We start from the raw sequence: 102,545 nt of genomic DNA on the forward strand, positions 1-102,545 counted from the left end.
CAATTGCCATTCCAGCAAGAGTTGCCATTCTAACAAGTCTTTTATGAAATGAGGCCCTGGTGTACATTCATATAATATGATTTAATCAATGTGACCTGGCACCACAATACATTATACCACCAGAAAGTTACCATATCTTTAGTTCTGGAAGAACATACTCTTATGCTTCAATACTACTGAACTTTCATAACCTGTCTCATTAATAGAAAGCTAGTACCCACTCTGCAGAAGTGTTTTATGAGGAAAGAAGTCCTAAAGTTTAGGGTCTATTCAAGTACTTTTAGATTTTGCACCAAGCTGTTATCTGTGCAATGAATAGTGTTACGACCAAAATCACTCTGAGAATGATCGCACAAAAGAAACAATCAACTAATGTTCAGGCGGTTTATTAACAGTGATATTGTGGGTACAGACTCGTAATCGGTTTTCGCTTCAGTACAATAATGATCAATAGAAACAATTACAAATCAGTAATGGAATCACTTACACTTATTACATGCAATATCCCTGGAAATGTCCAAATACGATGCTCGATGCACCGATGAATGATACCTTCGACGTAAATCCAGAGGTGCAGGTTACGATAGTCCAAGGTATAGATCCAGGGTAAAATCCAAGTTATGTGTCCACAGCAAAACGTGCAGAATCCAAACGTTATGACGACCACGTCCAGTTGATGCGTTGAATGATGATTCACTTTATAATGTCCAGCAAGGAATCCAGCCCGTCACAGCTTTGCCGTAATAATGTCCGTTGACACTAAAATATGGAGTCTATCTCCAATGTAGGCAAAATAATTCTCTGCAGGCAAAATGTCTTCCAGGCCTTATCTCCACAAACACAGTTTGTATAGCAGGTCAGCAGGTAACACAGGACTGACTATAACAAGTCGCTTCAGAGCCAGAAGTGACGTAACTCTCAGAGCAGAGGTGTTGGGTACTCTGCCTTCCTCAGAATTTCTCCTGCTTATATACTATCCATTCACCCCTTTCTAGTACATTCTGTAATTTTCTCCAACCTGGGGCCACATACCTGAACATACTAGCAAATCCAAGTTCCAGGAATCCTGGATGACTCACTGCCTAACTATGTGCATAACATCATTGCCAAAATTAACTACCAATCACATTGGGTTACAGGGGCAGTGCCTCACTCAGCCAAATATGTAAGCACTTCCCAGAATATTCTGGAATGGGTTAAATCATTCTAGATTGAGTGAGCTATAATGTATTTCCTGTCACATGCATACATGTACTGTAGCTACATTTTATACCACGTAGAAAATTCTCCACTGATCTGGACAGCCTGTATGTACTATATCTATATCATATAGAATGTTCTCCATTAATCTGGTCACCCTGTGTACATACAATGTACACATTAAAACAACCATGCATACAGCCTTGATACATTAAACATGTACATAACTACTTGTGTGTACATTTGTGACAATAGGTCCCCCCCAAAAAGCAACATCAGAAAGTTAAACTCCATTTGACAACCACAAATTTGCACTTTTGTATTGGCACATTCTGTTCATGCCTAATATCTCATACCTAATCAATACATTCTGCATAAAATGTGTTCTGGAAAACTCCCCCCCCCCAAAAAAAAAATAAAATAAAATAAAATAAAAAATAAATAAATAAATAAAAAAAAATTAAAAATAAATAAATAAATAAAAAATAAATAAATAAAAAAATAAAAATAAATAAATAAATAAAGAATAAATAAAAAATAAAAATAAACACCAAATTTCCAATATGTTTTTTTAATGCTAAATTTTAGAATAATGCATAAGAAGAATTTCTCTTTCAGGAAAGATACAAAACTTACGATTGACTAGGATGACCCATTTTACATAATTTGAGTCCTCATGTAAAATCAGGGCATGCAGGTATTTGTTGGTTCTGTGATGCACCATCACATATTCTTTCATTGTGATGAACTGAAAGTTGACACTTAAATCCTTATTTAATGGAATGTCATTGTCTCTTATGTCTCATATTTTGGTTTGTGAAAAGAATGCTTAAAAATCATTTGTGATAGGTACAATTGTACTTTATCATGATCTGTAAGGTGACTGTGATGGCTTTCTAAGTACTGTAAATGTGGAAATTTTTTGTAGTTCTGAAATTTTCGCGCACTTCGCGCAGCCAGAAACTAGCGCGAAAGCAAAAGCACGCGAATATTTTTGCTTGCCATATATTCCAGTAGTTGATGTCTTGATTCCGTGGAATTAAAAACATGTGAAACACTTCTTACCCCGCTGAACGTGAAAAATTAGTCATGTGAAAATACTTTTACAGTATTTGAATGACACATTTTGCATAGCCTAACTTGAGGTGAAAGATATTATTTTTCTTCTGAGGCAATTGCTAAAAGGAGGAAAATTATGAATTTTTTTCGTGAAAGTTATACATAAATTTAATATATATATATATATATTTTGTGTGTGTGTGTGTGTGTGTGTGTGTGTGTGGAGCAGCTGCTGATTTGAATGTTATTTACAGTAAGCAGCCAGTGAGGAGAATCGTACTATAATGTACCTCTCATGCCGCTGTGTGCATGATTACAAATATATTTCAGGAACATGACTACATTATACACTTTACAAGATGACAGGTCACATGTCATCCCTGTGTGCCAATCAGTGATACTATCATCACCTTTCTGCTCCCTTCCAAAGACAAACACTGTTTGATGATCCATTCCAGGAACTGTTTCTTTTGTTCCATACTCCTAATCTGTTTGCTTAAGAATCTAGTTACAAAGACTAACTACCTCATGACATAAGCAGTGTGTGATTGGGCAGAGTCCCCTTTGGAGTTCACTCGTGATGGTGCTATCATCACAGAGGCTTATCTGTTCCTAGTGTAAGATTGAGTGCTGCTAAGACTATGTCTTTTATCCATTGTTCCACATGTCCAGGGAAATCAAATCATGATTTTTTTTTAATATATTTTATATCTGTACACACAAACACACAAATGCACTTGCATGTATTTATTCTAACAATATACATTATACAAAGCTCATGTTTAGTCATGAACTAAAAAAGAAAGTTTGAAATGTCTTTTGACAGGTATGACACCAACAATTTGGATAACCTTTTTTTTAGACGATGGAAAACTTAGTGTTGAAAGAAATCCACAAAGGTAAAAAAAAAATGCAGAAAAAAAAATCTGGATTAAAACTATGATGTTGGGACAACCCATTCAGTCACATCAAGTTTGTATTATAATTACAGTTGAATGATTTCTCTTGATACTCCCAGTACTTTTTCCCCAATCTACTCTTTTTCATCTGGTGGGAATCTATAAAAACAATTTTATTTGTACTAAAAGTCTATGACTGTTTGAACTTTGGAAGGAAATATGTTGAATTAATGAAGTTCTCCATTGCCACTTTTTGTTCAAATGCAATAACATTTACTCTTTGTGTTAATGTCAACATGAAATGTTTAAACAATTTTGAAAAGTTAACAGGCTACTAGGAATATAATACTGTTAACTTGGAGAGGTCATATTTAGAAAAGAACACTTCAAACTCCACAGTTTTCCTGTATAGTAAATATGGAAGTTTGGCTCCTTGCATGATAGTGTATGGTCGAATAGTATACAAATAGTGAATGGTCACGAGTGCGATGGTACAAGATTTCGCACGAGGTGAAAGATAGTAGCACTCTATTCAACGAGACGAAGCCAAGTTGAATAGTGCGCCTCATCTTTCACCGAGTGCGAAATCTTGTTCCATTGCACGAGTAAAGACCATTCACTATTTGTTTTATACAACACCTCGAACGTCGACAGATTTGGTACTCACATATTCTTGAATTTAGCACAGAAATGGCAACCATTTTCCGTGAAAGATGAACGAGTAGCCTCACAGTCGCAGTCACCATGTACGTACGTATGCGAAACGAAGTTGTTTACAAAAATGAGTGACAAAAGTATGCACTTGCAAGCGCGCTTGTAATCGTTGAGTGCGCATGGCACATCACTTTGTCTATTATGACATCAGAGCCGTGCAATGGAACTTTTTGCTCAAACAAAATTGCACAGCCCACAGCCAGAGCGTGCAATGGAACTTTTCACTAAATGTCCCGTGATGGGCGATCGACCAATCGGATAGCTACATTCTAAATAGGTGTTGTATAATAATTTCTATGTCTGTGATAATTGAGTGATATTCCCCCAATATCTAATTTTGTCGAAATGTAATTTCCCAAGACTCATCAAATCTTTGATATTTGATGAATCATAGTTGCTGTGCATAGCGTCATTGTTTGGGGTTTATGTGTGGCATCAAAGGTTAAGTCGTTTAGTCAAATAATTTGCAGCTTGCATTCCACGTTCAGAGCCTTAACTTTTTCTTTTTTTTTTACAAAAGTATATTCCATTCAGTGTCAGTACTAAGTATTGAGTGATTTAAAACGGGGAAAAATCTAGAAAAAAAGAAACATAACACATTTCATAATTGTCAGACATGCAATATGAAAGTTATAAATTGTACATTTTCACATAATTTAATGGATCAGTGTGGAGATTAGATAATATCATAGCCTCATAGGTCTGCCATTTGATTAATTAAATTTAATTTAATTCCTGTAATAATTGCTACAAGATGATTTCAATGCTGTAGTATCCTGGCAATGAGGGGTTGTTATCATAAAATCATTCAAAATGTGATTTGAATATTTCTTGTTTTTCTACAAACCAATGTGAGAGTTGTAAGAAAAGACATCGCAGCACCTCACTTTAAGTTACACGCATAGTAATTGCAACTGATATTATGACTGTTGAGTATAAACATATGGTATTAGAAGATTGTATGGCTCCCTTATTTTATATTTGATCTTGTCATCTTAACAAAAATTCTGCCATATTTTGGTATGAACTTATACTTATCTTGGTTAAGTGAACTTGAGCATAGAGGGCAATTTATGTTTTAGATCAAAGTGTAGTCAAATGTGCCATTTCCTTTCCGTAACTATATATAGGTAAAAATAAAAAATAAAAAAAGTGAGAAGATAAATTGAGAATGTTTTATGTTTTATGTTAGTAGTCTGACTGCAAAACAGATCTTAATAGCACCATATGTTTTAACATCATTTATTTACAATGTATTTATTTACTTTTATTTATATGTTTTATTTTCACAGGGTGGCTCCGTCAGTGGGTTAAACACTGTTGTTCTTGGAGGCCCTGCTTGAACACATACATACAAATAAACACATGATAATTATATAATACCAACATCAAGTTTGCAGTACCAAATCTGTATATGACTTAACATACTAGATACTAATATATATTAAACTCAAAATTTAACAAAAATTATTTAACGAATTACATCCTCCTATCCTTGAATTGCCCCTACCTCAGAAAAAAACAACAACAAAAAACAGAACTATACTTGGGCACAGTAAAGTGCCCTCCAAAATTGGGCTGAGAATGAATGTTTGGATGGGGCATGCATGATGGGGTTTATTGGTAGGCTGTTCCATTCGAGCGCTCCGGTGTATGAAAAAGTTTCCCAGCATAAGTTCGAACTCTAGTTACATGTGTACTATTAGCCCGTCAGAGACTGCTGATCTAGTCTGGTAGTTGTGCATATTATTAGCTTTCTGAAACAAGAGTGACAGGTACTCTAGAGCATCCCCATTTACAATTGTAGTGCCCTATAAACCAGTTTGCACCTTTGAAGCTTCCACCTATCCTCAATCGTGGTCCAGTTTAGTTGACTTAGTATGTATAGTCAGTAGACGTACGTGTGTCTACCCCTAAGACTATTCTGGCCATTCGTTTGTGTTGCCTCACAATAATATCTTTCGTAGTAGAGGGACATTTTGACCAGGCGATGCTGCATAATGACTTATCAAAAATTTCAGATAACTAGCCATCTCCAGCAAACACAGAGCACATAATAAGCTTTTCAAGTGACAAAATGATGAAGAATTTTACTCGAGTATAAAACTGTGACCCGCCCTTCATTTTATCTAGGCACTATTAGTGACTTGATTTTATCTCAATCTGTATCGGTTCCATTGGGTGCAGTTGTCATATGATGTCAACTTAACAGTGAACATTGCTCTCGGGTCAAAGTGCAAAATTATTTTCATGACTCTGCCATTGTTTGATCATATATATTTACAAAATGATATAAGGGTTCAGAGTGCAATTGCACCCTATATTCTTGTTACCAGCAGTAAATTGAGTACAATCACACAGTGTATAGACAGATCTATGTAAGTCTTGGTACAAATAGTCATAGGAAAAGAAAGCTATGAAACCTAAATTTTTTTTTTTTTTAAACAAAAGAGTCATAGTATGCAAATTAGAGGAATATATCATCACCTCATTTAAAGGGATGGTATAGTTTGGTTGAGATGGCGATTCAGCTTTTGACTTTTTGTGAGATAATTAGAACTGCTTACAAAATAACAAGGAGCATATAATTCTAAGAGGAATTTAAAGTTTATTTGATGAAAATCAGTTTTGAAATGGCTGAGATCTGCTACCTAAACAAAGTAGAGCAAAACAATCTTAATTAAAGGTGGGTCCAGTTGTGATGGTGATTCTAGTGATTACTGTGGTAGATTTCACTCTCCTCAACTTCAAAGCCCCTGTAGTATAGGGAGGCTGTGTGATGGGATGGTTGGGTCAATTGAATCAATCCTCATTCACTACCCACCTGGGTATGTTAACAAATCACTAGTGCTGGCCTTCTAGAATACAAATTAACTATACCTAAGAATGCAATTATTCAGTAGAATGTTCACTGTCTTTTAAAGGTGATTTGAAAAGTGTGATTTTCATCGCAATTCAAATCACAATCGAATCTGACTCCTGCTTTTGGAACATTGCCATTGGGAAGAGACGATTTGCTTAATAAAGTTTGAATAGACAAGATAACCATTGCTACCGATCATGTTAGGCAGGAAATGTACACTCAGCGTTGGGGTTGTGGCCACACTATGGCTGCTTTCACACGTAGGGCCTACTGAGAGTGGCGTAAATTTGAATCATGATTCTAGTGATGCATCACAAGAATCATGATTCATGTGATGTATAAATTTTTGCTCTGTGTATGCAAACTGGAATCTTTGAGAGTGATTTCAATCATAATTTCATTTTTTATTCAAATGACGATGAGGAGGTGTTTAATTATCACGATTCTCCAGATTTAAGGAACACATTAGTCAGGTGTATGGACTGACCTCCATATTGTGTTTTTTTTTTTGGGGGGGGGAGGGGAGCTTATGGTGACCTTTCAACCATTTCCGCAGAAAAAACTGGGCTCCTCTAATGCTTGCTCTGCAGTCAAATTGTGCAGTGCTTACCACTGGATATTGATGGGAACTCGAAAAGAAGCCATACCTCCTCTCCTCGCTCTGAATTTCGAAACTGCCAAATCTGCAAAGCCTTCCTTGGTTGTGTATAGTATGGATGATAATTTTTTTTATTGTAATTATAATTGTAATTTAGTATTGCATGTATGTTTTTCGACCCGTGTGAACACAGCCAGTGAAACTAGTGTAACATTCCATAAAATTTTAGAGAATTCCCCTGTAGGATGTTAGTGTAGTGTGAGCGGATATTTCAGTTTCTCTTGCACCGCATGCATGTTAAAGGGATGGTATAGTATTGGTTGAGGTGGGTATTCAGCTTTCCAACCATGTTTCATCAAGTAAATTTTTAATTTCTCTTATAGTTATTTGTTCTTTCATATTTTATTAGAGGTTTCTCATCTAAAAAAAAAAAAGAAAATCATCAAAACATGTTGGAAACATGAAGTCCTATCTCAACTGAAACTGTACCATCCCTTTAACATTCTTTTTTTTATGACCCAGCCACCACTAAGATCAGAACAATTGATTCCAAATGTCGTCATGAATTTATGATTAATCATGCAGTTAATTAAAGTCAAGAAAGTTAAAACAATATTCTGCAAAAACAATTTTCCACTTTCATTTCAATTTCTTTCATTATTTCTTGAGTTTTATATCTTGATTTTGTTCCAGCTATTGCACAGAGCATTGGTAGGTGTTGAGTTAAATATAGGTACCATACTTGAATAAACTCTAGACTTCAAAGCCTCTTTTCTCAGTAAACACTTCTCAAGAGGATGCACTTTCTTTCCGTTATTTAGATGGATTAGGCAACTTCATCTGTATTGATTTGAAGAAAATTTGTCATTTTACTTTTTTTTTTTTTGAGTCTGCATTGTTTGAATCTACCCTTAACCAAATAGTGGTTGTGGTTTTGTGATGTGGGGTGTGTATGTTCACATTGACTTCTATCTAAGAGTGAAATTAGATGAACAAAATGGTATAAGTTTCATTAAATTACACTTGAAAATAAAAAAAGTTATGAAATTTGAGTTCAACTTGGTCCTGTTTTGCAGGTGACATATCATGCAAAACTATAATCAGTTAATAGTTATTTCCATAATATCTGAGATTATGTTCCAAATATGTCATCAAGGGTCAACCTCTGTATGTTTTATACCTTACTTAAGAATGTCTTCAGAAATTGGTAAATTTGGCAGGTAAATGTGATCCCATAGAGGTGATAAAAAGGGCCAATGGTTTTTGCGTGAGTCCTTTGGGAACACTGCTGATGTTTAGATGTATGAGGGCTGACACCCTGCAATTAGACCAGTCAATTTATCGCTGTAATTGATAGTTCCTTGTCATGTTGTTGATGGTCGTTTCTCCTCTACTTGGTAAATTGCTTCATTCACCCACTCTCAAAATTAACAGATCATAAAAATCAATTTTGTCACGGAAATGGAAAAAACCAACAAAAAACTAGAGATTGTAATTTGTCATCACTGACAAATTAAGGTGATCCGATTTTTTTTCATCAATGATTCGAGTCCTGATCGCAATAGGCATGACCATACAGGTTTCAGCTGTGTTTAGAGACATTGGCCGTGTGACGTTTGGATTCTCATTTAGAAAAGGGAATCATGTCTGCCATCTTTGGTACTATTCTGTATACACTAGATAACGAAGATACAGCAACAAATACATATGACCTTTGACCAACCTTTACACTCCCAAGATGGCATCTGAGGAAAAAGTGATTATTTTGTGAAATAATTCTCGCGACATCGTCTATACGTGTGCAAAATATGGGAAAGATAGGGCAGGCATTCATCAAGATACAAGACGGAACATTTATGACATTTGACCCTAATTTTCATACCCAAGATGGTGTCCGATCAAGTAGTTGTAATTTTATGAAATAATGTACGTGACATGAACTAAATACGTGCAAAATATGGAGGTGATAGGGGCTGTTTTTCTTGAGTTATTGCAAAGAAAGTTACAGAAAGAAAGAAATATCTGAATACATCGAAGATAAGCTTTAATTTCAACCAAGATTTTTTACGTGATTCCGACATCGTATGAAAAAACAAAGGGTATGTAACGATAGCGCAAAGTCTCAGCTACAACATATTAAAATCTGGGAGAAATTCACTGAAGGATAAGTGAGCTAGTTGTCGATAAAGACAATCATGTCAATTTTCACATCTAGAAAAATTCCCTCCCATAGAGATAACACGTCATAACGAAGATACAGGAAGAAGTACATATGATCTTTGACCCCATTTTGCACAGACAAGATGGCCTCTGAGCCAAAAATGATAAATTTGTGAAATGATCCTTGTAACATGGTCTTTACGTGTGCAAAATATGGGAAAGATAGGACATGTATTCACCAAGATACAGGATGAAACATTTATGACCTTTGACCCTAATTTACATACCCAAGATGGTGTCTGATCAAGTAGTTGTTATTTTGTGAAATAATGTACGTGACATGAACTAAACATGTGCAAAATATGGTGGTGATAGGATATGTTTTTCTTGAGTTATTGCAAAGAAAGTTACAGAAAGAAAGAAATATTTCAATACATCGAAGATAAGCTTGAATTTCAACCAAGTTTTTGGAAGTGATGCCGACTCCGTATGAAAAACCAAAGGGCACACTTACGATAGCCCAAAGTCTCAGCTACAACATACTAAAATATGGGAGAAATTCACCGAAGCATAAGTGAGCTAGTGCTCGATAAAGATAGTCATGTCAGTTTTCATTTCCAGAAAAACTGCACTCCCATAGAGATAACACGTAAACTGGTCAAATTTGACAAAATTACTTTCAATCCATTTTTACAAGGTGATACCATCATCCAATTAAAATATTGTTATTACAACTTTGAAAGTACATTTAATAAGCTACAACATACTGAAATCTGGGGGTGAATCGGCAAAGGATAAGTGAGATACGCTCTAGTGAACTTGAAATTTGATGACGTCATTTTCAAATTTTAGTTTTTTTATTTCATTGTGAAATTTGATACCTTTTAATCATTTTGCCAGCATCGGCAACCCATGAAATGACATGTACGACTCATGAGCTTTCAGAATATGTAAAGAGAATGGGGGGTCATCGTCCATCCCGACGAGTAAAATCAGATTTAAAATTGGCGGTTTTTTGGCATAGTTGAACTGTATATCGGCATTGACGCGCGCGCGGAATTTCAACTTTGACGGGCCCGTATGACGTCATATTGAATCGGATTGACTTGAAACTTGGCAGAAATATTCCTTGACATTTCAGGCATCCGATAAGTGTGAAAAAACGGGAAATTTCTATGAAATTTGAGCTGTGCGTGCGCATATGCGCGCGCGCGTACGCGTCCGTCCAATTTTTCAATTTTTCAAAAAATGCTCCAAATGGTCTGAAACGTGTGCAAAAAATTTTTGAGCTCGATTTGAGCATGCAAATATTTCAACGCGCGCGTACGCGCACGTTTTTAGAAAAAATATGAATTTTGAGAATATGAGTAGAATGCGCATGACTTGAAATATATGTGACGCAAATTTCATTGAAAAATTCCATTCCATTAATTAGATATGATTGAGAATGTGTTTTCATATAATGACGTCATAGTGACGTCACGGTCGACTGATCACAATGATACATTAGATTTGTTGTCTTTAGGACATGATGCATACATGGTATAATTTTGAAATTGATAGGCAGAGTACTTTCTGAGCTGACCTCTGCACAACTTTTGGGGAGAAATAAAGAAATAAAGAAGAAGAATAAAGAATCAGTACAGATACAGAAGGTGATCCGAGAGGATACTCGGATCACCTAAAAAAACGGTATTACAGTCTGGTCATCATTCAGGCATGCACAAAAGGGACTACTGTAGTAGCCATGATTTTGTTACTTTCCTCATTGGTTGGATTTACCAACTCACTTCTGGCGTAGCACTAAGGTTTCCAAACAACTTTCAGAGAGATTTGGGCAGATGATAAATGCAAAACTGTTTGATTGGGAGGTTAGACACACCTTCCTGAAATGCTGAAAAAGTGTGATCTCAAATGTGTTGGAGCAATAAACAAGTTTCTGTGGAGTTAATAAACACAAAGTCATTTTGAAATGCATTTGTAGTGCATACCTGTACTCATGGAAACTACGTGATATCTTCTCCTCGGGTCAACCTGCGTAAAGGAGCTGCACAGTCACAAGACCTTGGCCTCAATTTGCGATAGTGATGATATATGCAACAACATTAAAAATGCGATTCAAAAGTTCTTTGCAAACATATTTTGATAGTGTTTTGAAGTGTTGACATTTTTGATGTGTTTTGACATTTGGAAATGTGTTTCAAAAATGGGAAAGATGATAAACGCAGCTATTGATAAACCAAACTACGACTATTCCTATGACTTTCTTCCAGCCAAGGCCACAGGCAGTGCCACCTTTCTCGAAAGATTGCTTTGAATTGCTTTCGAATGGAATGGAAATTATGGAGTTCTCAAATGGCCAAATTCTGCTGTGGTAAAAACAACTGTGTTTCAAAGATGATTTACTCTGAACATCACAAAAAGGGATGGGACATAAATTTGTTAGGGAGCTTTAGCTTACTCCCCCCCCCCCCCAAAAAAAAAAAAACACAACAACAACAACAACAACAACAAACAACAACAACAAAAACAACAACAACAAAAACAAGCAAACAAAAACACACACACACAACAAAATCAACCAAATCACCAATATACAAAGAGAATGGTATTACATGAAAAAGAACCTTGTACAGATAAAGCGTTCATTGTTATTATCCGCAAAAAAAAAAAAAAAAAAAAAAAAATCTGGAGCCACGCTTTGAATACACAAAGGGAGTAACTTGCCCCTGATTTTTTTCATTTCCCTCACCCGTACTCCACATTGTATCATGTGACTACTCATAAGACTTTCTTAGGCCATGTTTATGCTTCCCCTTTTCAGGCCAGAATCAGCGTTTTGATACGTGTTTAGTTCAAAACACGGTTGCGTCCTTGCTCATTTTGATAAATGGCAATTCAAAACGTCGTTTTCAAAACGCACAAAAAAGTGCATTTACGATCGGCGTTTCTGACTAAACATGTTTGACGGGGAAGCATTAAAACGCAACTCACATCACATACGCATTTAACCCGTTCCTTACGGGAACCTGGTGGCCTGCGTATTAAGTCTATGGACATTTCAGAATTCAGTATGGAACGGGTTAAATGACGTCATCTCCATCGCCTTTGTGGTTTACTTGAAATTCACTCAGCCGACCTTTCGATTACTATGCTACCAAACACAATTTGCAGGTGCTGATATCTCGAGCTCCCTGTTGGTACATTACTGTACGTGTACATGGTTACAGCCATATTGATACATGAAGAGCTCACAACATATCATACATTCCCATTTTGTCAACAGTTTGTCAATGAAATAAATACTTGTATTTCCTATCATTGTCTATAGTTCATGTACGTGTATATTAGTAAAGCAATCAAAATTATATTAGACATGCTACGGACCATGAACAATACACACACTCAGGCCAGAACTTCCAAAAAAGCGCACGCCCCAATTTGACCTGCCTCTGCTGAGGTCAGTGAAGTAATCGCAAACGCTCTTTCCAAGGTTGAAGAAAGTGAGCATAAATAGTACTTACTCCTGTGAACGGCGTTTTGAATCAGCGTTTCAAATAGCTGATTCTGCCTTCGCAAATTGAGCATAAACATACCCTTGATAACTGAAGCCAATAAAGGGTCACATTTCTTCAAAATTTCTTCAGAAGTTGTGAGAGAATTCAGTTTCTGTGTGAACAGCACAATTGTAAGAATGGCTTTAAAAACAAACTGACTCCAACAAAGAACATTCACTTGTTTTTAGGATAAGGGATTGGAAATATCTGCATTTGGGGACATTAGCTTAACCCCCCCCCCCCCCTAATGAAGCAAGACAAAATGAACAAAACGACATACAAAGAGACTGATATCACCAACAGTAAATGCATGAAAAGTGACAATAATTATAAACAAAAGAAGAAAGATATATTAGACTTTGTATGTGTGACACTAACTTTTTGAATTTTGTTAATAGTTTTTGTCCATTTTACTGTCTAATTAAAATGCACAACACTAACAATCTGCAAGATATTTTTGACGATATTTTAGTTTCATAGATCAGATTCGAGAGAATTAGAGAATTGGCCATATTGTTTAGCTAGCTTTCTTGTCTTAGTCTTTTTAGCTCACCTGAGCCAAAGGCTCAAGTGAGCTATTGCGATCGCACTTCGTCCAGCGTCTGTCGTGCGTCGTGCGTCGTGCGTCGTCCGTCGTGCGTAAACTTTTTACATTTTCATCTTCTTCTTGAAAACCCCAAGACCGATTTTCATCAAACTTGGCAGGTAGCTTCCCTAGGGGGTTAGGAACTCAATTTGTTAAAATGGGCACCATGCCCCACCCAGGGGGCCCCCAGGGGGCCCCCAGGGGGCCCCCAGGGGGCCCCCAGGGGGCCTAAACCCCCCAAAATTAAGGAATCTGTAAAAATCTTCTTCTCTAGAACCAGAAGTGATAGAGCTAAGTTAATACTATGAGTTAGTACATTGATGACTGTAGTTTCAAGTTTGTTCATGGCAGAATCAGGGGTGCCCCCCTTGGGACCCAGGGAGGGGGGTGGGAAGGGGTCCTAATGGGGCCTAAATTATACATTTTCATCTTCTTCTTGAGAACCCCATGACCAATTTTCACCAAACTTGGCAGGTAGCATCCCTAGGGGGTTAGGATCTCAATTTGTTAAAATGGGCACCATGCCCCACCCAGGGGCCCCAGGGGGCCCCAAACCCCCCAAAATTAAGGAATCTGTAAAAATCTTCTTCTCTAGAACCAGAAGTGATAGAGCTAAGTTGATACTATGAGTTAGTACATTGATGACTGGAGTTTCAAGGTTGTTCATGGCAGAATCAGGGGTGCCCCCCTTGGGACCCATGGGAGGGGGGTGGGGAGGGGTCCTAATGGGGCCTAGATTATACATTTTCATCTTCTTCTTGGGAACCCCATGACCAATTTTCACCAAACTTGGCAGGTAGCATCCCTAGGGGGTTAGGATCTTAATTTGTTAAAATGGGCACCATGCCCCACCCAGGGGCCCCAGGGGGGGGGGGGGACCAACCCCCCAAAATGAAGAAATCTTTAAAAATCTTCTCTAGAATCAGAAGTTATAGAGCTAAGATAATACTATGAGTGAGTACATTAATGACTGTAGTTTCAAGTTTGTTCATAGCTAATCCAGGTGTGCCCCTCTTGGGGGCGGGGGGGGGGGGGGGGGGGTTGGGAAGGTCCAATTGGGGGCCTGAATTGTACATTTTCATCTTCTTCCTGAAAACCTCATGATAGATTTTCGTCAGACTTGGCAGGTAGCATCCCTAGGGGGTCAGGATCTCAATTTATCAAAATGGGCACCATGCCCCACCCAGAGGGCCCCAGGGGGCCCCCAATCCCCCCAAATTAAGGAATCTTAAAAAATTTGGGCCCTTATTGTACATTTTCATCTTCTACTTGAGAATGCCTGGTCAAATTTTAGTAGAGCTGTGAATAATTTAGATTAGTGACTGCGTGAAAGGTGAACTTGCGATACTCAGGTGAGCGCTAGACCCGCGGGTCTCTTGTTTTTAACTTGTTAGTGTTTTGGTGGTTTTTTTTTCTCTTTTTGCTGGAAGAAGAATATATATGAAACAAGATTGATTCACATAGACATGCTTTTTATTATGTTTGCTTCATGGATGTTATTTCATACAAAAAATTTCATTGCGTATGGATACATGTACTCATTGGTACCAATTGGTTGCAGTCACGTACCATGGTAGGTTGTTTTGCAGTGAACAATGAGCTGCATTTTGTGATTAACATTGATAGAAACAGCAGCCAGACCTGACTTCAGTGAACATCAATCATTCCATATATCATCGCAGGGGTGACAAGACCTCGTATCTACAAAATGTCAAATGTTCAGGAGAGCCAAAAAACATGGCGGCCAAAGCGCTATGGCGAATGGGATAGCCTTTCCTTTGACATGCCGTGGTGGCTTCATTTTTGGAGTAAGACAGTTGGGATTTGGACAGGACATCACTTCTCCCATTATTTGACCATTAATCCAAAAAAGTCATTTTCACCAAAATTGCAGATACAAGGTCTTGTCACCCCAGCAATGATCTATTTCTTTTCTTATTCATTTTCTTTTTTTTGGGGGGGGGGGGTGAGAGGGAGAGATTCCTGCCTCACATTGATTGATACTTGGCAAGCATGATGGAGATGTGGAGAGACACTGGGGAAAAGCAGGGAGGTGGGAAGAGATAACCAGGTAGGGGAGTAGATTTTTTTTAAAATTTATTATAGAGAGAGAAAAAGACAGACAATTGTCATGGTGGAAACTTGCCCAACAGTTTTTTTTTTTCTCTCTCTCTCTACTGGATCCTTATCATCTTCATCCAGATCTGACCCTTGACATAGAATGGGGCATCAAACCATTCAAGAATTTTGTAGTCAACTAATCCAGCAAGTGCTTTGTGCCAAGGTCAAATGTTCTTCAGTAGTCTTGGACATTTCAGACTCTGAAGTGATTTCTTTCTTCTTTTTTTTAAACCCCTGCAAAAGATCCTACCCATCTAATTTCAACAGACTTCTGTTGTTTCGAATAGTTGTGCAAATCACAAATTCTGGAACTGTGTGATCTGGCTGCTATCCTGGCCTTTCAACATTTCCTTTTCCTTTCTCATTTTCTGTATAACAACTATCAAAGCCCTGTCTTTCTTTCCTGTCCTGATTTCATCATAGCATGTGATTTCACAAGACCAGAGTTGGATATCAGTGGACCTGTAATCCCTGTCTAAGCTGCATTATAGAGCAAATAAATTATTCAACATTGCTTCCTCCATGGGACATGGCAACATATAGGAAATTTTATCTTGTGTACAATCACTCCTTGTTGATACAAGCAGCACCTTTGCCCAAGACCAAGCTCTGGTACAATATGTAGCAGTTCTTTGTTCAGTAAGTATGTAGGCCCTATGTTGTCTACCTTCAAGAGTTGAACAGCAAAGTTAGAAATGTTTTTGCACTTCTCCACAAAATTCTTACCATTTTTTAATCTTTGCATAATATACACCTGTAGCTGATGCTATAAACAGTGCAATGCCATCCATCATTTTAATTTATCATTTTTCGAAGTTCGTTGCTCTTCTATTCACCGCTTCCCAACTGAACCTAAAATTCTGTCCACTGTGTACTGGCAGGTTGCCAATGGTAATAACAGTGTTTGATGATGTGACAACTGAGGAAATGCACTGGTTGTAGCCTTCATAGGAACTGCAGTTCCACCATGGTCATTTTAATATTAAAGGAATAAAAATAAATTAAAACACAGTGATTAAAAATTTCATCAAAATAGGCCATTAATATAATAAATGAATGTTTTTCCATTTGAAGGTTTCACTTTTGCTTAATGAGGATATTGCCTGCATTAACATGACAGAGTTAGGAAAAAAAAAAAGCTTAGGTAATGATGTCATCAACATCCAGCTCATGATTTCCAATAGTTTGTGCACACACACATACACACACACACACACTCAGATTTCATGTAAAAACAAATGGATATTTCTTGAATATTTGTGTGCAGGGATACTTCTAGGGCTGTGATGCCATCATCTCATTAATTTACATAAAATGTAGTTACTGCTAGGTTTCCTTTTTAATACACCTTATTATTTATTTATCATTTGCAGATGAAACAAAAAACAAGTTTTAGTGCTTCAGAATAGTTCTAAAATGTGAGTTAGGGATAGAAACAACCAATGTAAAAATGCTAATCGTATAATCAAATGTGAATGTGCAAAATGTGAAAAATAGTTAAAACTAGAAAAGCACTCTGAGAACGCAGACCTCTGCCAAGTATGCAGCTCATTTCCACCACTGATCTTGTTCATCCATAGAGATATCAGTGATTTCCACCATACGTACTTATAGCATTGTGTGCTGCAAGTTGCCCGATTTCCCCGTGTAGAAGCTTTTGTTACGTCATAAACCCTCAGCTGCACGGCACGCCTTGCCCTAGCAGAAACTAGAGCACGCACTTTAGTGCGCGCATGCAAACCTCAAATACGCGCAGCCTTAACTCCCAAGTTCATTGACCCTACCTGCCAAAATATCAAAAATCCTTCATAAATTCCCCAAAAATTTTTGGATCACTACCAAAAGTTAATCGTTTGTTACTTGTGTCATTCTCAAACTTTCCTGCAAGTTTCATCCCAATCCGTTGACTACTTTTTGAGTTATTTTGCACACAGACAAACTAACTAACGAACAAACAAACAAACCAACGGTAACGAAAACATAACCTCCTCCCTTGGTGGAGGTAATAAATTGTTTCTCGAGAGAATACGTGTAAACTGTGTACAGTTATGGTTTATTGAGAGAAATATTAATTTAAATAAATACTTTAGGCTTTATTGCAATATCTTTTTTTTTTTTTGTGGTAGGATGTTTTGTGATACAACTGACCTGCAGATAGGTCCTAGGCATCAAATGTGATATCTCGAACATTTTTTAAATCAGTGCTCCCAGTGGTAAACATTACATTGACCTGTTGAGGATGAGTCCTGAGTAAACTCTGGAAGGGGTCTATGGGAAATGTGTGTTGTAGCAAAATCAGTCCGTCCTCGGGGCTCAACTGGTCAAAGATGCCACAAACTATTTGATTAAATTTCTATAATAATGAATGCCAATATAGTATCATTCTGTTTATTTGATTTTACCCTTTTTAGTGAAGCCAACTTTAAGCATTAGTTGGAAATTGAATTTTATGGTATTAACTTATCCTGATTGTGTATTGTTTGTTTGTTTGTTTTTATGGCTACATTACAGGAAACAAAAATAGAATGGGTTGGTTTGTTCCGCAACCTAAAGGCTAGCAGTTGTCAGATATTATGTGTGAGCACTGTTTATTAGCTTGTCCACACTTCGTAAGACACAGGAGTTTGTATCTGTGCGAAGCTCCTGGGGAACAACAAATAATTTACTGTCGACAGTTTACAACTACCGAACCTTGGTGCGAAATTTGCTTGGCTGGATTCAATGATCTGGACAGCTTAATTGCATAATCACACTTGGCTCATAGTCCTGTAATACAGCACAAACACAGCCAAAGAATCTCTGCGCTTCTAGGGTTGACTGTTACCAGTGCAGGGGTGGATCCAGGAATTACTTAAAGGGGAGGCGCCTTAGCAAAATTAAAGGGGGCGCATGCGCCCCCCAATTTTATCTTTTGATTTCATTTGTTTTAACAAAATATAAAGAGATGACGCCCACCCAGTGCGCCCCTCTCTGGATTGCCCGCCACTGCCGGTGAGCATACACTATACGGCGCACAGATTCACAGATGGGCAATTCTATTCTAACTTGCCACCGTTTGTCAGTGCAGTCATGGTTCTTAAGTGTACGGAGATAGGCAGCTAGTGACTAAAGATCAATTGAAGAACCTCTGACTGACTCCCTTCAGATTCAAAAGGACTACTGGTACTTGATATTACTGTATGATGTGTATGTTTTAAAGAATGAAGTCTTGTAATGCATCAGATGGATTTCAGTCTTTTAAAGGGGAATTCCAAACCATTAATAATCTGAAAAGGAAAAAGTTTGGTTTTGCCGGCACAACTGTGAAAATTTGGTCAAAATGGAATAGAGTGTAGGAAAGTTATGAAATTTTGCTAATTTTTGCCGAGCAATCTTGGAACAGTTAGTTAAATATGCAAATAAAGATGATAATGTCATCACCTGTATAATCGTCTACTGATCATGCACACCCACAGACACACACACACACATGCACACACACACACCCACAGACACAGACAGACAGACACACACACACACACACACACACACACAAAGAATTGACAAAAATTACCTACTTGAGATTGAGGTCCTTATGTTTCATCAACAGGACACAACATTTGTGACACACCTCTTGCATGTTAAATTGATTGCAGTAAGTAATGTGTTTGGAGACTCATTTGAGTAGGTAACACTCCATGATTAGAAATACACAACATAAATGAGATAATAAACCATTTTTTTTTTTGTGGTAATCTAAAACCCCTCTTTTTATTCATCCGTTTATTCATTTACCTTCCATCTCCAACAGAAACATGAAAATTTGATATCATTTTACAGAAAATGAGTGCATGCTAACATTATAATGTACAATGAACAAAATCCATAAATGTGCAATTAATAAGGAAGGTTACAAAAATATTTTTAGTACATTAAAATGCTGGATGTTAGGCAGAATGCCAAAGAAGCAATGCTTGAAGCAGGGAGAACACCTCCCTTCTCTTCCCACCTCCCTGCTGGAAGGGTGCTTTTCCCCAAACTCTTGTGGTTGTAACACCAGATTTAGAAGCCAGATAAACCATTTTCCAGGATTTATGTATACTTACATAACCAGCAGTGAGAGGAGGATGTTTAATGAGGAGAATTTCATGCTATTTTGTAGCACTCCTGCTATCAGGAGTCTACCATACTTCTTGTCAACCTCCTGTTTTCCTGGATATTGCCCATGGATATATATTCTGGATTTGTTTGAGCTTACCCAGGGAGGTGGGAAGAGTACCCCACGATGAAGGCGACATGCCAACTGCTCCAAGCAAGATAGCATCTTTTCTCCAAACAAAACTTTATAGCTGCAAGTGGTGTGTGGTGTGAGGTTCAAACTGCCTGCAGTGAAACCTAGGAATTCAAAACTTTAATTTCCTCTTGTGAAAGGGGAAATAATACATGTTTAGATTGGAGAGTTGAGTGTAAGATGAAACTCTTTTCTTTTCTAAGCCACATGAATTCTGCAATGCAATTGTTTGGTCTAAACATAGAACTTTCTTCTGGAAATCATTTGTAGTGAGTTGCAGTTTCTCTTTTTTTTTCCAGTCTTGGGGATTTTATTACACATCACATCACCCATCTGAATAAAAGTATATTTTAGTACTTTCACTACACAGTGATAGCCATCTGAACTAAATATGCTTTGAATAGCTATGTATTCTTTTCAAGTGACAAAAAAGTATCAGTTATATAGGGTGTGATGAAATCATTTTTTTAATGAATAATGTTGTATATCAATACGTATTTCATTATCTGTTTATTTATCTATTAATGGCATTCTGCAAAACATGCTTAATGAAAACGTTTGAACCTGACGTTACTCTTGTTCCAACTACCTATATAGTATGAAGTAAGTTCTAAAATTAAATCTTTTGCATATTGATGACTTTTGCCCAAGCTGTTCAAAGTACACATTCCAGTACCAGAATTAGGTCAAGTGAGAATGACTTTCATGATATGATTGATGGCTTGTAGATATTATTCTAAAGTTTTAGATGACAAAAATGGGGAAATTGCCATTTTGAATTTGTCATACCGGATAAAGAGACCGAGCATCTCATTTTTTTTTTTTGTCTGCTAGGAAGGGGTGTTCATTCAATAATGCATTGAAAATGGAAAAATCAATTGTTTCAGATTTTATTGTTTTTTACTGAAACATGTTTGAGACATGATGGTGTATCATCATGACAAAAAAAAAAAGAAGTTCAAATGAAAGATTGATGCTAAATTTCTTGTTCATATTCATGAGGTGATGACAGCATTTGTAGTTGTAGTAATCACAACCCACATCTTTCCTTTCTGAGAAACATTAATTCTAAAATGCCATAACTCTTTTTATTTTAGTTTATTGAAACCTCCACACCTTTGCATGTGTTATTTTACTTAATATGTAAAAGTTGATTAACATGGACTTGGTTTTCTGGAGAACTGCTGAAGGTTTAGGGTTGTTGCCAATGAAAAGAATATCGCCAAACTAAAAAAAAGTGTCATTAAAAAGGAAAGATGAGGAGGTTGTAGAATTTTACAGCTTCATGTGTTTTCAATAATCAGTACTGTTGATCAAAGTCACATCTAAAGAGGAAATCTACCCCTAGATGAATAAACTTAGTTTAAAAGAAAGAGAAAAGTATTCCCTACAGAAAAACAAAAAAATGACAAAAATTGAATAAGAAATAAGGAAGATATGACAATTTGTATGATACAGAATGGACAAAAAGCTCATATTTCAGCTGTATAAATGTAAAACTTAAAGGAAAATTAAAAAGAACAAAATTTTAACTCTGATATATCTTGGTATGGGAACATGCATGCTTTTATTTGCATTAGCAAAAAAATATATATAGTTTTTTAGAATGAATTTCATATATTACATACATGAAAAATTATGAGGGTATGACATCAATTCACTCATTTGAATATTCAGAAGGACTGGTCAAGAAATGTTCTCAGAAAAAAAATTTGAATTTTCAGAATGTCACATCTTTATTATTTTTTATCTGATTTTCATCAGTTTGTATCATTCTGTAGGGGATATTTTTCTCTTTCTTTTGAAGTTTATTTTTGCGGTGGATTTCCTCTTAAAGTATAAAATTATCCTGTTGTAATGATTTGCCTTCATAGCCTTACAATTCTTGTGAAGGTTTGTACATGTGATAGAAAGCCTATAACTAATCTTCATGTGACAAGAATTCAAAACTTATAATTCCCCATTTTTTTAAAAGGTATTGTCAAGATAGACATTAAAGCAGTCTTCAATAATTAATTCTTTTAAATATATTATTCTATAAAATATGTGAACAAACCTATGAGATGTAAGCACCCTCTGTGCAAAAATGTTTTTTTATTCAAACACAGACGTACAGCACCTTCTGTTATAGATGTTTTGAAAATGCCAGTTTAGTATTTTAAGTTGAATCAAATGAATTCACAAGCACTTCATGCCTAATGGAGCCATTTTCTGCACAACATTTTTACATCTTTGGAGAGTGAAAGTGAAATCAATCTCTAGGAATGACAGCCAATTGGTGTTTATCCAAGAGAAATCATTGTTTTCATTAAAAAATTTTTTTTCCTGAATGTATATATCCAAACTACATTCCAAGATCTCCATGGAAGAGGACAAGGAAGTGACATTTGTCAGGTGCAATAATGTGTCAAATTGTCAATTAAATGTTCTCCGAATAAAGATGGGGGGGGGGGGCTGTTGCATCTTCTGTATACTTTGTAAATTAATTAATTACATGTAGCACTGTCACACACATGTATGCATACACCCACCTGCCATTTGCATAGTACACACTATTCCACATCTACCATACAGGATTTCTATAATGAAAGGAATGGTGCTGCATACCGTCAACTATGTAATATTTAAAAGATGAAAAGAGGAGATTGTAATGCGTTTAGTGTCTTACAGATTTTAATGGTTGCACCAGATTTTTGACATGTCACACATCTTCTGCAGAGTTTTTCTTCTTTTCATTCTGTGTTTACTAGATCCAACACAATTAGTAGTAAAGAACAAAGTCAAACTGACAACAGATCTCACTAGTTTGCTATGGACATGGTGCAGTTCAATGGATCTTATCCCTTGTTGATCATGAGCTTAGGGATGGAGGGGGGGGGGGGCTCCATCTGATGCTTGGCACAGGTTTGGAATAGTTTGCAGGCACAAACCCTTGTTGGTCGTAAAGGAGTCTGCGCCAAAACTACTACTTGCACCACTTTGGCACTGTCCCATAGGCCCTGTGTTGAAGCTTGTTGGGAGAGGCTGCAGTGTAGTGGCGCGTGTATTAGTCTTGGCGCATGCAGACTCCTATACGACCAACAAGGGTTTGTGCCTGCAAACTAGGTTTGGAATGCAATTTGAGATCTATCTTTGACTGTTTGCTCAGCGATCAGCCTCCTGTGGTGCAGTGTTTGATCAAGTGCAGGATGTTTCTTTCTGAAGCATTGCACCATATTCTTAGAAGAGAGACATAAACCCAGAAACCCAGAAACATGAGATTGCTATAACTGCGATTATCATCTTTTCCATGATTAAACACATTTCAAAACCCACCATCCAAACGTGTCTGCAAAGGCCTTTAAGATCAAATTTCTTGAGCTGTTGCATTTATCATTGCTATTTTGAGTCCAGAAGGAGACCTTACTGCATAGCTCCATTGCAAAGTTGATACTTAACCTATTTTGCAATAAAATTCTTCCAATTTTCATTAACCCAATAGTCCCAGAGGAAACATTTCTATGGTTTGGTGTTTTACCTTTCAATTAAAAGGGATGGTACTGTTTTGGTTGAGATGGGGCCCGAGATGGGTTTCAAGTTTCAAACTTTTTTTTTTTTTTTTTTTCAAAGGGAATGACAGTTTTGGTTGAGACCTAACTTCAGGTTTCTAGCATTTTTTTTTTTTTTTTTGTGAGATAATGAGAAACCTCTTTTGAAATATGACAGAGCATACAATTCTAAGAGGAATTCAAATCTTATATGATGAAAATCTATTTAGAAATGGCTGAGATATTCAAAAGCAAAGTGAAACAAAGAAATCCTAATATTTTAAGTTGGGTCCCATCTTTTATTAGGATCGCTGTGTTTTTGATATCTCAGCCATTTTAAAACCAATTTTCATTAAATAAATTTGAATTCCTCTTAGAGTTGGGACTGTCAGGTTAATGACAATTGGAAGAGTTTTATTGCAAACATGGATTCAGTATCACTTTTAACATTTTAAGTGAGTCCTTCAATAAAATAGACGAGAGTAGAACCTTTCCAGTGATACCTCACTTGATGTATAACAAGAAATATTCTTGAAAGTTATGATGATGAATATCACAAGTCCTAATATCTTAAATGAGCAAAAAGTGAGTTAACTCAGTTTAAGTTTGACAATTTTTATCATCCCGGGTTTGTATAAAACTTCCACTTTACCACCTAGGTTGGTCATATACTACAAGATGTCATATGGACCTCAAGTTGATTTGACATTAATGTTTATTTTGATGAGACTTTAGAGAGGAAAGACATTTTGAACTTGATGTGGTTTTCAGCCAGGGAAAAATCATGATAGAAATGGGAGATATTCTTGTCATTTGTTTCTCTGTCAACTAAAGTAGTCTAAAAGTCTTTTATGTTTGCTTGTGTTTGTTTGGTGTTTGTTTGTTTTTTTTTTGTACTAGTGTGCAATTAAGGCCAGTATGATATATTTGTCCCCGCCGAACGAGTTCGAGCAGGGGACTATGAAACGGGCTCCGTACGTGTGTGTGTCCGTGTGTCCGTGTGTCCGTCCGTCCGTGTGTCCGTCCGTGTGTCCGTCCGTGTGTCCGTGTGTGCGTCCGTGTGTGATCAAAATCTTCAATTTGCTACTTCTCTGTCATTTATGAGCCAATTTTGATTCTGTTTGCTTTATATGATAGCACTACATGGGAGCTTTGAAACTTGTACACAGAATTTCAGTCGTGACCTTTGACCTTGACCTTTGACCTATATTGTACATTTTGCTACAAAATGCTACTCCTTCGCCATTTCTAACCCGATTTCGATTCCGTTTGCTTTATGTGATGGCACTAGGTGAGGGCTTCAAAACTTCTACACAGAATTTTGACCTTTGACTTCTTTGACCTTTGACCTTGATTTTTTGACCTATATTGTACATTTTGCTACAAAATGCTACTCCTTCGCCATTTCTAACCCGATTTCGATTCCGTTTGCTTTATGTGAAAGCACTAGGTGAGGGCTTCAAAACTTCTACACAGAATTTTGACCTTTGACTTCTTTGACCTTTGACCTTGATTTTTGACCTATATTGTACATGTTGCTACGAAATGCTACTCCTTCGCCATTTTTAACCCGATTTCGATTCCGTTTGCTTTATATGATGGCACTAGTTGAGGGCTTCAAAACTTCTACACAGAATTTTGACCTTTGACTTCTTTGACCTTTGACCTTGATTTTTGACCTATATTGTGCATTTTGCTACAGAATGCTACTCCTTCGCCATTTCTAACCCGATTTCGATTCCGTTTGCTTTATGTGATAGCACTAGGTGAGGGCTTCAAAACTTCTACACAGAATTTTGACCTTTGTCTTCTTTGACCTTTGACCTTGATTTTTGACCTATTTTGTACATTGGCTACAAAATGCTACTCCTTCGCCATTTCTAACCCAATTTCGATTCCGTTTGCTTTATGTGATAGCACTAGGTGAGGGCTTCAAAACTTCTACACAGAATTTTGACCTTTGACTTCTTTGACCTTTGACCTTGATTTTTTACCTATATTGCACATTTTGTTACAAAATGCTACTTCCGGCGGGGACATATGTTACGCACCGCGTAATTTCTACTTTTCCTTGTTTGAAGTGAAAACCTAATCCATATGTATGTAGACTTTACAAGATGGAGTTTAATCCAGCAGAGCACTGGAAATGAGAATGGAGTTATTCAGCAGAACAGTAGTAATGATAATTAGATTTTGACATAGAATAGGAAAGTTATGTGACTATAAAGTTTCAGATATTTTCACATCAACAGATTTGATGATATGATGCCATCTCCATACCGATTAGTGTGTGAAGAACAATATTACAGAAATCATGTTGTTGTTTTTTGTGTATAATGGTGTACTCAGCTGCATACCTACTTTGCTTTAAAAGTCATCTCACTTTGAAATTCATCTTGCCTATTTTTATTCCACACTCATTTCATGACAAGGATATAAGTTATTCCTTTCTGCCTGTTCAAAAGAGAAAATGATAAGGTTTTTGTATTGAATCATTGGCAGGAGAACTATGGGGAATATCATACAAAGCTTTCTTTAATGATGTTGCCCTTTTCAAAGGCCCACAGTCTATTGGTAGTGATGACAATCACAAATCAAAGAAAGATTGTTGGCTGGCATGTGTGTTTTAAAGGGATGGTATTGTTTTGGTTGAGATGAGGAATCAGTTTCAACTTTTTGCAAGTTAATCATGAAACCACTTGATATAGAATGTTAAAGAGCATCCCATCCTAAGAGGAATTCAAAGTTTGTTTGATGAAAATCGGTTTTGTAATAGCTGAGATATCCATAAAACAATTACCGAAGTGATCCTAATAAAAGGTCATGGGTCCCACCTTTTAGTAGGATTGCTTTGTTTTGAATTTCTCAGTCATTTCAAAACCAATTTTCATCAAATGAACTTTAAATTCCTTGTAGAAATGTATGCTCTTTCATATTTCATGACAGGTTTCTCCATTATCTCTTGAAAAAGTTGGAAACCTGAAGCTCCATCTCAAATGAAACTATACCATCGCTTTACAGTATCTTAAAAGGATCAGATGGCCAATTACCGGTAATTAATGGCCTGTTAAAAATGAATTAGTTCCATGTTAACAAGATTTCAAATGCTTTTGCGTGAAGATATACAGTTTTGGACTACTGCTCAGCGATCAATTGTCCTGTAGAAATCAACAATGTCCAATCATGGACCCTATAGGCCCGAATTCACGAAGGTGGTACAAATGAAACCATGGTTTAAACCATGGACAAAAACCATGGAACGCCAAGTGTCGCATGGAATATTTCGTTACGAAATCAGTCATTTCGTCGATGAAATGTTTATTTTGTAACGAAATGACAACATGTTGTAACTCAATGAACATTTCTTCCACGAAATATTCCGTGTGACACTTGGCGCTCCATGGTTTTTGTCCATGGTTTAAACCATGGTTTCATTTGTACCACCTTCGTGAATTCGGGCCATAGGGTCCATGGTACAATGATGACTCAAATAAATTTCTTGACTAAGCTGTCACCATCAGTTGGCAAGAATTCTCTTTGTGTTGTGCTTGTAAACAGCAACCCATATCAGCTGTGACTGCTTGTTTGTGTTTTTGGAAACTGGGGGGGGGGGGGCTATCTAGGTGGTCAGACTTTACTATCAGATGCTTATCAGCTGTGTACATCTGCTCTTTTACTCCCCAATTCTTACTTTCTAATTTTTCAGGAGCTGTGAGGGGAAGTGAGCACAAGAGTGACCTCTGGGTCGCTGGAAATCCATCTGCTATCAGGAAGTGGATTCTTGGACATTGGCTTGCTGCCAGGAATCCTCCTGGTCTCCATTCAGCTGAGTGTGTTTAGCTTGAGAGCTGCCAGGGATAACCTGGAGAGTGAGGGGAGGTGGAGCACACACAAACACAGGACACCTGCACACGCCCATACACTTCGCTGGCTGGCTCATGCACACACACACACACACACACACACACACACACACGCACGCACCGGGTGCACACATACAAAATACACACATACACATACACATGCAGGCTTTCATGTGCGCATGCAATTCATATTCATTTTTGGTTGTTGGAGTTGGCAAAGAGCTTGGCAATCGGAAGAGGAGTCGATTTGAAGTGGGCGGAGCCTTGTGCAACTTTGTGCAGCTGGGTGCTATCTCCTGGAGCAGAACTGGTCCACTGGATGTTTCCCTAAAAAATCTCAGGCAGAATGGGTGAGACTGGTGTAGTTCCTGGCCTAGGGATGATCCTGCTACTCATTTCAATGACCTCTATCCAGCTGGTGGCTGGAATTGAAGGTAAGATCGTAACAACATTAAATTTAACATTTGCAGATGAAACAAAAACTCAGCTATAGTACTTCAAAATAGTTCTAAAATGTGAATTAGGGATTAAAAAAAAAAACACCCTAAAAATTTTAAAGTATTGTTTACTATTGGAAGCAGTGATTTAAAAAATGTTTGAGTTATACAAATGTATGTGATGCATATGTTTGAGTTAAAATGTATTTGATGCATATGTGATGGTCAGTTGCATCACAAAACATCCTACCATATAAAAATGTTGAAATAAAGCCTAAAGTATAAGGAGATATATTACTCTTTTTCCAAATAAACCATAACTGTAGACAGTTTAGTCTATAAACATTTTTATTGTATTAAACTATTATTCACATTTTGAATATTTAACAATATTTAAAGGGATGGTACAGTATTGGTGGAGATGAGAATTGAACTTTTAACTTTTTGCCAGATACCAAGAAAACACTTTTGAAATAATACAGAGCATACCATTTTAAGAGGAATTCAAAGTTTATTTGATGAAAATTGGGTTTGGAATGACTGAAACATTCAAAAACAAAGTAAAACAAAACGATCGTAGTAAAATGTGGGTCCCATACTTTATTAGAATCACTCTGTTTTTTATATCTCAGCCATTTCAAAACCAATTTTCATCAAATTAACATTGAATTCCTTATGGAATTACATGCTCTTTCATATTTCACAAGAGGTTTCTCATTATCTCACCAAAAAATGATAGAAACCTGAAATTAGGTCTCAACCAAAACTATATGATCCCTTTGACATTGATTATACTGATTCAAAATTTTACATTGGTTGTTTCTATCACTAAGTCACATCTTAGAACTATTTTGAAGCATTAAAGCTGGGTTTTTGTTTCATCTGCAAATGGTAAATAATGCCTTTAAAGATATTATTTCCCATTTGCAGATTAAACACAGAGTCAGTCATAGTGCTTCAAAATGGTTCTGAAATGTGAGTTAGAGATAGAAAGAAAAAACAGTGTGAAAATGTAAAACAGTATAATCAATGTATTGTTAGATATATGCAAAATGTGAATAATATAGTTGTAAAATTGAATATAGTAACAAAATTGTTTTTAGAATGTACCATCTACAGTTATGGTTTATTAAGAAAAATGGTGACATGTCCGTATATTTTAATAAATAGGCCTTATTGTGAAAATTTTATATGGTAGGATGTTTTGTAGTACATCTGACCTACACATATGCATCAAATGTGATTGCTTGAATATTTTTATATCACAGCTCCCAATGGTAAACAATAGAGGCATTTACTTTGAAAACAATACAACACAAAACATATCAAAACAAGAGCCACAATGGGATAGAAATTACTTTGTTGATGTACCATTCAAACTGCCTGAAGAATCAAAAACTTTCTTGCGTTTTAGCAGGAAGTGCACATGCCGGTGAAAATTTATTTCGTGGTTTCTTTTAGTAAGTAGGGTGCATGGAAAACTTGCCTCTATGCAAAATTTACCTGTGTCTTTGAGTGTATAGTTGACAGGCAGGAGATTACTATCATGTCAGGTGACAAAAAATGTGAAATAAGGCTGCGTTTTTCTAAAAATTATCTGAGGCAGAATCACGATCGTAAATGTGTTTAAAGCATTTTAGGTGGTTAGATATAGGCTGCGTTCATGCGAAACTAGAATCGTGTTTCTAAACACGTTTAGTCGCTAAACGTGTTTAGTTGCGTTGCGTTCATGCGATTTTTCCATTTAAACGCGTTTCAAAACGCCGATCTGAAATGCGGAAAAAAGGGCGTTTTGAATCATGATTCTGCCAGAATCACGATTGCAGAAACCGCATGAACGCAACCGTGATTTCAATCATGATTCTATGACGTCATTGTGCGCCGTGCGCATGCGTGTCTCATGGGGTATCCCACACACAGCTTCTAGTTCTGTGCGCGCGCTTGAGTACGTCTTATGAATCGTGTGTTTTGGTACCATACTTGCACTTGTTTGTTTACATCAACGCCAAACACGGATTCTATGCTAGTATCTAATGTTAACTGTTTAATATGATAATACATGTAATTACTCTCCGATTGAGTTGATAAAAGTAATGGCTGCAGCACTGTGTCTACCAAGGGAAACAATTGGAGCTTTAGGATTATTCCTCGATCTGTTCCTCGATCTGTGGGCAGAGCCTGAATGCCACAGCTTATCGGAAAGTATTCACCGAAATAAAAACGTAAAGGCCTGTACAGTTGGAATAATGGGGTCTGGCTCGAGTTGCAGAGACGTGGTAGACAAGGTCAAACTGCGCAGTGCGCTGCACAATGGCAAAGGATGAGCTGAGCCAGAATCAGCGTTGCGAAAGCCCGCATGAACGCTCTTCCGCTGAGACCGTGATTTGAAATTCCGTTTTGAATCATGATTCATGTTTGTGATTCTGGCTACGAAATTCGCATGAACGCAGCCATAAACGCAACCGTGTTTTCAAATGCATTTAGAAATGCCGATTTGAAACGCTGTATGAAGGGCATTTTGAAACATGTTTGAGACCACGATTGTGTTTCTGTGAGTAGATAAATGCAGTGCCATTTTGAAATGCATTTATATCTCAAGGTCAACTCCCAGCTGTTTCCAGTTGTGTTTTTGTACCCATTATTTGCGTGAATAATGAGGTGTGTTTGGTGGTACACAGTTGACCCTTACTTCCCGGGTCGAATGGCACAAAGCAGCTGCGCAGTGACAACACTTGAATCGCGATTGTGTGATGGTTAAATAAACACTGCCTTCTGAGAATCGCGTTTCAAACCATGTTTGCAAACACCATTCCAAACAGTTTCGAAACGTCATTCTCTCTCTCAAGTTAGATAATCGCAGCCTAAAACGGGTGAACCTGGAATAGAGCATTCACATGGGCAAAGTTAAAAAAAAAAAAAAAAAAAAAAACTTCACTCTTGAGGAGGATTCTTCATTTCTGGTTTTCTTCGCTCACACTTATACTGGTTGTTGCCTAGCAACTTCTGATGGAAAACTGGAATAGTCAAAAAATTAATGGCTTTTTCAGAGAGCAGTGACAGTGCCCATAATTGAAACCCACTTCCTTATTGAGAAACCCCCATAGGCTTTGCATAGGAATGCAGTAGGCAATTATTTCAGATAACATTTGATAAAGCTCTGAAAAAAGAATGTCCTTTTTTTTTGGGGGGGGGGGGGAAGGGGAATTATTACTTCACTTTTTTAGGTTGTACTTACTTGTATGCTTTCTTTGTTTATGTGGCATATGATAATTTTGTCATAACTGTAAGAAACTACCGAAAAAGCATGTCAAAGTGATTGTATATGGCTTGGCATTACTTATTTGATGAGATAAGAAACTTTTAGTTTGGGCTCATTTGCTCATCCCAAAGTTTCAAATTTATAACACCTGCTTTTTTTACTCCCCGAATTGCTGCTATCTATTTTCCAGTTGCCAGTCATACTTGAGAGCAGACAAACAATTCAAATAGTCAATAGTCAACTAAGGTGTCATTTTTTTCCCATCAATCCATCTGCTCCAGATCTTTATTACAAATTAAAGGGATGGTATGCTTTTGGTTGAGAAAGAGCTTCAGATTTCCATCTTTTCAGTGTGAAAATGAGAAACCTCTCATGAAATATGAAAGAGCATATAATTCTAAGAGCAATTCATAGTTTATTTGATGAACATTGGTTCCAAAAACAAAGAAGTCCTAATAAAAGGTAGGACTCACCTTTTAAGGACCCCTTTGTTTTACTTTGTTTTTGGATATCTCAGCCATTTCAAATCCAATTTTCATCAAGTAAACAATGAATCCCATCTTAGAATGATATGCTGTTTAACATTTCATGAAGTGGTTTCTAAGTATCTTGCAAAAAGTTAACAGCTGATTCCGCATCTCAACCAATACCATACCATTCCTTCAATTTGATATAAACTATAACTTTAGCCGCAGGATGTTCGATGGTATGTTTTCTGGTAAGGAGAATAGAAATGAATAAATACATAATGTCAGTGATCAAAGTTATATGAAGTTAGGAAACTTTATTTCTGGGTTTGCTTCCACCATGGAAGTCAAATGATAAAGGCAATATTTCCTGCTATGTTTGGAAACGAATTGAAAAATATTTCCCTTGCAGATAGAATTAAAGCTCAAATATGGTATTCAGCAAGGACTCACAATTCATCTTCCACCACTTGGAATTTCCTTGCCATACTCAAAATTTATCTTCTGCTACTTGAAATTTGTTTGCATTATATTGGAAAGCTCTACTAAGACACCTGTATGGCTGTTGTGAATTGCTGCGATATTGACTTTTTTTAAATTTGTTATTTTTTTTTAATAGATCAAATGTAAGATATCATGTAGCACCCATGATCTGGTAAGCGCTCAGACTGAGTACTTCCAGCGAACCTTTTTGGTTAACCTGTTGAGGATGGTTTGATTTTGCTACAACATGCACTCAGACATCTGCCTGAGTATACTCGGGACCCGTCCTCAACGGGTGAATATTTCGCACTTTTGCCATTACCCGTGTGGTGGAGAGACTTGTACATATTCATGAGCTTGTCAGGAAACATGAGAGTGTACCAGGTCCAATGCCATATGAAGCTACACGATTATTGTATGGGTATCTGGATGTTGTGTCTGAATGCTCTCGTATCAGTTTATCAAATATCCATTGATGAATATTTGATACGATAACTTGGTGTGTCTGAAAAACGCTTTCAGTGACTGCGTGAGAAATTGGCGACATCCCAGTCGATGGCAGGCTGCAGTCAGATTGCCCTATTTTGCACCCTACACAGTGCCGTGATTAGAATTGCAGTGAGATTGGTTTCAAACGATCATATGACAAGGATCTGCCAAGTAAGATCCGTTGAAAGAGGTTACAATTTCTCAGAAATGGGAATTTTATATTATTTCTTTACTTCTCTCCTGAAATGATAGAATTAGAATAATTCCACAAGTACTTCCCAAGTCAAAAGATTGGCCTGACAAGTTTATTTCAAAGTATACCATTACACCAAACTAGCTAAATGCTAATTTATCAGCATCACAGCTTCAAATAGGAATATCTACTGGTCATAGCATTTGATAGGAATGATGGAAATAACTAAGACTAACAAGGATTTTGATAAAAATTGGATGACGAAGGTCATCATGCAATAGCCAGGAGTGTCATGTCCTGCAATCATTTCACTCACTCACTCAGATTAAGATTACCTAGGTACCTGAACCAAGAACTGAATATTTGAAAAGACCATTTAAATATAGATATTATGCCAAGTAGTACAATGATCTTCCTTTGGATGTAAAGATTTCTCCCCAGTGTTGGTATATATTATTCAAATCTTAAATAAGTATGCTGTAAGGTTGTTTCCCCATCATTTCAATTTTTTATATTGTAAATTAGAAATAATTGTATTCTTTTAATCATTAATGTAATATAGACTATGATTTGTTTCATTATCCCAAATGTTTTTATGAATATACCAGTAACAGGTTCAAGTCCATATGAAGAAAGAGGCACCAAATTGGACTTATTGCAATCAATAGGTTCTTTAGTTGGAAAGAAAAAAAAAAATAAAGTTGATAACGAGTCGGTTGATACATGTGAGGCCATAATTTAGACTGATACCCTTTTCATAAACTCATCCTCCAATTATCCGCCTAAGAATTATGCGGACTTTTCAATAAAAAATGCGTTCAAAAACTCTGAAAATTATCTGCACTTTTTTTTACGAGCGCTTGTCCTGAAAAAGGTGGATAATCGTCATGATGACTGCACACGTCCCTCCTGTGACCGCACCCCGGCAATTATCCGCATAACTTTGGATTTGCGTTCACAAACTCCAAATCTGGTCCCGATGCTGCTATTATGCGGATAATAGAAGCGTCGAAAAAAAGCGGATAATTCTTGCCCCGCTCCGATTTCACGACCAAATTATGCGGATATTATCCGCATAATTGAGTTTATGAAAGGGGTATGAGACTCCCATGTCCTTGAAATATCTTGTCATAATGTGGTCTACCACTTGTAATCTTAGCACAAAAAAAAACAACAACTTGAAATCATGACAAATTAATATATTTATCGCTAAGTGCACATCTCAAAGTGTGAATTAAGTGTCTCTAGAGGGCCCTTGAAGCGTTTGACCACATGCAGTGAATGAGATTGTTTTTTTTTTTTTTTTTTTTTTTTTTACTAGATCTACACTTTTTGCATATTTGCAGTCAGCCCAGACATGTTTATCCTGGCAGAAGTACCACTGACCCAATATTGACCTGTCAGTTTCGGTTTCTTTTCAAAAAAAAAGAAACACTTCTCAATTAATTCACATCTAATAGCCATTACTTCAAATGACTGCGTACAATTAAACCTAATGGAAGGTGAAGCCAGAAATGGCATTCTTTAGTGTAATTATAGTGATCTTTTGTCTTTCATCCCTGCTATTTCAGGCTACTTTTATTCATCTCTATCCTTCAGCTAAAATGTCAAAATTATCTATCTTGATTATTAAAAGAAAAAGAAATCATTATAATTTTTGCCTTGTGTAGTGTATGCATCAATTTCATGTGATATTAGCTCAAGTTTAAGGGATGTTGTTGTTGTGGTTGAGATGGGGCTTCAGGTTTCCAACCCTTTTTATGATGACTTTTTGAGATAATGAGAAACCTCAGGTATGAGTTTCTTCAATTTGTCTCCCCCTACAAATGAAATTTGCTAAGTCAGAAAAAAAGGAACCAGTGGGACTCTAACCTGTCATCTAGATGGCAGTAGATGACAGGTTGGGGTCCCACTGGTTCCTTTTTTCTGACATGTTTGTTAATTTATAGATCAGCAGTTGCGATCTTAACAAATATCATTTGTAGAGGGAGACAAATTGAAAAAACTCACACCTGAACCTTCACCACTTTGAATAATATTTTGCTTTCATTTAATGAGAAACCTCTCATGAAATATGAAAGAGCATATAATTCTAAGAGGAATTCAAGGTTTATTTGTTGAAAATTGGTTTTAAATGGCTGAGATATCAAAAACAGTGCAAAGGCCCATCTTCAATTAGGATTGTTTTGTTTTACTTTGTCTTTGGACATATCAGCCATTTCAGAATTGATTTTCATCAAATAAACTTGAATTCCTCTAAGAGCTGTATGCTCTTTAACATTTGATAAAGTGATTTGTATGTATCATGCAAAAAGTTCAAAGCTGAATCCTCATCTCAACCAACACTATACCTTTCTTTATTAAGAGTGTTTTAATGCAATGTTGTGACTCACCATTGGGTCTCCACAATTAAGCTCCTGAATCCATGCTGGAGCTATTTTCCCAGCATTATAGAAAGGAAGAGAAAGTTCAGATGTCAACACGCATTATATGCATCCTGAAGTTATGTCTCAGAAAAGTATGACGTGCATGAAAAACGTTAGTAGCATCATCTGTGATTTGTGTGCAGTGGTTCTGTTTTGTTGATGCAATTACTATTGATTACTGCTCATGAGGAGACTGCTTTCTACAAGCTAGGCTTTTCAGCAGTTCCCTCCATTTCTGACAACTTTTTCTTGATATGATTCAGGAACAGTTTGCCTATGCATTTCCTTAAAGATACTGTTTACCTTTGGGAGCAGTGATTTTAAAAAATGTTCGAGTTATCCCATGTAATAGACAAGTGTTCGTCAGTTGTATCACAAAACATACTACCATATAAAAAGTTTGCAATAAAGCCTAAAATATAAGGAAATAACACTGTTTTTCTCACTAAACCATAACTGTAGATGGTTTAGTCTAGTAACAATTTTATTATATCTACTGTTCACATTTTGTATATTTACCAATACTTAACATTGATTGTACTAATTGGTTGTTTCCATCCGTAACTCACATTTTAGAACTATCTTGAAGCACTAAAGCTTGGTTTTTTTATTTCATCTGCAAATGGTAAATAATGCCTTTAAACTATGTTTTGTTGTAAAAAATGAACTGCATTGATTTCACTTATATATTTTATGCATATTGTACTTTATACTTTTGTTTGAAATGAAATAGAATGAAATGAATGAAAGATGAGAGAAAATCTGAGCCAAAGAAAAGAGGAATGCCAGTGAAGTGAGTGACATAGCGAGGATGGAAGATTAAAGGGATCATATAGTTTTGGTTGAGACTTAATTTCATGTTTCTAACATTTTTTGGTGAGACAATGAGAAACCTCTTATGAAATATGAAAGAGCATGTATTTCTATGAGGAATTCAATGTTTATTTGATGAAAATTGGTTTTGAAATGGCCGAGATATTCAAAATAGACTGATTCTAATAAAGTGTGGGACCCACACTTTGTTACGATCGCTTTGTTTTACTTTGTTTTTGGGTGTTTCAGTCATTCCAAACCCGATTTTCATCAACTAAACTTTGAATTCCTCTTAAAATGGTATGCTCAGTACTACATCATAAGTGTTTACTTGGTATCTCGCAAAAAGGTAAAAGCCCAATTCTCATCTCCACCAATACTGTACCATCCCTTTAAATGTCATGGGCTAATTTTTGTGAAATTCGGTCACGATGTCATTTTCCAGCTAGTACTTCAGCTGTCAGATCCTGTGGGAACGTGATGTAGTCAGATAAACAAAAATGAATGTAGGGAAAATGATTTAGGTGCAAGGAGGATCAAAGATCAATCCAGGTGAAGGTGAAAGTCTTGGAAATTGTTCCAAGGATTACATTTTCAATGGAATTTAATGATTTGGTAGTCTGCACATGGCAGTGTCTTCTACTGTAAGTTTGCCAGCTGCTTTCAGGGCTTCACACTAACTATGTTTTCTGGTTTCCCCAGGCTTCAAAAATTTTCAAATTTAAAGATAATACAAAGTTTTGGTACCTCAAAAATTTCCTTGTCTTAGTTTGTGTTTCAGGTTAAAGTACCTTTCATATAAGTAACACTGTGAGACGTACTCGCCCCAAAGTGCTCTCATGTCTTAGTAATCATGCAATTAACTGCGACCAGCAGTCCCATACGCATAGCGTAATCGGGCTTCGCATTGTAGCATTCAGGATCATGACAGATTTAGTATCGCGGGATAAATGTTAACTTAAAATCCCAAAAATTCCTCAATTTGAAGACTTACCAATTATAAAGGTGAAGTATTGAAAACAGGCTTCGGGCAACGTTTGGTTCTGCCTATAGTCCCTTTCTGTTCGAATTGATGACTGAATGTGACTCGGCCGAGAGGACCTCGGGAGAGCTACATACACCATGTACACTGAATACTACAGCCAGTGCATGCGAACACATCACATGCGCGCAAATTTCAAATCCCATATCAACGGATAAGATGTTTGTGTGCGCATGCGCTGGCCGTAGTAGTCAGTGTATGCATCGGTCCATGGTGTATGTAGCACTCCCAAGGTCCTCTCGACCGAGTCACATTCAGTCATCAATACGAAAAGAAAGGGACTATTGGCAGAACCAAACGTTGTTCGAAGCCTGTTTTCAATACTTCAACTTAATTGGTAAGTCTTCAAATCGAAGAAATTTTGGGATTTTAGATTGACATTTACCCGCGATACTAATTCTGTCATGATCCTGAATGTTACAATGCGAAGCCCCATTATGCTATGCGTATGGGGCTGCTGGTCGCAGTTAGCTATGCGTACAATGGGCTGCACACTGCTGGTCGCAGTCAGTGGTTTCGTACAATATTTATCGACGCTGTACGGCGACGGCTCTGGTACGAAACCATTATTGCATGATTACTAAGACGTGAGAGCACTTTGGGGCGAGTAATTCTCACAGACAACGTACTTTAACGTGAAACACAAACCAAGACAAGGAAATTCAGGGAAACTTTTGAGGTACCAAAACTTTTTATTATCTTTAACATTTTAGCCACTCAAAAAAGAAATAAAATGGCCCAAAAGAAAAGAAATGAAAAGAAAATCATAGAAATCCTTTTTGTCTCTTTGTTGTGTGTGTATAGGTCTCCATATTACAACTACATTATTGTCTATATTGTCTCATTTCATTTTGAATCATAGTCATAAACTCAGGCCTAATATACTGGTATCAGTGATTTTAATGAATCGGAGATGCCCAATTGGGCCACTAAAAGTTAACCATATAAGACGTTTGGTGACTCAACATAAATTCTTAGTGGTCCCTGGCCAACAGGGCCCCATTTCATAAAGAGTTGACACAATGGCAACTCTTACTGGAATGACAATTGCCATGGTAACGACTAGAATCCAGCTTCCTGATTGGCTGTTGCTATTGGAAGTTGCCATTCCAGCAAGAGTTGCTATCCTAACATCTTTGATGAAATGGGGACCAGATCAGCACTAGTGATGAACCCTGCCTGCAGACACTGCTGGAAATGTGATGCATTTTTTACCAGCTCCTAGCCCGAGCTAAATTGGCCGACACCAAGCAGTAAAAATTGCATTCAGTAACTATTATAGTTACTGAACGTGACTCAGCTATAATAACAGAGCCACGCTACGACTAAGCTTGGGCTTGGCCCGAGCTGGAGAGTTATTGAAAGGGTATGTATTACTCTGTGGTATAATCTCCTCCTCAAACAAATGTCATGCAGTACCTAGACTCTCCTCAGATCAACCTTTTTTTTCCACCTATCAAAATTTGTACTAATTATATAAAGCAGTGCCACCTGTTTAACTCAATCCACTTCTTTTTGTCCCCGCCGAACGAGTTCGAGCAGGGGACTATGAAACGGGCTCCGTACGTGTGTGTGTCCGTGCGTCCGTCCGTCCGTGCGTCCGTGTGTGATCAAAATGTTCAATTTGCTACTTCTCTGTCATTTATGAGCCAATTTTGATTCTGTTTGCTTTATATGATAGCACTACATGGGAGCTTTAAAACTTCTACACAGAATTTCAGTTGTGACCTTTGACCTTGACCTTTGACCTATATTGTACATTTTGCTTCAAAATGCTACTCCTTTGCCATTTCTAACCCGATTTCGATTCCGTTTGCTGTATGTGATGGCACTAGGTGAGGGCTTCAAAACTTGTACACAGAATTATGACCTTTGACTTCTTTGACCTTTGACCTTGATTTTTGACCTATATTGTACATTGGCTACAAAATGCTACTCCTTCGCCATTTCTAACCCAATTTCGATTCCTTTTGCTTTATGTGATGGCACTAGGTGAGGGCTTCAAAACTTCTACAAAGAATTTTGACCTTTGACTTCTTTGACCTTTGACCTTGATTTTTTACCTATATTGCACATTTTGTTACAAAATGCTACTTCCGGCGGGGACATATATTACGCAATGCGTAATTTCTACTTTTCCTTGTTTTATTTCTGTTTCTCCTTTGCATAACCAGGAGAAATATTTCCCTTGAACGGCACATACGAAGTGGGGACCAATGTGGAGGTGACATGCACCCTGGATGTGGGCAGCCTCCCTCCCGTAACTGCCCAGGACATTGAGTGGTACAAGGGAGAGAACCTCATCCCACCTCAAAGCTACCAGGTGGTCACTAATGTGGTAAGAGAGGACACCCTTAACATTCCCCCTGTAAATGTTAGCATTTATGCCAGCATCTTATCGGCTCAGAATTTTCTGTTCTATTGGTCTGTGAGTTTAATACTTGGTTTAGTCTGTAATCAAAACAACATTTGTGATCTGTAATCAGAACAAGAGATGGAATGCTGCATTTTTAAGGGTTGTTGGTCCAGATTGTCTCTCTTCTCCATTCATTGCAGACTGGAGAGAAACCAACATCATCTCTTTTTACATCATCACAAACAATCTTATCCATGTCATATGTTCAGTCATAAATATAGCCTGTAAAATTAAAAAATATATGTATGTATGTTTGAGCAGCGAAATAGTTCAGGAAGGAGAATGATAATGATAAAAGTAAATGTTTTCCCAAGTTTCCTAAGATTTTGATTTTCAAAATCAGTTTCTTGTTATTGCTGTGTGGACTAGTGTAGTCATGCACTAGAATGACTTTTTTTTTGAAGATCAAAAGAATTTTGTTTGTTTGATTTCCTGATTTCCAAGTGAATCAACACTTGAGTGACCTTGAGAGTTTATATTTTGTGACATCCACTTTTCGAATGAATTATTGGTTAAAAGCATCAACCTAGCAAAGACTGCACCACTGTTGTCATGTTGTGGAGTTTGGAAGAATTTCAGAGGTGATAATACATGTAGGTGTGATGTGTTCATGAGTGGGTGTGTCCATCAAATAACAAATGGAAACAATGTCTTTGCTGGGCAGTGGTACCCTTGAAGATTTACTTCACACATCTGATGATTCTCAAAGAGATTGGGGGAGGTCATGACATTGGGATATCCACACAGACACCAGCATGAAAGCAGTAAATTATGATAGGTACATATTTAAATAGTGAAAGGGGGAGGGAGTGGCAGATCATGTTCTCAGTGAAATAAATATGTTCATTTCTTGCTTTGTGTCTCTACTGCAGAAATCCAGGATTACCTTGCGCAATGTCTCCCTCGCTGATACGGCCACATACTTTTGTGCTATACAGGGAGATATGCAGTCAGATTTTCTTGGTACCTATATTCAGATTGGATGTAAGTATTATTCTAGTATGATGTATTCTTTCTTCTCTTTTTTTTTAACTAGCTGTTTTACTCAGATATTCCATCTCTCTGTTAGGAGATCTACTGCTCTGAAATCATTTTCTCAAACTCTTCTGGTCTCCCGCTGGAGTTTTAATTTCCCCCACACAAGCTGTGTGTCTTTTGCTTATGACGTAAGTCTTTTGCTCAAAATTTTGCTTTGTCCTGCTGAACTATAGTTTTGTCGTATTATATTAAAAATATGGCTAAGTTTTATAGCAGCAGAGTGCTATAGCTTCCAGAGCTCTTCATCAGGCCCTGGACCCTGGCTACAAGGGACTCCGTGCTTTGTGGTCATGATAGCCTGCTTATCATTATGTGTGCGATCAGAGTCTCCAGTTGCTGGAGGTCCAGGCGGGAGAATCTCCTGTTCAATAGGGTGTTGGTGTCTCTGAGTTCTCTTTGCTGCATTATTTTCTGTCATATGAGATACTGGATGAATTGATCTTTTTCGCTCAGATGCAAGTTGTCACAGACTTTGTACCAACACTATTCTGTGTTGAAATACTAGATCTGTTTTCCTAGCTGTTATCATAAGTGAGGCTGTTGTAGGGAAGATGTTCTAATTCATTGTTCTGGAACCTACACTTGATTTCCTGTTTCGTGGAATAGTGGAAATCACTTTCGTTTGCTTAATCAATTATTTAGGAAGTTGTGGGGTTTGACATGTAGTCTCACCTTGAAACCGTTTCTCAGTCTACAGTCCTTTATCTTAATTATCTTGTAGGGTTCAAGACAGACACCACTAAATAGGCCCATTAATTCATGTTTTGTAAAGCAAGAAATGTATACAGCGGGAATTTTTTTTTTTGCAAATTGCCCCAATCCAACAGTCCTTTTCAGGACCACCTCACTATTTTACAGTTTCCTTACAGGTTGTATCTATGTGCCTTTTTCCCCTCAGGACTGCATTTTTAAAAGGAATTTACCCCAGTATACATGTGGATTGAGTGATTGCAGCAATATCAGTAGAACACATCACTGAAAGTTTTAAGAAAATCAAACAATCCATTCAAAAGTTATGAATTTTTGAAGTATTGGTGACAAGACTACTGGATCAAAAGACTGCTAGAGATCATGACACTACATATTTTTTTTTTTTTTTTAAATTCAAGTTCCATATTCCACATTCCATATTCAGGCTTCATATTCCATTTGATTTCGGAGTAAAATATGTATAACACAACATTCAATTTTAGACATAATTTCACAAATGTATAAGGACAGGTAATAAAATGATGTGTAAATATGAGGAACTTACTAAAAAGCAATGCTTGTAGGATGTAGGTTCCAAAGAGACAATATAAGCGTTTAGTACAACATGCTAAATTACGAAAGATGACGAAACACAAGCGAAAATCGGTATGTCGAGATAATAATAAACTCTACAGAATGTACAAAATAGTTTATGATGGTCAAGGTAAAACTCAGGGATTCAATGCTCCATAAAATTGCACTATTGGTCAAAGAAATGTGGTCAAATGAAGTCATATGAAGACACCCGAGCGAGGCATCATTGAGAATAAGAACAGATATATCAAAATGGTCACAGCAAGTATCTATACATAAGATTTTAAAAAATTGGCTTTTAGATTTTGCTTAAAGGAACTTAGAGAACTTGATTGCAGCCGAACAGAATCTAACTCATTCCAGAAAGAAGGACCGGTAGAAGTAATTGTCTTAAGGGCTAGAACTGTACGAACGGGAGAAAAGTGATATGATCCACTTTGTCTTGTAGGGTAATTATGAATTTCACTGTTTTTAACAAACATTGAGGAAAATAAACTAGGAAGATCGCCAATGCTCAACTTATACATAAAAATTCCAACGTGATATAAATACAAATCAGAAACTTTTAGTAATTTACTGGAAACAAACAATTCATCTGTATGATCCAAAAAATGTGCACGATTTATAATCCGCAAGGCCTTTTTCTGAATAAAAAATAACGAATCGATTTTAGTCTTAGAGCAATTACCCCAGGCCAATATTCCGTAATTTAAGTAAGGTAATAATAGAGTTGAATAGAGGGAATGCAATATTGGCTTGGGGAAGAGGTACTTCAATTTGTGAATAACTCCAACGTTTTTACACAACAACTTACATAAATAATGAACATGAACCTTCCAAGAAAGATTACTATCAATATAAATACCTAAAAATTTTGTTGAATGAACTACAATAGAAAGAAAATATGAAGAAAAGTCAACAAATTTTCACTTTTCTGGCATAATGAAAGAGTACTAGACTTACCTCTCTTAGAGGGGAATGAGATTACCAATATTTCAATTTTCAATTTTTTCAATTTCAATTTTTATTTCCATTTCCATTGAATAAACAGGAAAAATCATATACAATACATTTACAGCACATATTTGTAACAATTTCAAAGAAAACGTACAAGTGGTCACGAGTGTCAGTAACAAGTCCAGGAAATGCGTACCCTTGCATGAAATAGATGATATTTTGTGGAGTTTTCTTTTGGCTTATAATTTGCAATTTTTGCAATGTTGATTACAATAGTGTTATTTGTGTATCTCATTTTTACTGTGTGATGCGTAACTATGTTTTGTATGCAGATGCACCGAAGAAAGCTCGGGATCTAACATGTGCCAGTAGCAACATGCTTGACTACCACTGTACCTGGGTACCAGTGGAGACTGGCATTGAAACCGACCACACCTTCTGGTACAGGAAGTACCAATCGGGGTATGTTGTGGGCTAATTGAGAAGTACATCCGTAACATATAATATGTAACATATGTATACACAATATTTGGAGATGAGCCTTTTTTGTTGGTAGGGTATCTGTGTTCCAAGGCCTCCCCTCCCCCCGCCCCCCCCCCACAAAAAAAAAAAAGATGTATATGTATGTATATGTATGTATATGTATATATATATATATATATATATCGTCGCTGGGGTGATAAGACCTTGTATCTGCAATTTTGGTGAAAATGAGTTTTTTTGATTAATGGTCAAATAATGGGTTAACTGATGTCCTGTCCGAATCCCAACTGTCTTACTCCAAAAATGAAGCCACCACGGCATGTCAAAGGAAAGGCTATCCCATTCGCCACAGTGCTTTGGTCGCCATGTTTTTTGGCTCTCCTGAACATTTGACATTTTGTAGATACGAGGTCTTATCGCCCCAGCGACGATATATATACATACAAGAGTTTGTTTAATCTATTTGTTTGTTTGTTTGTTTTTTGTTTGTTGCTTTGGGGGTTTTGTTTTGTTTGTTTGTTTGGTTTTTTTAGAGAGAGAGATGTGAGCTAATTTAGCAGGCTAGCAGTAACCCAGGCAACAAACGGGGTGGTGGTGGGGGGGGGGGGGGGGGGGGGCCTTCTTCGCAGGAGATACTGTAACCATGTTGAAAATGATGCTTTTGATGATGATTGAATTTATTACACAAATTTCTCATCTGGAATTGTTCATTGGTGACTGTTTCCAATCATTTTCAGCTAGGAATACCAGGTGACAATGTATGTTGGTGGACAGGGTTGAAATAAATTGACAAGCGATTTGCATTGAGATGACAGTCATGATACTCTCTTTCTCTTTCTCTCCATTGTGTGTTTTTTTTTTTCTTCTTGTACACGTACATGTACAGTGTATACTGTCACCTAATGTAATGTTACAGTATCTTCACTTTGTTACGTGTATTTTAATGAGAATTTGGAAATAAATAAAATGAAAATGAAATGAAATGATACATGGAAGGTCAGAGTTTATTGTACGTCAGTTAAAATTGTCAGTTTTAGCCATAATCTGTGTTGTGCGAGATGGTTCACTCAAATAAGGCTCACCAAATACGAAATCCAGTTGTGGTGTGGTTCACGGACCTTGCTGTGATTTATTGTACCGTCTGCTGTGGACCGCCATGTTCATATCCAAGCACTGTGCGCATGCGCGCAACACATACATGGTATGACATCCCCCTTTCTTTACAAAGAAAAGTAATGCAATATACGTGTCTTTTGCTAACACCAGTCTAGTCACTATTGATCTGTCTGCAACAATATCTCAGATCCACTTCCTATTTCAAACTAACAAGAAGTATGTTTTTTCCATTTAAATGAACATGTCTCATTCTAACAATCTGCACACTTTGCAGACACATGCATTCTCGATATGCCCGTTTGTAATGTCACTTTGCAAATAACCTCAATTACTTTGTTCAGTAAAGAACCTGTTTGTGTTTTTCTTTATCTCACATCTTCTTGAACACAGAGTATGTGTGTAACCTACATTAACTTTGGTCAACAGACATTAAACTGTTTAACACTGCAAAGTAACTCAATGTTTTTGCATGTTCATATTGAACAAATCTATTCTGTGAACACCTTGTCATCTGGCATGGTGACAATGTATATAACACATAACACTATGAGCTGCAAATTCACCTTTTTTTTTTTCTTCTTCTTTTTTTTTTTTGTTTATCGCAACTCCAACAAACAAAATGTCTTTGAAATAGACATTCAAAAGTCATCGTTAAATTTTGAAGGTATCAACTGCAACTCTTCTAACACTATACACTGTATATACAGGTACATTCTTCCTCAACATTCAACCTGGTTACATGCATATACCAATAATTGAAAGTTGGCTACTTTTCTATTGAACCTTTCATTGTGTGATTAATTTGTCTGACGGTATATGGAAGGAAGACCACTGTTAAATCTTAGTATTGCTCAATCAGTCGTTTTGGTATGTTTAACACTCTGCCAGATCTTGTGTGGTATGTCTGTGTCTACCACTATCACGTTGCATAGTTTTGGGCTTCGTCTGTCTGTCATTTTCATCATGTCTGTGGTTCTGTTGTGGTAGTGAAGTTCTGATACTTCCATCTTTTGGCATCTCATCTTCGAAGCGGACTTGTTTTGGTAGTGGGGTCAGGCTACGTAAATGTCTCCTATTTCTGCGGAAGACACTCCCATTAGGTGTCTGGATCTTGTATGACCTTGGTTCTGGGCACTTCTCTATCACCGTTGCTGGTGTCCATGTCCCAGTCTTGTAGTCAAGTGTAGTCACTTTCTGGCCTTTCATTAAAGGTGGTAGTGCGTGTACACCTTTTCCGTCATACTCTTCCTTCTGTTTCTCTCGGCGCTTCTGAAGCTTGTCTGTGATTTCCTCATCACGTGATGTGCTGCTTGCCATCATAGGCAAGTCACTCCTGACTTTTCTGCTCTGCAGAAGTTCGGCAGGCGAAGGCAAGTTGCTTGCTAGTGGAGTTGTGCATAAGCATAGCATTGCACTGTATGGATCTTGTCCTGTCTGCTTCACCTTAATCAGTGTCAGTTTCACTGTTTGAATGGTTCTTTCAACCAAACCGTTGCTTTGGGGGTAGTGCGGACTGGACGTCACGTGTTGAAATCCCCAGGCTTCTGTGAGTGATCTGAATTCCTGGCTAGCGAACTGTGGCCCATTGTCACTCATGACTGTCATTGGAATGCCATGTTCGCTGAAGATTCCTGTCATAGCCTTGATTACTTTAGCGCTGGAACATGTACCACCCATCTTCTGAATTGAAGGGGAACTTCGACCAGTAGTCGACGACGATCCATTCCAGCTGAAGAGATCAGTACCAACATATTCCCAAGGGCGGTGTGGTAGTTCATGTTGGAGAAGTGGTTCTTTAGGTTGTGCATGGTGAAATTCATTGCACGTAGGACATGAGCTGATCATTCATTCAATGTCTTTTGAAATTCCTTTCCAGTACACGCAGTTGTTTGCCCTGAGCTGGGTCTTTGTTACACCCTGGTGTCCTTCATGTAGCTTGTGAAGTATCTCTGCTGTACTGGTTTTGGTATGACAACCCTTTCGCCTTTCAAGATGATCCCATCTTTCACAGTCAGCGAATCTCTGCTTGACCAGTACTGCCGTACTTCCTTTGGCACCTTCTTTGCCGTCTCTGGCCAACCTTTATGAATCACTTCCTTGAGTGTTCTCAGTTCTGGACAGTTCTCCGTTTCCTCCTGGAGCTGTCTCAACCTGTCTGGTGCGACAGAGATCACATGGATGGTCTCATCAAACTTGATGGTTGGCTGTTCCTCTGGATTGAGTCGCGACAAGCCATCTGCGAGAGTCACTTCTGATCCTGGTCTGTATACCAGATTGAAGTCATATGGTTGGAGGCGAAGAAGCATTCTCTGCAATCTTGGAGGCGTACTGGCCAGATTTTTGCGGTGGATGTTTTCCAGCGGTTTGTGGTCCGATTCCACTGTGAACTTCGAGCCATAGACGTATGTGTGAAATCTTGTACATCCCAAAACGACCGCAAGCATTTCTCGCTCGATGTTGGCATACCTCCTTTCTGTGTCTGTGAGTGCCTTGCTGGCAAAGGCTACAGGCTTCCCTTCCTGTAGGAGTACTGCTTTCATTCCACGAGTGGAAGCGTCAACCTGGATTGTTGAGTGTTTCATGGGATCGAAGTAGGTGAGAGTGCAGAGTGACGACACAACTCTTTTTTCTTTGTTGTTGCTCTGAAGTACTTTGATTTTTGTAGTACTCTGAGGTACCTGTTCTTCAGAAATTACTTGTGATGCTTCAGAACTGACATTGGATGTCTCAGAACTAACTTGGGATGTTTCAGCAGGTGAGCTCTTTTCTGTGTTGGTACTAGTACACTGTGGTTCACTGATCTTTGCAGTGGTACATTGAGGTACATGGGATGCTTCAGAACTGACTTGGGATATTTCCGCAAGTAAGCTTCCAAATCTCTGTCTTTTCATTGGGATAACATCAGACTGATCAGAATCGTCATCAGAGAATTCAGACTCTTCAACGTTATAGTCTGGATCTGATTCATGGTCATCATGAGTACTTTCATTATCAGATGTATGGTCAGACTCTAATGTGTGGTGAGATGCATGGTCAGACTCTAATGGTCAGATGCATGGTCAGGCTCTAATGTATGGTCAGATGCATGGTCAGGCTCTACTGTATGGTCAGATGCATGGTCAGGCTCTAATGTATGGTCAGATGCATGGTGAGACTCTAATGTATGGTCACACTCTAATGTATGGTCAGATGCATGGTCAGGTTCTAATGTACGGTCAGATGAATGGTGAGACTCTAATGTACAGTTAGATGCATGGTGAGACTAATGTATGGTCAGATGCATGGTCGGGCTGTAATGTATGGTCAGATGCATGGTCAGGCTGTACTGTATGGTCAGATGCATGGTCAGGCCCTAATGTATGGTCAGATGAATGGTCAGGCTGTAATGTATGGTCAGATGCATGGTCAGGCTCTAATGTATGGTCAGATGCATGGTCAGGCTCTAATGTATGGTCATGCTCTAATGTATGGTCAGATGCATGGTCAGGCTCTAATGTATGGTCAGATGCATGGTCAGGCTCTAATGTATGGTCAGATGCATGGTGAGACTCTAATGTATGGTCACACTCTAATGTATGGTCAGATGCATGGTCAGGTTCTAATGTACAGTCAGATGAATGGTGAGACTCTAATGTACGGTCAGATGCATGGTGAGACTCTAATGTATGGTCAGATGCATGGTCAGGCTGTAATGTATGGTCAGATGCATGGTGAGACTCTACTGTATGGTCAGATGAATGGTCAGGCCCTAATGTATGGTCAGATGAATGGTCAGGCTGTAATGTATGGTCAGATGCATGGTCAGGCTCTATTGTACGGTCAGATGCATTGTCAGAATATTTACACGTGGAATCTCCTGGTGCAGACTGAGAATTGTCTGGACATTCTGAGTCATTGCAGCTGTCTGGCTCTTTCCGGTTTTTTTTTTTTTGTCCTCAAATGAAGCCCAGGTGCATTGTAATCATATCGAAGCTCCTCTCCAGCTGAAATGTCTCGCAGTGCAAATAACGCAAGATGCACTGATTCGTTATGGACAATCCTTTTAATTTTACAATTACAGGCCCTCCTTGATGGCGGCGCGTCATTGACATATCTTGCCAGTGTTTAATTGTTCTGCTGTGTAGTGTGTTGCATCTATGCTGAAAACAAAAGAAAAGAAGGAAGCATGAAGAAAAATGTAATTAAGATATTTAGAGTGCGTTCTTTAGTGCTTTGGGAAAAGCGAAACAGTGAAAGTTTAAGCAAATATGATAATCTGTTCAAGAGTTAATATGTTGAAAGTTTTAGTAAATATGTAAGTCCTTAAAACTTATAACCTTTGAGTGTTTTGTGTCTTAAAATGAAGGGGGGGGGGTGAATCCATCAGCAACCACTAGACATTTTTTGCTGTCACTCCACCACACATATTTTTTGACCATGACTTTTGCTGACTTTTTATCAATGGGCAAGATGTGGGGGGGGGGGGTTAAGTTAATCCCCCTGCCATAATTATATAGAATAGCCAAAAAAGTGTGATTAGGTTAGGGTTGACTGTTCTGCATAAATTCCTAAAAGCAAAAATAGAATTTGAAATTCATCATATATATGATTTATGTTCACTACTTACATATTTAGATTTTGCAGTAACATCACTAATTTGTCCAAAATAAGTAAATTGTAGACTTTAATGGTGAGTACATGACTGCCTGGACTCTAGTGTGGGCCTTAAACTTGTTTGGTAGGATACATGTACCACCAGATTACCATATCTCTGTGATATATGTCACTACATTTATTTTTTTGTGTATTGATTTCAACTTTTCCTCAAGCTGCTCTTTTTTCCTTTCTAATTCTTCAAATGCTGTCAAATTTTCTTTGTCTTTTCTTTTTTCTTTTTTTTTTGGGGGGGGGGGGGGGGCAATGTACATGTAACATGCTTTGATGAACTTTGAACATGTATGTATCAATGCTCAATATCTTTGTCTGGGACTTCCATCTTAACTAGAAAGGTATATTGTTGTGCAATGCAATTGTATCCCCCGGCACTAGCAGGAGGTTTTGCTTCATCTTTATGTTTGAGTGAGGGACAAAGATCCCCTCCCCTTCCTCAAACGAAGCCTTCGTCAAAGGGCTCTACTACACTGAGGTGCTACGGGTGCTACGGTCTCAAAGAGACGCGATTCAACCATCGTTGGGAGTCTTTGGACTGATGCTGAACGTGCAGGCTCTTCTATTTGCCATTTCAATGCAATGCAGAGTGCTACACAAGTGATGCGATTCAACCGTGAGTCTTCGGACCGACTGTCGACTGTGAGCTGAGCTGGACGCAACATAAGTCGAGCGTAGCATCAAGAGCACCGCATGCTGAGTCTGATGTTTGAGAATTGAGATGACAAACACTAGACATTACCTTTCATACGACAACTGGAGTTGAATGATGTGTCATAACATGAACACTGGCAGTGCATGACCAGTCACAAGAAACTGACTTTTCCAATTACCACTAGGGTTCTATTCGAACTCATCATAATTCTAATGAAACTGCAAAGCGTCCATACATGCTTCAGAATTATGGATTTATCAGCATTAATGCATAATCACGACATCGGTTTGGTAGAATCGATCGTGTGGATTTGCCTTACGACAGTCTGTAACACGGTCGACGCATCGTGCATTCACTGTAACGCGTAGTGTAGACGGTACGCTAGTGTCGGCTGGATACATGTAGTAATGCATGCACAATGCATGGCTCTTGCGAGCGTCTGAAGCTGCACCATCCCAGGGGCCAGTGACCACCGATCACGATGCGAAAAAAATCCACGAGATCATCACAGTTCTGTCTTTGCCATCGAAATGACAATCACCACCGCTGCCACCATGTTGTGCGAGATGGTTCACTCAAATAAAGCTCCCCAAATACGAGATTCAGTTATGGTGTAGTTTCACAGACCTTGCTGTGATTTATTGTACCGTCTGCTGTGGACTGCCATGTTCATATCCAAGCACCGTGCGCATGCGCGCAACACATACATGGTATGACAATCTGTATCTAGGAATGGTAACTGTAATATCATGGATAAAGAACACAAGGTAATGAACTCCTAATTAATCTTTAGCAGGCGCTTTTGCAATCTTGCATTTTGCTTTTCGCCATTTTCCATTGTTTTGACATGCCTTGATTGCAGATATAATACATAACCTTTGACCTTTGATTGGTTGCAGGGTTTTCACATGGGAGGAATGTCCCAACAAGGACCCGGAACCAAACAAGTGCACACTTACCAGAAATGATCACTCAGGGAGTACGCAGTATGTGTACATCAAGTCTGTCAACCTTCTGGGAGAGGTCCAGACTGATACATTGTACTTCAATCCAGACACGGAAAGTACGTGCATGGTGTGCATTCCTTTAATCCAGACATTCATCTCTACCAACTCCAGCTCATTTCTGCCACTTTGCATGTGAAGCAGTTTGATTATTGTTGTGAATCTTCTTTTTTGTTGTTGCAGGCACTATGTAAAGTCTACAGGTTATTCTCCCGTATGAAATGATTATTAATTGAGAGTCCAAACTCTGCACAAACTGCTCATAATCTTTTTGAAATGATGCTCGCTTCTTTTGGACCAGCATTGGTTTTGATTGTATTAAGGAGATCCCTGTGCATGCAAAGTCCATTGCTCTTTGATCCCAGCATCACATGATGCTAATCAGTTCTCTTCGATTTAGTGCTCACTTTCAAGCCTGAACTGCCTGAATATATTTCCATCAAAGAACTTGTGTCATCTCTCTCAATCTGAAATGGAAAAAGAAAATCAACGCCTCCTTTCCAGTTGCTGCTGTTGTAAGATTTTGTACTTTGATAGAGAATTGTCTAGAGTTTTTTTCTCAACTAATCTTTTTGACTGACTAATGACAATGTAGAAAATATGTGACCCTGCATCACAAAACCAACAAAAAGTCGCCAGACATGGATTTTTAGTTAAGTGCAGATTCTGAAAGAGCAGACTGTTAAAGGGACTGTACAGTACTGGTTGAGGTGGGGATTCATGCTTTGAACATTCTTAAGTGAGATAATGAGAAACCTCTTATTATACCCCCGCCACACATAGATTATTACTTTTGTTGTCATTGTTATTATTATTATTAACATTATTATTATTATTATCATCATTATTATCGCAGCGGTTCCCAACGAGCCAACTGATCTGAGACTGAGTGCGGAGGGACCCACCTCTCTTCGTGCCGAGTGGGAGCTTCCCTCCGATTGGAATATATACTACACATACAATATTCAGTACCGCGTGAGATACAAGGCTGCCTCACAGGACGGTGGCTGGAGCAATGCATGTTTTGTAAGTTTGCACCACTTTTCATTTGACTCTGTGTCTATTGTTTTATATTCATGATGTACTTAAATGTAATACTATTTTCAGATGGAACAAAGACCCAGCTTTAGTGCCTCAAAACAGTTCTATAATGTGAGTTAGGGATGGAAACAACCAATATAAAAATGTTAATCACTGTACTCAATGTGAAGTATTGTTGAATATACGAAATGTGAGCAAGTGAGCTATAGCTATAATAAAATTGTTTCTAGAATACATTCTACAGTTATGGTTTATTGAGTAAAATAGTGATATCTCCTTATATTCTAGTCTTTATTCTAAAATTTTTATATGGTAGGATGCTTAGTGATACAACTGACCTACACATATGATTAGAATGTGATAACTCAAGCATTTTTTAGGTTACTGCTCCCAATGGTAAACAGTACCTTTAATCTGATCATCTTCCAAAATCTATCTTTCTCCACATTACTCGACCCCCCCCCCCCCCCCCCCCGAGAATTTATCTTAAGCATTGGGAGTTCACAATGATTTTGCACAATTCTCTACCTTATTTCTTGTGAATGCTGGAAGCAGCGTTGTGTTTTTTTTCATAGGGTCTTTGTATTGTAAGAGTGAGAGAATTGCCAAATTGTTCTTGGATTTCCAGCAGCCAAAGTATGCTTGAATTAAGTGTTGAAAATAGTACCATGATAGGAATGCTCATGAAGATAATGATTTCTAATAGGTCTTAATATGATATTGATTATGGTAAAATTAATCATCTGTTTTAGCCACGTAGTTGTAGAAGATGTACAGATTTTGATAAATTCAAATTTCTGTTAAAAACTCATCTCTTTGTTAATTGTTAATTATATGTGAATAGAGAAATATTTGAAAGATTTTGTTTCCATATGTGCATGCACAGCAACTATCTTATGGTATTATGCATTCTAAGAACTGATTATTATTAGTAGTAATAGTTAGTAGCACTATTATTGCTGTGGTTATATCAGCAGTAAATATAGATTATGACAATATGTACAAAAGTGATAATGATGAATATATGATAAAGATGTTAAAATGTAAAGATTTCCATTCATGTGGCATTTTACTTTGCATTCTCTCACTGAGAAAATAGTTTGCATTTTCTGCTCTAGGATTTCAGCATAAGCCCCTAGAATCTCACCTCTTACACTTTGTTTCTTATTTATATGTTCATTTATATGCAGCCAGTATCCAATCCATCATGCAGTATAAGTGGTCTCAACCCCCACACCATGTATGACGTTCAGGTGTCAGCAAAGTTGCTTTTCAACACTGTTTGGGGAGACTGGTGTGATTCTGAACAAGCTAGAACGGCAGAGAGTGGTAAGTCAAAACCTCCATGGTTTATATTTGGGATTGGATGTAGGTTGGATATCTTGTCAGATGGTAATTCCTTTTTGACTTCCCCCAAGATATTGTCATGATACTTTTTTATGGCTCCACCACGAAGTGTCATTGGAGGCATTATTTTTTGAGTTGTTCGTTCATCTTTCCATTCATCTGTCCTTTTGCCCATCCTTCTGTTCATGTGTAATCATAAAGTTTGTGGACAGCATAATAAAAACTGTTTGAGGTATCCTAATGAAACTTGTTATATGTAGTGTATGTATGAGTAAATGAAGATGTGCCTATCAACTTTTGGATGCACATGCTCAAGGGCAGAGGTCAAAGGTGAAGGTCAAAATCTTAATATTTCTCAATTTCCCCTATATCTATGCAATGCGTGAAGGGTTTTTCTCGAAACATATTCTATAGGGAGAGTTTGGGGCCATGGAGTCAAGGGTCAGGTAAAAATGCTTAAAAAATTGCTTTTTCTCCATGCCTCAGAAATGGCTCATGGTATCTTCATGAAACTTTGTACATGTGCATTTGCTGCCCAACAATAATTCTCTTGAGAATTTGGGGGTCATAGTGTCAGTGGTCAAGGGTGATCGCTCAGATTAAAGTGCTAACATTCAATTATCAACTGCTGAAATTACACTTTTTCTTCATACCTTGGAGGTTACTCTATGCATAAACCTAACCCGTTCAATGCCAAATTCTGAAATCCCCATAATTTAATACACAGGCCGCCAGGTTCCCCTAAGGAATGGGTTAATCGAACTAGGTATGTACGTGCATTACTGCACAATGATTCTTTGAGGACAAATTTTAACCATGGGGTCAGAGGCCAAGTGAAAAACATACTCTAGACATATTGGGAGAACCATATGTGACATGTCGGAGGCATAGCAGTTGCCATAGTGATATTGCTAGTTAAATACATTATCTGTTTGTCACTGTGTTAGATTGTGATTTTAATAAGAATAAATTCCCTGTGGGTTGAGTTGATGATTACCCAGCACTTTCTGTAGCCTTGTTTTTGGCATCATCCCAGAGTGTGACCTTTTTTTTTTCTTTCTTTTTTCAGCAGCAGTGGCATGCAGTATGTCCTACATATTGTAGTCAGGTGTTACTGTGGATGAAGATCACAATTCGTCTATGGAAAATCATCTTTACTTCACCCAATATGTCGTAATCTGAGAATATGTTCTGATCAAGATACATATATCATACTGATGTTGCTTGAAGCGAAAATTGATGGATTTCATTCTCACTGGAAGCATCTTTACACATTGGGAGATGATTGCTTTTCCAGTGTATGGATTCCAAAGATCATTGATGCAAAAATTAGTTATGTTGTCAGTGTGGTAGACAGTTGCTATTCTAGTATACGAAGGAAAATTTTTATACTGTCAAAAGAAAGTGGATTATCAGTTGAGATTCACAAGCACCTATTTCCTACATTTCTTCCCTACCTTTCTAGAGCCAAGCGGTAAAGTCCAAAACCTGGGAGTGGATCAACAATTCAACAGCTCTGAGGACAGCCTCTACCTGCGAAATGTTCTTATTTCATGGGAGGTAAGGTGTTAATCAGCAGGGTGAGGTTTTCAGGGGGTAGGGAGGGTTGAGGTAACGTTTTAATTTTGGGCTTAGTCAAAGCCAATTTATTGTTTTAGAAAGCAACAAGAAATAAATATACAACATTTCCCTTGCAATTGAAATGTTTGTTAGCGATAGTAGGGCCTATAGCTTGCCTTCCTTTCAAACAGTAGGAGACAATTCATAATACAAATCATAGATATGATAATGATCATATGACTATTTGGGAAGGTGAAACGAAGTCAAAGTTGCCTGGCCATTGTGCAGTATATCATTCTGAGATAGCACTGTACCAAAATTTTACTCCTGCACAGCCCTGTTTTATGAAGAGTTATAATTGATTATATAGTTGATTTCTACCATAAGTCTATGACAGCCTGTGTGTTAAGGAAATTTATAATCGACTTTGTCTTTTTATAAAATGGGGCCCTGCCTTTTCCAAGTCACTAATGTTGTTCTTGACAAGTATTAGACTTCCTCAATGATTTCTCAATTTAGCAAAACTATGTAAGCCCATAGTGGTAGGAAAAACAAATCTTTGACTTCTTCGTAAGCAAAATATATCAATTGATATGTTAGTAAACAAGCATATGCACTGTATAAGAGTTAGTAACATTGACCAAACCACCGGTACACTGCTCCAGTATATGTTTTACCTTTATGTTCAAATTCTAATGTGTATTTTGTCTATGCAAGCCAAACATGTGCATTGAGAAGTAGAATAACTGCAATTGGTACAAATTTAACATACAACATAAAGACCATTCAAAGATGTTAGGAACTGTGTAAAGCATAGTATATTTTTTTATACTTAGCTGTAATGGCGTAGTTTTAACAGTGATTATTATCTTGATTTTGATAAGTATTATTTTTGTTCATTCATCACCACCATCTTGATGAAAGAGATAAATGTATGAAAAACATCATCTGTTACCTTCATTTCTCACATTTGTCAACTTTTTTTTTTGCTTTGTCGGCGACTCCGATGCAACATGCAGCCTTTGAAGGAAGCTGAGCAGCGAGGTGTCATCTTGGGATATAAGGTGCGAGTTCCCCAACCAGATGGGTGCCGAGACAACAGGACGAGACTCTACACTGTCAACGTAACTCAAGTTTATATTGAGGGTAAGAGAAAATTGTTTTTACTTATTCATTTTTGTCACTATGGATAATTAGTTTGTGATAGGAGCAAGGACAGGTTCAGTGATTGTTAGTATATATGTTCACTCTGATTCTTCTCTAAATGGGACATAATGTGCCTGGTTGATATTGTTTGCAGACTATTGCTAGTCATCTGGGGCAAACCATGAGGGGTAGGCATCATTCTGCCGTTTTCTTGTGTGGGTGGGTAGGAGGTCCATTTTACTGGGTTAGCACCCTGCTCTTTGCAATGAATGAATAAAGTAGGATATTTTATGTGCATAAGTCGGGGCTAACTCACACACAGGACCTCCATTTAATGCTTTATCCAAGGTACAGAGTGTTTTGCCACTAATTACCAGAGGGGGCAGAATGCATACATACTACATTGCACAGTGAGGTTAGGGAATTGAACCCAGTACCCTTGGATCTGGAGGCAGATGCGCTACCAACCAAGCCATATCACTTCCGTAATAAATAAGAGTTGATACACATCAAGTTTCCAAAGCACAAGACTCTCACTGTAAACCTCTTGAATGATGAATTGCTGCGTGTTTATTGCATAAAGTTGTCTTGTATTGTATTGTATTGTATTGTATTGAAGTTGTCATTGTGTCAGAGTGGGATGTTATCTCAAATTTGCACACCGGTTTTGTTACTATTTTTTTTTTTTATGCTCATTCATCTTGAAAGGGCTGGAGAGGTTCTGTGAATATGTGGTGGAAGTGCAAGCATACAACAGCCAGGGATTGGGCCCAGTGGAGTCGATGATTCTTAGCGACATGACATCAGGTAAGTGGTGGAGAGCGTCTGAACGGAAGCTCCTTCCTATGCCTTCCTGTATCCCTTTCTTCTTGGAGAGCTTTCCTCTTGGAGAACTTTCAAGGGCCTTCAAGTAAAGGGCCACTCTGCATTTAAAGGAAAAACCCATCCTGGTATTATTTTTGCTCAGTATGAAATCAGCAGAAGAATCAGCGAAGTACTAGTAAATAAATCAGTGGAAAAAAAAATAAAGATATATATATGTATATATATTTTTTTTTCTTTTTGCGGGGGGAGAAGATAAAGTTATGAACTGTTCAAGTTTGGAGAGTAAAGCAAATTGGTGTGAAACTGTGACGAAGTTGTTGCACAGCCCTTCATTTACTTGTGAAAAGGAATCCCCCAATTTTGTGAGTGTATTATGTGAAACCATACAATGATCCAACAGAAACATCCCAATTATATTAGCCATGTTCACCCAGTCACTTTTTTTTCTTTTGTTAATCTTTTATTTTTCTTTCTCTTTCATATAATTAAACAATATATAAATTAATTCATGACAACATAACACAAATTTCATTATAACAACATAATGTGTGTGTGTATGTCACACACACACACACACACACATGTACACAGAATCAAAGTCAAGTTTTGTGAAGCACACTGTATTCTAGTAAAGGATACATATAGTGCATACCTTCATCCTAAGCACAACACAAAGCTAGGTTTAGCTGGTGATACCTAATTCATAGCAGCTCAACAAGCACAAATATCTACAGAAGTGTAGATAAACAAGGAAGCAATAAAGAGAAATTATGAAGTCACATATTGTGGAGAATGTAAACAAACATGCAATCCTGTGGTAATGTGCCTGTCACCGGTTAGAAGGCTTATCTCTAATGTGATGGACTTTGTAGTATCTTATCTCATTTCTGCCTGTTCTATTACATTTGTATGTCTGGGGCCTATTTACCCCCACCCCAACATGGACTATATGCAGTGCTTGTGAAAAGCAATGGCATGTGATATAGATATACTGTAGGGCCTACATATAGGCCTACAGGTCTTGACACAATTTTTGTTTTCTTTGGTTGACCTGTTCAGGCCACTAACATTTCTAAGTATGAGAATTTGGTGGGCCCTAAAGAAAAATGTAATGGCTAGAAATAAAAGAGAACATAATAACCCATTCTGAATCTTGCATGACCAATCAGGCCTAAGAAAAAAACAAAACAAAAACCGTTTCAGTAGTTTGGTGGCCTTTTTTTAGTGGCTCCAGAGCCACTACCAAAATAACTCATTGTGCATGCATGTGAAAAGATTGTGGAGCCTGCTTTCTTAATTTTTCAAGATAACTGAAATAATCATTTCATCTCTCTGTCATTCCATGATCAAATGAGAGAAGAAAAAAACAATCAAGTAGCTTGTAACGTGCATGCAGACAATAGATTGGTTGGGACACATTTAGATCTTGCATAAAGTTGTTTAATTTTAAAACAGTATTATTTGATGTCTGATTTCTGTACTGTTTATTAAAGTCTGTGTGAACATTGAGAGGAGTATCCCTTTTAAACCAATGCGAAGTATGAGTAGTCTAAGGTCCACTGAAATGTTAACCTTTCTTCCCCCTTCAGCACCAGAGAGACCCACTGGAGTTGCAGCCAAGACACTATCACACCAATCTATCTTAGTGAGCTGGGATGAGCCCACTGTGGTCCAGGGCTACATCACTGCATACACTGTCTACTGGACGAAGGCAACGGATCAAGACTTGGAGTAAGTCCCAAGGTTTCAGTCGTCCCGGCTGCCTGTACCATACACAAAACCATGCTATATAAGTTTATCTTATTACCTCTATCAAGGGAGGAGGTTATTATTTTCATTGGTGTTGGTTTGTTTGTTTGTCTGTGTGCAAAATAACTAAGAAAATCAGCAATTATTCAAATTCATTACGTCAATGTAGGGCAATTTGTCAATCAGTCGCAATGAAAGCATCTAGATGGACGAATTTCATGAATTTGAATAATTACGCAGTACCCACTGCATGCTATAAGGATTAGAACCAACACTTGCTGTCGGGCAAAAGCTCGGTGGTCTAGTGGAGATGACGCCTGTTCAGTGATCAGGAGATCGTGGGTTGGAATCCCGCTCGAGTATGTACGCCCATGATTTTTTTATCATGGCTACTACTAAAACACTGATCAATTCAGTGCTTATTTATGTTGATGCAGGGCAATTTGTCAGTCAGTCGCAAATCAGCAGTTGGCTCCAATTCACAAAAGCTTCATGCCTCAAATGTTTCTGGTTTCACAGCATCATGATGTGTTTTGTACCTTGCCCACAAATGACAGGTATCAACGAGAGATGTCTGCCAACGAACATTCTGTCATCATTGATGAGCTTAAGGGATACGTGCTCTACTACTTCCGTGTGTCCGTGACAAACTCAAAGGGGGAGAGTTCACGATCGTCACAAGTGCAGAATAAAACAGCAGAATGGGGTAGGCTAGCTAATTGTTTGCTTCAAAGATTTGATGTCGTTCTTGTTGTTATTATTATCATTATTATTATTATTATTATTATTATTATTATTATTATTATTATTATTATTATTATTATTATTATTATTATTATCATCATTATTATTATTATTATTATTATTATTATTACTGTTCTTGTTCTTGTAATGAATGTCATCTCCATCATCATTCTTAGTATTAACACATGGAATTCATTGAGATTAGAATGTATGTTTATTTTAACTTTTATTCATCAATGTGTCAGCATTTGAAAAGGATACCACAAACTATTGCTATGATAATGATTACTTTCTTCTTCTTTTTTTTTCCCTTGTAAAGTGTAATAAAAACTGGATGAGTCATTGTACATTTTCTAATGAGCAGGCTTCAGTCCCCTTCAAAGTAGTTTGAAATAGAATGAAGGGAGCTCCTTCAAGATGCTTCATTGTTATGGAAATGTCATCAACCCACAGAATTCACACAACTTACTGAACATTTCTCTTAAGTATTGTGTTTCAGAATTCATCATGAAGTGTCGACTGTACTCTGGATTATATGTACTAGTATCATATCTTTTAATCACATTAATGATAGTGACTGTAATTGCTGTTGGTTACTAAAAACCATTTGAGAGAAAATATCTTTTATCAACCAAATACACTTACTCAAGATGGTTTAATGTATTTCTCTCCATCTGCTATATATTTTTATTTGGAGACGTGAGAGACTAGATCATTTGAAGCAGGTGTAGGCTCCTATGTGATTAGCTGTATATTAAAGCATACTTTTGGGTTGAAGACTTTCCCTCTCAAATCTACTAAGTATATTTATTCCATTGGCCTTTTTGCCGGTATCAGTGCCCGGGGCAGCGCCGACAAACCTCACTGTGACAGCAGTTCCTGGAACCAACAGCCTGGAGCTGGACTGGATTGAGGTGCCAGAAGAGGAGGCCCATGGGGTGATCATCGGACACACGGCCTACTACTGCCTCCTGGTTGACCTCTCAGAGAGTGGGGATGTCCCAGGATGGTCAGATTCATGGAATTCAACAAGCTGCACTGGTATGGAGTCTTTTATTTTTACAGTCAAAAACACAGTTTAACATTGTGTAGGGTCAGTTTCAGAAATGGTGAAACTTTGCTGACTGAACCATATGATGGTGTCCAAATGCATAACGAAACATGATTGTTATTTGTATATTTTTGTATTTTAAGCATGCATTGCTTTGAATTAACCTCATACGACAGATGATGTTCCTTTCTTCTGCCAATTAAAATGTCATCCAAGATTAAAAGTGGAAAAAAGAAATGAGTCAACTTTTCTGGACTTATTTATTCTGAGATAGGACAACACTTTTCTGGGGGAAAGTCTCTATTGGTTGTTAGGCAGAATGACTATATGTCGAGTGGTCACTGGGCACAGCTTTACATATTATTGTATCTGAATGTATATTGGAAAGTTTGTCTCTGCGATTTCAGGTTGTGAATAAGAGATGCAAACTATGTGTGCTTTTTATTTTCATGTCTTCCCCAGAGCCGATCCGAAATAAAAGGTTCGGACAGCATGAAGCCACACCAGTGAGGCTGACCAGTGTAAAGCCATTTTCTCAGTATCTCGTCTGGGTGTCAGCCAACACCAGTGTGGGTGAGGGACCAAGGAGTGACCATCCGTCCATTGGAACATCCAGCCAGAGAGGTCAGTTAATGGAAGCAAGGTGTATGCACGTACCACACCACACTTTGCTGAATTGCTAAACATATACAAAAAGCTGGACGTTTTGGAAAAACAGGTGGAAGTCAATGCTCCATACACACTGTTGCGAACAAGGCTATTATGAAATTATACCTTAAAGTCAAAGTGAATCTCCAGATTATCATCTTGAAGAATATTGCAAAGCATTTGCCTGGTACAGACATGGCTATGAAACCATGCTGGACCTCTATGAGAAAAACAAAACAAAACAAAACTAATCATGAGACAAGTATTGAATTATAACAAAAGAGGGATTGCTTAGGAATAACATTGCAGAATCAATTTACCTTTCGATAATTTCTTCAAATCATTTCATGAGCTTTGTTAACGGGTTGTACATATCCCTCATATCAATGGTAGGACAAATGCTATATCGGTATTTCCGTGGTAAAAGGGTACGTCTCAGGGATATCGCGTTATTCTGCGTTTCCGATGTGCATGAACTCCCCATACAATATGATCATGTAGAACACTTTAATGAGAAATACATGTAACTTTGCCCCCATATTGCTTCAAAGAAGCAATCTATTTCGAATTTTTGCCAAATGAGAATTTTGTGGGTAACATATACGAAATGCTGGACAGACATTTATGTAGTAACATACAATCTGTTTGAAGGTCAAATAATGAACATTCATTGAAAATTTGTTGTTTTTCAACTAAATGGCCTAATATGTCAGTTAGGAAATGTAGTAACAGCATTAAATTTCCATTAAACACTGTGTTATACCATTTTTAGACTTATTGGGGAATGAACGTACATGGACAGATTTAAATACGAGTATTTTTTAAAACAATTATTCATGTCTGTGTTTTTTGTCAATTACCATCTCTAGGACCTAGTCAGCCAGTGGACGTCAGGGTCACCACTGTAACTTCCACAAGCATTGGAATAGCATGGTCCGCCCCACAGATCAAGAATGGTATCATCCAGTACTACAAGGTCTTCCTTGAGGGGGATGTGGTATCGGACCAGCACGAATATATGGCGGGGGAGAGCCTCAGCTACATGGTGGAGGGACTGTACGGTCATGAAAACTACTCACTTCAAGTACAGGCATGGACCACTGAAGGAGGGGAGTTATCAGACAGAGTAGTCCAAGTCACTGACATAGGAGGTGAGAAAAGGGGTGACTTTTCAAACAGAAGGGGTGGGGAATTGATACCTGGGCCCCATTTCATAAAAGATATTAGGATGGCAACTCTTGCTGGAATTGCAACTTCCAATAGCAGCAGCCAATCAGGAAGCTGGATTCTTGTCGTTAAAGATAATATAAAGTTTTGGTATTACAAAAATGTACCTCAAAAGTTTCCCTGAATTTCCTTGTCTTAGTTTGTGTTTCAGGTTAAAGTACCTTTCATATAACTAACACTGTGAGACTTACTCGCCCCATAGTGCTCTCATGTCTTAGTAATCCTGCAATAATGGTTTCGTACCAGAGCCGCCGCCGTACGGCGGCGAGGTAGTACACGTATTGTACGAAACCATTTTGCATGATAACTGCGACCAGCAGCGTGCAGCCCCATACGCATACTGAGTAGCTAACTGCGACCAGCAGCCCCATACGCATAGCTAAATGGGGCTTCGCATTGTAGCTTACAGGATCATGACAAATTTAGTATCGCGGGTAAATATCAACTTAAAATCCAAAAATTTCTTCAATTTGAAGACTTACCAATTAAGTTGAAGTCTTGAAAACAGGCTTCGGGCAACGTTTGGTTTTGCCAATAGTCCCTTTCTGTTCGAATTGATGACTGAATGTGACTCGATCGAGAGGACCTTGGGAGAGCTACACTGAATTGACGGCCAGCGCATGCGCACACAAACATCTTAGCCGTTCATGGATTTGAAATTTGTTCGCATGTGATGTGTGCGTATGCGCTGGCCGTAGTAATCAGTGTATGTAGCTCTCCCAAGGTCCTCTCGACAGAGTCACATTCAGTCATCAATTCGAACAGAAAGGGACTATTGGCAGAACCAAACGTTGCCCGAAGCCCGTTTTCAAGACTTCAACTTAATTGGTAAGTCTTCAAATTGAAGAATTTTTGGATTTTAAGTTGATATTTACCCGCGATACTAAATCTGTCATGATCCTGAATGCTACAATGCGAAGCCCCATTACGCTATGCGTATGGGGCTGCTGGTCGCAGTTAATTGCATGATTACTAAGAAATGAGAGCACTTTTGGGCGAGTAAGTCTCACTGTGTTAGTTATATGAAAGGTACTTTAACCTGAAACACGGAAATTCAGGGAAACTTTTGAGGTACCAAAACTTTTTATTATCTTTAATATGACCACTGCCATTCCAGCAAGAGTTGTTATCATACCAACTTTTTATGAAATGGGGCCCTGGCCTTTAGGAGCTGATGAGATGGATTATAGATAGTCTTTATTATTATTATCATTATTGTTATTTCATTTTATTTATACAGGATGGCCCCGTCAGTAATCTAGTACTGTTTTCCAGGGGGCCCTGTAAACACATACATGCAAAGTAACAATTACAGCAAATGTCTTAACATTGTATTACACACTTGAAAGCAGTACCAATGTATTTGCCAGTCATCATGGATCGAAATTGACCATGACCTCTTGAATGATACTAGATGTATGTAGAATGGTGTATTTCCCATAGCATTTGGTAATATAGCTCTGAGTCGCAGGGATCTTGCCAAGTTTCTTATTAAAGTGTTGTGTGTATCACTGATGGTATACTAAAATAGCTTTCTCTGTGTTGGTCCAACCAGTGTATGCCCATATCTGTGTATTGATAGACTGACATCTGAATCTCATTTAATCAGGACATACATCATTTGTAGTTTTTGCTTACTAAGAGTTCATTCTGTGTAAATTTAAAAGGCTGTGAACACAACAAAGAGCATTATACATTGGTTGAATTAATTACATTTTTAGGGGTATATTGTGTCATGTTGAATCCTTCTAGTATCTAGCTGGTACAGAGTCATCGACGGATAATACTTATCCGTAATGATTCAGACAGGTACTTGTTTTAATTGAGTGATGCACAGTTGGTCAAGAATTGTTAAAGTACCTGCCATGTTCCTACTGCTTCCTCAGTCCCCGAACAGCCAGAGTCCTTGACCATCTCCAGCACCGGATACGATGGAGTGCGGCTTAATTGGGAGTCACCATCCCATCCGAACGGACCAATCACCTACTACCAGGTTTCGCACCGCATGCAAGCCCTTGAGGAGACATCCACTCACCCCAGCGTAACGCAGTATTGGATGTCGATGCTGGTAGGCACCAAGTCTGGCAATGACATTGATGAGTGGAAGACAGTAAATGTGTCGGGCACCAGCGCTGAGCTCACACTGGACTGTAGTCAGGCCGGAGAGCAAGGCACCAACTTTGACTTCCAGGTCCTAGCGGTGAACATCCACAATGGGAAGATGCTGCTTGGTGCACCTGCCTCTACCTACTACAAAGCATGTGAACCACTACCCAGTGAGTACAGGATGCTGCTGATGACTAGATTGTTACGGGGAAGCAGCAAAGTGTTGGGCAAATTTGAGAGTGTTTTATTTACCTTCTTATACAATTGTCGCATTTATTAGGCCTACTGATTGATTGATGTCTATCCCCTCACTCATAAGGTCACTCCCACTCATAAGGTCAAGGGTCCAATGCCACTTGTAATGTCCTTGAATAAGATTGCACTCTTCCCATCCTACGACCCTCACAGGTACAAGTGGAATGACCATATGATTATTATGATAGCCTTGTAATATGTTAGTCAAATGTCAATGTAAGTCAATCCAGGCCACATGAACCAGGATCTGGTTCATGATTCAAAGCTCAGTTGGGTGTTATTTCTTATTGTTTTTAAATTGAAAGATGTGTAAATGCATTGTCTCTCAAATTCATGTGAATTCTTTGGTTCCTCACACATATGCTGACTTGTTGATAAAAGAGCTTTGTGAATGTCCTTGAAGATTTGAGAGCACATCATCCTCTGACTCATGCTGACTTTCTTTTCACTTCTCTAGCCAACCTGGAACCATTCTTGTGGCTGATCCTCCCCGGGGTAATTCTCCTTCTCATTCTGGCAATATGCCTCTACCAGGTCCAAGCCAAGCTTGGCAAGTCGTGGCCCGAGCCTGCTTACAAGGACATTGTCAAGAACAGAAATGTAGTGAGTATTCCAACACAGACTTCAAATCAATCTATCTCTTTTTTCTTTGTCTTTCTTACATGCATGAATGTGTTCATAAATCTTGCATATTTTTTTCCAGTAATGTTGAGAGCACATTTGACCTTTTATGTCAAGAAAATAAACAACCTTGGCTCAGTCCTTATCTTCTGTTGATCAACACACACACACACACACATATTATCTTGTTTGAGGAATTTTTCATCCTATCATTATGCCAATTTAGGCCACTTTGCAACTTACATCAAAGCACAAACTCACCTGCATGCTACTGTAAAGGTTTTGACTCTAATTATGTAATGTTATATTTACCCTTCTATCCCTCGCATTTATTCTGCAGAGCTCGCGTCCATTTTGGATGGCAAGGGAGGCAGAGAAGGAAACATTTGATGTCATCCCTGGGAATAGTCGATTACTGAATCCTGAGGTGGCGACAGTGGCTGAAGACTTCCAGGACTTCTCTAAGGGTCCTACCCTAACAATTCACATGGTGACATCCATTGACGCTGAGCTTAGTAGTAAGGATATTCTGACACGAACGCTCAGCATTGACAGCGGTGTTCCTCCCTCGCCAAATGACAATGAGCTGTCGTCATTGAGCGGGGATGAAGTGTTTCCCATGCAGTGCTCGGCAACCAAAGACCACCATGAGCTGTGCGCCTCTCGGGATGCTGGGTCCAAGAGAGGCCATCATGGCCGACGGTTGGCTTCGTCCTCATCAAGCTGTGAAGGCGTCACCCTGCTTCCTCCCATTGCTGAGAAAGGGGTGCTGGGCTCAGAGGATACCAAAGGCATTGTCCATGGCTTCTACAATGATGATGACAATGATGGTTTTGATGCCTGTATGTCCACATCAGGGATAGACAGTATCAAGAATGACATGAGAAAAGAAAGGTTGCCCAACATCTCTGACACCCTTCAAAGTTCATTTCAGTATCCACATAAGGGCATAGGAAGTGGGAAACAAGGTTTTACAATGGCAGATGACTTCAGTGGAGAGCTAGATGACAGACTGATAATGGTGTCTCCGAAGCTAGCAGCTGTTGGTGATTTTGAAACATCAGAGATGGCCTACTCTGTGCTAGGTGCTTCCATGAGTCCAGGGCTTGCCAAGACAGACCCTGCCTTGGTAGGTGTGGCTTTAGATAATGGGTACGTGTCAGGATCTATGGCATATTCTGAAGTTGCAGCGAGATGTGATGCGAGTCATCAGTCCACTCCAACACAAGAGTCCTCTTCTCTGGGATATGTGAGTGAGGATAGCCTTGTCTACACCAAGCTGTCCATCCTTAAAGCCAGGCAAGCTGTGGATAATTTGCCAAAGGGTGAAGCTGCAGAGACAAAAAACCTGGCCCCGTCCTTGACAGTCATTCCTGCTTCTCTGACAACAGAGTCCTCACCAAGCATCACAAACATGTCCAAGGGCTTGAGAGCCACTGACTTGCACAAAAACAGCAGTGCAGATCCTGAGGGTGAAGAAACATCTGAACAGCAACCGTTTTCCGGTCCCTCCATCTCACCCTTAGTGCTAGAATTGAATACAACGAAGATCAGTGATTATGTCTCTGGGCAGGATTTGCTGTTCTCTCTGCCTTCATCTCCAGTATCTCCTCAAGGGTTCTCTCAAGATTTCTCTGAGTCCATCTCTAGTTACGTCAGGGCAGGATGTGCTGTGCCGTGTTCCAAGACACCTATGCCATTTCCAATGCCAGTTCCTTGGTGCACGGAAGGTAACATCAATGCCGGTAAAGACAATCTGCAAGACACCAATGTGGATGAATTCCCAGAGTCATCTGTACCCTCTCTCTCCATACTACCCTCACTGGAGTCTCTGGTGTACAAGGAAGGCACATTGGTAGAAGACCGCGGACCTTCGTTGGGAGACGCGGTGAAGGACAAGCCAAAAGAGGACGTCAGTGAGATGAAGCGCGCCAGAAACGAGTCCATTGTGTCATCCAGCTCATCCTCGGGGTACATCAGTGAATCTGGACTCATTTCCAGGGAGATCACAAAGACAGGGGCAGACTCGGAGGAGTGTTTACACTATGCCAACCTGGCCTTCTCTGATGACTCTGAGACGGAGACAGAGGGAGAAGCCACGATGTGTGAAGACAGGCTTTCAGAAGAAGGGAGTGGCAGTGTAGGGAAAGAGACCCTGGAAGACACGGCTGGAGGAACGCCCTCTGAGATGGCCACGGAGACAGGAGGTGACAACTCCATCCAAGACCTCCACGCTGACAAGCTTGGGGCAGATTTGCAAATCAACGGAGGCGACAGTGAAATCACCAGCAGTCAGGTTGCTGGAATTAGTCGGCTAGATGAGGGAAAACTCATAGTACATGGTTCAGATAGTTGTGTGGGCAAGACTGTCACTCTGCAAGAAGGGTATGTCCAGTGGAGGGGCCATGATAGGCTTGGAGGAAAACACTCCCTTGAACATAGTGCAGCAGGTACTGGAGCAGACTATCAAGTTCCAACCAAGTCCAGTCTGACTGACTTCTCTTTCTCTGCGGACTACGTCCCTTACTGCCCAGGCAATGGGTACTCCAGTAATACTTCGAGTAACAGTGAAGTGGAAATGCGATATCTACCAATGTCACCAATCCACAAGAATATGGTCGACAGCGAAACTGCTTTGTAGTATGTGGAGTCATGTGTTGCCTGATTCAAACACGTTGACAGTAATACAATGTAATCTGCTCTCTGCAGGGGGTTGTTGAAGCCGAGGATTCTCTGTAACTCTGCTACAGCAATTTGTTCCCTTGGCCATTGTTGGTCAACCCTGACAGACACAGCATCATTCTGGTATGAATGGTGTAAATGTAGGGAACAGAGACAGATGAAATTGGTAGGAGCAGAGAAGGCTGAAGGATTTTATTTTGAAATGTTTTATGCCTCCGCAACACAGTGTCCCCAGAGGACACTATGTTTCTGGTTGTCCATCTGTCCTTCTGTAAGTCTTTCCATCCGTCCTTTTGTTCAATTTGTGGACATTGTAACATGAAAACTGCTTGAAGTATCATAATGAAACTTGGCATGTTATATACAAGTATGATAGGACAAAGTTGTGTCTATTGTCATTTGGGTGCACATGCTAAGATTCAAAGGTCAAGGTCAATGCTTAAAAATTTCACTATGTCCTCCATATTTTTGCTGTGCCTGAAGGTTTTTTTGTTTTTTTTTCCTTGAACATCAGTGTACACATGTATTATCAGATAAAGATTCTTTAGGGAATATGGAGCAGACTATGATTACTTCAGATTGTGATAGTTTTGCTTTCAGCTTTGGTTGTTGAAACAGTATACTTGTACGTGGCATTTAGAATCAATGCAGGTGGGGAGATGTACAAACAAAAAGACAAAAGCCTGTGTCATTAGACCCGATATAAAGTTTTATTATTGCTATTAAACCTTTAGAGGAATTGACCCACATACTGTATCATTGAATTTACCTGATTACTTTAATATGCATTGTGTGCCTTTTTAATGCTTGAATGTATATATTTTCCAAACGTAAAGCATCATTCCAAGATTAATTTGTTTTTACAAATTTTCTAACAATGCATTTTTTTTTTTGACAGCATTGTGGAAGATAAGTTCAGTGTGCAAAATAAATTTGATAATTGATGTTTATGTACTTGTTACATTGCAATTATACAAAAAATGCAGTTGGTAATTTCCATCCATTTTAGCATTCAAAATGATTGTGATGATAGGGTATTGTGTACTATCATTTTTGTAATATATTTTCTAGCATTACAATTGTGATATTAAGGACAAGTGTTCTTCAGATTTTCTTGGATGCTTTTGCCGCATTTTGTACATAAATTTCAGTCTTCTACACCATTGATGGCAAGTTACATGTATGATGCAAGTCTTATTTTACGAGTGTAAATCAGTCATTGAATTATGCTAGCATGAATTGCCAGATGAGAGAAGGAGAGAGAGAGAGAGAGGGAGGGAGAGCGGAAGAGAGAGATGAGGGCAGGTGAAGCAAAGCTGATCTGTCTTGTCCATTGTAATGCATGTATGTATATATGTTTCTCCTCAGGTACTTCTATGTTGAACTCTGACCCCATGTTGGCATTTGTGTGTACATTACATTTCAGTGTGCCAATATCCATGAATATTAGATTGCTCTTTGTTAACCCAGAATATCACTGTTGTAACTCTAGCTGTTTGCCCCTAACTTTGTGCATCAGCACAGGATAAAGGCATTCTTCCCTTCATCTAGTCATGATACAGTCATGGCAAGAGATAACCAAGTGGCATTATGGGGTTTATTTTTCTAAATATGTAGAGGGCAGCATTCAAATTTGCATCAAGTTGAAGACAACTGTCCATATAGTTTGCCATCGACGCAATCTCGTCTGGTGACAAGACAAAACTTTGCAGAAATGTGTTGAAGCATATGGAGGTGGGACCATGAAAACAAGGGAGTCGGATGTAAATGAAAAATAATGAGGTTTTGTGTCCATAGTGAATTAGAGTCATCCGCATACTTTGTCACCAGTTTGATTGGCGCCCTCTTGTGACTGATATTCTTCGTGAGGCAGAAATCCCCCCCCCCCATTGCGTGGTTGTATGCGGTGTTTCCTTGAAGCCTCCAAAAGTGCCAAAGCTTTGTTATGATAGTAAATAAAATGAGTTTCAGTATCCTGTCCGTAATCATCCCTAGCAGTTCCACAGTAACACTGATCAAGTGCAGAATGTAAATATTTGTTTGAAATTCTTCAAATCTATGAAACTAGGTTGTGGTCAGCTGATTTTCTATTTGTTGACCCAAAGTGACTCAGTACTATCAACTCCCTTGTGCCACTTTTGTGATTTTGTGATTGTGATACAGTGCACTCCCGTTATAACGAAATGCTCGGGACCGGCAGTTTTCTTTCGTTATAACGAAATTTTGTTATAACCGAACAAATACAATATATAACAAAAACAAGGAAACCACGTATATATCATAATCTGTTTGTTGAATACTCATCTTACACTGTGCAGATATGTGAAACGGAATGGTACACTGTACGTTTTAAATTTCGTTTGGATATTACATTAAAGAGAGCATAAAATTGACGGAAACTGTGCGTGACACACGGAGCGAACACACCGTGATGTAAAGCGTTCGCCCATGCTTGTTCCGTTACGAATTTCGAAAGCGATCCGCATTTCGTTATAACGGAGCACATTTCTTTTGTTTTTCTTTGTCCTTGGGGCTCGGAAAAGACTTCGTTGTAACGAAAATTTCGCTATAACCGTGTTCCTTATAAGCGAATTTTGTACCATAGACATTAATGGCGATAATTTTGGGACCAGAAGTTTTACTTCGTTATAACGAAATTCGTTATAACCGTGTTCATTGTAACGGGAGTGCACTGTATCTTGGTACCAGAACCAATGCACCTTGGTACATGTATTATAAAGAGCAAAAGCTGGATCAGAATTTTTCTGATCTGTGCTGTGATAATGGTAAGCAGCAGATGTTCATCAGTACTATTAAATTTGTTTAGTGTGTAGCAAATATTTTCATGGATTTTGTGTATCCCTCAAAAGAAATTTCTGCATTTCTGTCACATACATTGAGATGATAGACATATCTGTGCATTAATCGTGTCTGTAAGGATGCCATACCAGGCTGGACGTACTGGTGAATTTTAATTATTGGCTTTTGATTTGATCAGCATTGATATCATATGATGCATATGACTTTGAAAACATGTCAGTAATGAGAAATATTGTGCACTTCTTCTTGAAAAGGAATCATGTGTGGATTCTGAATTTACTTACTGAATTTGGTAAGTTGAAAGTTGAGTAAAATGGTACAATGTATGTGGAGGTTAAAATGCGGAGAGTTGTTATGTGTGAATTATGTCATCTGCAATAGAAGTATACAGTGAACTGATTGCTTGGGACTGGAACTATGTTTCTAAGCACTGATCTTCTGATTATGACTGTTGAATTGCCATAGCAATGATCCATGTGGAATACAGACCAGGAAGTGTATTATTGGAGTTGTGTTTACAAAGAGCCTAGAGAATGTGTGTGGTGACATTCTGTTCTGTGAATGATTTATGGGTCTTTGTAATAGAAATGTGATTATCCAAAGTTTCACATCTTTGAGTGTAACAGTAAGGAGAACTGTAAAATAAAATATATTCTGTAGAGGTTTTTGTTTAGTTTTTGTGATGTAAAGATGTGTACATGCTCCAAGGCACTGTTAATAGAAAATTATACATTGTAGTTGGTTTAGGAGAGACGAATATATATATAGAGAGAGAGAGTTAGAGAGAGAGAGAGAGAGAGAGAGTATAGGATATACAGTGTACAATGCATTGTTAAATGTTAATATGAATTGCAAATCGTGTCTGGTTTTGTGTAGTTTCGTAGAAAAAAATGTCATCAAAACTGACTTTCTGTTATAATGTACAATTTAATTCCTTCAGATGTAGGCTGTAACATACAGTGCATATCATGTTTATTAGTGTTAGGGAACTAAGCAGAAATCAATGCTGTCAAAGAGAATTAGTGACATGTCACCACAAAAGCCCCAGCAATATTCAGATTGTAGTTTTCTTGTAAGTTTTTTTTGTGTGTGTGTGTGTGTGTGTGTGTGATTGTAAAGACTCTAGATTCTCAACTTACCAGTTATATTTAGTTGTCCCACTTTATCAAAATTTGCCACACTTTTTTAAAAAGAGCAAAAAGCCAGCCACCAATCAGTTTTGATTAAATTTGATCTAAACCTGTAGATGTGATAAATTGTGGTGGGGGTGCAGACACCAGTTGATTCAGTTGAATAAGCCGATTCAAGATATCAAAGTATACACCCTTCATAAACATCAGGAAGTTTTGAATTCTAAAGTAGCATCAGATTCTAAAATTTGAACAGGAGGTAATTGTTGATATTTGAGCATAGTATTTTTTTGTAACCAAATTATCTTTATTAAACAGCTATTTGAATGTGATGTCATTGGCTGTGTCAAAGTAATGTACAATTAAATGCCTGTCTTGGCTGTCTCTTTTGTACACATGCATGGGACAAATAGGTTTTTTTTTTTGCTTGTTTCATTGTTCATCTGAACAGTCCTCTGACTGACATGTGAGAATTTATTCCTCTATACAAATGACTGAACCAAACTCAAACTTTGGACTACAAAGATGAGTGCTATTCATAAACCTGGGCCCCTTTTCATAAAAGATGTTAGGATAGCTACTCTTCCTGGAATGGCAACTTCTAATAGCAGCATCCAATCGGGAAGCTGGATTCTTGTCATTACCATGACAATTGCCATTCCAGCAAGAGTTGCTATCATATCAACTTTTTATGAAACGGGGCCCTGATGTACAGAGTTGAACAATGCCATTCCAAAGTCCCTCAAATTTGTAAGCAAAGTTTGTAGTCTTAGGGAAGATGAGGGGATGCTGAATGTATGTTGTGTACAGTCAACTTTCATGAAACAAAAGCCAGTGATAGGGCTACTTGTTATGTCTATACATCATAGAATATGCATCATAGAATCAAGCTCCTCAATCAAGGTCAGACCAGCATTCATAAAAGATTGGGTCCTGGTAGTGGAAAGATTTAAGGCCTTTCAAGCCCTTTCCTGTATAGCATACCTCTCCCAGCAAACACATAACGTTTTTAGAACGTTTCTTCAACATATTTTTGTTGTTGTTTTTTTTTTATTTAAGGGAGGTTCGTACGTCTTTATCTAAAATGGACGTTTTTAAAGTGTACATAGGATATAAAACTCAAAGTTTGTACTTATCATTTTCCGCAAAGCGCAGGGGTTTTTTTAACCGTTTTAAAAACATCAGTGGACGTTACAAAACGTGTCTATTATGTCTGCTCTGTCTTCGTCATTTATGAACGTCCACAAAATGTTTTTATTAAGTCTGCTACATCTTCGTCATTTATAAACGTCCACAAAATGTTTTTATTAGGTCTGTTACCTCGACTTCGTCTTGAATGAATGTTTAAAAAGTAATTGTTTTTATTTGGTCCGCTCAGTCTTCATTATTGGTTTCTATATCATGAATATTCAGGCAAATTTTCTGAATACATGTATTTATATAAGTAAAAAGAATCTAAAACTTGAAAACAAGCGGAAGTAAACATTGAAATCTATAAGTGAAATTTATGCTTGTTTTAAAATTGTATAAGTTTACGTTATTGTTCAGTTATTCACAATTTCAAATTGTGTTATGAAGAGGTATTTTCATATTTTAATAGGCCTAATTGAGGTATGTGTGTGATTTGATTTTATTAATGATGTCTTTACGCATTAAAACATTTTTGTCGGTATATAAAATAATGTGATACAAGTGTACAAATACAACAGGATATAGTAGGCATAGATAGGTGCTAGGACACTAGGAACAGGTTAGGATAGGATTATTATACCCCCGCCAAACGAAGTATGAAGGGGGTATATAGGAATCAGCGGACGGTCGGGCGGTCAGGCGGTCGGTCCGTTGCAAATCTTGCGTCGCGAACTACTTCCTCAGTTTTCAACCGATTCCCATAGAACTTGGCACAGATGTGTGCCTTGGGTTGTAGATGTGCAAGACGTATTTTTTGACAGTACCCAAAAGTACGTTGCCATGGTAACGGCATATTATGGGCAAAAATGGGTACAAATCTTGCGTCGCGAACTCCTCCCATAGTTTTTGATCAATTTTTATGAAATAAGGTACAGATGTTCATCTGAATATGTTAATGTGTAAGACACATATTTCCGCAGTGGCAAAAAGTGCGTTGCCATGGTAACGGCATGTTATTGGTAAAATATAGGGCAAAATGCTTCATGGCAAAACTGCTTCATCAGTGTTCTTCCAATTCTCATGGAATTCATATTGAATGTTTGTCTTAGGATATAGGTCAGCATGACACATTTCTTGACAGTGACAAAAAGTATGTTGCCATGGTAACAGCTCACATATTATGAGCCAAAATGATGGAAAATTTTGTGTTGCAAACTACTTCCTCAGTTTTTGCCCAATTTCCATGAAACTTGGTACAGATGTGTGCCTTTGGTTGTAGATGTGCAAGACGCATTTTTCGACAGTACCCGAAAGTACGTTGCCATGGTAACGGCATATTAATGGCAGAAGATCAAGGAAAGATCTTGCGGATTTAACTACTTCCTCAGTTTTTTGACCAAAGCTTATGAAATGTTGTTTTGACCAAAGCTTATGAAATGTTCTTCGGCGGGGGTATAACCAGTCGCTGTAGCGACATTTCTAGTTAAGGATTAGGATTAGGGTACATTAATCCCAGATAACCAAACTTTTTAAATGCCCAATGAATGGTTCCCTAAACATTGTGGAATAGGTCATAAGACATTTTTTTGACATTCTGGAAACGTTTTGTTGAATGTTCCCGACGGTATTCAAAGGTTTTTTGGACCTCTACAGAACGTCCACAGAACAATTTGAATATCTTTAAAAGGTTTTCTATAACGTTCAAAAGGTTTCCAGCATGCACAGGTCCTCATAATTTTGAAAGGTTTTTATTGTTTTTTAATGTTTGAAAAACGTTTTTTAACATCCATTTGAAACGTTCTAAATACGTTGACAACCTACAAAGACGTTCTGAAAACGTTTTGACAAAACGTCCAAATAACGAACTTGGAATGTTTCAAGAACGTTCAGAAATCGTCCAGTTGTTAGTTGGGCTCTTCCATAGCCCAACAGGGTGTGATATTACCACGAGACTTCCTTTGATGTGGCAAAAAAAAAAAAAAAAAAAAAGAAAAAAAAAGGTGCCTAAGCAGCATGGGTCAACATCAGAGCACACTGACACACCAACTATTCTCATCTTGGACCCTGAGCTCCTTAGTATCGAGTCCTTGCACTTGCAACGGGTAGAATAATGTTTACCGTGCTCATGTGAAGCAAGGGTTGATGTGCAGCAAGGTTTCTGGTGCAGCCAGATAAGGGTAGGCATCATTTCATTACGTGGAGCAGATCAGTAGAAAACATCCCATCTGCTCAAGCGAAGCTATTACAGCATTTCAAAGAAGAACGCTTCTACAAAATAGTTTCTACTGAAGTCATGCCACCACGGACTGTGATGTAATCCCTGACTTCAGGGTGTGAGTTGGAGTTGGAGTATAGGATGGCACTGATACATGGCAACCACTATGAGATACGGACACTCTGCGATGCTTCAGTCGCGAATATTCTTTTGCATTAGAGCGGTTTCAATGCATGCATAGGGAGGTGCAAATGCACATACAATGGTGCAGGTGTCACATGCTCCATGATTAGTAGCTTGGTATTGCTGAAATATTCAAGGAGGAGCTGGGGAGTTAAAGGGACTGTACTGTACTGGTTGAGGTGAGATATCAGCTTGTAACGTTTTGAGAGATATTTAGAAACCACTCTTTGAAATGTTCAAGAGCATACAATTCTAAGGGGAATCAAAAGTTTATTTGATGAAGATCAATTTTGAAATGACCGAGATATCTAAAAACAAGATAAAACAAAGAGATCCTAATAAAAGTCGTGGCCTGACAATTCAATCAGGATTGCTTTTTTGGATATCTCGTCCATTTTAAGACAAATTTTCATCAAATAAAATGTTGAATCCTTCTTGAAATTACATGTTCTTTTATGTTTCATAAGAGATTTCTCATTATCTCACAAAAAAAAAAACTTTATAAACCTGAATTCTCACCTCAACCAGTACTGTGCAGCCCCTTTAAGGTTCTACCTAATTAAGTCAGGAGACATCATGACTCCAGCGTCTCGAAGAAAAAAAAAATGGCTCGCTAGCTCTCACAAAGAAGACGATTCTAGGGCGACGTCCGAGACATCTCCAAAGAAGAGGATAATTTGCTTGGAAGTCACGGGGTGTTGGTAGTTTGCAGGCACAAACCCTTGTTGGTCGTAAAGGAGTCTGCGCCAAGACTACTACTTGCACCACTTTGGCACTGTCCCATAGGCCCTGTGTTGAAGCTTCTCCAGGCACAAACCCTTGTTGGTCGTAAAGGAGTCTGCGCCAAGACTACTACTTGCACCACTTTGGCCCTGTCCCATAGGCCCTGTGTTGAAGCTTCTCCCACTTGTTGGGAGAGGCTGCAGTGTAGTGGCGCGTGTATTAGTCTTGGCGCATGCAGACTCCTATACGACCAACAAGGGTTTGTGCCTGCAAACTAGGGTGTTGGCGCGACTTTGGCAGTCGCAGGAACTTATCAGAGACGTTTTCTCGGTTGTGGGGACATCTCCGCGACTTCTCCCTATCGTCGCCATTAGACCGTCATGGATCTCCGCGAGGTTGCGGGGACGTCTCGAACAAATTAATATCATCCTGATTATTACACTGATAGTCAGAAGGAATTGTATATAATACATACATATACATAATACATAATACTATTCTATTGAATTACCTCTCTGAATTATGAAAACCTGTCGTAAAATAGTATCCCTGAACTGCGACAGAAACACTCCTCTCTTTCCTCTTTTTAGTGGCAGCGTCACCGACGCTGTACACCTTGCTGTGTGTCTACAAACGGCAGGTCATATGGAGAGTGCCCCCTACAGCTAAACTATGAATGTATTAGGTAGCAATATGCTTTTATTCCTAATGTAAGTTGTTTAATCATGACTTTATTCAAGTTCAAGGTAGTGCGAGTAGAACATACCAAAAAAAAAACCAAACAAACAGGTCCACTATTTCATTCGAAACGAATGGCAGGTTAAAACACACACATGAGATACAAAATAATTGTTGAAGTTTATATAACCACAACACAATATACATAAATATATATATACGTGTATAATTATATACAGTAGATCATGTCACACACAAACGATCAAATATTAATCAACCAAATATAATAATATTACTGCGTTACAATGGTAACAGTGATATCTTCCGCAGTATTAATACAATAATCCTCGTTAAAAAAAAAAAGAACTAATCATAATGCTAATGATGGTTATCGCATTATTCTAGCTATCTCTTTCGGCTGCCATTAAGCAAATGGCAGCACATTGAATTTCACAAAATATGACCGGGGTGGGGGCTTCCCCTAAGTGTCTGTGAAAATAGATAAAAAAGAAGATGGTATGATTATCATAATTATATCTTATAATTACAGTAAAAGGTGATTATTTGCAGTCTTGGACAAAACCTTATAACTCGCATTTTAATGCTTATAATAATTACTCCTACATAGGGATCATATCATATGAGATAATTGAAATGATGTGGAAAAAAAAACACAAAAAAAAACATTAAACTTGAAAATTTGTCAATTCTGACAAACAAGTTCGGATGAAAGAAACAATACAATACACTCTATTCATGCTACTTTATGCACAAACCAATGGGACAGTTATGCGCCATAAGAATTGCATTTATAAGTTGTGACCAATAATTATGAGATTTTAGTGATACGTGTGAATTGAAAGAAAAATCAACACCTTACTTATCGCAAGTCCTATCCGATACATGTCGTGTATCTTGATGTTCGTCAAAATTTGTTTGTCTATTAAAGTTTACTCTGTGTATCCATCTCAATTACTTGGACATGGGGTCTAGAGGATGGACTTTAGTTACGAAAGAATGACGGAGTTGCGCGGAGTATTTCTGATTCCACAGCGGACCTTGAGTAAACAATGGTTACCACTTAAATAACCATAAAACCACTGATACATCTTTCAATTTCATTTCACAAGCAATTAGGACCTATGCCGTTTACTCCCATAACCACATAACATGATAATCTTAAAGGGACTGTACAGTACTGGTTGAGGTGGAGATTCATGTTTTGAACATTCCTAAGTGAGATAATGAAAGCCTCTTATGAAACATGAAAGAGCATGTAATTTTAGGAAGGATTCAACATTTATTTGATGAAAATTGGTTTTCAAATGGCCGAGATATCCCAAAAAGTGCTAATAATAAAAGGCGACATGCCACAACTTTTATAGGATCTCTTTGTTTCACCTTGTTTTTGGATATCTCAGCCATTTCAAAATCGATTTTCATCGAATAAACTTTTGATACCCCTTCGAAATGCTTGCATGCTCTTTGACATCTCATAGAGTGGTTTCTGAATATCTCGCAAAACGTTAAAAAAGCTAAATCCTCACCTCAACCAGAACTGTACACAACCTTTAACTTATCTCCGTCTTAATACAAACGATCCACCCCACATTGATTCATCTACGCCAAGGCACATACATTCGTGTGAAAATAAGAGCAACAACTATTGAATCATAACATTATCTATTTTCACAGTAAAGATCGACTACATATAGCGAAACATGATATCATCACGCATAGACATTCGATAGGTAGATTCTAGATTATTGTTTAAACAGGTATTGTGCAAAAGATTCACGGAAACATGAAAGTATGTGGGTGAGTGGCTTTGCGCTTGTGAATGTGGCTCAAAACAGTCACAGCATTTATTATAAGAGGTGCTCTGCATGGCTCTGATTTCCGTAATTAGAGGATGGGATTTCGGCCAAAAATAGCACCAGTTATTCTCAAAGACCTGAAAATTACGAATTCAGCAAAATTATGAAAATTATTCACTCCGATATTTGGAAAATAGACTTCAAATATACCCCTCTCCAAAAAGATGTCTTTTACCTCTGTGTAAAATTGCATTATACTTCCGGACACGATTTTCGTAATGGAATAATCGACGTCTTTCGCATCTTGTCCTTGCAGCAGAATCACAATTCATACCCACGACTTACCTTACACATTCTTACCTTGCGGACGATAAAGAAAAAAAAAAACGGCAAATGAGGCTCAAATTTCGCATTTTACGTAAAATGTCTAACATGAATATTTCGAACAGTTCACGGGATAAGATCTTGAGATAAATCAACATCTTTGAAGTGAAATATGAATTTCTTAGCGTTTTTACATTTTGTGTCGCATTTTCCCCCTTTTTTTTTTGGCGATTTCGGTCCATACAACGCTCTGTGAGGCTAGAAGTCCCGTGCGTATTGAATGTCATTAGTACGCAGAAATGTGCGTGTCCGGTGGGATCTTTGCCAGAATTTTCATGCTGTCCGGTAACACCATACTTGCATTTATTTTATACATCTCCCAGGACTCAATCTTAGAACAAGTCCGACTGAAGACAAACGCTCAAAGATTTGCAGCTCATATTGTTAATAGTTATAATGATTGATACTACCTAGTTTGTTTCACTTTTCCATCTGTACCACAAGACGATACGGATGGTTAACCCATTTTCAACTGCATCGAGCCACCTTCCTACATCGTACATGTCCCCTAGTCAACATTTGCTTATGAAATGCATGACAGGACTCGACTCTAACTTTTCTTCTTTTCTTTTTTTCACTAGGAGATCTAGAATCTAGTGGAAATTCGGGCCACTGAAATAACTAAATTTAAATGTTAATGTTGGTGGCCCGAAAAAGAAGTGTATAGCGGCGCTAAATAGAAAGAAATAGTAAACTATTTTGACTCTCGGTGGAACGATCGGGCACTAAAAGATGTGCTTTTTGAAAGTTTGGTGGCCATACATTTTTTTTTTTTTTCAGCGGACCCGAGCCACATATCGAGTGCTGCTTATCAAGATGGCTCCTGTTGCATTCTGATTACCCTCTTTATAGTTGTAACTTTGAATTTCCTCTCTTTAATCAGTGTACATCTTAATGACAGTTGTTTTATGTGTTTACTTTATTTGTCTTCTTTTGTCTATGCTTCAAATGTGTGTAGAAATGTTGCATGCATGTTTGGTTACGTCTACACTGACTATACCATGTCTACAGACTACACTTTTTGCCAATTTTTGCTGCATTGTATGCAGAAATAAAACTTAAATAAATTACTGTTAAATGCTGCTACCACTAATTATGAAAAAAGATAATATAGAGTGGTGAACACCCCCTCCCCCATCATTTAATTCCTTTTACTACGTGCAGACTAAATTTTAATTAGATCTGGGCTTATTCTGGCTACGTTTGTACGGTAATATACACTTTACACATCCCATAGGGTTTGATAATACCACATATTACGGTATGTGGGACTCTTCTAGCCGAGCCTATTATATTCATCACACAAATTAAACTTACACAGTACCTGTTTCTGTATCAAGTCAAGTTCACTCTAAAAACACAAATGTTGAATTAGCATTTAAAAGGGCCGAGGAGTGACAACATTTTCAAAGTGTTGGTTTTCCTGCTAGACGCAACATTTAAAATGTTATCTTAAAAGTTGGATGCAACACTTCAAAAATGCTGTCACTCCTCGGCCCTTTTAAATGTTCATTCAACATTTGCGTTTTTAGAGTGTTGAGAGCTAGTGGCAATTCTAAATTCACATAATTTACTGTTTCCAATAAATATTCTGATCAATTAAGCATGTTTTAAAGTTAGTCCCGTTTGTAGTTCCCGGGTTCCCCATGTGGTGACCAAAGAGTATTAGAAGACCTCGACGTAGAGGGCGGAGTATAACAAAGAGCATAATTACGGGACTTCTAGCCAATCAGCGACCGGGGGCGGGCCTATATACTGCAGTACATTGTCATTAAACAAGATAACAATACGGAAACTGCGAAAAATGGAGGGACCCACTAAAAAAGACAAAGCTTGTAGAATGTGGGCCCCTCCGGTAAAGAATGTCAATGGAAAAAAAAAAAATATTGCACAACGGGGGAGTGGGGGGGGGGGGGGTCTGGGGAAAAAGGGGGGTCTTGAAGCCCACTAAGAAGACAGAGTGACAAATAGATATACGTATACACAGGAGTGATCCACAGCATTGTATAGCGCCATCATAATTATATCTGTTATAGAAACATTCAAAGGCGCAGACTCCTCCAAGAGAGTTAGCAATTGATTGCCTGGTGAAAAATTTTTGAGTTTTGAGTGAGGCTTTGAAGTGATCCAGTTTGTCAATTTTACAGAGAAAAGAAGGAAGGGAGTTCCATAGAAGAGGAGCAATAGACGAAAATGCACCGTCTCCGTATCACGTGAGATGTGTAAGGTCCGAAAAATGGAAGGACCCACTAAAAAGACAAAGCTTGTAGAATGTGCCCCCCCCCCAAAAAATCCGGTAAAGAATGTCTATATATATATACATACATATATATATACATGTATATATACACACACACTTATATAACCATAAAACCACTGATACATCTTTCAATTTCATTTCACAAGCAATTAGGGCCTATGCCGTTTACTCCCATAACCACATAACATGATAATCTTAACTTATCTCCGTCTTTATACAAACGATCCACCCCACATTGATTCATCTACTTGTATGCCAAGGCACATACATTCGTGTGAAAATAAGAGCCAACAACTATTGAAATGTAATCAGAACATTTATTTTCACAGTAAAGATCAGCTACATATAGCAAAACATGATATCATCACGCATAGACATTCGATAGGTAGATTCTAGATTATTGTTCAAACAGGTATTGTGCAAAAGATTCGCGGAAAACATGAAAGTATGTGGGTGAGTGGCTTTGCGCTTGTGAATGTGGCTCAAAACAGTCACAGCATTTATAAGAGGTGCTCTTTCTTGAAGAAACGAAAACTGAAACAATAAACATGATCTTCATTTATTCAATACCAGTTTCTGTGTTGAGAAACACATCTCAATCAAAAAAATGTATATTGATGTTGTACATTATGTAGGAGAGTGGGTCGTATCACCGGACGTTTTTTTTTTTTTTTTTTCCATGGCTCTAAATTCCGTAATTAGAGGATGGGATTTCGGCCAAAAATAGCACCAGTTATTCTCAAAGACCTGAAAATTACGAATTCAGCAAAATTATGAAAATTATTCAATCCAATTTTTGGAAAATAGACTTCAAAATATACCCCTCTCCAAAAAGTTGTCTTTTACCTCTGTGTAAAATTGCATTATACTTCCGGACACGATTTTCGTAATGGAATAATCGACGTCTTTCGCATCTTGTCCTTGCACCAGAATCACAATTCATACCCACGACTTACCTTACACATTCTTACCTAGCGGACGATAAAGAAAAAAAAACAAACAAACAAACGGCAAATGAGGCTCAAATTTCGCATTTTACGTAAAATGTCTAACATGAATATTTCGAACAGTTCACGGGATAAGATCTTGAGATAAATCAACATCTTTGAAGTGAAATATGAATTTCTTAGCGTTTTTACATTTTGTGTCGCATTTTCCCCCTTTTTTTTTTGGCGATTTCGGTCCATACAACGCTCTGTGAGGCTAGAAGTCCCGTGCGTATTGAATGTCATTAGTACGCAGAAATGTGCGTGTCCGGTGGGATCTTTGCCAGAATTTTCATGCTGTCCGGTAACACCATACTTGCATTTATTTTATACATCTCCCAGGACTCAATCTTAGAACAAGTCCGACTGAAGACAAACGCTCAAAGATTTGCAGCTCATATTGTTAATAGTTATAATGATTGATACTACCTAGTTTGTTTCACTTTTCCATCTGTACCACAAGACGATACGGATGGTTAACCCATTTTCAACTGCATCGAGCCACCTTCCTACATCGTACATGTCCCCTAGTCACCATTTGCTTATGAAATGCATGACAGGACTCGACTCTAACTTTTCTTCTTTTCTTTTTTTCACTAGGAGATCTAGAATCTAGTGAAAGTTCGGGCCACTGAAATAACTAAATTTAAATGTTAATGTTGGCGGCCCGAAAGAGAAGACATAGCGGCGCTAAATAGAAAGAAATGGTAAGCTATTTTGACTCTCCATGGAACAATCGGGCACCAAAAGATGTGCTTTTTGAAAGTTTGGTGGCCATACATCTTTTTTTTTTTTTCAGCGGACCCGAGCCACATATCGAGTGCTGCTTATCAAGATGGCCCCTGTTGCATTCTGATTACCCTCTTTATAGTTGTAACTTTGTGTTTCCTCTCTTTAATCAGTGTATATCTTAAATGACAGTTGTTTATGTGTTTACTTTATTTGTTTTCTTTTGTCTATGCTTCAAATATGTGTCTAGAAATGTTGCATGCATGTTTGGTTACGTCTACACTAACTATACCGTGTCTACAGACTACTTTGCCAATTTTTGCTGCATTGCAATGCAGAAGTAAAACTGAAATAAATTACTGTTAAATGCTGCTACCACTAATCATGAAAAAAAGATAACATAGAGTGGTGAACACCCCTCCGCCATCATTTAATTCCTTTTACTACGTGCAGACTAAATTTTAATCAGATCTGGGCTTATTCTGGCTACGTTTGTACGGTAATACTACACTTTACACATCCCATAGGGTTTGATAACACCACATATTACGGTATGTGGGACTCTTCTAGCCGAGCCTATTATATTCATCACACAAATTAAACTTACACAGTACCTGTTTCTGTATCAAGTCAAGTTGAGAACTAGTGGCAATTCTAAATTCACATAATTTACTGTTTCCAATAAATATTCTGATCAATTAAGCACGTTTTAAAGTTAGTCCCGTTTGTAGTTCCCGGGTTCCCCATGTGGTGACCAAAGAGTATTAGAAGACCTCGACGTAGAGGGCGGAGTATAACAAAGAGCATAATTACGGGACTTCTAGCCAATCAGCGACCGGGGGCGGGCCTATATACTGCAGTACATTGTCATTAAACAAGATAACAATACGGAAACTGCGAAAAATGGAGGGACCCACTCAAGACAAAGCTTGTAGAATGTGGGCCCCTCCGGTAAAGAATGTCAATGTAAAAAAAAAAAAAAAAGTTATTGCACAACGGGGGAGTGGGGGGGGGGGGGGGGGTCTGGGGAGAAAGGGGGGTCTTGAAGCCCACTAAGAAGACAGAGTGACAAATAGATACACGTATACACAGGAGTGATCCACAGCATTGTATAGCGCCATCATAATTATATCTGTTATAGAAACATTCAAAGGTGCAGACTCTTCCAAGAGAGTTAGCAATTGATTGCCTGGTGAAAAATTTTTGAGTTTTGAGTGAGGCTTTGAAGTGATCCAGTTGTCAATTTTACAGAGAAAAGAAGGAAGGGAGTTCCATAGGCGAGGAGCAATAGAGGAAAATGCACCGTCTCCGTATCACGTGAGATGTGTAAGGTCCGAAAAATGGAAGGACCCACTAAAAAGAATGCCCCCCCCCCCTCCGGTAAAGAATATCTATATATATACATATATATACACACACACACACACACACATATATATATATATATATATATATATAAACCAACGGTTTATTTCTGCACACAAATTTTCGAGCGTCTCGCCGCCCTTTCTCAAAACAGTGTTGATCAACACTTGAGAAAGGGCGGCGAGACGCTCGAAAATGGTTTAGATATGCATGGTTTAGATAGTATGTTTTGAAATATGATTAAAATGATGATAATAGTTATTATTATGTGTATTAACATGTAGCACAGTAGGGCCTATGTGTGTATAACTGTAAGTATATTGTATTCAAATGTGCTTGATTGTGTTGAGTAACATATTTTTCATTGCATCAATGTCACAAGAGTGACAAACGAATTTCTGTTCAATGAATGAACAGACAATATTATACTCAGGTCACATATCATATAATTTATGATATGATATGATTATATCATAATAGATCATAATAAATAAATTTGATATTTCGAATTCATTCTGCTTCTGATTCTATACTCCTGGTATGAAAACCAACTTCGATAATTATTACTTTCTGAATTGTTTAGATTACACCCACTTGATAAAGATTTATGCAAGGGGAACCATACTTCCCCCGCCCAATCAGGGTCCCATTTCATTAAACGTTGATATATGATATCAACTCTTGCTGGTATGACAATTTTCATGGTAATGACAAGAATCCAGCTAATTGGCCGTTGATATGGGGAAATTCCAGCAAGAGTTGCTATGGTATCAACGTCACGGGAGGTCAGTGATCAACGTTTATGAAACGGGACCCGTGCTCTGCAGATCCGTCTGTTCACCCAATACCAGTGCCTTTTCTTCGGCACTGCCTGTACTATATAGTAACGAATGAGAATGGAGGAAGTGTATGAGATTCAGCCAATCGGGGGGGGGGGGGGTGTTTCATCAACATTTGTCGGCCCCGACAACTTGAATCACCATAGTAACAGTCAGTGACCAGAGCATCTCAGCCAATCAAAACCAAGGATTTTGCTGAAATTGGTCAGCGCTGACAGTTGTCGGCGCTGACAAGCGTTGATGAAACACCCCCCTGAACGCGCGTACAGGTAGGCGGAAAAAGAGCTGTGGTATACTCAGTAGTAGTCTTGTTTACCTCCTGAATGCTAAGAATAGCGTCACTAGACAAATTATTTATATGAAAATGATCAAACAATGCAGCAATTTGGTCTTTAAAATGCCATTTTATCCAAAGGAGAACTTCATATTTGAATGATAATGCTACGTTGTTTCCACGAGAGAGGCTGTTAATCCCAGTTCAAAGTTGTCTAACATCATTTAAGTCTAAAACATTTAGACTTCGCTTGTGAAAGTATGGAAAAACCGTACCCATCGCAGTGCCACGGCACTGCACGTACCCACGTAGTGTTTTCCCCGAATCGTCTAAGACTAATAGGGAATGGGGCTTGTAAATCAATCTATTGCTTGCATGATGACATAGCCTGAATGGTATAATTCGCAGCACTAAAACACACACACAAAAAAAGGAGAGAAACCATGTCATGGCTTCTCTTAGACATAAATTATCCTAATCAGCGTCGCGTTGTATGACTGCTTTCTCCGCATCAAAGAGCGTAGCTTCTATACTCTTTGCTTCGCATATGTTGCGCGCAATCGAAATGATTTTACCAGTTTCCCTGCACCTACCTGAACCTACACGTACCTCCGTATTATCGAGCCTTCTTGTACATGTAACCAGGGAGGTGACTCACCTCCCTGGTGACAGATGTAACCAAAGAGGTTGAACCAACGAGCTTCAAACACCACATTTCGCCGTAATCAATGGCGGCGGGGGCGGGGCGCAAGCAAGGGAATAAGCCAGTTCGGGGTTCCACTTTGAGCATGAGCAGAAAAAGGTCATCAGTACCGGCAGAGCATGTTGGTTTTTTATTCACTGAGATAAAAGCATCTGTGATGTAATGATTATTCAAGTGATCATTATGAGTGGTGCTTGCTAGCACATCCGCCTGACAGCAAATGCGGTATTTGACAATATCAATAGAAAAATATTGTTACTACATTCAATGCGAAATAATGAAATGGATGCTTTCCAAAGTGCTAATTGATGGATCATTCTGGTCACCTGGTCTACGCAAGTTCATTCTTTCTTTGAACATGACTGATGAATTCCATAAATTGTTACGTCGGGTAAGCTGAAATACCTTCTCTCGCTTGAAAACTCGTGGAGTGCCTAATCAACTGAGAAAGAAGAAAGGTCATTTGTACCGATGTGCCCATGAGCTAACCCCGAACTAGACAGAAAGATCCGTCTGTCCGGAGGAGTCTTTTTATATTTTGCCATTAATGCTGTCCTCCGTAGACATACGGAGGGGATCCGTGAAGCCAGACGCAGTCTCCGCGGAACATTCCCCGACGCGACGGACAGATACAGACCGATCTTTCGGTCAAACCCCGAACTGGCTTATTTAATTCCGCTTTACGACTTCTCAGGTGGCAGATCGCGGAAGGGTTTCGAGTCGCAGCCATTTGAAAATAGTGTCAGCGGCATGCATTGCCTCCAAAGACTGGGAAAGTGTGTAACTTCTGTGTGCCAGATATCGATGATGACACATATCCACGCAGCAGTATCACATGGACTCTAACTTTTTTCTTCTTCTTCCGATCCTGAATTGCGCAGAAAAACCCCAAGGCGTTGTAAGACGAGGGCCTAGCCTACCCTGCTCGGCTACCGTTCGAGAGGCTGTAACGTTACAGCTCGTAAGTATCAAAGGAATCCATACACGTTTCCCAATTTTGCACCGCTCTCAGATTTGGATGAGGAGAGAACAGAAGCACAAATAAAATACCTGCAAAATTTCATAGTTTTTTGACTGAATGTGTTTCAATGTCATTTTTTGGTTTTTTTTTTAGTCAACTTTTGTTGTTACAGTATCACTATCAGATAAAGGGATTAGAGTATGGAATTAGAAAGACAGTTTATCTTTGATTCAGAAAGAGTATAAGTGGACTTAATATTAACTGGAGTCAGAACGAAACAAAGCACTCGTAATATTTAGATGGGTCTCACCCTTTATTAGAATTGCTCTGTTTTGAATATCGCAGGCAGTCATTTCAAAACTGATTTTCATCAAATAAATGTTGAATTCCTCTCGGAATTAGGCCCTACATCCCCTTTCAAATTTCACAAGCATTTTCTTATTATCTCACCAAAGAAATCTGAGTTAAGTCTCAACCAAAACTGTACCATCCCTTTAAATTCAGAAATAAGAATCAAAGGAGTCTCTATAGTACTACCCTGTGTAAGAATTCCAGTCTGCATGATCAGGGAGGTGTTGTGTCCCCTTCCTGTGTTATGTATGTCCCATACCCAACATTGGGGAGACGCAGGAGAGTTGAACCACTTTTTCGTCCTTTCAGAAATATTTCCTGTTCAATCCTTGCTTTTATAACAAGTGTAAGTTCCCATATCAAGGTACAACTATAAAGCTTTCTTGCACCTAGCTATGAAAAATTATTCTACATCATTGCCTTATCAAGAAAAAAAAATTCTTTGAGAGAGAGAGAAAAAAAAGAGTTGAGTGGCTCAACACACCTAGTGTGAGGAGGGTTGAGCCAGCTTTGGAAGAAATGTGCCATTTGTTGGGGAGTTGAACCATGATGTAAACAGATCCAGATGAATTTAAAAAATTGGCTTGCAAGTAGCCAGAAGTAAAATCTTAGCTAACAAAATTGGTTTTATTGTTCATTTGTATAGGATGAGGAACATCTGGAAATTTAAGAAGTTCAAACCCTCATTATATGCCCTTTATCAACACCCCTCATAAGAATACTGGTAACTTGTATTACAGTGAAGTTTAGCTAATAATGATATTTTGTGATGGGATTTCTTTACTCATCACCTTATAATGTCTATGGAATAATCACTTGTATATTGAAGCAAAGTAAAAACAGGCCACTCATCGGAACTGCAACCTGAATTTTAGAAAGTAAGAAGGTGCCATTATTTTACAAACATACTAAAGAAATGTCAATGTAATTAAGTCATATTTTTTTTAACATAATAGGCCTGAACACATATTTTCCTTTTTCAGAGTGCTTGTGCTTTGCATCAACCTCTGTCTAATTAATATGCATGAGCCATGAAAAAAAAAAAAACTGCAGGCAAGAAACATAAGATAATTATAAAACAAATAAAACTTTGTGAGAATAAAATCTACTCTTTCTGGATAGTAAAGTACAAGAAATTTCTGGTGCCATTTGCTACAGACAAGTAGTCATTTATGTCCAAGAATGTGTGTACTCTGTTTACATACAACGTATGTGAAAGCAGAGATCATCCCCCCTTATTTGTATACAATGATTCATGCCATCAGGGATTTGCTGATATTTCATTTGGAGACCTTGTTATTCACAAACTCTCAATGGACATTTTCACAGTTGAAACAAATGTTCAAATCATACAACCTATATAGGGGAGCAGGGAGGTGAAGATGAGCGTCTTCCCTCCCTGATAGGAGTGATACAGCATGTGTTGGTGAAGGAAAATTAACGTATAAATTTATTATGCGAATTATAAAGTTAGTTACTCTACTTTCTTTTTTTTTCATTAATATGTTTGGGATCTAAACTGTAAGCAGAGCATAATTCAATATTTTCACTGTCATTTATGTGCCATTACTCTAACTAGGCAGGTTATTGCCATTAATTTCAAATAAAATTGATTTCTATACTATTTTCATTACCTCAATACCAAGAGAGTTGAGCCATGCAGCCTAAGCAGAGCTGAGTCATGGTTCATCTCTCCTCTTACTGCATGGCTGAACTCTCCTCAAGGTGGCCATTTTTAAATTTCCCCATACACTAGAAAATCAGCAAATCAAACCTCCATCACTGTAATCAAAATGAAAGACTACATTGGGAACTAGATTACACATTTTAAATCAATGAGTAACAAATTGCTGGCATGCCAGTAAAAGAAGGAGTAATACCTGAAACTCAGAAACTGACTTCTTGCTGTCTTGATGGTTTTGTGACGTGTACTTTTGTTGCGCTGTACCACCTCTGCTTGCTTGTGCTAGAGTGACAGTGATGTTAAAAGCACCACCAAGAAAAGTCTAAGTGCTCACACCCATGAACTCCAAGTTTGAGTGGTTGGTTCAACTTTCCTGATAACTCAACTCTCCTGTATCTCCTCCAGTTGTCATGGTGATGATATTATAGGTCCAGGTGAAGAAAATTATGCAGAACAGCAACAAAGATCATCAAAAATATTGCCGCTTTTCAATCAAAGTAATGTTTGTTATGCATTCTATGTTGGGATTAAAGGCAAAGAAATGTGGTCAGTGACTGATTTATGAATACTTGCGAAGGCAGATTTCTGTACAGAGAGTGCCATCTCACACAACTACTGCCAGTGTTTGTGGGATGGCTGTGTTTTGGTCGTCTTTCTGTGATCTGAATAAGGATGTTTATTCTGTAAATGATGTGATGATATGGGAAGAGCCATGGTTTTCCAATACATTTTTTTTTTCATGCCAAGATTTGAAAAATACAATTTTATGCCCAATTTGAATAAAACTATTTCTCCACAATGGATAAGAAATCAGATCTGTCTACACAACATATTAGAGACATGGCATAAAGTACATCTTTCCAAAATGGATTTGCAACTTCATGGGATAAAGCTGAAAACTATTCATGGCCAAAACCTAATTCAAATGGCTTTATTATAAATGGCTGCATTACATGACTTGACATTATTACATGTTCCTAAAGCATTCTCCAAATCCATGTAAGGTTTAATGACACACCAAAATACTCAACATTTGGCATCATAAGACCCCTTCTTCATATGTACCAACAATTTGTTTCCTACTAATTTTATCTGGCTTATTCTCCCATATAAATTAAAAAAGGAGCTGGTATTGATATAAAAAGATGACTAAACTGTGGCAACAGTTACAATGATTTAACCACTGTTACTCCTCACAAAACCATAATATTTCATTTAAAGGACAAGTTCACCTTCATAAACATAAGGATTGAGAGAATGCAGCAATATTAGTAGAACACATCAGTGAAAGTTTGAGGAAAATTGGAGAGCAGCAATATTAGTAAAACACATCAGTGAAAGTTTGAGGAAAATTGGACAATCGATGCAAAAGTTACGAATTTTTAAAATTTTTGTGTTGGAACTGCTGAATGAGGAGACTACTAAGGCTCGTGATGTCATATGAGTACAACAGTATAAAGAAAATGTAAAGAAATTTCAACATATTTTCACTTTTTTTGCATAATAAAAGAGCACTTGACTTGCCTCTTTCTAAAGGCAATGGGAATAATATTACCCATAACATATGTCAGTAACGATTCAAGGGAATGTGTACTTTTTTCAAAAGATGAAATTTTGTGAAATTCTCTTATATTTTCCTTGTATTGTTGTACGCATGTGACATCATACACTGCAGTAGTCTTCTCATCCAGCGGTGACTGCACAAAAACTTCAAAAATTCATAACTTTTGAACGGATTGTCCGATTTTCCTCAAACTTTCAATGATGTGTTCCACTAATATTGCTACATTCTCTCAATCCTTATGTTAATGAAGGTGAACTTGTCTTTTAATCCAAGAAAGTATCTGACGTTTTACTTTATCAACAGTTCTGTTATATTTATAATCAGGTACTCTGTATTTTGTCAGTTACAACATGGAAATCTGTACCAAGATAACTGAAAAAAAAAAAAATCATTCACACAAAATGCACTTGTCTGCCTGTTTCTAAGTTATCATTACCTTTCCATGCACCAATCAAATTTGCATTTGTTTTCTGCATGTTGATCTTTAGTCCTCTACATTTTCTGAATGAATCCAAAATATGTACATTTGTGGTGCATTGTAGCCAAACTAACATTTGTACCATCTAAAGATAGCTCTGTGTCATCAGTGTTTCAGTGGTTAACTCTGAGTGTCATGAGCACCATGTTCATATTCATTATCAATTAATGCAGTTTTTATAGGCTCTTTTTCGTGAGAGGATTAATGTGAAAGGGGATGAAACAGAACAAAAGGAAGCAGTACAGTCAAACCTGCCTTAGACTCCGTTTACAGTGCGAGGCTCGGCCGCGGCTTGGCCGCGGCCGAGCCTCGCACTCCTTCATTTCAGTGTAAACGCGCAAAAGGCCAAATGCGAGGCCAAAATTGGCCGCGCATTTGGTCACGCTCTGGAGGTGGTCTCGGCCGCAGCCGAGCCCGGCCTCTTCTTGGTGTAAACGCAAACTGGGCCAAATGCGCAGCCAATTTTAGTCTGACCTCCAGACCCTCTGCCCGTACTATTTCGCTATTCACGATATTAACCCCCTCAACGTCGAAAACTAGTATAGTTTAAGGTGGTTTTGTCCTGCAAAGGATTTTTCCTTCAGCAAAGGCCTTTCCCCGAACAGCGACTTCGTGGCCACGGAATTCAGTTGGCAAAGGGTCTGAAAACCAGACTATACCAAATTGCTGAACTAGTTTGCAACCAGAGTAGGTAAAATGATATGAATTTAAGGCCTACACATGATGAGGAAAAAGGAAGAAAGTCTAGTACAGGAACACATGTCTTTTCTATCAACAGGAGAGTCTTCATTACAATGTAGGTTCATCATCAGAATTTTTTTTTTTATGCCTCTGCCACGAAGTGGTGCCGGAGGCATTATGTTTTCGGGTTGTCCGTCCGTCCGTCCGTCCGTCCGTCCGTAATGAATTTTGTGGCAAGCGTAACTATGTACTGTATACGCTATAATTTTCGCGTAAATAAATTTTCGTGAATTGCCGCTGTCACACATTTTCGTGAGTGGTTAAATTCGCGATTGGGGGACCAGAGAAAATATGAAGTGGCAAAGAAAGTGTGAATTTTCAACTTACTAGCAAATAAGAATGATACTAGTTATACGCTGCATGAAAAAAACTTATCAAACTCTGCGAACTAGTAAGTTAGAATTCAACATTTTTGAAGTGGTTAAAGGGATGGTACAGTATTGGTAGAGATGAGAATTGGGCTTTTAACTTTTTGCGAGATACCAAGAAAACACTTATGATATAGTATATAACATATCATTTTAAGAGGAATTCAAAGTTTATTTGATGAAAATCAGGTTTGGAATGACTGAAACATCCAAAAACAAAGTAAAACAAAGCGATCGTAATAAAGTGTGGGTCCCACACTTTATTAGAATTGCTCTTTTTTTGGTATCTCAGCCATCTAAGAACAAATTTTCATCAAATAAACGTTGAATTCCTCATAGAATTACATGCTCTTTCATATTTCATAAGAGGTTTCTCATTATCTCACCTAAAATGTTAGAAACCTGAAATTAGGTCTCAACCAAAACTATACGATCCCTTTAAGTATATCGCGCTAGATTTCTGACGAGTGGTACTAGGGGTACGAGTTAATTCAGCGGCAACCAGCTGGAGCATACGAAGCCCCGGCCCCTAAAGTTGACATACAGTACTTGTAAAGACGTAGCGGCATGCAAATGCAAGAGCTATAGCGCACATGTAATCAAGGGTGACACGCCGCGTGTTTGTAACGTTGTGGCGCAATGAAAAAAACCAAAAACAAAAGAAAGTGGAATTTCTCGCAGAAATAGTATTGCGCCGTCTACTGTGCTGTGCGAATGCTACTTACAGCGACTGGGCTGTGTATACTAGTAGTTCGATGTGGACGTGCTATGTACGTAAACAAGCTTAGCCAGTTTATATGGTCTGTTCGGTAAGCCGTGACATGGTATACTAGTACTGAAATGTTCGTATCATCAAGGCATGGGATTCATTTTGGAAGGTAATATTTTTGTGTGTTGTTAATTTCGCGAATAGCTCCCGACTCGTGAAATTTGCGAAAATAAAACCCACGCGAAATATATAGCATATACAGTATGCGTATTAGGGGGTGAAGTTGTGCCTATCAACTTTTGGGTGCACATGCTCAAGGTCAAAGGTCAAAATTTCAAGGTCAAATATACAATGTAAAATTTCACTATTTCCTCCATATCTATGCATTGGCTGAAGATATTTTCTTGAAACTTTATAGTGTATGCATGTATTACCCAATTAAGATTCTCTGGTGAAAGTTTGGGGTCATGAGGTCAAAGGTCAAAAGGTAAAGTAAAAATATTAAAATTTCACTTTTTTCTCTGTACCTTGGAAATTGTTCAAGGTATCTTCATGGAACATAGTATATATATACATGTACTGACTGGCAGTGATTATCTAGAGAATTTAGGGTTCATGGGGTCAAAGGTCAGGGGTCAAAGGTCAAGGGCAACACTTCAAAATTTTACTATTTCCCTCATATTTATGCAATGCCAGCAGGATTATTTTTTTGTACACTTGGTGTATGCATGTATAACCCAATAGAGATTCTCTGTTAAATTTTTTTCTTTTTTTTTTTGCCTCAAAGGTCAAAAGGTCAAAGATGAAGTGAAAGTGCTGAACTAACCGTTTCCTCCATATCTAGGAAAGGGTTCAAGTTATCTTGAAACTTACTACAGTGTACATATTTTTGCATGTTCTGCCTGACAGTCATTATCCTAATATGAATTTAAGGGTCAAGATGAAAATGGCAACAATTTACTATTCAATACAGAAATTGCACTTTTTCTCCATACCTTGAAAATTACTCAGTGCATAAACTTATGAATGGATCAAAGTCAAGTTAAAGTTCTTAAATCTCCAAATACATGCTCTCCTATTCATCCAATTAAACATACATGTAGGTCAAGGAAGGTGAACATTCAACACATTTGTGACAAACTTGTCATTTTAATATTTTGCCAATTTTGTGAAAATGTAATCACGCATTGTCCACATGTACTGTAAACCTAGTAGGAGAACCATGCATTATGGCGGAGGCATACCAGTCGCCAGTGACATTTCTAGTTTCTTTTAAATCTGGAATTGATCTGGCAAAGATTCTTGTTCTTCCACTCCCAACCAATAAATAGAAATAAAAAACCCCACCATAATCACAAAGCAAACAAATGATCCAAGTTCTTGTTTCATTATACCCCCGCCACACATAGTGTAAAGGGGGTATGTAGGAATCACCGCAATGTTGGTCGGGCGGGCGGGCGGGCGGTCGGTTGGTCTGTTGCAAAATCTTGCGTCGTGAACTCCTACAGTTTTGAAGCAATTTAAATGAAAGCTTAGGGTAAATGATGATATTGAGGTATAGATGTGCAAGACATGTTTTTTGTGTTTGTCGGACAATGCGTTGCCATGGTAACCATAATTTTACCAAAACCTTGTGGATTGAATAACTTCCATAGTATTTAAGCAATCAATTTCAAAATTGGTATCTATGATGATCTATAGGTGTAGTTATGCAAGACACTCTTTGTGTTTGTACTTGACAAAGTGTTGCCATGGTAACCGCACGTTTTCTTCGAAATCTTGTGGAGTGAACAACTTCCACAGTTTTGAAGCAATTGAAATCAAATTTGGTAGGCATTATGGCCTTGAGGCATAGATGTGGAACACATAATTTTTGTGTTTGTTGGACAAAGCGTTGCCATGGTAACCATAATTTTACCAAAACCTTGTGGATTGAATAACTTCCACATCATTTAAGTAATTAAGGTCAAATTTAGTATGTATGATGATCGGGAGGTGTAGTTATGCAAGACACCAATGTGTTAATATAAGAAAAATGTGTTGCCATGGTAACCACTCATTTTTTTGTATCAAATTGAACCATTTTATCTATGAAGGTGAAATTTGGTGTGTATGATGCTCTTTAATTCTAGTTTTGCAAAATGTCCTTTGTATTTGTATCAGACAATGCATTGCCATGGTAACCGCATGGATTTTTTTTTTTTTAATCCTGTGGAGAGAACTTCTTCCACAGTTTTCAAGCAATTGAAACCAAATTTGGTAGGCATTATGGCCCTGAGGTATAGATGTGGAACACATAATTTTTGTGTTTGTCACACAAACTGTTGCCATGGTAACCACAATTTTACCAAAACCTTGCAGATCAAATAACTTCCGTCATTCAAGCAATTTAAGTCAAATTTAGTATGTATCATGATCTAGAAGTGTAGTTTTGGAAGACATGATGTGTTAGTTTAAGGAAAATGTGTTGCCATGGTAACCACTCATTTTTGTATGAAAATAAACCATTCAAGCTATGAAGGTCAAATTTGGTGTGTATGATGGTCTTTGAGTGTAGTGATGCTGGGGGAAAGCCTGTTTCCATTTGCTGTAAGTTTTATACTCAGTGTTAACTCTGTAATTGTACAGTAAACTAAAATTATTCTTTTTCCAATACGACAAACACGACAATACCACAAACTTGGTATTAACGTCATTGCCCTCATGACATCACATACTATAAAGCAACACTAGGGGCGGGGGTATTAATCATCTTCAGTGATAATTCTAGTTATTTCTACCATTGACAAAGTGAAACGATATAATGTTAACTCTGGGATTTTATGATAATTGATGAATCGGGTGTGGAATACAACCATGTCTGAAAATTTTTTTCCCCAATTCTTATGATGTGGACCAACAGCTTAGTTGTTTGTTTATTTGTTTGTTGTTTATTGTTTGTTTTGACATATTTGTGGCTACCCTTGCAGTGTTTAGGCATTGAGCAACCAATGTTATAATAATAAAGAAAGCCAAGTTAAAGAGGCAAACACCCTAACAATGGAGTAATGTAAGCTTTTTTCAAAATTATATTCATGTACCCGAGCTGCCAAGTATCTCCAATTCTGAAAGAGGTTTCCTGAAAACTTGACTGTAAATGGGCATTTCTACAGTAAAAGGCTTTATTTTCTGTATGTAATTTGCATCTCCCCCAATACAATACCATCTATTAGAACACTTTTAAAGAGATAACTTCACCCCATATTGCGTCAAAGTTCCAAGCAATCTATTAGAATTTTTACCAAAATGAAAAATTTGGGGGTAAGGAATGTAATACTGCTAAAATGCAAATTTTGACTGTCCATATTATATGTTACATATGTTACACACTAAGTCTAGAAATGATATGAAACACAAAGTTTGATAGAATCTCAGAGCTGTTACTATCTTTTGTAATCAGTGTTAGACCATTTAGTTGAAAAACAACATTTTAATGAGTATTCATTACTTGGCCTTCATACGTTAGTATACCGGTGTCTGTTGAGTGTTGCCAAAGTTTTCATGTTGGCAATTTCTAATAGATTGCTTGGAACTTTAAAGCAATTTTTGGGCAAAATTATCTCTCATTAAAGTGTTCTAAAAGATGGTATTGAATCAGTGGTAATGCACATTGGAAACAGACAAAAAAAAATTAAATCCCTGAAATGTACCCTTTTACTGTGGAAATGACCAAATCTCTTCATGTCCTAACAACAGGACCACATGGAAGTTTCCCTGATCTGGAAATTATTTTAGCCCAAATGAAGTGCAAGTTTCCCCCCGTACTCTCTGGAATCTCACTGATGTTGATGCATGAATGTTGGCAGCCGTGGGTGCACTCGTATGATAATATATTCTGTCATGACCTATATACAAAGCTTTCTGAATTGACTGTTACCACCATTAATTTAGTAAATTGTTAGAAATGGCAGTACTGGGTAATAACAGTAGCTTTTTTCTTTACAAGCAATTCTATGTAATTCTAAAGTTTAGGATCACAAAACAAATACAAAGTTAATTGTTTCAGCAATTTTTTTTTGAAAACATATATATTTTTTCTTTTGGGGGGTCTGACATTGGTTTTTATATTCAAATCATTTCATAAAAACTCTTCACACACTCTTCACTCTTGATTCTGATAAAAAAAAAAAAAATGATTCAATTGCATTGAAAGTTTGTATTATGATTACCAAAATGCCAACAATCATGGATAGAATGGACTTGATAATCTTCAAACATTTTAGATTAATCTAATAGTCCCTTCATAGCAATTGTTATTAAGTTTTATGTCTTTCTTTTTTTTGACCCAGCTATTGCACAGAGCACTGCTTAGATCAGATTATGCACTTGAATAAACCCTAGACTTCAAAGCCTCTTTTCTCAGTAAACACTTCTCAAGAGGATGCACTTTCTATCCATTATTCAGATGGATTAAAAAAAAAAATTCTTATTGAGGTAGAAAAGTAACAATGTCATGTTACTTTTCTTTTCTTTTTTTCTTCTTAGAATCTGCATGCAACCAGAAGCATGTGTGTTGAATATTTAGTGGTTTTGTGATGCAGGGTCATGTACAGTATGTTCACTTTGAGGTGTTTCTACGGAGCGATGAAAATTTGAGGTGATGCCAGGTGATGCCAGGTGATTCGTGGTGATACGTGGTGATGCGCGGTGATGTGTGGTGACACCTCAAATTTTTCCTCAATAGAAACAGATCAGGTAGTGGCCGATGCGCGGTGATGCGAGGCGCTCCCTCGTCCACCTTTTGAGGTGGTCAATGCGTGGTGATGCGAGGGACGATTCTCAGTAGAAACACACCAGGTAGCGAAATTCGCTGTGTACTTGAAGACTAGAATTATTGGGAGCTTTTGCCCGCGCTTTTCAAATCGGTTCAACCCACACTCCGACACTTGTGTACACAGCGACCGTAGTTTCGCACCATTACGCCTTGTACCAACTCCTGCTAAATACATGAGGTGGTACTAGTACATGTGAATTGCGTGCATTCATCGTCTATAATTGTTTGCGTGCCCAACAGCCTATCATACTATATACCGGTACTCTGATTTTTACACTGCATTCATTTTTCCATAATATCGTATCGTCTCCAATTTGTAGATTCCTTAATTCGTTTTCGCTGGAATACTAACGTTAGTATGTCGGAACTCCTAGAGAGCATTAACTGGACCCTAGACCTGCAACGATTCCTAATAACCAAGTGGCAGGATATGTTGGTGAGGGGCATTTTGAATGGAAAGACTAAACGAAATTAGATGGCCTACCACAAAATGGCAGTGCAGTAGAGGCAGCATGACCCGATGTGTGACCTGAAAAATATGTTGACTTCCGGATTCACTGCATTTTGCACGTCACCTCGCATCACCGCGTATTTTATCATTCAGTAGAAACAGCTCGAGTGGTCGTAAAATACAAGGTGATGTGGGAAACAAAATTCGCGGTGATGCGAGGTGATGCGAGGTGCTCTCAGTAGAAACACGCTCATTGACTTTAATAGAGTAAAATCAAATGAATAAAATGGTATACATTTCATTAAGTTTGACTTGAAATAGGAAAGTTAGGAAATTTGATTTCAACTTGGGCCTGTTCTGTATTTGACAAGTCATCATTGTAAAACAACGATCAATTTATTTCTTTCCATGATATCTGACATTGCGTTCCACTAATGCCAACAGCAGTCATCCTTTGTCTGCCTGCTTTACTTAGAATATTGTCTGAAATGGGTAAATTTGGTCGGTAAATGTGATCCCAATGTGGTGATAAAAAGGACCAGTGTTTTTTGTTTTTTTTTGTGAGTCCTTAGGAAACACAGACACTGCTCATGTTTAGAATGCGACCGTGCATCACAAAACCAACAAAAAGTTGCAAACACTGATTTTATGTGAGAACTCAAAATAGGTGAAATGGGTCAACCTAGCCAATCTCGAGTTTTTCATATTTTCTGAAAGAGCAAGTCTTTTACATTATGTAGAAGTTTTGGATCATAAAACTAACAGAAAATTGTGTTTTAGCAGTTTTTTTTTAACACTTTTTTTTTGTGGAATAGTGTGATTAGCTGAGTCCCCCTTTCATTTCTTAAAAACCCTGTACACACTCTTCATTTTCAACTGTAATAACTTTAGGAAGGATAGTGCTACTGCTTTGAAAGTTGGCATTAATCATGGACAGAATGTGTTAATAGAGCACGCTTCATTTCAGCTTAATCTGATAATTCTTTGTTGTTACTCCAATAGTTAACATCTTTTCGGGAGTGTGTGCTTTCTTTCCAATATTTAGATAGGTTAGGAGAGTCCTTTTGAATTTACTTAAAATCTGCTCTTTCAGAATCTTAACTGAAAATCTGTGTCTGTTTTGTTGGTTTTGTGATGCAGGGTCTAAGGGCTGACACCCTGTAATCAGACCAGTTGATTTATTGCAAGCAGCTATAATTGATAGTTCCTTATCATATTGTTGATGGTTGTTTCTCCTCTCCTTGATATATTGCCTCATTCACCCACCCCAGAAATTAACAGATTTAAAAAAAGAAAAAAAGAAAAAGTTTTGCCACCATCGGGCGTTCACATTGGTCCCCGCAACGCGGGGAAAGTCCCGCGCCGTGGGACTTTCTCCTCAAAAACCACAATGTGAACGCTCGCTGGGACTTGTCCCCTCGTCCCAGCGAAGCAAGTCGGGTATGGGGACAAGTTTTGGAGGGGAGAGTGACCTTGAGGCGCAATTGATAGCGTCCAGCTGTGGTCATCAAATGTGCGCATGCGCTATGCCTGGTTTCAAGTGGCTGAGCCCGCTCCAAGCCCCAAAATGCCCCCGCAGCTCGGGGACAGATGAGATACCAGTGTGAACGGTCAGTCGTAAAAAAAGATAAGATCTCTCGTGGCTGTCCCCGCTTTGCGGGGACCAATGTGAATGTGGGGTATGTCATGCAAAAAAAGTGGTACCGGTATCACATTGTGGTCATCATTCAGGCAAACACACAGAAACATACTTGCCATGATTTCTTTACTTTCCTCATAGAATTCAGGTTTTCAAATGACTTTCAGGGAGATTTGGGCAGATTATAAGTGCACACTTATTTTTATTGTGGGGTTAGAAATGCCTTTCTAGAATGTCAAAAAGTGTGATAGATCTCAAATGTGGAGTGGAGCAAGAAACACGTGCAGATGATAATGCAAAGCCATTTTGAAGTCCATGTTTATAATGAACACCTTTACCCACGCAAAAGACACAATCTACTCCTCGGATTAAACAGAGCAAACGAGCTGCACAGTAACAAGGCCTTTTAACCCACAATAATCAGCAATGATGAATGCAACAACTCAAGAAACGCTATCCAAAAGACCTTTGCAAGTGTTGATAGTGGGTATCGAAACATGTTTCAAATGTTGGAAAGATGATAAATGCAGCCATTTATACAACAGACTACAACCACCGATCCCAAGGCTCGATATAAGATTTTAGAGGGTCAGGACCTTAAGGGCACTTTCAGCTTGGGGCAAAGTGGTCTTGGATACCCCAAAACTTCAGGGGCATCACAGCCTTTCAAAAGGTCATTAAGGCCACTTTTAAAGGGCTGCTAATTCTGGTCAAAAGGGCACCAAGGCCATTTGCTATTAACAAAATGACAAGTAGTGAAATGTAAGGCACTACGGTACCAGAATTGCGCTAATTTTTTTTTCTTTCATTTTTTGATTAACCAACCTTTGGAATGAGAAAATTTTACAGTAACAAATAGTAATATATTCCCCCCCTTTTTTTTGCCTCTGCCACGAAATGCTGCAGGAGGCATTATGTTTTCGGGTTGTCCGTCCGTCCGTCCTTATGTCCGTCCGTAATGAATTTTGTGGACAGCATAACTAAAAAACCTTTTGAGGTATCCTAATGAAACTTAGCATGTACATTGTATGTGTATTAGGGGATGAAGTTGTGCCTATCGACTTTTGGATGCACATGTTCAAGGTCAAAGGTCAAAAGGTAAAGGTCAAATGTTTAAAATTTCACCATTTCCCCCATATCTATGCAATGCCTGAAGATATTTTCTTGAAACTTAGTATATACATGTATTACCCAATTAAAGATTCTCTGGTGAAAGTTTGGGGTTCATGAATCAAAGGTCTAAGGCCAAGTAAGAATGTTAAAATTTCACTATTTTCTCCGTATCTTTGAAATTGTTCAAGGTATTTTCATGGAACATAGTATATATGCATGTACTGGCTGGTAGTGATTATCTAGGGAATTTGGGGTTCATGGGGTCAAAGGTCAGGGGTCAAAGGTCAAGGGCAACACTTCAAAATTTTACTATTTCCCTCATATTCATGCAGTTCCAGCATTACTTTTGTTTCTTTGTTTTTTAACTTGGTGTATGCATGTGTAAGGGCAACACTTCAAAATTTTACTATTTCCCTCATATTCATGCAGTTCCAGCATTACTTTTGTTTCTTTGTTTTTTAACTTGGTGTATGCATGTATAACCCAATAGAGATTCTCTGGGAACTTTTTTTTTTTTTTTTTTTTTTTTTTTGCCAAAAAGGTCAAAAGTCAAAAGGTCAAAGATCAAGTGAAAGTGCTGAACTTCTTCCTCCATATCTCGGAAGTGGCTCAAGTTATCTTGAAACTTAGTACATATCTATGCATGTTCTGCCTGACAGTGATTCTCTTATGAATTTTAGGGTCAGGGGCCAGATGAAAATGGTAACAGTTTACTATTCAATACAGAAATTGCGCTTTTTCTCCATACCTTGAAAATGACTCAATGCATAAACTTATGAAAGGGTCAAAGTCAAGTAAAGTCCTTAAATCCCCGAATACATGCTCTCCTATTCATCCAATTAAACCTAGGTCAAGGAAGGTGAACATTCAACACATTTGTGACAAATATGTCATTTTAATATTTTGCCAATTTTGTGAAAATGTAAGATATTTTACACATTGTCCACATGTACTATTGACCTATTAGGAGAATCATGCATTATGGCGGAGGCATACCAGTCGCCATAGCGACATTTCTAGTTTTTAATGGAACAGTCACCAATGGGGGAGGGGGGGGGAGGGGGGGGGTAATTGAGAAAAAGAATTGATATAGAATGGAGGAGAAATAATTAAAGTAGGAAAATAGGTCATTCTGAGTTTGACATTGTTTCCTTAATTTTGTATAGGGCAGTGGAAGATAATTCAGAAAAGAAATAAAGAAAAGAGGAGAAATAACCTTATTTGAGGCCAGTTAAATGACAGAAATATATAGAATCATAATGTTTGAAATCCTGCCAGTGGTCTTGTCAGGGTCTTCAACTTGAGCTATGTTGGAAACATTCTTTATCTGTTCATTGCCCTGGAGCCCCAGAGTGTTTATGACCTCCAGGAATACGCCAGTGTGTGAGGTTTCTGGTCTCTGTTCTACCCCCTCCACCTTCCCCAAATCTGGCACCTTGCCATTGTGGGGTTTTTCTTCTTTCTTTTCCTTTCTTTGTCAAGATCGTGTTCACACTAAGTCAAACAACCTTCCAATATAACTGCACATTTTATTAGCTTTTTTTCTCTGAATTCTTACTATGCTCTACACGTGGAGAATGCACTATTCACCTGCAGGTAGCTTACCACAAGCTGAAAACAGTCGGGCAGTTTCTTCTCCTACTCCTACTTTTATGGCCATAAATACTTGACTTTGTCACCACAGAACCCCCCCAAAAGAGAGGGGCATGATGGCCAAAAGAAAAAGAGCACATCACCTTTGACCACAGGGGCTCATCCGCCAAAAGAAAAACCGCAGATAAATTTATGGCCTTGAGAATATAATTTCT

At 38.1% G+C, this 102,545-nt stretch overlaps 1 protein-coding gene across 1 annotated transcript; it reads left to right on the forward strand.

Annotated features, from left to right (window-relative positions):
- The first annotated feature begins 27,550 nt into the window (after window positions 1-27,550).
- Window positions 27,551-71,979, forward strand: LOC140237052 (uncharacterized). Its single transcript, XM_072316992.1, has 18 exons — window positions 27,551-27,851; window positions 39,201-39,364; window positions 40,315-40,426; window positions 43,054-43,183; window positions 50,522-50,685; window positions 51,483-51,691; window positions 52,858-52,996; window positions 54,480-54,574; window positions 55,594-55,720; window positions 56,429-56,527; window positions 58,135-58,276; window positions 58,852-59,000; window positions 59,876-60,079; window positions 60,552-60,713; window positions 61,607-61,888; window positions 63,851-64,240; window positions 64,783-64,928; window positions 65,287-71,979. Exons 1-18 carry the CDS (start codon window positions 27,764-27,766, stop codon window positions 67,585-67,587), a joined length of 5,103 nt encoding a protein of 1,700 aa, XP_072173093.1. The 5' UTR covers window positions 27,551-27,763; the 3' UTR covers window positions 67,588-71,979.
- The last annotated feature ends 30,566 nt before the right edge of the window (window positions 71,980-102,545 follow it).

The sequence above is a fragment of the Diadema setosum genome, chromosome 13 (assembly GCF_964275005.1).
Source record: "Diadema setosum chromosome 13, eeDiaSeto1, whole genome shotgun sequence".
Classification (NCBI taxonomy): Eukaryota; Metazoa; Echinodermata; class Echinoidea; order Diadematoida; family Diadematidae; genus Diadema; species Diadema setosum.

Coding starts and splice junctions, on each gene's coding strand:
- LOC140237052 (XM_072316992.1), top strand. CDS start 27,764: ATGGGTGAGACTGGTGTAGTTCCTGGCCTAGGGATGATCCTGCTACTC. Junction 43,184..50,521: donor TACAGGAAGTACCAATCGGG/GTATGTTGTGGG, acceptor GATTGGTTGCAG/GGTTTTCACATGGGAGGAAT. Junction 61,889..63,850: donor CCAAGTCACTGACATAGGAG/GTGAGAAAAGGG, acceptor CTGCTTCCTCAG/TCCCCGAACAGCCAGAGTCC.